At 36.4% G+C, this 144,179-nt stretch overlaps 2 protein-coding genes across 4 annotated transcripts; both read right to left on the reverse strand.

The window, feature by feature from the left end:
- Positions 1–4,784: 4,784 nt before the first annotated feature.
- Positions 4,785–62,559, reverse strand: Mrgn1 (Mahogunin ring finger 1). 2 transcript variants are annotated; one of them, XM_089232796.1, is made up of 14 exons: positions 62,315–62,559; positions 62,059–62,177; positions 61,267–61,358; positions 61,011–61,163; positions 60,620–60,740; positions 59,613–59,679; positions 56,613–56,770; positions 42,202–42,444; positions 40,297–40,390; positions 28,241–28,313; positions 26,422–26,725; positions 19,320–19,509; positions 17,918–17,953; positions 15,286–16,298 (listed from the first exon to the last, which is right to left on the reverse strand). In XM_089232796.1, exons 1-14 carry the CDS (start codon positions 62,400–62,402, stop codon positions 15,802–15,804), a joined length of 2,235 nt encoding a protein of 744 aa, XP_089088922.1. In that variant the 5' UTR covers positions 62,403–62,559; the 3' UTR covers positions 15,286–15,801. The 2 variants fall into 2 exon arrangements, with proteins under 2 accessions (XP_089088923.1, XP_089088922.1); XM_089232797.1 differs by lacking the exon at positions 17,918–17,953 and having other exon boundaries at positions 4,785–16,298.
- Positions 62,560–71,595: 9,036 nt separating this feature from the next.
- On the reverse strand, positions 71,596–92,376 carry LOC149085035 (annexin-B12-like). 2 transcript variants are annotated; one of them, XM_089233877.1, is made up of 10 exons: positions 92,294–92,376; positions 88,857–88,932; positions 83,448–83,542; positions 77,616–77,729; positions 77,113–77,169; positions 76,955–76,988; positions 76,348–76,496; positions 74,231–74,411; positions 72,137–72,249; positions 71,596–71,909 (listed from the first exon to the last, which is right to left on the reverse strand). In XM_089233877.1, the coding sequence occupies exons 1-10, from the start codon at positions 92,312–92,314 to the stop codon at positions 71,787–71,789; spliced, it is 963 nt and encodes a 320-aa protein (XP_089090003.1). In that variant the 5' UTR covers positions 92,315–92,376; the 3' UTR covers positions 71,596–71,786. The 2 variants fall into 2 exon arrangements, with proteins under 2 accessions (XP_089090003.1, XP_089090002.1); XM_089233876.1 differs by having other exon boundaries at positions 76,339–76,496.
- Positions 92,377–144,179: the final 51,803 nt, after the last annotated feature.

The following is a 144,179-nucleotide window of genomic DNA, read 5'->3' on the forward strand; positions in this document are numbered from 1 at the left end:
ATGCAGTGGTTTTGATAAGCCATAACCATAGTAAAAGCAGTTGCTTTCTGAAATTGTAACAAAATTTTCCGGAAGAGCAGGCTTTTCAACAGCAGAAATCAGTGTAAGGGTTGAATTTTCAAATGTCATGCAAGACTTAGAAAATTGTATGCAAGCTGAAGCTGTGTGCATTCCGTGATCGCAAGGCTTAGTAGGGCCAGAATTAGGCAATTGGTGGCAAAATTTAGGGGGGGGGGGTGACAAATTTTAGGTGGGAACAAAAAGACCGTTATAAAATTTTCGAATATCACAGTGGTAGGGGCAGCAAGATTGGTGTCGTGCCCTGAGCGACCAAATCCTTCTCCATTCTTTACTTGGACAAATACTTTCTTTTGCGATATCTTGGTGAACAGAGTAATCTTTCGATTAGATTTCCTTTCTTCTTTTGTATAGAAACTTCCCTCATATCACCATTATAGATGAAACTACAGGAATACAGTAGATACCGTTTATACGACCTTCTTTATCTGTGATCTTTATCGATGGGATTTTCACATTTATACGACGCATAGTGAGGTATTTTACCCGAAAACCTGGCTAAAATTATTTTGACATTTTCAGTGCACTATTTTGAGCTGATATGTCGACTAATTTATCGTTAAAATACTGAAAGAAATAAGTTTGCGGGATAAATTATAAAATATGAACATATGGCAATATATTTTGACATAAATTATATAATTCTCCCAATTATGAGGGAAATTCCTCCTTAAAGAAAAAATCCAATCGATGTAAATAATTGATGTAAAATTGTTATGAAATTATAATAATAAATTGGGGGAAGAGATAGTCATATCTAATTTATTTTTTATTTTAATAAAAAATAAATATTCCTCTCTACACAAAATTATCCCTTAAAATTTTGGAGACGAGTGAAATTACTTTAGAAATTTATTTTTTCTGACAACACTGATCACAATTCCTCTCTGTAGATTTTAATGTTAAAATTCTTCATTTAACGTCTTAATTGTAATGACGTAAATGTCGTTATTTTAAAACACGGTGTAGGTCGGAACTTTATAGAGATGCTGATCACAATTTATTATTCTTATCGGCGCCCCAACACTCCTCACTTCGAGAAATGCAAATCCAGACAGAAATCGCCAAGTGCGGTTTATATGGCGAAATTAAAATTTGAAAAATTTATTTGATCGCAATTTATCATTCTTATCGGCGCCCCAACTCCTCTCGCTTCGAGAAATGCAGATCCCTACAGAAACGGCGAAGTGCGGCTTATACGGAGAAATTAAATTTTTCAATTTGATCATGTCGGGATTGTGAACTGAACCGATACTGTACACACAATGAGGAAGGAGATCGTACAGGAAGCGATAATATAGACCCGTCGACCAGTTCCCACCACTTAAAAAGTGAAGGGGGTTCAGCGATTCTGTTGAACAGTTTTTTTTTTTGTCCTTTCTTTTTTTAAACTCATAATAGGTATATGCCACAGCCATAGTTCAAGAGGATTCATTTATGGCATTTTCTTCTCCTGTAGCCAGTCGATCTACAGAGACAGTAAACAATCCTCAGCAAAGAAAAAAAAAAAAAAAATTCGATATTTTTTTGTGATGGCCCTTTTCCGATGCTCTAAGAATATGTGCTTTGTTTTCCTCAAATGGCTAATCCTGCCTGTTGAGACCCAACGGCTTTGATCACTCCGCACGATAGCCTTTATCGTTTTATCCAAGCGCTTTGTCTTTTTCTATCTACCCGGGAAAGCTGGTTGTCTGGAATAACTACTATGTTCATTCAGTCCCGTAACTAGGCTGGGGCAACCGAGGCACGCAACGACACTGTGTTCATAGAAGAAAAATGTCACGCTAAACATGGAAAGAAAACCTATCAATACATAATTTTTTTGAGAATCAATTTTCAATTTAAAATCTTATATAAGGATGACAGCGAGAGAGGCTTCACAAAGTACAATAAAGACCTCGTTGTAACATCAAAACTATTAACGTCATTAAGCATACATTACACCCTTGCATTACACTATAAACATCAAGGGCGGAGCGGGGGGGGGGGGGACTTGGGGGTTTGGTCCCTCCCCGAAATGTGAGAAAATGACTGAAAAAAGGGAAAAAGATGGACAATGACCTTTTGCTCTATCACTTTGGTCCCCCCCCCCCGAACAAAATTTGTGGCTACGCCTATGATAAACATGCCCCTCACTACCTGAGGGACCGGGACGATTCCTCTTTTTTTTGTTTTTTCACACAAAAATTCACTATAGAGTGGCCCGTGAGCTATGGCCACCAAAGAACCCAACCTGAGACCTTGCTGCAGGATGGGGATTCCTATATAGTCCCTTTTTTTAGTGCCTGCCAGCATTCTTTCTTTATGGGCATTGTATAATATTTTGTCATGTGTATATATTTGTTTATAATTTTTGTAATTGCATTTTTAATTGGGTTGCTGTATTTTTGAAATATATGACATCCATATTTTTATGGGCATCTTTTTCTCAGCCACCTCGTTGGGCATTTTGCCTGTTGTGGCGTTGTATTTGTATAATTAGTAAATTGGGACTACTCGTTATCAAGTTATCCCCGCTTAGGTCATTTTTATTTGGTCCCCGAGTGATGTTATACCGAGGACTGACTACTTATGTTGAATTCTAAATTGACAGATACATTTTGCGTCACTTATATACCCATATTGTGCATGCATTTCACTGTTTATGAAGGGATGGCCAACCTGCTTCCTTAGGTAATTGAAGGTCCTTACATAGGTTTCATTTCTCATCTTCGAACACCCAACCAGACAAGAAAACTGGAAGGCGGAGGGAAGGGGGGCGTAACGAAGGATCTTTGCAGCCTCCACAACTTTAAAATTCGATAATTTTATAAAGGTATTCTTTGTTCCCACCTAAACTTGCCGCTCCCTAAATTTTGCTGCCCCCTCCCTAGTTCCGGCCTTGTTTATTTGCTTCTGTGTTCTACCCCCCCCCCCCCCCACAGTCAAATATTGTTGCAACGAGGTTCGAAAAATGTTGCGGCATCGGCCGTTCGGTTCTTTGTTGTGAATGGACATTTAGAATGTACTGTTTTTCCCCAAATATTTTTCAAGAAAACATTGTGGGGAGGGGTTGGGGGCTGAAAGTTGTTGGTTTTCCCGTATATACGGGACTCGAGCGCGTACGGAGAGGGAGGGTGCATTGCATTGCTTTTTCAGAAATTATGGGGGACTGTCCCCTTACAAAATTTATTGTGGGGGCTTAAATGGCCTCAGCCCCTAGGTTCTGGCACCTATATCCTGTACAGAGTGTAATTTTTCTTATCTTGGTTTCAATATTATTGACCTTCCGATTTTCACCACCACCACACGTAGACACAGGAACCTAGGGGCTGAGGACATTTGAACCCCCCAATAAATTTTGTAAGGGGGCTGAGTCCCCAATTAATTCCCAAAAAAACAATCCAATGCACCTTCTCTCTCCTGCGTACTTGAGTCTCGTATATACGGGACGACCATGCATTTTTCATTCCTCCCCCCCCCCAATGTTTTCTTTGTGTCGCGCCTCCTCCACCACACATCTTTGGGCTTCCTTTCCTGTTGGTGTCATGTGGCCCCCTCCCTTGGTCACAGTGAACAAAAGAAGACACTCTTGAATTTGGCCAGGCAAACAAGAAAAAAAAGACCCCTCCCCACTCAAAGAAATTTGTCAGTCGTGCCTTCTGGCAGTAAGGATTGGCAGCGAGGAGGGTGGAACTGAGCGACAGAGAAGAAATGACAGAGAATTATTGGCATGTGGAACAAGAAAGCCTAAGACCATCGAGAGTATTTAAAAGAACTAAAATTTTGAGCAGATTGTTTCCATTATATAATTAAGAAAATTTTTAGTAAAAAAAAATTTTTTTTTCATCCTACAAAATGAGGAAACCATTTACATGAATTTCTGAGGGGGAGGGGCCAAGCCAGGTCTTCAAAAATATTGGGGGGGGGGGGCTCTGGGCCCATGGGCCAGATACAAGTTTACACCTATGGATTCGGGCAAGATTTTTTCCTAGCTATCAGGCCACATCAACCAAATGTTTGTGTTATGTTTTTGTTTCGAATGTCGACTGAGTATTATCATTACTTAGTTTCAATTTGAACTGTAGGGCCTTCGACGGAATCTCTTAAATCCATTTGTGTTACATGTCATCTTTATACTACCGCCTTTGAGCATACTGAGCTCGACAACGCTCAGCACCAGATGAATATGTCACTCTACCTTCTCTATCCCCATGAAAATTTCCGTTACAGAGTATAAAATTATTTCGTAAGAGCAACTATTAATTAACATTCTACCTCGCTTATTAATTTTTTTCATCTAGGCACCTCCTGATACCTGGTTGTCTCGCGGCAGTAGACAAAGATATCTGAGATCTGCATCTTGCATTTAGCTCCAGACCAATATTACTGTATGTGATCGCAGCATTGAAAAGTGAATGGTTGCTTACTTTGCTTCTAACAAAGCAACGTTTCACTTATGAGTAGAATCGCAATATTATTTCAAATGGGTCTAGGTTTACTCTCTTCGTTGAGACAGAGTGGAAGGCCATGTTCTGGTTAGGGAGAGCAGACCTAGGTTTACCAATTTGGAAATCCTTATCAGCAAACAGCTCAGATTTTCTCAACATCGTTTTTGGTGGCCATAAAAGCAAATTGAATGATCGGTTTCATACTCAAAATGAAATCTCCTAAAGCAGTGGTTCTTAATATTATATTAAAAAAACACATACTCATTTATGTAAGGTGCAAGCATTTTATTCTACATGGGATAACATTTTGCTTCACTTTTTACGTTTGTATTGTATCAAAATATAATATTGTATTTTCATCATGCAAACTTCAGCATAAAATTTTGAATGGCAAGCAATGGATGTTATGACCTATCTCAAGAATCTATAGGATCTCATTTACCTACTTTTTTAACAAACCCAGAATTTAAATAATGCAAGTCTTATAATTTATAATAAATTGTAAGACTATAATAAATATAATTTACAGCTTTGAAAAATCATACATAAATTGTCTGAAATTTCTGGTATATGTATTTGTTTTAAAAAAAGAACATTCAATAAATTTGCAAGCACAGTTCATAAAACGTTCTCATTAGAAAATACAATTTTACAGCATGTCTATAATTTTCACTTCTATTTTCTCCAAAGTTCTTCTCAAGCATCTCGTTGGTGGAAAGTGAATGCAATGCCCCAATCAGTCAAAATATTTCTGCCCCTTTCCTTCATAAAGTTAACACCCTGAAAACTTTATTATAAAATAGATTATCACAAATGAAAACACATTATTAGGTAAAGATTTTGTGTACTGGTGCTTGGAAAGAATAGAAAAGCAATCTGTGATGTGCAATGTTTAAGGAGTATTAACCCTTTCTGGCATGCTGCCCTTTAAAGTTTGAATTTCAACAAAAAAAAACCCTGTAAGCAGTCTATTCAGGCCTACAGGAGTACGGAGGTACAATTTTGTAAAGATTCCACTTACCATTTTAATTTTGTGGGTGTGCCTAAAGAGGGCACACCTTGAATTCGGGACTCAATTTTAGACACGCTTTCAATGTAAAAAATTAAAACTTATACAGAATAAAGAGATTAGTGTACGGCCATAAAATAACACAATCTTTTTTCCAGAAATCCTTTTTATATCTAAAAATAAATAAAAATTCTTTAAAATTTGAATCCATTTCTTTGCAAAATAAGCACATTTATATTTTCATATCGGGGACGTTACGTAAGAGACATTCTGCCTCAAACTTTTGTGAGCGCCAAAAGTATGGATCTGCTTGTGTGGTGCTGTTATCTAGTGTTGATAAAGAAGGTTCAAAGTAATTCCTAAACTAATTTTCATTTTATTTATCATTTATTTTCAGTGTTTAAACAGGGAATTTTTGGGTGTGCCCAGACTGGACACACTGAGTTGGAAAGGGTTAACAGATATTGTAAAAGAGTGCCCTCAAAGTCTTCTACTCTGTAGAATGGGTGACTTCCCTGTACACGTAGCTTTATGTTTGCAGAATTGTCCTGCTCGTGGACATTTCATTATTATTCATTCTTATGCCAAATTAGTTGCTGTTTATCTGTAAAACCTTAAGATAAGTTTATATTCTAATGTTCAATTTAGAAAAAAAATTTAAATACAGTAAACCCTTAAATTTAATGAACTAATAGGGGCAAATCAGTGTTCGTTAAACTAAAAACCTGTTGAATAAAAAAAAACATGTTTAAACATAAAAATACAGTGAAACCTGTATGAAATGGAATGTCAAGAGACTGAAATAATATTCTATTACAGATTTCCATTTTATAAAGGTGCAAATCAAAGCCCTAATTATTTAGCACACTATATTTTCTGGATATTATGCCTACATATAAGATGAACTCCGAAAAAAAAGTCGCATGAAAGTCACACGCTATATTTTGATTCTGTCGAAGACAGATTTCCGTCTCATATAGTGTCAGTCTTAGACAGGTTTCACTGTATTTAGGATTTAAAGTGAAAAAATATGAGAGGAGCTAGTTTTCCATTCTTTTTCTCTCTCCCAGCCATCCTTCCCCAAAATGTATGTAATGCAATATATTTTTTCTACTCGTTAAATCATACCAGAGAGAAGAGAAAATACTGCTGAGATAAAGGGAAAAAATAATAATTCTCGCTTATAGCATTACTAATGAAGACTCTCGAAAGAGTAAAGAGAGAGCCTGAATGTATTTCTTCCATTTACTCTAGGGTGAGATATCTCATCCTTGCATAGGAAGAGGTTAAATATCCCACTGCATCCTTGCTTGATCTTGAAGCACTTTAGTGGTATCTAAAAGTGCTGACTGGTTGGGAGTCAAAGCCCTCTTACAATACTTTTTCAAAAAACAAAATTTTATTCCCAAAACATCTCATGGCACAGGGTACTGCAGCACACTCTTTAAATGTCATTGGTTTATAATCATTGTTCAATGCCAATTTCACTATCCCCTCTCAGTGCTGTCTTACCGCGTGGACCCAACCGGGCATGGCCCAGGGCCTCATAAAAATGAGATTTGATTAAAATTTACTAGAATTTACCAGGTAGGGTCTCAGAAAAATCACTTGGCCCAGGGGCCCATGATGCTCTTAAGACAGCCCTATCCCCTCTACTTTTTCCATGATGATGTGGAAATTGTGTACAAAAACCCACAAAATCATTTTCAGGATCTCTTCATACAGCACTTGTCTATTGTAATTCCCCCCCCCCCCATCATTTCAGATCGTAGTGAATCAGGGCAATGCTGTAGAAAAACAGAAGATAGAAGTGAAAATTGCAAATATATTATAAAACTAAACTTTTTTTTCAAGGTATATTATGAAATGAGTTTGCAATTTGATGGGATATTATAATTTTTTGAAAGAAACATGCACTTTTATTCATTTCCTGCTTCACATATTCTGTTCCCATTTTCAGTCATGTAGCTTTTCGAATATATCTTGCAAATGATTCATATATAAGAACATATTATAAGACTTCTAGAAATATGATGGTATTTTAGATAAAAAAACTTTAAAAAAATACTACTCTGTGATAAATTACACAGCAAGAACAGAAAGACCATTTCAACCAAGATCATCAAATAAGTAGCATTGTAAATTTAAAAAAAAATTCACCACTATTTAACTTCTTCCAGGTTTAATTTATTGTAGGTTTGAAGACTAAAAAGTGTCTTTTTTTATGCTTCTTTTTATGAACAGAAAATTTTTGAACATGATAGCACAATTAACATGCACAGCTAATATGCAGCACTACCATCTGTCAAACTTATCTATGCTCGAGCTTAGCTAGGTTCAGTCAGGAATAGATTAAACAACATATGATAACAATGAAAGATTGATAATTTTTCTGAAAAAATAGAATAACAGAGTGTACAGTGAGTAACAGACTCAATAACGAGTAATACTCGCCACAGTGAGTAACAGATTCAATAACGAGTAATACTTGCCACAGTGTGAGTAACAGACCTTACAAAATTAAATATAAGCATAAGAATATTTATTCATTGTTAGTTTCCTATTTCAAAGATACATGGTAGCACCTGAAATGCATACCATGCACAAAATTTACATACATGTAGGATTACCAGATTCCGAAATTTAGAAATGAGGACCCATAGATGTGCACTCTTAGCAACATCACAACATATGACACTACTATACCAACAAAGATGAACAACTATTTTCCAACGAGAATAGAATTGCTTTCAATATGTACATGCATACAGCATGTTTTTATGGGTGCTTTTTTAATGGAGGGTATTTATTAAGAAACCTGGCATTCAGTGTTGCTTATCTATTTTGTATGTTTTTAAATTGAAGAAGAAAGGGGTAGCCACAGGTCATCTTAACACAAGGCGTACCAGGACAAGGTCTGGGAGAAGGCCTGTTGCATAGAAAGACTTCATGATAATGAGATTTAGTGCCATGATTTTGAAAAGTATGTAAATTGGTAGGTTGGTATTTTCAAGGGACCCAGCTATATTAATTTGTCAGGGGCCCATGATGCTTTTGAAATGGTCTTGGGTAACCCCCCCCCCCCCCAGTGCAAAGCATTAGATATTGCTAAGTGAACAATGGTATTTTCTTGATATAGATGTCGTGGTTTTCTTCTTCTGCAGCTGTTTTCAGACTGTCTTCTTTGCAATAACTTCACACTAATATAATGAAGCCCACAAGAGTGGCTATGATAGCATCTGCACAACTGGGATGTAACTTGATTTCTGTAAATTTCAGCAGCAATTTTTCAAAGCATGTAAATATGTGTGAAAAAAACCAACACACACTGATGAACAGGCTTTTGTTTTATAGTGTAATTTTTTTTTCAGAGAAAGGAAAAAATTCCAGAGAACCCGGGAAAATGAGGATGCTTAAAATGACAAAAAAGTCACTTAAAATGAGGATGCCTGGTAACCCTACATATATGCACTGTTAGGTTCCAAGAAACCACATCTCAAACGTGACCAATTCTTTTTCAGAGGGGGAACATTAGGAAATTGTCTCTGTGGCAATAGACCAGGACTTTGTAAATAAGTAGAATACACAGAAAAGTTTTATACATAGGCACAACATGCAAAGTTTTTGAGCTACTTTACAGATTCTTATAGTTTGTAATTAAGATAATGCTAAAATCACAACACAATATTTTAAAATTATATTTTTGACAGAAAAAGTAATCCAATAGTTTTTGTTGAAAAAAGATCATTTACCTGTTGCAAAGTTTTTAGTTTCTCAAATTAAGCAAAAAAAAGAGAAAAAGCCCTTTTCTATACACCTATTGCTATTTGCAATAACTTATCAAAACTGATGGAATCTATTCAGAAACACAGCAGCCAGAGAAATGATATTTCATTCATTTGGGGTTGTGTATGCTATATATATACCCTCATCCATTTCTTATAAGCACAAAATTTACTAAAATAATATACAAATATACTTTATGCTTCTTACATTCCTTTTAGCAAATAAATCACAATTATATATTCATGGTAATACATGAACTGGCAACATATATTTGAAACACGTCTTGTGTTGCTTTTAGAAAATAAAACATGTAAAATCACTAGAGATGAACTCTAATGTACATGAAATTGTGGTAACATCAACTTTAAAATTTATATTTGTCTATGGCAACGGTTCTGAAACTTTTGCCTCCCATGGTTCCCTTGCTATAGTAAAAATGTGTTAGCAGCTCCCCAGAATAGTCTAACAAAGTACCTCTTCAAAAACTAAATAGTCACACATCAATATTGCCACCTTGCAGCTATAACCCTGACAAAGGTTGGTGATGCCCACTTTGAGACCCACTGGTCTATGGCAATGGTTTCTATGCATTTATTTTCCCCGCTATTTTAAAAAGCATTCAAATCACTTATTTAAACAAAGCAGAATGCCAGACAGTTGACACATAGCATATTTTACAGCAGGTTCTATAGCACACCATGACTGAATTCTAATGCCTGTTTTTTAAACTTTTTGTTTACCAATGAAGCAACAAAACTATTATTTACAAACATTAGTTTATGGGTGTCCTTATAAACATTCAATTTATCCTTATTGTTTTCTAAAAATAGTTTTGAAACTATCAAACTTTCTAAATTTTTCTATTCAGTAATGAATATTCAGTATTTTTTTAATATTTTTGCTATATTTCATCTAATATTAATACTTTGTACGTGGATGAATTCAAGTCAAAATGACGAGAGTGTATTTTAACCAATTTCTTGATGGATTTCTGCATAGTCAAGTGGGACATTTCCTGGCACCCCTACAATTTGGATACTCTTGATTCAAACAAAACATGGTGATACCTCGGCTAACCAAAATAATTTGTTCCAAAATTATGTTCATTAGCCAAAACATAATTTCACATAGGTTTCTATGAAGAATCGCTTAATTTGTTACAGGCACTGCCCAAAATTTGAAAATACGTTTCAGAAAACATTGAAGCACTGTAAAAAAAAAACCAAAACAAACTGACTTATGATTGAAACTGGCTAAAGTCAGGATTATGAGAATTTACAAGAAGATAAAAAACTGAAGATCTTTTCATATTACACTACGCACACAACCCAGTCAGGTTCACAGGTGTCTTCACTCATTTGTGATTTTATCATCTCATTTCTGTGCAGATGGAAAAGATAAGTTCCAAACCGTTCAGTTTGATGCTAAGTCTTGCACTGAAAGAATGTACATCCAAACCTATCAGTTTGATATCACAAATTTTACCAAGTGTACTGAAAACACATTCAAGTCTAGACATCCTTTTCCTTAATACATTTTTCTTATCTTAATCTATTACTTCACATGAAATGATTCAAAAACGTTATAAAAGGGAGGTAGAGATGCATGTGGAAAGTATAAAAGTGGACGAGGTAACCTGTCATTGTTTATTGAAAAAAGAAGGGTGTTGAAGAAAGTGAGCAATGTAAGCATGTGTATTGCTTTGAATGACATTTTCACATCAATTTTTAATAAAGAAAATGATATTCAATGTACGTATGTTGCATGGAGTAATAAAATCCTCAAATATTCAAATGGGAGATGTGGAGGTCCTAAATCTTCTAGAAAATGTATGTGGAAGCAAAGCACCAAAATCAGATAATATCTATCCTAGGGTCCTCTGGGAATGTGCTAATGAATTGTTGGGGCCAGTCGCACAGATCTACAGGAGTAATGCTGCTGAGGGTATCGTCCCAAGAGATCGGAGATTTGCTAATGTTGTTCCGATATTTAAAAAGGGTAGTAGAGAAGCTGTGTCCAATTATCACACAGTGAGTGATGAGCTCCCTCTCAAAAAATTTTGGAAATCATTATCAAAAGGCAGTTGGTGAAGTGGATAGATGAGAATAATGTATTGGCGGATAATCAGCATGGGTTCAGGAAGGGGAAGTCTTGTGTGACTAACCCCCTTTGCTTCTATGATCACATGATGAAGGCTTTGGGTAAGGGCAAAAATGTAGATGTTGTTTACCTTAATTTCCAGAAAACATTCGATCGGGTCAAACATGGTAAACTCTTGAAGCATTTACACGAGATTGGGGACAACTTGCTGAATTGGATAGGATTGTGGTTAAGAGATAGATCCCAACGAGTTATGGTGAATGGGGGAATTCTCTGGGATTCCTGGGAATGGGTTGGACAGGCATCAAAAGTGGAGTTCCTCAAGGAAGTGCTCTTAGCCCTATACTTTTTTCACTTTTTATCGATAAACTCTATCAGGGTATAAATGGGATTGCTAGCAAATTCGCAGATGACATGAAGCTAATGGGGATAATCGGGAATCAAAGCGATAGAGAGTTGCTCCAGACCAACTTATATAGGATTGGAGCATGGCAAATAAATGGAGCATGACATTTAGCGTTGTGAAATGCATAGTCGCTCATTTTGGTTCGAATAACCCATGGTTCTCTTGCGAGTTGAATGGTGTCACTATCCCAGATGCAACTAGGGTCACCGATTTAGGAATTCTCATTGATGAGCGGCTTAGGTTTTCTGAACATTGTTCAGCGGTGGTCAAACAAGCGAATAGAATGCTCAGTTTCATTTTCAAACAGGTCTTTGTGTTCTCTTAAAGTCATTCTTCCGCTTTTCCAAGGCTTAGTTCGTGCTGGACTGAAGTATGCTGTAAGGTTTTGAGACCATACCTACAGAGGGACATAGACTTGGTTGAAGGGATGCAGAGAAGAGCTGCATCCATGTCCTTATTGGCACACTGGGCTTCGAGTTATGAAGCAAGACTTCATTTTTTGAATATGTTTATATTGGATAGATGCAGGTGTCGGGGGGATATGATCAAAGTGTTTGAAATTTTCAATGGGATGGATAGGATGGACTATGAATTATTAGTACACCATCAATCGACTGCTTTTACAAGGGGACACCAGTGTCAATTGGTAAGGGACAATTCTAGATTATGGTGCCACACGGAATTTTTCTCTAATAGGGTTGTTAATAAATGGAATAACCTACCCCGGGGATAGTAAATTCTAACACAATTGACACGTTGAAAAAGAAATACGATAAACATGTTGGGGTAAATCGAAAAGCTATCCACACTTAGAATAAGACAACCATAAGTATTCTTTATGGGCATTGTATAATATTTTATCATGTATATATATTGTTTGTAATTGCATTTTTAATTGGTTTGTTGTGTTTTTGAAGTGTATGACATCCATATTTGTTGTAGGCATCTTTTTCTCAGCCACCTCATTGGGCATTTTGCCTGTTGTGGCATTGTTTTTGTATTTATATTAAAAAAACTATGACATTTTGAAGAGGGTTTAGTGATTTCAGCTGTGCTACTTGAAGGGTTTATGGATTTTCATCCAAAAATTTCTATATATATATTTTTCTCAATAGGACGTGCATTTAATTATGTTTTACTTCTGTCATTATGTCATTTAACATTTAACACACACAACACAAAATTTCATAATTATTTTCTATATAAATTCCATTATAAATCCCATAAAAAGAACCCTTATAAAATTATATTATATGTATTGCATAGCATTGTAATATATATTGCATAGAATTGTAATATATATTGCATAGAATTTTTATTGTACTTCTAGCTTCTCAAGCTGAAAGAACTATGAAGGGAAAAGAACATCGCCATGATCAATCATTGGTAAAATCCCATAACTTTCTGGCCTTATCAGTTCTGAGAAAGACAATCACAACTGTAATGATTACCACTAAGGCTTGATTGATAACTTTTAAAGGAATTTAGATATATATATATTTTTTAACTTCACAAAAGACTGTCATTCCTCTAAAGAGTTGAGCTTAAAAGAATTAAATTTTTTTTTTGTAAATGCCTTGCATTTCAGTGACTAATGAATTTTACAACCTGAGAATGCAGGAAAAATTTTTTTGAGATAACTATATAAAATATTCATGTTATTTTAAAAAAACACACGCACAATGTCAATGAATTTTGAGAAGCAAAGTCCATTAATATGAAATGTTTCATTGCTTATTCAACAATAATGTGAATTTTTTTCTAAGCTCATTCACTTGAAGTTTTTCTTATATATTTAGACAATAATGTGCATTTTTATGAAAATACTGTCTTTTTTTGTTATCAAACCCAAAAAATCTAGGTTGCTAGTGCGAAAATTACACAGCTCCATATTTAAATAAATTGTTATATGAGCACTTTTATTCATTTAATCAGGATAAATATATGTACAGTATATTATTTTAAGCTAATTTACTTGCTAAGTAAAAAATGTTTTGAAATAAATCATTGTCTAATACTATTGAAATTTTTTGTCTTCTGAAAATTTTTTTAAAAATGGAGCTGTGTGGTTTCTGGCACCAGGCTCTTCAATTGCAGTCTCATGCTTGAGATAACCAAATAATTCAAACAAAACAAATTACTAAACAAAATTTCTGTAACAAATTTCAAAGTACAAAGTGATATTAAAAGTCAACAAATTATTCAACATAATATTTGAAGTCAACAAATTATTCAACATAATATTTGAAGTCAAAATAGTATTCAAAGTAATATTTAAAGTCAACATAGTATTCAAAGTAATATTTAAAGTCAACAAAGCATTCAAAATCAACAAAATATTTGAAATCTAAAAAGATACCTCTAATTAGAAGATATCTGATTCTAACAGGGTATTTGAAAAAAACAGAATGTAAAATGTAAAATATATTTAAAGTATATAATTGTACAAAGTATGAATTGAACATTGAAGAATTAAATAAATAAAAAGCATTCAAAATCTTATCAAAAGATGAAATTGTTGGAAAGATACATATTTTGCGAATCACTGAATAAATAACTTAACTTTTTAGGATTTCTTACACAACTTAATAAAAAAAATCAGTAAATATTTGAGGCACAATATGTAAAATGAACTTAAAATCTTACTAACAGGCAAAATATACAAGATGCATCTTTTGACATATTGATTACTGAAACCAGTAAGATTTATTTCATGTGTAAAATATATATTCAAGTATAAAGTACATGTTTGAAGAGAGAGAAAAAATATTATTAGAAATCAACAAAGCATTTGAAATTTTACCATTATATAGAACATGTAAAAAAAGATGCCGACTGAATGTATGTGAATTAGCTTTTTAATATTGTAGATATAAATAAGGATGAAATCAACCTGTGCTTGTTAAAATGAAAAATACTTTTACAATAAAAAATATTTCAAGTGTATAACATATATATTTGAAATATAAAGCATGCATATTAAAAATGTGAAATATATCCTTGAACAACAAAGTATTTTTAATAAAAATAAAAAAAGCATTGAAATTATCAATAATAAATAATAAATTACCTACAGATATAAAAATGGGCAAGGCACATCTAATGAGTCATTGACAGAATAATTTGTTTTTGTTTTGATACAGATAGATGAAAAAAGTCTGTGTTGCATGCTTTTATGGTAAAACACCATCTATACCATGGTTTGAAGTTTCCATTCTTATCTGAGTAGAAAAAAAGTGAGAAAGAGGGGACAGAGAAAGAGAGAAAATTTGTGTTTAATGAAAATTTTTGTTATTCAAGTCCACTTAGATGTATACTTATAGAAGTATTTTCTTGAAAGTTAGAAAAAAAAGATTTGCAAGCTACTTTTTGTTAGTTTGAGTAAATTTCTAACAACTCTAAAGCATTTATTTTCAGTTGTAAAAGCAAGTTTATGTAAATGAATAATAAATTAGTAAGAATATTATAATCAAAATCAATAAATATGAAGAGTTTACATTGACAATTTTTAACTCTCAAACTTTCTAGAGTTTAAATTATTTTGACATTTTCTTCCTAATTTCACATATTTGTACATTCGGTAATGTACAATCTTTAACTAAATATATGTGTTATATTCCAAAAGCATGCTCACCACATTAAAAAAATATGAATAAAATATTAATAAGTAATAAAATATTCAATTCAGAATGAATATACTAAGTGCTGTAAAAACATTCCACACACAAAAAACTTACATAAATATATCTCCTACTGATTGTACACAAAATATAAATGCATTTTGAATAAAATATTAAAAAAAAGGTAAAATATTTCAAGCTATGCCTCTGTGAGTTTTGTAAAAGTTTCAAATATTTGTATTTCATTCTTAGAGCCATGAGGGTAAACCATGCACAAATAACAACTTCATCAAAGACTCTATTTTTGCAGGAAGGAGAAGAAAGTCACCATTGCTATAAGAGATTCTTCATGCATAGAGTTTTAGATATTATTTACTCTTGCAATGTTTCATAACTCTGATGTTGGAGTAGTAAACGTGTACTGGATGTACTACTAAAACTATCCCCTCCACTACTGTTATTACTAGCATTGCTTGCTGGTGTACCAGGTAATGAGCTAGGATTTTCAGAATGCACAGTAAGAGACTGTCGATTTGATGATGAATATGGACTTTCACTGATGTCTCTCTCATCAGCATTTTTTAGAGGCTTTGAATGCTCAGAACTATGCTCACTTGAATCTTGAACATTTATTGCATTTGTGCCAGTAAATGTTGGGACATCACATGCAGTTACTTGTCGTTCTTTATTATACCTATGCTTTGCATTCAAATTATCTGTTCTAGATTTTATACTACATTCACTGCTACTGTTAGGTTCTGTACTTTGTGGAGTATCCAAGCTTGTATCTGTGCCTTGGTCTACAAGAATAGTTGTACTAGGATCTTCTGGTGTATAATAATCAGAATCTTCATCACCAGGTGATGCATCTGAAAAAGAAAAAGAAAGATTTTGTTCTTGATGTTATACAGTTGTAATTAACATGAAAGACGGGTGATATCAACTTTCAATTAAAAATACAATGACATCTGTGATATTCTGATAACTCTCTCCACAATGATGTTTTACATCCGGTTCGGATCTCATGCTGATAAAATAAAAGAATGTGATGAGCATGCTTTACCTCATTCTGAAGAAGGGTAATCCGTTTCCGAGTTACTCAAGACATATTTATTTTTAAAAAAACTAAGAGTTTTAAAATGCAGTTGCAACAGAATATCAGCTCTACATCAAGTGATTTAGAGTTTTGTAAGATTTTTAATCTTGATATTAACTAATGCACTTATACCGACTTTTAACAATCAATCACATGTTTATGAACTGTTTAATACCACTTGTTAAGAACTCTTTTAAATTTTGAATTTAATTAGGATAGTATTATTGCATACATGCCAACCTTGCGACCAAGCCTCTTTGTATATAGTGGCAATGTTCATCAAACATTGGGCATTTCAGGGGGTGTCATGACTACTTTAAAAATTCAAATTATTTTTCCTTACTTTCTTCAACTTGACTATATTGGGCATTTACCCAGTTCTGATGAACATTTGAAATAGTCTCTTGTTTAAATTTGGGAAAGTTGGCTGTGAATACCATATTCCTCAAGAAATCAGTGAAAGTTCTTTGGTTTTTTGGAACAGGACACTATCACTGCTTTGTTGTCATCAACATCCCTTTTCTGCATCATTTGTAGAAATTTATCCATGAAAAATGTTATGAAGAAACACATGATAAATTATTAAACTTCTGCTCAGTCATTTTTTTCCAATTCAGTAATTTAAATGGTTTCAGTATAAGGACACACACCTGGGATTCAGCTTGCGGATAGCCAAACATAGCAAACTTTTACAATGACTATCAACAACAAGGTTGCTTCACTTCATTTCAAATTCAGCTGGATATTCAATTTTTGGAGATGCAGTCTTTGCATAACATGATTTTGTACTCGATAGAATTCAGACTTCTGTAGTTTTCGTGATTATCTATAAATCCGTATTTTGTGGTAGAAATCCATAGACATTAAGGACATAGTAGTTGGCAAGTATGTTAGAGTAATAAGTATGTTAGTGTAGGGAAAATCTGAAATTAGTCAAATTTGTGACTGGTGCAATCTACTGCTTAATTCAAGAGACATACTGAATAATATTTCTCAGAGGATACACAAAAGTGATAGTCTAAAATCTGCAAATGAACAATTGCTAAAGAAAAGGAAAATATTGTAGCAAAACTTATGGTAAATGCTGTATACAGTAGTTAAACATGTCCAATCTACAGAAGATGACCTGAGGTATTTTTATTAAGCTGAAATGGTAGTTTGCACATTCACAAAAAACATGTCACCCCCATATGTATGGCAGGTCATATCATAAAGTCCTGAATCTCCAATACATCAGTCATGGCATCTAATGAACACCACGAAATATTGTTATGCCATCAATTCAACTGCTTTGACTCAGGGACACCAGTTTTGGTTAGTTAGGGGCAATTCTAGATTGTTGTGTCACAGAGTTTTTTTCTAATAGGGTTATAAATGCATGGAATTTCTTACCTTGTGTGTTGTCATGAATTCCTTCACAAGAGACACCTTCAAGAGGAAATATGATAAGCTGAGGGTGGGAGTAATCAAGAAGCTACCATACTTAAATGAATAACAAGCATATTTTTATGGGCAGTGTATTTTATCTTTTTAGTTTCTTTCCCATCTGATTTATTGCTATTGGGTTGCTGTAGTTAGGTTATGACAATCATATTTTTATTGGCTTTTTTCCATTATTATTTATTTTTAATATTGGTTTTTCTCTTTTTTTATTCTTTTACATTTTTCATTATTTTTTTCCCAGCCACCTTGTTGGGAAATTTCTGTTGTGACTTACGATTTTGTATGTGTATCTGTTCTGTGTTTTTAAGCATTGTTGTTCATGCATACAAAACTGAGACCCACTGCTCTACAGAACATACAAACATGACCAAGAATAATCCCCGCTGAAAATATTTTTGCTATGAAAGATTCAATGCTGTAAGACAGGCAATAATGCAAAAATATATATCTATGTTCTGGCGTTACACATAATCCATGGTTACACCATAAGTCCAGACATAAATAAAAAATGTTTTGAATATATATTGTTGTTACAATGTTATCAGTTCTTGCTATAATATTTGATGACCAGAATGAAATTCATCTAAGAAAATAAACATTGATCACACCTAGTTGTCTTACTAATGTTGTTCATTACATCACTGTAATCTGTCTTGATGATGGCAGAATGATTGTGGAAAACACATGATTCAATGAAGCTTCTACATAGAGCTATTCTTGAGATCACACTCTATGACATGCACTGCTATTACAACTTCAGTAACCATTTATCTTGCCTCAAAGCATCCTGCTGCTCATCAATGATTGTCCTTACTCAAATTATATTGTGGAAGTAACTCACGGCTATACACACTAATCTTTAAGAAAATTTGAAAAATTATATTTTTTAAACAAAAATGAAGCTTTTGGTGTAATAACGGCATGCAGCTTATTTCAAAACAGCAGCAGCAATCAATATAGATGTTTTTAAACAAAATTGACAATAAATAATGAGAACATTGAATTTTAATTTTACAGCCCTCCATGGGTTAGTTCCATTTTGAATATGGTTTCATTTATGCCATTTTCTCATTTATAAATTCTCGCATAGTGGCTTCTTCATAATGGTGCTCCAAGGTACAGTTGATGCTCGTTATAACAACCTCCACATTCCATAAAAAAATGGATTTTATATTGGGTGACCATTATACGAGAAGGAATACAATAAGATAATCATTATATGAAAACATTTGGGGCTTATCATACCAGTCCTTGTAACGGACTGGTCACTATAACATGGAGTTGTTATAACGAGCATTAACTGTATTAAGAATTAATATTTAGTGTGTAAGTAAACCAATGAATGTTTCACCTGATCCTAGTGCAGCTTTGTTTGACTTCTCACACAGATGTAGTGAATGGGGAGTGGAAAGAGACACAGGACTACTCCTGCTGCATGGCCGACTTATTCTAGGAGAAACATTTACAGTAGTAGCAACTTCATCTAGACTCAGATTATTCTCTAGTAGAGATCTTGTTTCGGCAACTTCAGCATCTTTATCCTGAACAAAATCAAAACTATGAATATGCAAAAGAGAATTTAAAACTTTGTTGTTCTCCTTGTAAAGATACACAAGAAGTAGATAAAATGATCTGAACATACTTATTTTTTATAATTGGACTGTTCCTGATGCAGGTGCTATAAGCAGTGTAATCTCTATAATTTCACAGTAATTATAACACAACAGATGAAAAAAAGTTGATGAGTCAAAATATAAAACATAACAGGCTTTCAAAGAAAATTATTATATTGATACTAATTAACACCTAAATAAGGTGTCCTTGAGCTAAGTAGCTGAAATGGAGATGATTTTTATTCCATGACATCAAACAAGATTCTCAGTGGTGTGAAGATCACCAAAACATAATTTTTTGACTGAAAGTGATTCATAATGAGTCACATTTCTTGATGTTTCCCATCTCTGATGATATATAGAGGATGCATAGGTAACAGGGCATATGACATTTTACTGGAAAACTGTTGATCCTACAGGCATACTTGCAATTAGAAAAAGTATTCAAATAACATGCAGCATGCAGTACTCAGATATGTCATTCATGTTGCCAGAAGTTGTATAGTTATTAAAATAAAAAAAATAACTTTTTATACAGTCCCAGTGTGCCCCAAAACTCAGAAAGTTGTTGCTCTGTCTCTCCTGATACCAACTAAAAAATTCCACATTCCTAATTGCAATATTCACTGAGATATTAGAATTCAAAAAATGGAGGATAGTTACGGAAAAACAGTATTAAAAGTGGGTAAAATGGTTTCCCGCATTTAATGGGTTTTTTTTTCTTCTCAAACTTTTCTAATTGAAAGTGTGCCTCTAGTATCAATGGTTCACCAATAAAATGCCATATGCCCTGTTACCTATGCACTCTTTATACATATAACTTTCTTTCTTTCAAACTGAACACAACTCAGGTCTATCACCATAGGTAATTTACTACCCAGTGAGTTGTGCCGGAAGTGTAAGTGGGTATACCTAACAGTTTAAGTACGTATCTAGTGTTGTGTCTGATTTTTCAGTGCTGTCATCTGTATTTCACAAGTGAAGTGTAATGATTGAATATTTGTATTGTTTGTAAGCCTGTTGCTCTCTGTGGTAACACTTTTTAATGCCGAGATCGACTCGCATTCGCACCTCGAAGTTGGGAATCACAGAAAACTAACTTCAGCCAACCACCACTGTGGTGCCAGTGGGGTTCACACCCGGGACCTTGTGATGAGATTCCACCACTATGACCACTCTCCCACCACCGCAGCTATATACACAGCTAAATCCTGTTATAGAACATTCAAGAGGCCATGTCAAAATGTTCCATAAATCCAAAAGTCGTATAACTGAAACTCATTTGAAAATGGCCCTCCTCCTTCCATCCACCAAATTGAATTTTTGAAAATCATGTTATGAATTACATAATCTCTTCACATTTAAGCCAAAACTGACTGTTAAAAAAACTTTTTTGATTGAGATTTGTGCTTATTTTATGTAAAAATGCCCTTTAAAAAAGAAAAAATTAATTAGTTGAAAAAATTAAAATTAATTAACTCATTCAGAGAGATATCTTTACTAGGACCATTTGAGCTATGCAGCTGCACTTCCAGGTTTTAACTTGAGAAAGGAATCATTTAAAATCATTAAAAATGAGATAGACGCGTGTATCTCTGAAGCAAAGGGGTCAAAATAAACTTTAATTGACATAACATTACTGCTGTTTAAATCTAAAATATTCTAATGCATTAGGATATATAATGTGCATTTTCTTTTCAAGAATCAAAAATCTAATTCTAAAATTTTTTACAATGGTCTTATCATCCTTTGTTTTGCTGATCGGTTACTATATTGCAAATTACTATATAGCAAAGCAGATAATGCATTGAGTCCAATTCTTTAACCATTTCACTACCACTTTATGAAATAAAGAAATAATTATCATGCAAACTTTTTGGTAGGTCATTTTAGTTCTAATTAAAGTGTGAAAACAAAAAATATTTATGTTTTAAAAAATGATTAATAACACAACAAATTAGTTTACCTGGTACTTGAAAGTTTTGTCAGCACTATACGCTTACAATAAAATAAAAAATACCAATTCAAATCCACTCGACTGCCAGGCAGTAGTCGAGTGGTTAGGGAGCTAACCTCTGACTGTGCAGGTTTGGGTTCAAATCCCCGTCCAGGTATGGATGTCTACTAACACTAACAAATTTACTGGATAGACCATACAGAGCTCTTGAGAATATGTGAGGATCACAATTTAAAATTAATTTTTTTAACTATGTTGAATGACATATAATAATGAATATTACATGTTATTTTGCAAATGACTATCAAGCGTAGACACTTCAAGTTTCTTTATCAGACACCCATTTTAATACAATGCCACCCCATGTATGTAAAGTAGGGGTCTTCAACGTTTTACGCTCGAGGGCCACATAAAAAATTTGTGATGTTCCGCGGGCCAATCATTAACGCCAGGTGGGGGGGGGGGCACCCCCAAAAACAATCTCAAACTAAATATATTTCAAAAAATTTAAACATTCAATTCAATTAATTTAAACAAACATTAATTTTGAGTGATTTAAAAAAAAACCATTTCAAATTAGTGTCAAAAAATGACTTTTTTGCTGTATTAATACATTTCTGTTACTTGAAAATGCTTTTGAAAGTTGGTAAATAAAAATTTTTCTCAAGAGATTCCTTGTCCCCCTGCCAAAGGTTGATCCTACGTACGCTCAGATATGACAATGTGACAATGTAATGCATACATATATTTTATGATTCCATTATGTATCATTTTCGTTTTAAAAAAGTAAGCTGAATTGGGGTAAGACCAATTATTTTAAGTATTTTTTATATTGTATGAAACAATGAAAATGGATAATTTTTGTTTATACATGTTGTTGTTTTGTTTATATATGTTGAATTAATTACATACCAAATCAAAATAAAAAGTCTTTGGTTACTTACATTACGAATGCGAGTGGCTGTAATTTCTAAATTAATGCAAAGCTTGACATTGTTTTTGCTTGACTAGAGCTTCAATGTTAGGTAAAATTTGTGTTGTTGCTATACTTCTCTTCAGACACATACTTAGAATAAAAATCAATTAATGTGAAAGAATTTCAAAAAACTTGCATTTAACTGCAGAGCCATATTGCAAATCTGCAAATTCTAATTGTAGCTCTGGTGGAACACTTTCGCTATCAACTGAGAATGGTGAAGAAAACATTTTCCTAGAAATTTCATTCTCTTGGAAGTCGGAAAATCTGCTTCTGAATTCCATTCTCAGATTTGAAATGCACTGTGCATAATTGTCCAGTTTCCAAGTTGTAGATCTATTTACCAACTCCAATAATTTAGGAAAATGTATGCAGTTTTCATTTTGCAATTGACGTTCCCAAAGGACTAATTTAGTTTCGAACGCTTTCACATTGTCATAAAGATTATGGACAAGTAGGTCTTTTCCCAGTAAGCAGATCATTCATGATTATGGATGCGATGAACAAACCCAATTTTTACGAACAATATGACGTCGTGCAAAACAGGGGAGAATTCTTCCCACTGACTTACCACACCCATAGATAACAACGGGTCTTTGAAAACTAACCCTAACCTTTCCTTCAAAAGTTCCAAGTTGATTCTTCGAGAACAGGGAACCATTCTTTTGTTCTTAAGTTTATCCACGAAGAAGCTACAAAAAAAAAAAAAAAACAACTAACAATTCAATGATCAAGGAAGTGGGGATTATATCTTGCTAAGTCATAATCCCTACTTCCTTGCAATTACAGAATCATAGTTAGACAATACGATCTTTAATTCTGAAATTTTACCTCCTGGTTTCAATGCTTTTCGAAAAGACAGAAACTCTAGAGGAAGGGGTGTTGCACTAATTTTCAATAATTCTATCTCCCTTACTGAAATTCCTTTAGATTCTGACCTAGAAATTGTTGGGACCGAATGGCGCCAACCAAACTGTTTCCCACTGGCCTTATTTTCTATATATTTACCGCCAGCTTCCGATTTTCACTTGTTTGTCCAACTCGAATCTATCCTTGAAAGTTTCCTTAATATACACATTCTCTTCTTATCTCTGGTGAATGGAACCTCCCGGGAATCGACTGAAAAAATTTGGCAACCACCGAATCAACAATAAAGTCTTCTATAAATTTAATCTTGTCCAAAACATTTTAGTACCAACAAGAACTACTGTTCACTCTAGCTCCACCCTCGATTTTATCGCCACCTCTAACTGAATTCAAATTCTGCATACTTGCACCTTCGAAGGTTGTTCAGATCACAATATCCCATTTATTGATTTCTCTCTTCATAACTCTATCTCTTCTTACAAACTTACTCCCAAACATAATTTTAACAAAGCCAATTATTCTTTAATGCAGTCCATTCTTCGCTCCAATTTCAATGATTTTCTATCGATATCCCCCTCCAATGATATTCATATCCTTTGGTCAACTTTCAAACTTATTATACACAAATGCGTAGCTACAGTCACGACAAAAACAGTTTCTGCTAAGTTTCTCCACAGTCCTTGGATCAACAGAGACATCATCCACCATAAGAGGAAAATCCGGCGTGCCGCCTTCAAATATAAATCCAACAAATCTAATGCCCTCAAATCCTCAATTTCTACCTCCACTCGGAGTCTCAAGAACCTCATCTCTACACAAAAGTCCAAGTGCCTATCCCACTCTTTACCAAATTACTTATAAACGAATCCTACCAAATTTTAGAACTTCCTCAGCCTAAATCTGTTGGACCCACTTCTCTTAAAATCTCAAATAGAAACATCTCGCTTCCTTCAGATATTGCTACCAAATTCAATTTGGCTTTCTGCTCAGTTTTTTCTCTCTCAGTTTTTTTTGTTTTTTAAAATATAAATATATATATATATATCCCACTCCACCACAATACTCACCAGCGTCAAAGGTGGAGTTGACTGATCTAATGCATATATGTAAATACGAATTGACATCATCATCATCATCTTGCCCCCCCCAGACTTCCAAGTCTATCTCCGCCTATGGTCTCACTAAATACCGCCATACTCCCCACCGATTGGAAAATAAATAAAATTATTCCCATTCACAAAACCGGTCCCCTCTCTAACCCCCTTAAATTTAGACCAATATCTATTACTTCATCCTGTTGTAAGATTTTCGAACATATTATAGCAAAGGAAATCCATGCTCATTTAGACTCCATTAACTTTTTCTTTCCCAACCAACACAGCTTCAGACGATCCCTTTCTACTACATCCCAACTGTCCCTTTTTATCCATGACCTTACCAAAGCCATTGACGGGAAGGTACAAACGTCTTGGATTTCTCTAAAGCCTATGATAAAGTTCCGCACAATAGACTCCTCCTTAAACTTTCAAATGTTGGTCTTGATGTACAAATGCTCAAATGGTTAGAGAAGCTTTCCTAAAAAATCGTAAACAATTTGTTCATTTTAAAGATTATGATTCACCTTTTCCACTGTAAATTCAGGTCAATCTTCGGTTCTCTCGCCTTTACTGTTTTTAATTTATATAAACGACCTCCCTGAAACCCTCAACTGCACCACTAGATTTTTTGCCGATGATTGTGTAATCTACCGCACAATTAATGACAGATCTGATCAAGAAATTCTCCAACGTAATCTTGTTTCCATCTCAGATTGGTGCTCACACACACACACATGTTGGCACATGCCTATTAACCTATCTAAAACTGTTTTCATGAGAGCTACACGTAAAACTCTTCCTCTCAAATTTTCATACTCGATCAATAACATAACCATATTCCAAGTTTCTCAATTTAAATATCCTGGGGTCATAATCTCGGCTGATCACCGTTGGAATAATCATATCAATTATGTCTACTAGAAATGCCACAACAAACTTTTTCCTTTGCCGCAATCTCAAACATTTTACTCGTGATGTCTGACTTCTCTGCTACTAAACTTATATTTCTCCCGTTCTTTCTTATGCAGCTGAGGTCTGGGACCCCACACCTCTAGTAACATTGACAAACTAGAATCTATCCAAAATAAATCAGCCCGCTTTATTCACGACTGCTGGTCATCTTTTAGTTGTTTCCTATCTCAAACTCGAACTTAATCTCCACCCACTCGCTACTCCCTGACTTATCTCCCGCTTAGCCATGTTTTAGAAATTATTCATGGTAATTTAAATTTCGATACGTCCGGTATTTTGTCTAGCCCTTTCTATCTTTCCAATAGACTTGACCACCCCAAAAAATTAAAACCTATTTTTGCCTCTACAGATTGTTTTAAATTCAGTTTCTTTCCCAATACCATAGTTGAATGGAACAAACTCCCCGTCTACTATTGTTAACTCCCTCACGATCTATGATTTCTTGTCTAATGTTTCAAAGCACATGTGCAATCTACCACGTCCTCCTGTATAGGCCTTGGAGTCAACAAGATTGTATAAATAAATAAGCAAGATCCTTGGAACTGGTGAGAATCATATCTGTCTGAAGTACTAACAGAAGTACCCTTATTAGCTTCTGATACCTGCTGATACAAAAAATTATTGAGTGACTTCTAAATAACCATATCTTTTGCCCTTTTTTAAATTCATATCGTGATAAGAGTTTTCAGCTTTAAAGGGATCTTTAGATTATTTACACAAAAAAAAAAAAAAAAATGGCAGAGACCATATGAGTGAATATAAAAAATATTTGCAATCTAAACTGATTTATTATTTTTTATGAGCACATAAAAATAAAGAAATTCACTGAATAATATTAGAAATTCACTGAATAATATTAGAAATTCATATCAAGTGATAACAGTTTTCAGTTTTATGTGTTTTGTTTTTTATTTCTGTGTTATGTTTCTCATTCAGATCTGCATTTAAGCATAAATTTGATGAATACATACTATTTTCCTTTTGGCGCCACCAACTTCATTTACAATTTGAACCGAGTTAGCTAGTAGTCTGATTTTCTCAGGGGCGGATGAAGTTCTAAAACCTTTCCTATGACGTTTTGCTTCACCACGAGTTAGAGACAGAGACTCTGCTTTTATTGAACTTTTATCAGGTGATATGAGGGCAGCAACTACTACTTCTGGAGTTGGAGCATTTTCAACACATTTCCCTTGCACTCTGTCTACAGATATGCCTTCTTTTTCTGATGACAAACTGTTGTCAGTAGGTCGTAGAGAAGTCACACTACTAGAGTGCCTACAAATGCATTTAAAAAATGAGATTTTTTTTTATTGTACAAACAATGCATTCAAAATACAGTGGTACTCTTTTAGTTTATAATACAAATACAACAAATAAAAGACCACAACAGGCAAAATGCCCAACGAGGTGGCTGAAAAAAAAGATGCCAATAACAAATATGGATGTCATATATTTCTAAAATACAGCAACCCAATTAAAAATGAAATTATAAAAACTACAGACTATACATACATGATAAAATATATAATACAATGTCCATAAAAAATATTTATAGTTGTCTTATCTAAGAATGGATAGCTTTTTGATTTACCCCAACATGTTTATCGTATTTCTTTTTCAACGTGTCAATTGTGTTAGAATTTACTATCCCAGGGGGTAAGTTATTCCATTTATTAACAACCCTATTACAGAAAAATTCCCTGTGACACCACAGCCTAGAATTGACCCTTACCAATCAATACTGGTGTTCCCATGTCAAAGCAGTGGATTAACGGCATATTAATAATTCATGGTCCATCCTATCCATCCCGATGAAAATTTTGAGCACTTCAATCATATACTCTGACAACTGCATTCTTCCAATGTAAACATCCTCAAAAAATGAAGTCTCTCTTCATAACTCGAGCTCAGTGTACCAAGAAGGGCATGCGTAACTCTTCTCTGTACCCCTTCACCAAGTCTATGTCCTTTTGTAGGCATGGTCTCCAAAACTTTATAGCATACACCAATCCAGGACTAACCTCGGAAAAGCAGAAAAATGACTTTAGGAGAATGCGAAGAAACCTTTTTAAGGATGAAACCCCCGAGCATTCTAGTACCTTTTTTGACCACAGGTGAACAAAGTTCAGAAAACATAAGTTAGTTACACATAACTTTTCCTTCCTGAACCCATGCTGATTATCTGACAATACATTATTCGACCTCTGGTTCCAACCTTGCCCTATCCAAAGACCTTTTACACTTTAAACTATCAGCTACTATCCCCTAGATCAGAGAAACCTCCTGTGAGATCGAAAATAAATCCTCTATTAAAGTTACAAATGCTAGATGTCTGTTGCAAGCCCTACACTTACTGAGGTTTAAGCATACTAACATTATTGCTAAAAATGAGATAATAACACTCAAAAAATAGAGATATGAGAAACGTTAACAGAGGAAATTAAAATAACCTAAAATACATTACAATACAAAATATACGCAAGTACAGTAGACTCTTGCTAATCCAGCATATATTAGACCTGCATATGCTGGATTATCAATTTCACCAGATTACTGGAAGTTAGTTGAAAAAGGCTATTTAAATAATATAAACTGCTGCACATAGACATGCAGTGACATGTTTTCATTCTTTATGCTAGGAAAAAAAATCCAGATTACTGGACAGGCTGGACCACAGCTGAATTATCAAGTCTACTGCACAATAAGAGGAGGTTTAGATTTACCTATAATGGGTAGAACATCAAAGAAAATAAACAATAGAAATGTATATATATGACTGTTTCACTTTACCTTTCAAGTTTCCTCTCTCTTTGCTTATGTCTCATGTCGGGACTATTTGAGAATGGTGGAGCATTTGGTGGAACTGAAACCATATACAATAAATAACATAACAAAATGGATAACTCTAAATCATAAATCATACTTGTCTAATAAGTAAAAAGACTGAGTTCTATCATGGATAGCTATTCATGATAGTAAGTTGGTTCACTCAAATCTATCAAAATATTCCTAATTAATGTGATTCAAGCTTGGTAGCATCAATGCAGTCAGTTAAACTCACTAATAATAACTACATAACCATTCCCAATAATAGTAATATCATAATATAGTTTCTGCCTATCACTATGAGAGAGATGTCAGGGTTGACGGGTTGAAAATTGAAGAAAAATGAAAGAAAAATTCTTTGCGTTTCTTGTTCTTGTGTGAATTCACTTGATTTTTAAGCGGGTTTAAACCACTCTTGAGGATTTTTTCATGAAAAATATCCTGATTTTTTCAAAAATAAAGCAACTTTTTCAATTTATTTTTTCATTTTTTAAATGAAAAATGGTGGTTGTGCAGCACAGCAACATGGTTACCTGCTGCCACTGATCTAACCTCAGAAATAGGGCTGCCCACTGAGTTCCCATGTTGGGACATAGTGACTGCTAAAATATCAAAAAACTTAGAAGGGAGTTTCTTGGGTGATGTAGCTGTATTAGTCACAATCAGCATCCATATTTGTTATGGACATCTTCTATTCAGCTACCTTGTTGGACACTTTGCCTGTTGAGGCATTGTATTTGTATAAAAACACAAAGGAGTGTTTTGATATGGCTCTACATACTTTAGGTATTGCCTCAAAAACATCAAGATTCTCTTCTCTCAAAGACAACAAAACATGGGAAAAAAACTTGGATGAAATATATTAGTTACTTTGTGACAACAGCATATGTGGTTCCTAAACAACCACTGAGGATGGCCATGAACACAACAGGATTATACATGCAGTAATTCTGAACACATAGCATAATACAGTGACCATTGGCATACAGAGAGAGAGAAGAGAAAGAGTCAGACCAGTACCCTTCATCAACAAGAGCGGATACAGTCACAGACTGGTTAACCCAATTGTATCCTTCCTAAAAATTTACTACCTGTCCTGCATCACCATGCATTGATAAAGAAATGGGTGTTTACATACTTTACAAGTGGATTATTCCATCATTAGTGATGGAGAGAATTTCTCCTATCCATGACTATCACACAACATCAAAAAATGCTTAACGGGTGTGAACAGAATATCTCCACCCAAGACTAATATTTTAATATGAAGGTAAGACAACTTAAAAGTATAACCAATCATTCAGATAGTCATGTTTTAGACAAAATCTTATCAGTTCAGAGCAGTAGGCATCTAGCTAAGGACTCAAAAACAGATTTTTTGCTCTTGAAGTCAATGAATCTGAGTAAATAAAGATGTTCCACTTAATTGCAAGTGTCAAGCAAATATGGGTCTCATGAACCAACATTTCATAGATAATAGCTAATAAAATACCCACTTGCCAGGCAAGCCTACTAAAGAGTTTCACTAAATTCCTGAAATCCACTTTTGGATTAGACAGAACAAAAAACTCAGTTTGAAGAAATTGGATAGTGATCAGTCAAGGTAGTAGTGAAAATAGCTGAGAAAATTCCACTAATTTTTATTGAGTAGCAAATAAATATGTGATCAATGCAAAAGTTTGAATGTAGCCTTGTAACATTGGAAATTAAACTCGGAAATATTCTTTGGTTCTTCACATGGGAGGAATGAATTTAGCCGATTCGTTATATTATTCAGAATATTCATAACATTTCATGATTGAGGGGGCCAGACACCTTTGTTTTGCTATACAAGATTATTTTTCAATTACAGTAAAATTTCTATTATATAGCAAGTGACAGGTGCAACCACATTTGTTGCCTACTTCCATAGGTGGTTCTGCCAAAACTCGAACAAATATTCACAACATGGCATCGTTAAATTTGTCTCAACAACACATACCCTCTTCCCCCTTCCTAATAACTTCATGCAAGTAATTGCAATAATATTTCTATTGTATTGCAAGTTTGCAATTTGAGAGTGAATAAAATGTACAGGGCCAACACCTCCTATAGATCAGATTTTATCTACAGTGGGTATCTACAAGGCCCAGTTTTTATCTCCACCAAGCAATTTTACCCACTGCCATGCACTTTATCACTAAAATGCTATCTTAGTTAGACATTTGCTCAGTTGCATGATCTGGATACCATATACTCTAATCAACTTCATTCGAAATAAAACAGTGACTGTACAGCCATTTGGTGGTATAAATAGTTTTATTAACTCATTTCTTGGTATTTCCGGATTTTAGATAGCTGCCTTATTCAAGATGGAGCTTTTTGAGAGCTTTCTAGAAATTTCACTTCTGCTTCATTTTTACAGTGAAGCATGAGAAATCCCTAAACATTAGTAGTATGCTTTACTTTTGACTACCAAGTGTCCATATCGAATTTTAATTATTTGAGTTGTTCTCATAAATGTCCTATGAGATTGGGTTCAGGAAACTGCAATGGCCACTAGAGAAGGCAAATTTTTTTTGCTCTTCAACCACTTTTAGATTAATGAGGGATGTGCTTTGGGTTTTTATCATCCATTGGGTATTTTGAACTAGACAAAAGAAAGTGCATGTTTATTCAAGATGTTTTTGAGAGAGAAAACTGTTTTGTTCATTTTTTTTCAATCTTGAGAAGTGGGATTCTACTAAAACACATTGTCTGTGTACTAAAACATTCTGACATCATTAGATATGTGCCACCATGTTTAATAGTAGGTACTAGGGAAATATACCTTTTCTGGATATTATGCAGAGGTGAAATCAGAAAGAAAAGTTATCTGGTCTTAACCTGGAATCGATCCCCGGTCCTCTTGCAAACCAGGCAAGTGCACTACCACTTGAGACATGACCCTTCCTTCCTTATTTCATACACTGTGGCATGAGGCATTAATAGCCTCCCTTAACTTCAGAAAATGGCCTCCATATGGGCAGGTAGAAAGAATGAGGCAGCTTTTTCTCAGCCCACTACATCAAGGAAATTGACTTTTTATGAATATTAAGACACTGGGAGCTCAGAAAGAAAGGTCATTTGGTCTCCACCGGGAATCGAACCCAGTACCCAGAAATCATACCAAGGATTAGTTCTTTGGTAGTCTGGCCTTTAAATGCATTTTATAATGCAAGATCCAGACAAAATAAAATTGGACTCATGATTTCAGTGTGTCCTGGACCAATCCTTGATAATCCAATGCTTATGATGTCATGCAAGCTTCAGTCTGGCTATCTGATTTTTAAGAGAAAAAAATTTCCTTTGTAGGGTATTGGTCAAATGATTATCCATCATTAAGATGTTGTCTAGTTGTTCAAACACTTACATTCAACTCTTACCACTAACCTTCAATTCTCTATGCAGTTCAACTGCTGCTTTCGAGGAGCTGTAGTAGACAAATACTCTTTAATATATCAATTAACCCTTTCAGTACAGCACCACATTATGAAAAAATGAAATAATTATCATGTAAATTTTTTGGTAGATCATTTCAGTTCTAATTAGGGCCTAAAAGAAATATAATTTTTAAAAAAATATTTTGTACACGATTTAATTAATTCTGTACTTGAAAGTTCCGTCAGCACTATACGCTTACAATAAAAAAAACCCAATTCAAATATGTTGAATAATACAGTTGCATGTATATTTATTTATTTTATCACAAAGAAAGCCATAATTTGTTTCATGCATTTGTTAAGGAACATTTCGTAGAAACAGTGATTTAGTGCATTACACAAAAGTGTTATGAAGTTAACACTTTTGCAGGGGTGAAACATACAACTGAATTTAATACACATAGGGGTTATTCAAGTATTACATCAGCATCAATGGGAGGGAAGGGGTTTCCAATTTGCTGTTTTTTGATGACAAGGGGCAATGGGGGGTTTGGATAATGCTTATGTCATCAACCACTCTTTATGAAAATATGAAATATTCTTAATGGCATCCTACTCTGAGTGCCAAAAATGAGAAAAACCTTTTGATAGTTTGTGGGCACTTGAAGTAACATTCCTTGTATTGATAAGTGCCCTACAGAGCCACTTTAGTTATCTCTAAATGTTTCGCGGATCCAAGTGATCTAGAAATGTGCCACGCATCACTTAAGTGATCTGTAATTATGCTGTGAATCACTTAAATAATCTGATAATGTGCCCCGGGTAACTTGAGTGATGTAGAACCACAATGGGGGCAACTTAATTGCTCTAAAACTATGTCACATGTCACTCAATGGATCTCTAAATGTGTCACGAATCGCTTAAGTGTTCTGGAACTGTCCCCCAGGTCATTTAAGTGATCTGAAAATGTGCCACGGGCTGCTTAAATGCTCTGGAATTGTACCACAGGTCACTTAAGCGATCTGTAAATATGCCACTTCATTCATTTTCACAAAATTAGGTTTGAGTAGGGCAGGCTTTGTCCACGGGCCTTATGCGATTTACCATATATGGCTTAGAGGGTGGGTTGCAATGAATTTATTAAAGATAAATTTTGAGTTCATAGCCTTCAAATAGCATTGAAATGAACAGAAATTGATTATAACAACATATAAAGGTATTTTCTTCTGAAATTTCAATTGAAAAAAAAAATTTTGCATTAAAAAAATAAATTTTTGATCATCGGGGGAGGGGGGCATGAGCCCTCTATGTGTACAACTCTGATCCCAACAATATGCATTAGGATTCACAGGGGCAGAGCTGATGATGAAATTTAGCTGACAAGGGGGGGGGGGTCAAAAATAGTTAAAAATTTGCTGATGTAATACTTGAACGGCCCCAATATTTAAAAAAATTTTAGTATTGGTATATACATATATTGGTATTGTAAAGTATTTATACAGTAGACACTTGATTTTACGAACACTCTTTTTTACGAACTGGTCTTCTGCACCAATAATTTTATTCTTTCAGATGCCTCCGAGTTTGTTGTAACCAAAAGTAAACTTCACATCATATGTTCTACATGTCTTAAGACAAAACAGAGAAAGAGGTGGGAGAGGTAAAGAGTTTGCCAATATGAAAATCCACATTTGATAGTTCATGGGATTGACCATGAGGTGAAAATGTGTTCACAGTGTAATTCACCCTTTGTGCATTATGATTGGATAAACTGGTGGTTTGAGAAATGGTATGCTATATGCTGTTCATCTACTTTCCTCTTTGCAATTTCAACAAAACAGAAAAGACTGTGCTTGATAGAAAAAAAAAAAAAAAAAAAATTAAAGTGCAAACTCTTACTAAGACAAAAATGGGCAAACAGGATTTCAAAAAGTACATTGAGTACTCTAATCAAAGATCAGAAGTTATTTTCTGTGGCAAGTGGATCTAGAGGCATTCCACCATCCCAAAAATATTTCCAAAAAGCTAGATTTGTGTAGCTCAAAAAGGCACTTGTTGCTTGGCCGAGAAAAATGAGAGGCCAAAATTCCAATTGATGGAAAACTTTTGAAACAATAAGCAAAATTATTTGCCTCAAATTTAAATTTGGAGGATTTCAAAAGATCAGATGGATAACAGCAGAAATTCAAGAAAAGACATGGCCTGAGTTTTTGGATACTATACTGAGAAAGTGTGGCTGTGGATACAACTGTCACCAGTGAATAGAAAGAAGGGAAGCTAAAATCATTGATTACTGAAACTGCCACCAAACGTTACGATGAAGCAAACAAAAATAAGTAATTTTTTGGAAATCATCAAATAATCAAGAAAGGCTACCTCATTTTCTGTTTCCCGCATTTTTTCATTCTCTCTCCCATTTACAAACTTTCAATTTTACAAACTAATTATCAAGTCTGTACAGGTTCGTAAAAATGAGCATAGACTGTACTTTAAAATACCAACACCCAACAACATATGTAAGGGATATTACTGGGATTAAAAAGTTAGTGGAAAATTGGTACCGTCAGTACTAAAAGGGTTAAATTACTCACATTACAGTAATTTTTTGTTTGGCTGGTTTTTCTGCTTTGGCCTCATTTAGGTTGAAGCTGCTTTACCTAACACAATCATTAGATGAAAGTACCTTATCTGATCACCATTTAACCATTCTTTGTTACAGGACCAGTTAGTGCTGTAACAGTAAGAATCCAATGTTGACTAATTTGGTTGCCAAAAAAGAGTATCTCAAAGCTATGATAAGCAATGAGATGCTAGTCAGTGCTGTTTTAATGCATGGCCCGGGCCTTAAGGGTAGAGAGGGGCAGCACGATGATGAGATCTGTTTAAGATTTTTGAGATAAAGCATGTAAATTTGTAAGCAGGCATTTCTGGAAAAGTGGGGGGGGGGGCACCTCAGAAAAATCTCTCTGTCTGGGTGCCCATGATGCACTTAAGATGGTCCTGATGTCAGTCTGGTAAATTTTTCGCTGTATTTCATTTGGCGTTGTCTGTAGACAAGTAGCAGATATGGGCGGAGATGGGGGAGGTGCCTCCCCCAGCATCAAAGGCCCCAAAGCAGAATGTTTAGCACTGTTCTGCGACGAACCCTCAGCTGACTGGAAATGTTCTGTGAAAAAATCCCCATACATGTAATAGTGTTTTTTTTCTGCACTTTTTCTTAAATTTCTTCCAAACTGTTCTGCAGTAGAGCTAATTGTTCTGCGACGTACGTCACAGATTTTGGCACATTCTGCTTTGGGGATCAAAGGTATAGATCACTGATCTGATGTATATGCATACATATGAACTATAATCATCATCATCATAATCATCCTCCTGCCCCCCCCCCCAGACTTTCAAGTCGATCTCTGCATATGGTGCAGAATGTAACTCTCCAATCCTTTTATCAAAATTGCTAGACATTCATCAGAGTTAGTTCTAGAGCACTTTTCCTCATGGGTCAAAAAAGCTCAGTCAAATGTGAGAAAAAACTTCAGAAGGCTCTTAAATAGCTCAAAGAAAAGTGGTGAGTGATTGAGAAATACAAGACAGTGCTAAGTGCTTAAAATAATGATATCAGGGATTCCAACAGAGCTTCTTGCAGAAAATATTTTGATGATACAGATCAGTTGTTCCCAACCTGGGGCCGTATAGCCCCTCACAGCCCTGGGATATTGTAAAAGCACCACATTTGAAAATTAAACAGAAGGGCACAGGTGATTAAGGGGATCATGGACAGCCATGAAAATAAACACAGATTTGAAGGGGCAGAGATGAAGTAAAAATATGATATGGGAAGTGCATCTGCTTTTAGCACCTGGTAGAACTCTCACAAGAAGGAGGCTGATGGGACGAGCCCTGCGATCCACCTTGCTTTTTTTAATATTTTTTACACTTATAAATTTACTTGAAAATCAATTTAATAAGTAGAAAGGGTCTTGTTTTTGGATACGAGGGCCTCTAGTTCAGCCATAGGGCCATAAGAAGAAAATATGTTTGAAAGGAAGACAATGGGTGAAAAAAGGGTTAAGAGACACTGATATAGATGATGGCAAGGTTAGTCAAGATTGGTCAAAGTCCCCATGTCTAAGGAAACAAACTGTAGCTTAACCTTTAAACTACTGCCATTGCAAATAGATGAGCTTAGTAGTCTGCTGAATTTCTTAGGCTATGGACACACGAGAGAGTTTTCCCGCTGGACGTAAACCTGTTTTTGAGCAGCTTTTTTCGAGAGCATATTTCGGACGTGAACGCAAGTTCAAGTTTTGCAACGTCACAGTGCCAGCTCCTAATTGGTTGTCTGTCATAAGCGCCTTATGCCTATTATGATATTGTTACGACAGGCAGATGCTGCCCCATTACGAAGGGGCCAGCCCAGTTGACCGCTGCACCCGAATGGTGCGGTGGTAAGATGCTCGTCTACCACCGTGAAGGTTGCTGTCACGGTCCCGGGTTCGAATCCGAGGGAGGAATATAGATAAGATATTTTCCCTAATGCAGGAACTTGAGGCGATCACTGACAGACAGTGCCTTCATTTCCAACCCATCTCATTAATGGCAGTAAATTGCGATATAGCAATATGGCCAGAGTTGGTGCTTGGTAAAGTAGCCCAGTTGACCTGGCCAATGTCAAAAATTCAGGGGCTTTCAACAGCCCTATATATCAATCCTTATATATCCCTATATCGATTCCTATGATTCGGGGTCATCAACACGGTGGCATATTTTTTCAGATAATTATGGCCATTTATAATTAGTTTGTTTAAATTAATTTATTTAATTTGTTTAAATTAATAAGCAGTCAGTTAATTTTAATGAAAAAAATCTGATTGAAAAAAAAGTCATGATTTTTTCATACCCTGGCCCGGATTATATGCAAATGCATGAAATCAAAGAATTTTCAGAATAAGTGCATATTTTTAAAGGTTTATTTAAGCTCAATCACTTTTTTTAATAATGTTTCAAATGAATATTGCTCATAATATTTTCATAACATCTTTTTTTCCGGAGTACTTGTAATACAGTAACATAAATGTTCAATTTTTTTTAGAAATAGCATTGAAATTTTATTATTGGTATTTTGTTACTGAGCAGCATTTTTATGGGTATTTTCTCATTTTTGGTATACATATTTTAGAATTTTTCATTTTTCAGGATATTTTAGTGCATATTTTAGGTTTTAACTGCATATTTGCATATTTCTAGAGCATATTCTGCCACTTTCATGAGTCTGAATTTGAAGGTTTTGATTGAACTGCAAATAAGGCTTTTGTTTCGTAAATAAATTTCATTAATTAGTGTATCAATGTGGATTGATTATTGAAACACAAGATAAGTTTTTATTATTTTTTTAAATCCTGTGGATAATACGCTGCCAAAGATTGTATATATATATACATGGTTTTTTTCTTTCTTCAAATTTAATGCGGATTATGCACCACCGCGGATTATATGCAGGAAAATATAGTAGTATAAAACGGGTGACATTTTGAAAATACTGTATTGCAAACATCTCTATAAATTCATTAAATCCTACCTCCAGAAAAAAAATTCTGAAAATTCTCTTATTTTATGCATTTATATATATTAATGCTAAAAAAAGGCCCAAATATACATATGAGCATAAGCATTTGCATATATTCTGGCAAATCAAATTTCTGGCAAAAAGAAGAAAAATGGAGGAGTTAAAAAAAAAAAAAAAAAAAGAGAACTGCAGCGTGATGAAATTCTTGTGTTCACTCTGACTGACGGAAAACATGCAAAAAATGAAACCAGTTGTGTTTTTGTGCGTACGACTTTGAGAATGCGCCTTCCGTGTTGGGAACGCATGTTGTGTGTGACCGGTCCTATACATTTCCCTATTGTCAATTTTTCTGCAGTTTTTCCCTCTCCCGCTTCACGCCCGTGTGTCCGTAGCCTTATTCATGATTTGCATTGTGGGGGGGGGGGATTTTTCTCTTGCGCATACAGAGAGAGGCATATCTCAGAAGATTTGTGAGTTTAAATGATAAATTCAACTGAACTACCTAATGGAGAGTTTGAGTTTGAATAATTCTGGAAAGAAAGAGTAGCTGAAATATTTAAGGTGTATTTTCCTGGCTTTATTTTTTTATTGAATCATTGTGTCCTCATACTCACTCAAATTTGACTTGTAGTAAATGAGTTTGTTGAATATACTCAAGCTCTGGGATTGAGCTACATATGACCTATAATGTGGGGTTACAAATTTCTTCAAACCAGATAACTCTTAGTATGGATGGAATTGTTCAGGCTCTTCTTAAAGAGACTAAAAAAAAAAAATCATTGTTCCACCTCTTTGCAGAATCTACATATCTATTGCCTCCAAAGCAGAATGTACCAAAAACTATGATGTACCTTCCAGAATAGCCAATACTTGCTTCAGAAGAAACTTATGAAAAGGAAAAATAATTTTTCTGTGGATAACACTATTATAGGAATTTTTAACGCAGAGCATTTTCAGTCAGCTGAGGGCTAACTGCAATGATGGCTCATTGTATTCTGAGTGCAAAACATTCTGCTTTGGGGACTATTGCCTTTGGGTATGTACCAACTGTCTGGAATCATACTAAGTTATTTTTATTCTTATTTCTTAGCCTGATTAAAGTTATGTTTGTAAAAGTGGCTAGTGATAAATCTATAATCAGCTGTTATTTACGTTCCATTTGAGAGAAGTCATTTAAATTTTTATTTCAAGCTATTCTCTTTATTCCATTTATTTAAGCATTTTTTTAAACTTAAGTTTACTGTGGTTTCTATTTCTTTAATCCTCAGAAATGCACGGTCCTGGCAGGCTCAGAATGAAGTTTTATGTGTGTGTTATTGAACCTATGACCTTATACTGTGATCAAGCTACAACCTCTGACAATAAAGTTTGGTGAATGAAGTCAGAACGGCCGATCTGGCAACACTGGCAAAGCAAAACGCTGCACATGCGTAGCGGCAGGTGTTGACCATCTGCCGCCACCGTTGTTCAGTTGAGCGTCGTTTGTGTTCCGTGAAAGACTTGTTTTACAAAGTGCTTGTTTAGTGTGTTGGTTCTTAACTGAGAACAGGAAAATGAACAAACAAAAGATCACTGAGGATGAGTCCTGGTGTCTCAGGTACGACCCTGAAATGAAATGGCAAAGCATGGAATGGCGTTCTCCTGCATCACCTCGTCGGAAAAAGGTCAGAGCAGAAAAATCACGCATCAAAATGATGCTAATCACCTTTTTTGATAGTTAAAGTATTATCCGCAAGGAATTTCTACCTGAGGGAATGACGATGAATGCTGCAAGGTACATTGAAATTTTGACCCATTTCATGAAACGTCTATGCAGGGTACAACCTCAGTATGCACAACAAGGTTCATGGTTTCTTGTTCACGACAATGATCGCCCTCACACAGCTAATATCGTCAAACAGTTCCTCGCAAAACAGGGGGTGGTGCAAATTGAACATCCACCATACTCGCCAGATCTCAATCCTCCAGACTTCTTCCTATTCCCACGACTCAAACTCGCTTTGAAAGGAAAGAGATTTGACGATATTCCTGACATCCAATGAAACGTGACGAGGCTTTTGAACTCCATCCCAAAAGAAGACTTCTTGCAAAGTTTCCAGGACATGTATAGGAGATCTCAGCGATGCATAGTAATGGGAGGTGACTATTTCGAAGGACAGTAAGGTAACTTTAGTTAACATTTCATCTACGTTAATGTTACAGGGCTATTCACCGAACTTTATTGTCAGAGGTTGTATATTCCATAACCATGTGCATGCGGTCAGTATGTTTTGAGCAGCTAGTCATGAATATGCATCTGCAGTTATTTTGTTCTGTCCTCACTTATAGTCCTCGCTGAGTGAAGAATGCTGTTATTTACTACATTATTATCATATTGAATTTTTATGTGAGACTTTTTGTCCATTTGAATATAAAAATTTCTAAAACAAATGGATACCGAGTTTTTTTTTAATTATATAACTTATACAAAAATTGCCAAGGCAAAGTTTCTCATTTTTGTGATAAATTATATAAAATGGGTGCAGGACCTCTTAGGAGTCATGCATACTGATGTTATATTTTGGTTGTAAGTTCAGGGAAACTATTGATGTATGAAAAGATGTTCTCTCATTCATCTTTTTTTTTTTTTTTTTACCCCAATTGTGAATAATTGAATTCAAAATAAAAAGTTTTTGAGTAAGATGTGTAATTTTTAAAAGTAAAAGATAAGAGTGGGCTAGTCAGAGGTTGTATGTTTATGATAAAGCTCCTGGAAACCCAGGCTGACTTATCCATCATCTTTGTTACAGTATGATGTTAGTATTATTGCTACAATCAATTGCTGTTCCCTATGTCGTTTTTTTTAAACGATTAGATGTTACTCTGAATGAAAAACTGGTTTTGCTGCGCTAAGATGGAGGACAGTGAGTCAGCCTTGTATTCCAGTAGCCCCAGTTTCTGAGGATAAAAGCATTGAGTTAGTTCTGCAAGCATGATTGACATTACTAGCCCTAACATGAAATTTTGAATTACAATTAATGTTTTTAGATTTATACTTTGTTTGTACTCATTCTTACATGATGGTAGCAGTGGAGCAGCTGGCTGCAGAGGTCCATTTAATGCTTCAATGAGTGAAACAGGCTCGTAGCCAGGAGGTGTATCTTGGGAAGACTTCATAAAAAAAAAAATAGAAAAAAAAATCAATCAAATGGAAGCATGCATGATATTTGTTTGGAATTGATATAAACACTTTCTAATTAAAATTCTTACTATGTAAATAAATAAAGTTATAAATTTTTAGAAGCAATTTTATAATAAGGTGAAATTTCCTCTTTGCAAGTTAACCATTCATTTCCCTATCCAGAAGTTTTACGGAAAAATTCATTCAGAAAATATATCATGGTTAAAAGATGCGTCTTGAAAAAAAGAAATTAAAATAGTACAGATTTTTCTTGGCCAGTGTTTCTGAAACTGCATTCTGTGGAACATTTGTATTCTATGATGAATGTGCAGGTGTTCTGTGGCAATCTCAAAAAATTTCTGAAATTTTCTTTATTGATAATGAAGTTGAATTACTTCAAAAAAGGTATTTTAGATGCAGAAATTGAACATTTTCATTAAAAAATATCTAATGGTCATAGGCGGATACACACAGGAGTGGCAATGGGGGTGATCACTCCCTCCTGTTCAGTGGGAAAATATATTATCAACATAGGTGGGAGGGTAAAAGTGGACATTCGCTCTCTTCACTATACACGCACTTAGTGATTTCCCCCCCCCCCCGGTTCGAGGAGTCTGTATCCGCTTATGATGATGGTCAGACGTAATAATTCCAACTGTGACTACAGATGCTTTGCATTAGATATTTCCTAATGAAATGTGTTCCACTGTTGAAAAATTTTGAGAAACTGCTCCACTTCGTAATATGTGTACCTCGTAAATATTCCTCTGAGGAATTTCCAACAAATTGGTGCATGCTAGAAAGCATTGAGTTCCTCAAATACACACACATTATGGCTGGATCCTGTTATTTTTGGGTGCTGTAATTTATCTTTGAATCAGAAGTGAGAAATGATAAATATTCTTATGTATAATATTGTATACATGTATTTCTAATATGTACAATATTTTGTGTTGTGGGTACGCTGTTCTCTGTGGAGAGGTTTTTTTGGAGGTTAGGCTTGCTCATCTTCATGCTCCTAAGTTGGGAAATTAACTTCAGCCAACCACTATTGTGCAAATAATTTAACACTGATTGTAATATCTTATTAACACTAGCATAATATAAAGTCTGAAACCATGAGGTCTAAATATGACTGAATTGCATATATATAAATGAATGAATGAACGTTCACAAAATCTATGTTCAAGCTTATTGAACCTGTATTTAATCTCAATCTAACTTGGGTTAATATTTTATTCAATTTGCTCATCCAAAAAAAAAAAAAAAAAAAAAAAAAAAAAAAAATCTGATAAATTCAAGTATCACTCAAGATATCCAGAATGCAAGGGAATAATTTTAAATAAATCTATTTCAACCGTTATCGTATTCACAACAATCAGATTTTAACCTTTTGTGAGTACTTTGAACCCCAGCTACTAAAAATTCATTAGACTTTGCCACTTTTGATTCTCTTAAAAGTCATTATACATCAACAATTTTAGTGAAAAATAGTTTATTTACAAGATTCTACATCACAACTACTTAAATCCAATGCTTTATAAAAAATTGTTAAAATTTATACACATGCACTTGGATAACAAGTGAGTAGAATCAATTTTTTTAATAAAATATAGAATCCACTTATAAAAATAGCTTGCATGCTCCCCGAAAGCTAATGTCTTCATAGAAATTAGATCAAACATTCATCAACAAACTGACTACTATGTATGGAAATATTTTTTTTGATGGTTTTAAATAAATGTTATGATATTGTGTGATGGATCATTTCGAGGAAGGAAAAAAACCATTTTCTCCATACCTGGGTTTCTGCATTAACTTGAGGCAGAACAGCAGTAGGTGAGCACTTACGTACAGCTCGAATTTGCAAAAGGGCACGGAATGGTGCTCTACATATAGGACAATTATTGGCCTGATATCTAAGAGAGTCCGAACAGCTGAGGCATAAACACAGGTGTCGGCAGGGCAAAATCAGCGTGTCTCGGGGATCACTCATACAAATTACACATTCAGCTCCATTGTCTTCTACGTCATCATCATTATCCTAGAAAAAAAAAAAATTAAATAGAAAAATGCATTATAATCAAAATTTCCCTATACTTTTTTTAACTGTTCTCTGCTTATAGATTTTAGTGATTAAGTGATTCACTGCCATCTTCACATCAACATGGTAAAATAACCTGGCAAAGTAAATACTTACAGCCTCCTAAAAGTAAGAAAGTTGATAACTACTATGCAAGTAAATCAGAGCCCTTCCTGTACCAAGAGGTTCCTGGATGAGCCCATGCATTAAGATGGACCTGCTATTATCACTAGATTGAACTTTAAATGCTTCAAGACATTACTATTAGATATTATCAAAACTTTACTGCAGGTTAAAGATTTCTTGTACTATTTTCAAACTAAGTAGATGTGGAAGGTACAGTCAGCCCAGTAAAAAAAATTGCACCACTAGACTAAAAATGGAATGATGACACGCATGCAGATTGATTTCCTTTTAAATGTCCTGTTTTTTTAATTTCTAGTCCAATGGTTCAAAGATTTAAACTTTCAGAATTGAAAGTATAATGTGTAGGAATTTATTGAATAGCTGCAGAGAGAGAAAAGGAAGAGGTATGCAGTGACTGTATGCGCGAGTAACAAGCGACTGTTTGGCAGCACAAATTTGAACAGTACCAGAGCATTATTATGAGGATCAGGTATTGAGAGGTTGAGCAAAAAAGAAGAGAATGAGTTGCGGTAGTAATACAGAAGTGATTTAAAGAAGTTGGAAGTGAAGTACTGAGTTCGCAATAAATTTTGTTTTCATTGTAAAAAGACTCGGAGTTCATTGCTTCAGCCTTGGACACTCCTGCGAGAGAGAGGTAACAGATGTTAACCAAATGAGAGTTAAATCACTATAAATTGTTCAAGAAAATATGCTCATAAGCTGCAAAATAACTACTTCATTTTTCATTCAAATCCTTTCATAGACATTGTTTTTTTTATGGAGACACAAAATGTATTTTTAAGAAAACTCATCCAGTTTTTTCTTCTACAAGTCATGACAGCTTCACATGATCTGCATTTGTGAATGAGTCAAACATTCTTTATTAAAAATTAAATATCAGGGAAAAATTAACGAATATAGCTATACGGGGGGGGGGGCGGCAAAGCCCTCATGCACCCTTCGGCAGCCAACCCTCTTATCTCTTTACATTATATCTTACGTCATCCTACTTTGTCAGACTGCTATGAAAAGTGACATGTGAAAGTACCACCAGCTTAGACAAATTTTACAATCTTAAAGCACCAAAAAAAAAACCAATGGGATTCATTAAGCACCCCCCTGTAAATGAGTTAACTTCCCCATGGGGTCTCAGCCTGAAGCCCTGTTGTATCCCCCCCCCCCCGAGGGCCACGAAAAATTTTAATTCATATTCATTTTAACAACAAATAAAATCTAAGGTCCCAACCAAGCAGCCGGAAGCCAATATGCAGATTTTTAGTGGGGCCCCCATACGTAGATTTCCCCGAAATGAAACCTGTCAACTTCCCTATTGGGAACCTGACCTGGAGGCCTGTCAGACATCCCCTATAAGGGGCAGGAAAAATTTTCATTTGTATTTATTTTTCCAAGAAATAAAATACAGGGCCCCCAACCGAGGACATGGGACCTAATTCACAGATTTTTAGTGGGGGCCCCCAACTGGATTTATCTGGGCTTCTGTCAACTTCCCCATGGGGGACCCTGACCTGAAGCCATATCGAACTCTCTCCCTTGTGAGGGCCATGGAAATGTTTCCCTTGTACTCATTTGACCAACAAATAAATTCCAGGGCCACTCGACTGGATTCATCTCTGGCTTCTGCTGATGCAAATTTTATGATGTTGAACAACAAAAAAATGAGATTCATCTACTTTCTCCCCAGAAATGAAACCTGTCAACTTTTCCATGGAGAACTCCGACCTGGAGCCATATGTGACCTTCCCCTACCCCCACACCCTGTGGGACCACAAATAGGAGTTGGAGGACAGTGTCAGCGCAGTGTGCAGTGTCGCTCAATAAGAACCCAATTTGATTGAAAACTTAATTTTATTCCATATCAGGCTTAGGCATGAAAATAACATAGTGACGAGAGATAACGAACATATCTGGAACTATAACTGAAAAATGAACACTGATCGACAACAAACATCATCTTTTATAGACAGGGAAATTCTTTCCCTTCATGGAAGTCGACCGGTTGCAGACAAGCGTAATTCGTCATTTGCATAAGGCATGAAGAATTTTTCCCCCAACAATCAGCCCCCTCATGCCGTATGCTTTCATACAAAAGTTCATATTACTGAGAACAATAGGTTTTGTAAAATAATCTGCAAGATTACATTTGCTATTGATATATTCAATTTAAAAAGTTCTTTTTCCACAAGGTTTCTTAGGAAATGATACTTTACATCAATATGTTTTAAGCGGTTGTTCTCAACGGGTGAGAATGAAAAATCAATGGAGGCCTGGTTCTCACAATATACAATAAAATTATCAAAATCAATTTCTAATTGTTTGCATTCAAATAAAATATTTTGCAACCATAAGTTCTTTAACACATTCAGTTAATGATATATATTCGGCCTCCATAGTTGATAAACTAACACATTTATGTTTAAATGTCTGCCATGATATGGGAGCATTATCCAATAACATGATCATTCCTCCCATGGAAATCCTATCATCCCTATCAAAGTCAGAATCAGAATAACAATGCCATTTCAAATTTTTGACATTTGATAAATCCAACATGAAATGTTTAGAATTTTTTGGTTGGACCTAAATCTTTCAAGTAAAATTTACTGTTCAAAAGAGATTTAGCATGATTTAAATCATTTTCTGATTTTCCAAAAATAATAATATCATTGGCATAAAATAATAATAACACACTTGTTCCAAATATATATACACAATTACACCATTTCAACTTCTTAAATTGTAAAGATTTACGAACAGAATCAAATTCTAAAAACCATTCACGTCCACTCTGACGTAGACCATAAATTGCTTTGTTCAAGCTACAGACATAATTAGGTTTGATAGAGTCAATGAAACCAAATGGTTGTTTCATGTACACCTCATGATTCAATTTCACATAAAGATATGCACATTTGACATCTAATTGACAATGAAGCCATCCAAGACAACTTACTAATAAAGTGAAAAATAATCTCACAAGTGTAAAGTTGACCACAGGGCTAAATACTTCATATTCCAAGATTTTCGTATTCTCGGGTTGAGGAACCAAAGTCCACACTTCACGTTCATTCATAACATCCAGTTCCGCATCCATACCCTTCTTCCATTCAGATGGAATCAGGAGATTTCATAGCTTCGTTAAAGTTTCGCGGAATTTTTACGTGAATATGATTAGCTTCGAGTTTAGTGAATTTCACTTTCCCTGAAAATTCGTTTTTACCACTGAAATCAAAAACATTCTTATTATATCTAATCTTATTTTTTTCACAATATTTTTTGATATCTTGATGTGAACGTAATCTTATATTCATTCCGGATATTCCGTAATAAATATCAACACGTGATCTGTCGGGTCAAGGAACAGCGCTTTACGTATCCAATTAACATCAGTTTTGAAATTCAAATTTGTGATTCGTCATCAGATTTTGAAATTCGAATTTGCCATTCGTCATCTGATCTTGAAATTCGAGTTCGCGGTTCATTCGTTGATTTTGAACTTTCGGATCTCTCTTCGGTTGATGATTGAACTTCGAAATTTTCGTCCGCGGAACTAGGATAACATTGATCATCAAAAGTATTCATTTTGAAGTGATAATAACTTTCTCTTTTACGATCGGGATCCAGTATTGCTTCCACATTAGTAACATTTTCATCAAAACAAACATCTGATGTTTCAACCAATTGATTGGATTTAGGCATCCAAATCCTATATCCCCGCGTTCGCTGGGCATATCCAATCACAATACCAATTTTTGCTCTTGGATCGAATTTCTTATGTTTTTGTTTTGGGATACCTACAAAAGCTTAACATCCGAATACTTTGAAATGTTTGACTGAAGGTTTATTTCTGCTGTACAGTTCAAATGGCATTTTATTTTGATCTTTCAGACAAACCCTGTTTCTCACATAGGTGAAATAAAATAACGCTTCTGTCCAAAACTAATTTTTCAATCCACTTTGTTTCAATAGAGAATTGATTGCATCAATGGCAGTTTGATTATACCGTTCAGCAACCCCATTCTGTTAAGGCGTATAATCGTTTGTACGTTCGGCTCTAATACCTTGATTCTCAAGAAATTCGTTAAATTCTTTCTTGAAAAATTTCATTCCATTGTCGGTTCTTATGTTTTGTATTTTTAAGTTTAGAAATCTTTCCGCTCTTTTCTGGAAACGACGGAAACATTCAAATACGTCCGATTTTTTCTTGATAGGAAAAACTGTAGCCTTTCTTGAGTAATCGTTTATTATTGTTAAAAAATATCTGCAACCGGAAATTGATTGCTCGGGAACTGGACCACAAACGTTCAGGTGTAAAAGTTCTAAGGGCTTCTTAGATCAAATTTTTTCGAGAGATCTATGAGAAATTTTCTTGGATTTACATAATTTGCAGATGTCACAGGATGGCATGGAATTGTTTAATTCGGGCAAATCTCTCACAACAGAACAATTGGCTGTGTGCCTTATATAATCAACGTCTATGTGTCCATAATGCTTATGCCATAGATTTATGCCATCTTTTGTTGTCACTGTTAGATTGTAAGATTTGATACACTGTTAGGATTTAGGTATCGTTGCAGGACTGATATTACAGACATTTTTAGATTTCTTAGCTTTAGATTTCTTTCAACAACAACCATTTTCAATCCACTACTGGATGAAGGTCTCCTCTAAATTTTTCCATTCTGCTCTGTCTGATGCTTTAGCCATCCAGTTGACTCCTGCCACTTTCCTGATCTCGTCAATCCATCTTGCGTGGGGACACTTTCTCGGACGTTTAACACCACGGGGGTACCACTCTAGAATACTTGTGGTCCATCTGTTGTCCTGTCTTCTTGCAATATGTCCAGCCCATTTCCATTTCAAACGTTTGATTCTTTCCATGATATCATATACCTTTGTGTGGTTCCTTATCCAAGTGATTCGTTTTCTGTCTCTTTTTGTAATGCCTAGCATACATCTTTCCATGCTCCTTTGCGTTTCTCTGTAGCCTTTGTATCGTCTTGCTTGTGAGTGTCCATGTTTCAGCTCCATAAGTCAGTGCTGGTAGCACACACTGGTTAAAAACTTTTCTTTTCAGACATAATGGCATGTGACTCTTCAGAATTACGCAGTTTTTGCCAAAAGTGCTCCATTCAATCCTGATCCTTCTGTTTATTTCATTAATGATTCCGTTGTCCATGGTGATTTCTTGTCCCAGGTATACATAGCTTTTTACTTCTTCTATCTCTGTGTTGCTGAGCAAGATTGTCCTCTTCAACCAAACGGGTTGAACATAACTTTAGTCTTTTGCAGATTAATTTTCAAGCCCACCTGAATACTTGCCTTCGCCAATTCTTGTATCATTTCTTCTAGTTCGTCTGGGGGTGAAATATCTCTGCGGTCCTTAGCCGAAAAAAAGTAGTTAAGCCCCGATTTGTCCTTAGATGGCCAGTAGTTCGACTTTTCGATACTATCTCTAAGCTAAGGACTTTTTTTTAGTAGTTACTTAGGACCGCTGCTAAGGACTGCCTAGCACCAGTCCTAAAGCAGCAAGAAAAGTAGTTCACGGCGGCCATCTTGGAAAAGAGGAAATTTTGCCTCTGGCCGCGAGCTCTCGCTGTGATATTTAGCGATGAAATATGCTGTTTTTTTTCGAATTAAAAATTTTTTTACGATAATAATGACAGATAAAACTTGGATTATATCTTCGGTGTCATCAAAGTTGAAGTGATTCATCGTTATATCCTCAAAAACCTGCTGTAGTATACATACGTGTATGTTGACATCGGCGATCGAAGCCACGACGAAGTGCTAGCATGTTCATTACTGAGGTAAGAATTATTTTATTGCTATCGAACTATATAAGAAGAGTGTTAGAGATATTATTAATATTTTTTTGCTCGGTAAATGCGTTATTTAAAAATATAAATGGACATAATGTCACGCAATCAATAGGGCAGTGGATCCCACTTGGTAATGCTGGAAAATATCAAATAGCCCATGTATATTTTGGGTTGTATTGAAAATATTTACATGGCGAATGAAAGATGAATCTTCTATTACGATAATATCAGATTGAAATTTTACATTCTATGTTTTTTGCTACATTAATTTTTTTAATGAAAAATTATGTCTAAATGAATTGAGCACATGCGTAAATAAATAATAACAAATACAATTCATTGATAATAAATTATAGCACCTAAATGGCAAAAATTTTAATTAATTTTTTTGTGATGAGTAATGGTGAAATTGAAATAAAGCATGGTAAAAATTGGCAGTAATGTTAAATATTAAATTTTGTAAAACTCGTGCACTAAATTTAGTGTAAAGGATTAAAATATAGATTTGATATTTTGAACTGTTCAAATGAACAATATTGTAATACTTAGTGAAAGTTAAATTTTCAGAAAAAAATCATATGCTGCTACTTTAAAAATTGCACTCTGTAACTCGCTCTGAGATGAATATTTAATAAGGAATCATTATATTGTTTTGTTGATATAAAAAATGAAGTTCGTACAATGGGACTAAAAAACAAAGTTTTAATTTCACGCACAGTTTTTAGTGTTGAGGTATATATATATTATAATGAAAGGAAGCAGATTAATGTTTGAAACATATTACTACTTCAGTATTTGTGTTATGGCCTTGCTGTGTGTGTTCAAATTGAATTTTTTGCCAAAAATTGTTTTTGATTTTGTGTGTATGGGTAACGACAGAAAAAAAATTTCCATGTCGAATACTTAAGAACTTTAAAATATAACATTTTGAGATGTTGTGGAACTGAAACTTTTAACAAGCATTTATTTTTTAACGATGTTGTTAGTAAACAGCTGATATATATATATTGTATATACATTTGTGAGACTTTTCTAACTCTTGAAAAATTTTGTTTCCCAGGAACTTGGCTGTAGGTAGCTACGAAGTAATGTGAAGGTTTTTAAGGTTACCAAAAAACTCTTCCCAGAGCAAACAAAGGTAATTTTAATTCTTTGTATTTGACTTAAAGCAACAGTTTCCATTATTATTTTCATGTAAAATAAAATATTTCCATGCATGATTTAATGACATAAATTTTAACATTGTGTCGCATCATTTTCACTGATTTCATTTGTATCAACAACCCTAGTGGAACAAATACAGTCGAACCCCCGATTTAATGCCACCATCCCATCCAAAGAATTTTGGTGTTATATCAGATCGCAGACATAACAGTGTTTCGGAGAGGTTGTATTACATAAATTCACATATTTATTAAGAAATGTTGTATTTCAGTGTCTTATTTATGTTGCACCATGATTAAAATAACCTATTTCATACACATTCAATTTTAAGTTGAGAAAATTCATAAAAATTGTAAACTGTACAATCACTTGAATATTTCTCAATATAAAACTTAACAGAAATATACTTCCCTCTGAAATTATTGTAATTTCAGCAACTCATTTTATGTGTGCAAAAACAAAATAAGCAGGGGGGGGGGAAAGGTGGCATTGTTTTTAGTCCATACCATATTGGTTTTTCTCGAGAAATATCTTGTTATGAGTAATTTTCTTTATAATCATAATTTTTTCAGATACTATTGAAAGAACAACTCTTTTTGACATAATTGAATTGAGCAAATTAAGATAGATTTCTTAATGGCTACCTGTACCACTCAAAATTTGACCAGTGCAAGTAAAAACATGTATACTGTAGAAAAACCTGTCTTGGCTATATAAATGAGAGGGAGGGCATTAAAAAAAACCTTTAGAAGCTTTGCTAACTGAAAAGCAATATTAATTCTTTGAAAAACGTGTTATATTTACTGATGAGCAAATTTTGTGAATGGAAATATTAAAACAATATGTTTGACGACAAATAATATTATACTTTTTAACTAGTAAGACCATACAACACTGCAAAATTTCTATGTTAATTTAAATAGGGTTCCCTGATCCACAAGAGGTTGCTAAGGATGTGTTTTAGAGCGAAGCTGAAAGTAAAGTGAAAATTTGAAGTTAGCTGCGTGCCAATAGGTTTTTTCACTTCATCTGTCTGACCAAAATTTTAGGGTAGAACCATGGCTCGAAAAATTGAAAAACATTTTAGGTGCCGGCCAAATTTCTTGGCAGCCAAGCATATTTTTAGGAGAAATAATCCAAAGTAAAAACAAATTATATTCAACTTTTTTAGCACTTGGTGATGATCTTCACATATCGGAAGATGCAGACATAAACTCAAAATATTTTGTGATCTGCATAGAAAATTTTAGGTGTCAGTATGGTTTTCTTTTTTGCAATGTTGGCTCCTAAGATTTGTGAAGCCCTAGGTAAAAAGATCTAGACATGAACAAGTGCATCTGTGTGCAATGCCAGGCCTCCCTTGTAAAACACAGTTGATGCATTTTGGATCCTACTGTGATAAAATGGTGGCGAGTCAACAAAGTGCTATTGTGCACGAATTATCTCTACTTATGCAAATAAAGACTGTTATAATTTGAAATCAAATATACAGTACATTTAAAGATTGATAAGCATAATAAAGGTGTTTTTTTCTTCCTCTTTCTAATTTCAGGTAAATCAACATTTGAAGATGCAAATGAAAATTAATGAATCTCAAAAAATTATATTCTTGAAGGATGCGATTTCTAAGAAAAGTACAACAAATAAATTGTGATTATGATAACTTTCTATGAATATATGTTTGAAATAAAATGTTTTTGTATGACAAATCATGTGTGCAAGTTGTTATTCAATTCATGTTTCTATTAATCAACTTCAATCAATCATTCATCTTCTAATCAACTGAAATGAAATATACGATCAAATGAAAGTTATCAGGTGAAGTTATTTGTTGGAAGCTAAATATGAAACAGATAAATTGATGAAAGATCTTTAATATAGAAGTATTCACTTGCATTAACAGGTAAGTGCTCATTCATAGAGAATCATGTTCTGATAATATTTTTTAATACTGAGGAGAAACCCATAGTTTAAAATACAGAACTACAATACGCAGCAAGGCAGTTAATTCTTTTAATTATAAATTATCAATAATTTATTATTTTAATTGCTCCAGAAAGAATTTGCAATTCGTTGTTTCAATGAATTTAAAAGGAATAAAAATGGATAATTAAAAAATCATTTAACAAATTGGTTTTTAAAAAAAAGTAGCACTCAATATTAAAAACAGTATTCAGCTGGGGCCTCAAGTACGGCTCCCGAGGTGAATAGGGGGCCCAAAAATCTATAATTATTTTGCATAATAACCCTTTCAAGAAGGGGCCCCCCCCCAAAAAAAAAAAGGGAAAGTCTGCCCCGAAAAGGCACATTACGGCCATAGGCTCAACTAGTGCCGGTAACCTTAATTTAAAATCTTACATTTGGTTGTAAGAATTTTTTTTTCAAATTTTGATTTCATCAGTATGCGACCCGCTTATATGCAGCTGGGGTCCCATATACTCGCTTCTTCAAGCATCCAAAAGTGGGGTCCATGAGCTGGGACAAGAAAAATACTTTGACTAGCCAGCGATATTAGAGAAAAAAAAATTGCAAAACACGGGTGACAAAAAAATGTATGGCGAGTCCTTCGGAAAAAAAAAGTTTGTTTACAACATGTTTGTTTGTAAACATGAAATCGCTGCCACAACCCACTGCGGAAAAACGATTGTTAAATAATTAGTAGTAGTTGTAGGCTTCAAACGGCATCCCGATTGGTTAGAGATCTGTTACTCTCGAAACCAAAAATTTTCTCCCCCTCTAACTACTGTTTCACGTCACGTGACCTTAAGGACTGGTAGTACATAGTACCTCTTAACTACTAGTAGTTGAAGCGGTCCTTAGCTTCAGTCCTCCGACCGGTAGTTCATTAGGACTAGTAGTTACTAAGGACTGCAGAGATAGTTCACCCCCTGGATTACTGCTGATAACAACAATGTCATCTGCAAAAAACGCAAATGGTTGAGAAACTCTCCATTTGTTTTAATTCCTTTTTTATCCCAATCCAGTTTTTTGAATACTTCTTCTAAAACAGCGGTAAAGAGTTTTAGTGAGATAGTATCACCCTGTCTGACTCTTTTTCCAAGTTTAATTTTTGCTTTTCCTTTATCCAAACGAATCGTTGCAGTTGCTTTGTCATATATTTTCTTAATGATATTGTGTGATGAAAGTCTTCTCTACCCCAATTACATCTAGAGCTTTAGCAACAGCAGATGCGAAGACAGAGTCAAACGCTTTCTCAAAATCAATGAAGGTCATACACAATGGTACTTTGTATTCCTTATGTCTCTCTATAAGTTCCCCGATTGTGTGGATGTGATCCATTGTACTAAATCCACTTCGAAATCCTGCCTGTTCTTTTGGTTGAGCTTCGTCCAATTTGGATGCAAGCCTATATGTTAGCACTTTGGTGAAGATTTTATAAATTACTGATAGGAGACCGATTGGTCATTAGTTCTTGATATCCTCTTTTTCACCCTTTTTGTAAAGAAGAATCCTCATTGCATTATTCCAATCTTCAGGCACATCGAATTTTGTGAGACAATTTGCGAACAAGGCAGCTAGCATACTGGAAAATTTTTCTCCTGCTTCTTTAATAATGTCTATTGAAATCCCATCTTCACCTGGGCATTTGCATTTTTTCACACATCTTATAGCCTTGTAGGCAATAAGTTGTGTTTCAGCACAGGTGCTACTTGTACAAATTCGGCTTCATTTTCTTTTCTTTCTGCTCCCTTTCCTCTGTCCCAATCCTGTTCTTCATGTTTGTATAGAGCATTATAAAATTCTTCAACAATACTAATGATTTCATTTCCATCTTTTCTTTTTCGTGCAAAAATTTCCTAAAAAGAATACTTAGGTTTAACAAAGTATAACATGTCCTGCCTTCGTGCGTAAAATATCTTTTTCCACTTGGGAGAATAAACTTGTATTTTACCACTAGAACAAACAAAATGACAACCATTTTTATCAATTTTTAAACTGGAAATTAGATTATGGTGAATTTTCAGTAAATAAAGAACATTATTAAAATATAACTTGTTCTTAACACTGTTCGTGAAAACATGAAATTTAACCATTCCGATGCCTTTTATCAGACTTTCTGCATCATTTACAGCTAGAGACATCGTTGCATTTGCGATAGGTTTATATTCAATAAATAGATTGAGATTATTACAAAAATGAGCTGTTGTGGCTGTATCTATTGCCCAATTAAATTTTTCTACAGGATCATTATTTTGAATTGTGAACACTTCACTTAAATATGCATTATGCTCTTCAAAAGTTACATTTGATAAATTAGTATCGTCATCAAAATGGTAAGTTAGAGCATTTACATCGTGTTTTACATCATTTTTACGCATATTATTTTGAGAAAGATTTAATTTACCTTTCATGAATTTCTTCTTAACTTTCTTGAAATTGTTATTTTCAGCATCGTTCTTTGACAAAATGAGCGACTTCGGATTGGCACGAGAGTTCACATTCTAGGCTCCAATTTCAGAATGTTCACCCAAATCTTTTTTGGCTTGTTGTAATCTGTTCTCCTCCAATATGAGTTCTTGTTCGATGTTATTGAACACGAAATCTTTGTCATCCTACCGATAGATCAGCTGCACAATGCCTTGAAAACGTTGAGGCAGGAATCTTATGAGTTGAAAATCCTGATATAAGTTCTCGAGTGGATGGCCTGCTTTGTTTAGCGCTTGCACGGCTTTCCTCAGTCAAGCACTGAAAACACAGATGCTTGTATCAACGTCTTCATCGTAATGAAGCGAGAAGAACTCATCTAGTAGTTGTATGACTCTTGCTCTGGTCTTAGGTTTGAAGTGGTTACGGAGAATTGTCCATGCTTTGGAACCATCCATTGTAGCACTGACGAGATTACGATATTGCGGTTCTACGGCATAATATATCGTAGAGTATGCACGCCCCTTTCTCAAGTAATAGTCTATTATTTCTTGACCGGACATTCCTTCTGCGATAGGCGGTTCAGAGTTCTCGATGAAGGACCAACAACCTCTGTCCATTAGGTAGACTTTGATATCATACTTCCATGAAGAACAATTTCCCAGGCTGAGCAGAGAAAACTTGAAGTCGGAATCCATCTCCGGGAACTATAGGCAAAAGTTCGTTAATATTTTTCAGCAGCAGCCCCATTCTAGCAAATATGGGAAGTTCATTTTGAAAATACGTTCCGCTGGGTTATATCAACACCACACTGCATATCATTATAATGCGTGGCCCATAACCTTGTCAGCGCAGTGTGCAGTGTCACTCAATAAGAACCCAATTTGATTGAAAACTTTATTTTATTCCATATCAGGCTTAAGCATGAAAATAACATAGTGATGAGACATAACGAACATTTTTTAAGGTTCTCACGACTTTAGGGAAGGACATCTCATTTTATTGCTTGTGAGTATGTGTGATAGCTCTTCTGTAAAATAAATCTGTGTTGTGCGATAAATTGCTTCATACTTTGCCATCTCGAGTGCTTGTGAGAGACATTATCTGGAACAATATAGTTGTGAATTCAACAAGAAAAAATACACATTTTTAGCTTCCTTGCCAACATGCAATTATGGCAACCACAAAAGCCATCTTTACATAAACAGTATGTTTTCATTGTGCTGTTATAATACACTGAAGAGATAAAAAAACTGGTACACCTGCCTAATATCGTGTAGGACCCCCGCGAGCCCGCAGAAGTGCCGCAACACAATGTGGCATGGACTCGACTAATGTCTGAAGTAGTACTGGAGGTAATTGACACCATGAATCCTGCAGGGCTGTCAATAAATCCGTAGGAGTAAGAGGGGGGTGGAGATCTCTTCTGAACAGCACGTTGCAAGGCATCCAGATATGTTCAATAATGTTCATGTCTGGGGATTTAGGTGGCCAGCGGAAGTGTCTAAAGTCAGAAGAGTGTTCCTGGAGCCACTTTGTAGCAATTCTGGACGTGTGGGGTGTCGCATTGTCCTGCTGAAATTGTCCAAGTCTGTCGGAATGCACAATGGACATGAATGGGTGCAGGTGATCAGACAGGATGCTTACGTACCTGTCACCTGTCAGAGTCGTATCTAGACGTATCAGGGGTCCCATATCACGCCAACTGCACACGCCCCATACCATCACAGAGCCTCCACCAGCTTGAACAGTCCCCTGTTGATATGTAGGGTCCATGGATTCATGACGTTGTCTCCATACCCGTACACGTCCATCAGCTCGAAGCAATTGGAACAGAGACTCGTCAGACCAGGCAATGTGTTTCCAGTCCTCAACAGTCCAATGTCAGTGTTGTCGGGCCCAGGCGAGGTGTAAAGCTTTGTGTCGTGCAGTCATCAAGGGTACACGAGTGGGCCTTTGGCTCCAAAAGTCCACATCGATGATGTTTCGTTGAATGGTTCGCACGCTGACACTTGTTGATGGCCCAGCATTGAAATCTACAGCAATTTGCAGAAGGGTTGCACGTCTGTCACGTTTAATGATTCTCGTCAGTCGTCGTTGGTCCCACTCTTGCATGATCTTTTTCCGGCAGCAGCGATCTCGTAGATTTAATTTTTTACCGGATTCCCGATATTCACGGTACACTCGTGAAATGGTCGTACGTGAAAATCCAAATTTCATCGCTACCTCAGAGATGCTATGTCCTATCTCTTGTGCGCCAACTATAACACCATGTTCAAACTCACTTAAATCTCGATAACCTGCCATTGTAGCAGCAGTAACAGATCTAACAACTATGCCAGACACTTGTTGTGTTATATAGGCGTTGCCGACCACAGCGCCGTACTCTGATTGGTTCCATATCTCTTTATTTGCATACGCATGCCTGTACCAGTTTTTTTGGCTCTTCAGTTTAAAACTTCATACACACACAATGTTTATTGTGGACAAGTTGTAATAAAGCACAACATATATGATCTGAAGCTAATTTAGAATAAAGCATTTCAACAAGGTAGATGTATAAGATAGGATATATACTGAAAAAAATCACTTCAAAGGTCTAATCAACCTCACCTTAGCAAAAAATTGATTTTTGTTCTCTATTCCATATATCTCTTGCAGCAAGTAACACAGCCCATCACAGAACAGCTTTTGCTTCAATGTTTTTAGGATATATGTACCATCAACATTTTTTTCAACAATAGCAATCACCATATGAGACTGACGAGGCTCTAAATATGTGAAGAAAATATATTAACTTTTTTTTTTTGAACAATGATATCTAGTATAATAACAGTAGTGGCCATTTTGACTGCTATAGAGATATAAACATTGATGAGATTATAAAACTCAGCTTGTCATGTCAAAAGTCAGTGCAGGATGTGGAGATATGTTTTGCAATTCTCAGAAATTTTCTCAGTAATTGGAAGAGTGCATAATTATTTGAAACTAAGCACAAAGTACAACAAAAAGTGGCATTTTACTCTGCTCATTTTTTTGCTAGCAATGCTTTCTGGTTAGATGGGACCTTATTTTTTAAAGTGTGCGTCAGGTTATATGGAATACTATATATAGGTTACATCAGAGTTCGACTTTGTACCATCCACTGTACCAGATAAAGACAATGCAGAATATCTCTTCAAGACAGGAGGTTTTCGTAAAATAGGAGAGGAGTCAGGGAATAATGCATGTCCAGTTTTCTGAAGGACTTACCGTGACTGTTGACAGCAGGGTTGGCAGGTTTTTGACGTCAACAACCTTTGTCAAAAACCTCAAATATTGCTTTTCAATATAAAAATTCCCATTGGAAATACACACGTTAATTGCATGTAATGTTTAAAGTGACTATGTTGTACAAAGAATAAATATATTTAATATGATTGTAAAATAATTTTCTACTCTATACAGAATTATTTTGGACAATATATGTTTTTTTCTTATAAAATGTACAATTTGAATAAGCACAACATAAACACTGAAGGAAAACTATGGAATGATTTAACATTCTCTGATTCAACATGATTCTTGACCTTCTACAATTTCTTCAACTGCTTATATATGTGTGCATTGATATAAACCATCTGCTGTACTCTTTTTACAACAGATAAGCGTTTAAAAAGTTTATTACATCATATATGTGTGATGTTGTGATTTCTATTATTATTAAATTATCTAGATCAGCGGTTCTCAACCTTTTTTGACTCACGGAGCCCTTTTAAGTAAAAAAATTCTATGGCGGAGCCCCATAGGCCAATTTTTTAATTATTCATCAAAGTTACTGATTTAATTTTACTCTATTTAAAAATATTTATAATAATTATTTTTTAATTTTACTGTTTTTTTTTTATTTTCCTCGAACGGCCGCGGAGCCTCTGGAGAGTGTACAAGGAGCACCGGTTGAGAACCGCTGATCTAGATAATTACTGATACTTAAAATAATACTCTTATTGTGCATAACATTGAAATATATCTAGTTATCACAACACTAAATTATAGGACTAAAATGTCATTCAATTTGGCAAGGCTAGCTTGTATATGATGTTAAACTCCTGTAACTTATTCTTAGTCAAACTTAGTTATTTTGACTATTGTACTACGATATGGTATATTTACTAGCATTTATAATGCAATGGTTTTCCAATTTAAGCTGTATTTAAATGTGCAAAACAAATGCTTTGGGTATCAAGTCTTGTCAGCTCTGCTTTGGCTGAAAATACTCTTTAAAACTGTGAATTTATACACCCTGAGCTAAGAAATTTTTAGGTGAAAATAAATGAGTTCAATTAGTGTATTAACAGATGCTGTGTGAGAATTTTTATATGGAATAAAATTTTGAAAATTTAAAATATAAAAATAGGTATTTTTTTCTCAGTAATTATAATTCTAAATATAAAACCCTTTAACCTACAAAAAAGTAAGTGTTTCTTTATTTAACATATCTATCAGGTTAAAAAAACTATTTGACAACATTGACAGTAAGTTTTTGACTGTTTTAATACTGATTTAGTTTTTGAAGTCAAAAACCTAACTCTGATGTCCTATCATACATATTTTGAATAAGTAGCTCTATACCGCTTAGCAAATTGAACACAGGTAATGAGTAGCTTAGATTAATAAACCATAAAATTATACAATTGAATAATTGATGTTAGATTTATCCAAAATTCCAAAACAATCACGGCTATACGCGTTTTGGAACTATATGAAGTTCTTTCAGCAATAGCAGAAACAAAGAAGAAAGAAAATATTCTTTAATATATATTTTCTTTCTTCTTTGTTTCTGCTACTGCTGAAGGAACTTCATATAGTTCCGAAACGCGTATAGCCGTGTTCGTTTTGGAATTTTGGGTAAATCTAACGTCGATTATTCAATTGTATTATCAAACCCAAAAGGTAATTCACACATTTCCATAAAATTATGCTTATATATAACCTATATACAAACATAATTTTATGTTTACATAATAACATATAACCTATATATTTTATATGTTCTAGACTTTTATGTTGAAAAATTCAAAATTGCAGATTATAATTAATATTTTGTTTTAATCATTGTAATAAATGATTGTTAAAAAAAAAAAACATTGTAATATGCAAAAAAGTAAGTTTTTCATCATAATATGTACCTATTGTGTTCAGAAACATTATTAAAAAGCATTCATTTAGGTTTTTGACGGTCTTTAACAGTTTAAACCAGTTTTTGATGATTGTCATGTCAAAAGTCAGTTTTTGACATCGCAAACCCAACCCTGGTTGACAGTATTATGTACCTGGCAACACCAGAGAAACAGTTATTATGTTCCACAAAGATGGCAACAGTAGGGATTAACATGCCAGGAATGAAGCTCCTGTAAATATTGTCTTCAGTAAAAAATTATGCGTCCACTTATTATTTATACATAAAACCCTTTTTGCAAAAAAAATCGGGGAGGTGTTCTTTATACTGTACATGGATAGTATTATAGATATATCTTTTAAACTTTTATCCAAATTTTAAGCCCTAAAAAGTCTGAGCCCTAATCATGATATACAGTACAATGAATCAAACACCATTTAACAATATAAACTTACCTTCACCCTCTTCTGCTACACACTGTATTAGCACAGGAATTATATCATCTTCTACTCTGTAAGATAACTTTAAAAAAACCCACAATTAATCATTAAGCGGGCATAATGACAGGTGCATCACAAATAAGTTTTAAAATATTAAAGCTTCAACTTAGAAGTGGAGACTAAGTGCTATATATATAGCATATTCTCAAGCTTTATCAAAGGCTATTGTGATGCAACTTCTTAAGGAACAATTTTTGGCACAAGATGACGCAGAGTTAAAGTTTCTGTATTTTTGTAGCAAAATCCAGCAAACAGCCGAAAATTGTAAGAGAATATAACAGACATTGGCAATTGTAGCAGCTTGTAGCAGATTTTCCACCCTGGGTGCTGATTCTGAATCTGGCATTGGTTTTGTCAGATTGGCTCTAGTTTTTGAGATAACGTGAAAATTAAATTTCAATACATGTAATAACGTAACTACATTGAAATAGTAAAGAATATGTATTATTTCTCAAAAACAAGAGCTAATTCAGCAAAAGTAACACCTTTTGAAATCAGCAGCCGAAAATTCCCAAAAAACAGTTGAAACTTTTTGAGAATATAATTTTTTTTGTTGTTGAGCAGTGTTATCATCAAAAATTCATTCATTTTTCAACTAAATAGTAAGCTTTCATACATGTAACCTAGTAGATGCACTGCACTAGATTTTGTAACTTTTATGCCGCCCAATGAAGGGTTAATATACATATATTCAATGAAGTAAAATGTATTAAAAAAGTAAACTTTCTGAATTTGGTGAGATCAATAGAATAAAAAAAAAAATATTGGAGACTACCCATTTCTTTTGAACAGTAATTTTACTGAAAAATATTCTGCTAAGAATAATTATATTACAATTTGATGATTATATTAAGCTTCAAATAAACAGATTTTCACACTTGAAAAAAATTCACGGGTTAAGATCAATGACCTATTTTATATAAATGGTAACAATTAATTTATGAAACATGTAATGGAATTACCGTTTCTTCAGAGTATTTACTAGGATCAAAAACATGGGAAACTTGACTGAACAGCTGATTCACTCCTTTTTTGTAATGGAAAGTTTCTGAGCTCTTCATTGAAGAATCTCGAGGAGTATAGCTATGATTGTCAAAAAATAAAGTAGAAAATTTGCTATTTGATTACATGTTCCAAATTCATAAGTAACAAAAGCATAACATAAGTACACAAAAAGACGTGACATTTTGTATTTTCTGGTAGGAAAAAGGAGAATATTATTCTACTATATTCAATGTATTGAAATAGATATTCTTAAAGTGAGAAAAAAATCTCTGAAATTGTCCAGTTTTACGAAACAAAGAATTTGTGTTTCACCATTGAAACATTATGCTAATCAAAAAGTATACTTACAAAACACCATTTGCAGTCACCTCTTCAGTGCAAAAGTAGTGAATCGTTATTGCACACCGGACATCAGAATCAAACGTGAAGTCTATGTTGTAGCTAGTGTTTGTGGGGCAAGTATTACCTGAAAGTCCATTGCCATCTGCATTTTCAGGAGCTCTAAAAATGTATAAAAATATTTAATTATTAAAAAATCTGAATTATTAAAAATATAACACTTCAGAATTTTTTTAAACAAATGCACATGAATATACGTTCATACTTTACAAATCTCAAAGATTCCTTGCGAATATTGATAAGACTGCGAAGTGTTCTTGTTGGCTCGTTTGGCTGTTGAGGGGCTGGATATGGAAACTACAAAAGATGATCAGCAATAATAAACTTCAATAACAAACAATTTTTTCTAAAATTCTCAATCAATGAAATCACAGTCACATTCTGTAAATTTGGATCCTCTCATATAGTCAGTTTCACATCAGATCAGAAAAAAAAATATCTGATTGAAATTTTCGAGAGTAAGCATGCAAATTTACCTGGTAGGGCTTCAGAAAAATCACTTGGCTCGGGGGCCCATGATGATTTTAAAGACGGCACTGGGGTCCTAAGCAATCTCCTCAAAATTAAGTCAGTTCCATTCAATGTAGAAAGGCATTATCATAAGGTTTGATTATGAATACTACTAGAAAAGTTAAATGGTATGTATGAAGATTATATCTCTCAGTGCCTCAACCAGATCATAGCCCACTGTTCTACCTGAATAAAGAGATTTTAGCAGGTGGTCGAAGAGAACCTGGGCCATGCTGGAAAATGTGTGTGTATAGCGCATGTCCCACGATTCTTGGTCGGCAATGCAGGGTAAGGTAATTAAAGTAAAAGATAATAAAAAGTCTTTGTTGGTCATAAAACTGCAAAAACCACAGCTGGGGTGTGTTTGTTCCGAACAAGTACAGGATTCCCATCACAGCAGCTATCTCACCATACCAAAAATACATAGACTAATATTTAAATACTGTCGGATCCATGAGTAAAATGAGAGTTCAATAAATACACTTGCCGGCGTAGGTCTTGATCCTAGGAAATTCAGGTCCATGTTCTCTCCAAACAGAAAAGCTTCTGGCTGTGTTGTTTCAAAGCGTTCAGCTCCCATGATGAAATGGGTAGCAAAATATGTACCTGAAAGTGAATATCTTTGTTAAAAGACTAATATATTCAATAATTATAAAAAAAAAAACTGACCTATAAACAAGAGAGAAATAGAATAAAAATTTTGATCTTTCCTAAAGATCTAAGATCTAACAAAAATGACCGACCTGCTTTCGGAGGGTAACGGTATGCATTGTTAGGAATAAGATCAAGTTCTTCAACGCGAGCATTTTGACGATTGAATATGTTACCCATCTCCCAAATTCAAATGACACGAATGCCCATGTTAAGAACAACGAAACTAAGGCAGATGTCGAGGTGTTGTCGTTATACACATGATCGGCTTTGACCGCAGCTGAATACTAGCGGTAAAATGATTAGCCAATCATATTTGCAAGTTTGCGTATGAGAAGTTCATGTCATGGCCCCATTGAGCTTATATTACTGGAGGGAGCATGACGTCAGCGGTCTCCCCTAACATCTCCGTCGGAAGATCACGTGACTCGGTGCAAACAAACACGATCCCCCATAGAGATCAATGTTAAAATTGCCGATTTTAGCATAATAATGGGGTTCTCCACCACATCAATAATTTTAAAAATTGAATTGAATTTTGATTTTCGAAATATTGAGTTCGCTTAGAAATACGAAGCCCAGAAAATTAAGTATAAAATAATGAGTCAGACCCATTGAGGTGGATATCCATTCAATAACGTTAATTTCAGCTTTTTATTTATATCGTCTCAAGCACGAAAATGAGAATTAATGTCTCCGTATTGCCTTATATTATCCAATTGCATCAATCCATAAAGTTCAGGATGTTTTGAAATTAATTATGGGCCCATATAAATTACACTGTACATTGAACAAATTCCGAAGCATTTTTTGAAGCAAAAACAGGCAAATCAATAACTTGAACTTAAAAAGAAAAATTCGAAATATCTAGCTCCCATAAAAAAAAAATTATAGAATTAATGGAAGAGATAATTCCAGAATTAATAAGATATAATTTAAATAATCCAGAATCAATGAAAGAAATAATTTCAGAATCAATGAAAGAAATAATTTCAGAATCAATGAAAGAAATAATTCCAAAATTAATGAAAGAAAATATTCTAGAATTAATGTAAGAGATAATTTCAGCATTGATAAAAAAGTGATAATTCCAAAATTAATGAAAGAGATAATTTCAGCATTAATGAAAGATAATTCCAGAATGAAGGAAAGTGATAATTCCAAAATTAATGAAAGCGGTAATTCCAGAATTAAAGTAAGAGATAATTCCAGAATGAAGGAAAGTGATAATTCCAAAATTAATGAAAGCGGTAATTCCAGAATTAAAGTAAGAGATAATTCCAAAATTAATGAAAGAAAAAATTATAGAATTTATGGAAGAAATAGTTCTAAAATCAATGCAAGGTAATTTCAGCATTAATGAAGTGATAATTTCAGCATTAATGAAGTGATAATTCTGAAATCAATGAAAGAGATAATTTCAGCATTAATGAAGTGATATTTCTAAAATCAATGAAAGAGATAATTTCAGCATTAATGAAGTGATAATTCCAAAATAATTGAAAGCGACATTAGATCAGTCGGCTTTACCTTTGACGCTGGGGGGGGGGGGCCTCCGTATCTCCACCCATGGCTGCTAGTTGGAAGTTTGTATACTTACGACCAGGACCGCAACTAGGGGCGGGAGCAGGTGGGTCTCGTGCCCCGGGTGCTAGATCCGAGGGGGCGCAAATTTCATTCTGAAACTTTTCCTTCAACATTACAAGGGGGCGTCAAAATGCGCGCTTGCTCGGGGTGACTAAGCATCAGGGCCGTCTTAAGAGTATCATGGGCCCCCGGGCCAATTGATGTTTCTGAGGCCCTACCAAACAAATTTCGAAAATTTCAACCATATTTCATTTTTGTGAGGCCCCTCTTCGCTTGAGGCCCCCGGGCCGTGCCCGGGTGGGCCCATGCCTTAAGACGGCACTGCTAAGCATCTAGTCGCCCTGCCTACGACCACTTTGCCACGGAGTACAAAAAACTTGCACAGGGCCCCCATAGGCTGGGATCTTTTGTGGGCCCCTTGTCAGATTTTTCACGTTCCTCTCCTTGGTGAATTTACAGCCTGAAAAAACAAAAATGACGAGAATCATCCCGGACTGGATCTAGAGCCCTCTCAGCTTCATAGTTTTGGGGGCATGGTTTATGTAGGGGTTTCACAAGGTGTGCGTCGCGGCTCCTAGGGACATCGCTAACCTTTATCAGAAACGTAGCAAGAAGGAGATATAGGGCACATTAGTGTGACGTCACGACCGGCAGCGCTGATTCCAAACAAACATGAGCTGAGCGAGATTATAAAGGAAAACGCCATAGGGGAAGTTGATGAGATTCTGTTTGAAAATTATTTTTCTAAAAAAATACACTCGTGTGCAAAATTAAGAGAATTAGCATATTATGTCGAATTTCTGAAAAACTAATGGACAGATTTTAATGAAATTTGGTACGAATACACATTTATAACAGAGAAAGAGATGTACCATACAAAAGTCATAGTACGCAAGCATGATTGTCAGTAAAGCTTATCATTGCAGGAATGTCCAAAATCCACTTTGCGAGATCGAACCGAAAATGAGTCTAATACGGGGTATGGTCCTCTCTCACAGTCAGACAGGTCGCACAGCGCGACGGCATACTGGACACGAGGCAGTTGAGGAGTCCCTGTGGCAATCGGTTCAACTCCTGCAGCACCGCAGTTTTCAGCTCCGGGATGGCGAGATGCAATTGCCCTCCCAAGAGCGTCCCAGACATGTTCTATAGGGTTTAGGTCAGGAGATCTGGCTGGCCAATCCATACGTCGAATATCCCTACTTTCCAGATAATCGTTGGCCAGGTGAGCCCGATATGGACGAGCGTCGTCGTTCATGAACAGGAGCCGAGGGCCAACTGCGCCCTTGAAAAGTCGAACATAGGTGGCTCTAAGCTCTCCTCTCTATACCTCCTAGCAGTCACGGACCCTCTGCCAAACACATGGAGGGGTGTGCTGCCGTCCAACATGATGCCTGCCTACACCATGACACCTCTACCACCATAGTGGTCCATTTCCCTGATGTGGGAGGGATGGTATCGGGTACTAGGCTCTCTCCATATGAGTGTACGTCGAGTATCAGTGTCCAGGCTGAATGTCGACTCACATGTGAAGAGCACGGTGCTCCGCTGAAGTCTGGTCCAAGGCTGATGTTGTCTGCACCATGCCAAACGCGGTCTCTTGTGTGCTGCAGTTAGCGGGACGCAAACAGCGGGTCTTCTGGCATAAAACACTCTCTCATGACGCCTTCGGGCAACAGTAAACCATGAAACTCGAGTTCTAGTGGCAGAATGCAGCTCACGTGAGAGCTGTGATGCTGTAGCATTCCTGTGGCGCCACGCTGAAAGTGCCAAATAACGATTCTAATTGGTCGTCGTGGCTCTTCGACGACTTTGTCCAGGTCTTCTCGATATGGATCCAGTGTTCTGGAACTGTTTCCACAAATTGCAGACGACACTGGGCGTAACATTGAGCTCTGTAGCTACCTGCACTTGTGATTGCCCTGTCTCCAATCTATCGACAATTCTCCATCTCATTCCGTCATCCATACGTTTGTGGCTACATTTTACCTGATAGCTTATAAAATTTACCAAACTCTTGCGAGAAACACAGCGAATGTCGCCAAGGAGTACGAGCACACGAATCGTGGAAAACACGCCTCGTGCCCTTATCATCCCCTCCGTGGTCACAGCTCCGCCCACACGCACGTGTACCCTTACATATTCGACACTGAATATTTGTATACTTCTTTGGTGGCATAAGTACCTTTGGTTCAGTACTTTTTGTGAAAATAGACACAGCAATGTGCAAATTCTCTTAATTTTGCACACGAGTGTATAATTACGACTTTTTAGAGCTCTTGAAATCAAAACTTCAAACTCTTGTGAACATGCAATGTTAAAAATGCAATGTTAGTTCGTCTCTAATTAGCTATGAAAGCTTTATATTTCTTGCATGTTATCTGTTCACGTGCGTTTGGCCTAGAAGCCATACTTTTGAATCCATTGCAGGAATCAATCATGGAACCAATGATTGAATCGAAGAAATAATTTTAGAATTATTGAAAAAATAGTTTTAGGATAAATGGAAATTTATAATTAATGAAAAAATAGCCACTGAATTACTGAAAGCAATAATTGCAGAACTACTGATAGAAATCAGAATTATTGAGAATTACTTAGGAATTGTCAAGAGTAATTTCAGAATTGTTGAAAGTAATAATTTATTAAAAAATTAAGAGTTTTTTTGAAAGAAATAAGTTCATAATTTATGAAAATTTAAAGTTGATTAAAAAATTAATTTCAGAATTATCGGAACAAATTTCAGATTTAATGAAAGAAATAACTGATCAAAAAGAGTTAATTAATTAATCAAAGAAAATTATTTGAAAATAAATAAAAATTTAAATTTAAATGAAAGAGATATAGTAGAACCTCCCCTAACGGACACTTTTCTGATTCCCGGTGCCGTAGAATAGCTCCTTAATATATATAGAAATGTCCTCTCCACTTGTTAATACAAGATTCATCGAAAGACTGGTTATGTGTGGAATAATTACAAGGAAGAAAAAATTCATCTCTGACACCACGGAATTTAGAACCAAAATTCTGAATTTTGATTAATTTTTATCAATCCAGAATTTTCATTAATTTTTTGAGAAAACTCCACTTTATTTCTTTAATCAGCCTATGAAATATTTTTTATTAAATTTATGAATTTGGCTTTAATTCCGAATATTCATTTATTATGATATTTCATCGATCGATGGAGGAATTATTTTTCATCATATCTGAAATTTAATTACTAATTTCACTAAAGTCTGGTGTTTCATTAATCTAGTTATTTGTCATTAAATATGAGTTTTCAGTTTTGGAATTATTTATTAATTTAAAATTTTTATCAAACCTTTCAGTTGTTTTGACTTTTCACATGTTCCAATTTTTTTTTTCATTCATTATGGGATTATTTTCCATTTATTTCAGAATTTTCCTTCATTCCAATTTCTATTAATTATATAATGATGTATAATAATATTTATTTAATTTTATTAATTGTGTGATTCATTCTAAATTTTTAACTTTTGTAAATTGTGAACTTTCATTAATTTTCATAATTCCTGAATTTTCATTAATTTTTATCCATCGAAAAATTTGCGTTACTTTTTATCCATCGTAAATTTGCGTTACTTTTTATCCATCTTCAATTTCCATTAATTTATGTAAATCCACCTTCAGTTTTTTTAAATTACAGAATAGTTTTCCTTTACTTCTGAATTTTCATTAATAATGATATTTCATCAATCAAGGAATAATTTTTCAAAAAAATCTGAATTTTCAAAATTTTTTAATTATTTACTAATTTCGAATTGTCGTTCAATCCTAATTTTTTATTATTTTTTTGTGTTCACGTTTTTACATACGGTATTTTAATAGATATTTTTCAGCATTCCCGTACTATACAGGGTGCGCAAAAAGTCCGTAGAAACTTTACAAATTCATAAAAACATGAAAATAACCGAAATAAAAAACGGTTTGCAAGGTTAGCATCGCTAGGTCACGGTAATTTTTTTAAGAAAGGAAAAAATTAACTCATAAAACAGCCAATAGGCTGCGCTGACGTGCACAAGTCAGAGAAAAGATACTCAAATAACGAACAGAATGCCTCCTAATCGTTTATTACAGCAGTATGTGTCACACATGACCACCACCACAGGGGATAACACATTGCAGGCGAGTCACAAATAAAGCAACGGCAGAGTGCAGCAGGTTTATAACGGTGAACTTGTTGTGGATTAGGAGTGCAAGTTCCTATAACCGTCTCATTTGCATATTTCCACCGAAGTCGCTCGTACCAGCGCCACATATCGGCTGTTTTTTTAGTTATTTTTCCTTCCTGTGTTAGAAAATTCCCGTGACCTAGCGATGCAAACCCTGCAAACTGTTTTTTATTTCTGTTATTTTTGCAGTTTATATTCATTTTTAAACATTCTACGGACTTTTTTGTCCATCCTGTATTTTAATTAATGTCTTCATTCTAATGCCAAATTTAACGACGAATGTATAATATCCAGGGTTCGGGAGTATCCCAAATGCCAAGGTTCCGGGCCCCACGAAATCGTTTCTTTCCGAAAACGCTCGTCCACTCGCATCCAGAGTCCTCGAAGTGTTCCGATATGCACAAGCACATCCTCTCGTTACGTGTGGGACGCGTTGACGTCATCGCGCTCCGGTCCAGCCCACTCGCGAGCGCTGCACACGACTCAATTTGTGCTTAGCCTATGAAACATAACAAAAATATATATATATTTTATCTCTTAGTTCCAACTGTTTAGTATTTGCCATCTCTTATTTGATTTTGCAAAGAACCTTCATAACCAGAGAAGTGTTTTCAAAGTGACATTAGAAATAAATAATTTATAATTGCTGTATTGGTCATATTTTATTTAATTTTGAATTCCTTTGACTTACATATTGACTAAGGCCGGTATTACACTATTGTTTACACTAAAGTTTGATAAAAATTATTTTATAAAACTTTAAAAATGTAACCAATAAGCACATCTGTTACATTCGAGCGGACTTGACTGATCCGCCTATTGATTGCATTTTGCAAGTTTTATAAACGAACTTTTATCAAACGTTTATAGTGGGATGCCGGCCTTAGGATGTTAAGAGTCACTTGGATTGTGCATTAAAAATACACACACCCGCGCGCGAGGGTGATTCAGAAAAGATGGGGAAAACTTTAAGAATAAGTATAACACCAATACAAAGAATTGTCCTCAAAGAATACATGGTCTAACATGAAACGCAAACGCGCTAGCGCGTTTCGAAACGGCCGCCCCGCAAACGTTAAAACGGCATTCCTGTTGAAATATATGTGGAGAAACAGAACATCATGCAGAGTGCCGTCTTGACGCATAGGCTCACCCGGGCACGGCCCGGGGGCTTCAAGAGAAGGGGGACCAAAAAAAAACGAGACGTAATTGAATTTTTAATTAATATTCTATGTAGGGCCTCAGAAAAACCACTTGGCCCTGGGGCCCAAGATGCTCTTAAGGCGGTCCAGACACCCTGCATGCAAACGTAACCTGGGGAAGAAGAAGAAACTGTATGCAAATCTGCGTCACAGTGAATAAAAGGCAATAAGTACTAATTACCACGCACGCATGCACGCACGCGCACCGCCGAGTGATTTTAAATTTTTTTATTAACCTGTTTTCTTTTAGATAAAAACAGTATTTATATTTTTTGTCGTGTCGTGAAGTTTTGATAAGTGTCCATTTTTTGTCTATGGTGACGATATTTCCTCGAGATTAATACGGGATATATTACTACATAAATACCATTATCACCATTAAAAAAAAAAAAAAAAACTGCGGATAAGAAAAGTGAAGGTTCTCAATTTTTACTGAAGTCACTATAAATCGTGAATATCGGGAAATGAAGCGCTACTGCAAATAGCAGTGCGTAGATTAAAATGAAATTTAAGGAAGAAAAAAAAAACGTAGAGCATTAAAGTCTAAAATCTAGCGAATCTGCTTGTCTGAGAGTGTATTCCATAAGAAAGTTTATAACTGGAAATATAAATAAAATATTTATATTTCTAGTTATAAAATTATGCAAATTATTTGAAATAAAAATAAAATAGGGGTGGGTTACTCTTCCCGTAAAATATGGGTCATATTCGTTAGGCTACCTTGTATATATCATGTTTCTTTATCTTGTTTACCGTGCATCGATACCATTTATATCAATAACATGGCCTTCATGGCCTGAGATCTTTGGTGGGCCCCATGGCCCCCAAGGGTGTGGTGACAGGGCTTCAGTTCTAGGGTCCGGCACAATAACCATCATTTTTTTTTGTTTTTTTCCATATTATAAATTGACTACTAAACAACACATGCACCTCGTTCATATTCCTCTGCGGATACGAATTGGTACATGCTGAAATGTGCGTGTACGTGTTATGAACCTGGCATGAAGTTTGTTTCTATGTAATGTTTGTTGTGTGTGGTGCCGCCACCTGCCATCACTTTTTCTAACTATGAGTGAAGTGTAATGATTGTAACTGTATCGTTGTAGGCCTGGTGCTCTCTGCAGGTCCGTTTACATGTGCAATATTGGGGTAGCATTGGGAGTTCTAGCACACGCTTGACGACTTTTTTCCTTCTTGAGTAACGAAATGGAGAGCAGTCATTGGCGAAAATTCTTGAAGCACCCGCTTTTTTTATTTCCCATGTAAACGAGGCTTGTGATGAGACTTTTCAACGGGGAGGTTGGCCAGCATTTGCGCCTCGAAGTTGGGAACCACAGAAAACCAACTTCAGCCGACCACCACTGCGGTGAGGTTTGAATCCGGGTCCTCACGATGCGAGTCCATCACTATGACTACTCAGCCATCACAGAGGCACTATAAATTGACTATGGAAGGGCCCGTGGTTTGGAAGCCTGCCAAAGATTCCAGCCTAAGGGCGCTGTTTCAGGATGTGGGGGCTATGGCGGGCCCTCGGAATGTTTAATTTTGGTTCAATGAAATCACCTGGTTTGGGGAAATCAAATTACATTTTATTCAAATTGTATCATCAAATTGTATTTTCGTATTTTTTATGAAATGCAAACTTCACACAAATATCGTTACAATTTATACTTTCATTTTTTATTGATAGATTACTGATATGCATTATATATTTTCGAAGGCCTCACATAATGTCTTCTACGAGTCAGCCCCTCTTGATGATATAATCCTGACGTCACTCGTTCGATGTGACGCGTCAGAATTTTTGAACTCTACTTCTGAAGTTTATAGATGGCGAGAAACTTTGCGAAAAAGTGCCTTATGCCCTTTCTTGCATAAACCGGTTGTTATTTTAAATTGCGACTTGACGATAAGCTCGTTTTCCTCAATTGGATATGATTCCGCTGCAACTCAAATTGTAACAGCTGTTTAATTCGAATTAATTGTCTGGCCGCCCGAATTCATCAAGTCAAATAAGATAGCATTCATTAATTAGCTCGTTTGTCTGACGCTGGTTATTTTATGCTCATGAAGTGATCAAAGAAAGAACTACGATAGTTTGTCTTATAGAAGTCTCATTCGAAGTCTTAGAACCAGAGGCTAGTTAGTGCTCAAGTCTAAAGTCGGGATTATCCTTATAAACTTGCGAAAATTTGCATTCAAGTGTAGCTTAATCAACAGATATATTGGTTTAGAGCTGTTTTGTAGAGCCTTGAGAACTTTAATTAGTTCAAAAATTGAATTTAAAAAAAAGACTAAAAAAACAACTACACAATACAATTTTTTCCCCAAGAACAAATATAATTCAAAATACCACATACGGTATTTTACAAACTACACTGATAAAAATTTATTTTCACGAGATAAACTTTTTTTCGATTTGAATTCAAAAAGTTTTCTTCAATTTTAAGCCCTAGACATTGTTTTAAATAATTTCTTAAATTTCTTCATATATATATATATATATACATTTATTTACACACAAACAAGTGTACGTAGTTATATTCATTTTCAATGAAATTCCTTTTCTGTACTTCCAACTACGGATCGATTAGTTTTAATAATATTTTTCGGTAATCACCACTCGTATCGACGTAGATGGCATCAGCTAAATCGCTATCGTATTTGATGTGGTACCATTCTATAATGTCCGATAAGTCAATCTGAAAAAAAAATTATATGACATATGCATAATACTGTACATATTTTAGTTTCCGAGATATCGTAAAATTCACGAAAAACGGAAATAATTAAATCATAATCAAAATCCACATTTTCACACTGGGGTCTATATGAAAATATTGTTTTCACTTCTCGGGTATATACCGTATAACTGAAACAGAAAAAGTTATATGAATGTTTCGATTAGCTAGTCAAAATATATTTTTACTTCGGATCGCCATACAAGTATCCTAATTAGACTTCGGTCATCAGTTCCTGGTCCGCTGAGAGCATCGGAAAGCCTTTGAGCATAGAATGCTGGACGATTCTCCATAGACTGTACTGTGAAGATTGATATGTTAAATCAAATTATAATCTCTCCATTGAAAATGGAAATGGTTATCATCCAGGAAATACAGGGTGTTTTAGAAAGGACTTTCTTAACTTTGAAATGATATAACTTGGAAACAGTGATAGACAGAAAAATGAAACAAGTAGTTAGTTTAATGGGCAGGCCTGGAATTTCAAATAAGCCGGTTTGTGAAATTAGTTACAACTTTGGCTAATGAATGGCAACACAGTCCTTTGAACAGAGGTGACAAATCACATTGCGATGGATGAGCAATGGTTCTTGCTACGCAAGGTGTACCGTAATTTCACACAACTATGGTCCAAAATAACACCATTTTCTAGATGGTGTTATCATAATAACTTCATCATCATAACTTCTGTATTCAAGCTATTCAAAAATAATATTTTTGAATGTTAACTTATTAAATGTTAAAAATGGAATTTTAAAACATTAAATTTTGGACCATAGTTGCGTTACGAAGTACCAACTATAGTCCATCAAATATTTTGTGTTATAAATCGCTTAGGAATCATAGTTGTGAAAGAATCTACTTAAGCTATATCTTATATCCATCTTTATCTTCTTTGCTAGAAGATGAAGAAGGGGTTTTTCTGCATTTGACCCATAAAGGGGTCAAAGGGGGGGGGGGTTCATAGAGAAATTGCGTCAAGCCAAAACTGCTGAAGCTATCATCATGAAATTTGGTCAGAAGTTTTGTTTCATGACGTAAAGACGAACTATGAAGGGGTTTTTCGAAATTCAACCACTAAGGGGGTCATAGGGGGTTCAATAGTGGGGAGGGGGGGGGGCGTCGTATGGAGAAATCAGCTGAGCCGAAACCGCTGCGCTGAAGCCATAAATATGATCAGTATTTTTGTATTATAATGTAGAGATTCGCTGAGAAGGGATTTTTCAAAATTCAACCTCTGAGGGAAAAGGGGTTCTAAGGTTATATGGAGCAATCATCACACTGAGCTGAAATCGCTGAAGCCATAAATATGAAACTTAGTCAATAATATATTTTATAAAGTAGATATCCACTAAGAGACGAGATTTCTGAAAATTCATCCCCCAAGGGGGTCATGAGGGGTTCAAATGTTACATGGGGGAATCATCGACGAGTTATTTTCAGATTACCAAATCCACGCGAGCGATGCTCCGTGTAATAGCTTGTGGTCTATAAAAATGGTTGGACCATAGTTGAGAGCAAAGTACAATTTTCTATTATTTTTCCTATAAATATTTTATACGCACGCAACAGTAAAAATGTTTATTCAACATATGTAAATACTAAATTACCTGTAATACAAAACATCAATAGCGCAGAACTGCTTGTTGTAGTAACTTGTGGCCGGGAAAGTTTGCAAGAAAAACATTACACCCCATTAACAGCTGATTCGCGGGAAAGCATCGGAGAGAGAGGGCGTTCTAACCACATCTCCATATTACAATATCTATGCTCTTTTGCTTTAGTAATTAAATAATCCATTAGATGTTGGTAGCACTTCGATTATCGTTTTAGTGAGCACGGGCGTTTGGACCATAGTTGTGTGAAATTAAGGTACACCTCACAGATGAACTGTTTAGCTGATACACTACAGCGTTCGAGGAGAGAGACTCGTACTGTAAACAATAATCTTCAAATGTAGCCACAAAAAGCAAGTGGGAAATAAAATTACAGTGGCGCCATCTATTATTTAAAATTGTAATTAGTTTTATAGACCGGTGTTTTTTGAAATTCCAGGCTCGCCTATCAAACGTACCCCATTTGTTTCATCAACACTGTTTCTAAGTGACAGTATGCCATTTGAAAGTAAGCGTCCTTTCTTAAATACTCCGGATATCAGTGTAAGTTTACTGCAAATTGTTCAATCTGATAAATACACCTGTACGTATTAATAATACTTTCTACAACGAATAATGAAAAAAATTGCGATTAGTACAAAATTTAATGTTGTTGCATAAGCATACTTATGTATATAAGCGCATTTTTTATGTTTCCTCCAAATTCAGATTTGATGGCGTCTTCTACAGAATGTCCAGCTATCCTCTCATACGCATCTATTGTTGCTTTTAATTGCATTTTGCTTCTATTTGATAAAATAGTGATAAATATTTCTTCATCTGTACCCCAGCTTTTTGCTAGTCCTGCCTAAAAAGGAATGAATGGAATATGAGTGATTTTTTTTTGAATATACAAAAAAGTGAATTTTTGATACTGTATTAAAGTTGAAAGAAAAAAAAAACAACGCATACGCCACTGATTGGCGTATGCGTTGGTCATCATCCTATGGTCATCATCATTAATAAAGACTTTTCATAATTTCGAGAGATGTTTTAGTGAAAATAGTTGACATTAACGTTGTCTTCGGGTAATTTTAGGGTAGGTTTGAAACTGAGAACGGAAAAATTCAGTGAATACAGGAAGAATACTATCACAATAATTACATACGCGATTCCTTGTGAAAACTAATATAGAAAAGTGCTTTCCGTTTCAGAATCAGACGAATATTTCGGGAGTTATAACGATTTGAATGTTTGCGATGTGTAAGTTTTGTAACGGTCAAGTGTTAAGTTCCAAACACCCAACGAAAGTAAATTTCTCCCCGGCAGAGGGTTGTAGCTCTTTGGAAATGAACTGAAATATTAGAACCCGTGTCGTCTCCGATTGGTAAAAAACCCGAATTTTTTTTTTTTTTAGATTGAAATTCGGGTTTTTAACCAATCGGAGACGACGCGGGTTATCGGAATCTGAAATACGGACATAGGCGTACCCAGCGAGGGACAGAGGAGGGCAGCTGCTCCCCCCCAGAAGAGAAATTAAAGTGTAATAATTGGCACACAAGCACAGACATATCAATTTAGTATCGTGAGTTGCCCCCTCTAGTTCAGATCCTGGGTACGCCCTTGAATACGGACGCACTATGTTTACACCTTATTTAGACTCCAAGTTCGGCCTTTTTCTCTGAAGATTGACGCTTTTTCTCTACATATAGTGTGATGTTAGTTATAACCTTGTTATTACGTGTTAGAAGTATATTAAATGTTTAAAAAAGATTTTTAGAAACTTGGTAATTTTTTCAGATGAAGTTTCATTCAAGGGCGTATTTATAACGGGGTGTAATTGCCCCGGACCTTACTTAGCAGAGACGAACTTCAAGCTCTCAAGAAGGTGAAGGAAGAAAGTGGGAGAAAAAAAACAAATGAAAGAAAACCAGTATAATAGACAAGTACAAATAAGAGAGAGGATAGAGATAAGAGAATAGGCATATACGAAGTATATATACAGTATATATATATTTTTCCTCTTTTCATCCTCACCCTACCTGTTCTCTTTCGCTCTTATATGTATATAGTAGAAGGATACATCATGCGTGGAAAAAATATCAAATCACTAATACGAGTATAGAAATAAACGGAAGGTAAAATGAACATCATAGTAGGTTGCAACACAGCCTCGCGATGATGAGGAGAGAGAGAGAAGAAAACAAAAAACTTGTTTGAGTTTATTCCACTGGCGTTTGGACGCAATATTCATTGATCGTAAAGTGGTTAGTGGAAGAATGCAGGCTTCTACGGCCGGCATAAAGGTGAGAAAATGCTGGTCTCAACCAATACTCCATATAGATAAGATCTTATCTATAGGGGGTGTTGGCTGAACAGCCGTAACGCAGAAAAATAAGAATTTTTAAAATGTTTAGTTTACATCTGGGGAAGACAAGCCAGGAGATTTGATCTCCTGTTCAGAGTCGAGCGTTTAGCTGAACAGCAGAAAGATCAAATCGACTTTAATCCTGTCCAGAGTGAAGATTGACGCCACAGTCGAAAGGTTTGGAAATCGAAATTCCCTAGCAAACAATTTTTAGCGTAGCCTGGAACATTCTTTACCGAATTTTAGATAATTTTGTTGATAGTAACAGCCATCTGTCGGGGAAAGTATTTTGATTGAGCAAAATTTACATTTTCATATTATATAGATGTACTATACGTACTAATCATATCATATCGTTATATTCAGTCGTGTTGGTCATTACGTGTTTTTGTTTCAAATATATCTTTATGGAAGAAATTCTACTAACTAAGCATACATCGAAGAGTTTCTGGGCATCCATTTGTGCTTGATCTTCATCTACTTCTGCGTATTCTTTTCTATCTGCTTTAAGCAAAGAAATTGCCAATTTCTTGAGATCTCCTTTCAAATTATTACTCAGGAAAGACTCTAAATCTTGATTATATTCTGTAAGAAAAGGAAACACATAACATATATAAATTTATTCGATTATGTTGAATAAGCTTTTCTCGAAAATAAGAGCATACATTGAGACAGGCGCCGGAACCTAGGGACTGAGGCACTTTGAGTCCCCCCAATAAATTTTGTAAAGGGACTGAGTCCCCCAAATAATTTCTAAAAGACACAATGCAATGCACCTTCTCTCTCCTGCGTACGCGCTTGAGTCCCATATATACGGGACGACCAGATACTTTCAGCCCCCCCCCCCAATGTTTTCTTCACGTTGCATCTCTGCATCGAGAACATAATTTTTTGTTTGTATACTAATTATTTTCATATGGGAATCAAACAGCCACAACCTAGACGTGAACGAATAATATCAGCAATACACTAGTGATGTTAGAAAAACATTAGCCTAACATTACGCATTCTAAATTTATACATAAATATTTTAGACAACTTACTGTCTTTAAACGCTGACTTTATGTACCGCAGTTCCTGTAAGATAATTGGAAAAAACTGCCGTATCAAAAGTTTTATTAAATAATATCGGGAAAAAAAGTTTTACTGATGTGTGATGTGTGTTCTAGAAAAGTTACATAAAATATGTCAATTGTCTTACCATGTCTTCTAAAGAACATAAAATTTCTATGATGCATTTTTCGTCTGTTTTGAAACTCTAATAAAAATGGAAAAAGCAAACGTAATTATCAATCTAAAAAATACTTCAAACTATACTCGAATAATTTCCATTTTTTTCCCAAATGAACTACGTAACCGTATTGAAATTTTATAATTAATTGATTATTGCAAGCACGAAATATAAATACGGTTTCCATATCAAAACTCAATAATTGTTATATATGTGCATACACATTTTTCAAAAAATTTTATCAAGTGCTGAAGTTCTAAAACTTGAAGATTTAAACGATTTTCAATTTTTAAATATGTCTTCATCAGATTTTTTTGGAAATATTGAGCAATAAAGTGCTTTTTTTAGTAATTTTTACTTGAAGGATTGATCGTTTCGAAAACTTTTTGAATATATTTTTTAATCTGTTACTTCATTGAATTATATTAAAATAATTATTTTTCACTTGTCTGAATTAATTCGAAATTCCATGCCTTGCATGCACTGTACAGACAGTCGATAACGTATTCAGACATTGGACTCAATAGGGCTAAACAAACATCTTCGAAGTGACCACCAAGCTCAGCTTTTAAATCTTCCTCTAAAATCTGAAAGGTAAAAAAAAAAGAAGGATTAAAAAAACTAAAATCAATACAAGAAACTGATCCGTATACCTATATTTTCAGTTTTGAAAGCAAAATAATCTCGTCTATAAATCTACAGTGGAGTCTCGATAATCCGAATTGAATGGGACCGATACCACCTCGGATTAACCGGAAAGTAATAGAAAACGGATTTCTTAGTGGGGAGGGGGTGAGATCCCTACTTTTCCCCCTTCAACGGCTTAATTCATTGCACAACTGCCAAGACCAGAGGCGGCTTAAGTGAGGGTGCAAGGGGCGCGCTGCACCCGGGTGGAAGGTTGTAAGGAGCAGCAGCTTAGGCTTTAGTTGTTTTATTTATTTATTATTTTTTTTATTCAAGACAACTAATTTTATATAATAACTATTATTTAGACAACTGAATTTTTAAAAATTTCCAATGGTGAAAACTCACATGGCATAACACTTTTGAGCAGTACTTTTACGATGAAGATGTTAAGAAAACATGAGGAAACAGACAGTCTGGGATCGTAATACCAGAAACACGAATGTACTCCGTTACATGGAAGCAAGTATGCATTTTGTGCCCCATGGCCACCCACAAGGGGGGGGGGGGGTACTGACAAGCAGGGCCGCACTTAGGGGACTAGAGGGAGAACAAATTTCACTTTTTAACCTCTCTTTCAAGACTACAAGGGGGCACCAAATTGCTTGCCTGTCCCAGATGACCAAGCATCTGGTTGCGGCGCAGCCCTGTCAGTAGGGTCCATGACGATTCTAATTTTTTCATTTTTTCACCCTATGAATTCACTACAGAGGGGGCTCGACGAAGGTTCCAGCCCAGGAGCCCTGCTGCAAGGGGCATGGTAATGATGACTCATTAATAAAAGCTGTAATGTGGATCGAGGAGTTGGACGGTGAAATTATGAACGGTAAAACCACTCTGGAATAAAATGCGGCGCAGTTTCCTTAAAAGCAGGATGTATGGTCAAAGACATTTTGTTCCGTAGAAAGAGGCGTGTGGCTTTGTACTTGAAAAATATGCTTTGTCCCAGGGTCACCTAGGTTAAAACCCTGTCAGCTTTCCGAAAGGGTCATCTTTAAGGGCGGCATATGAGACACCCAGGCGCAGGTAAGCTTGAACCGTCCGTAGCCAAGACCCTTAGGCCGGTCGTCAACCGGAAGCGACATCATGCGGCAAGCTACGCGAGCGGAAACAGTCGACATTGCGTCCGACGACAAAGGGCGTCTGACGTCGTCCACTGAAAGCGGCCTTTACCAGCACCTCCTAGAGATAGAAGGCCTCCACAGTCTGCTTGTGACGTCAGCAAGTAGTCCATTTTTCTTCAGACTATTCAGGAAAAAAAATTCCCTGATCGTGCCAGTATCATCGTTGTGAGGAAAAGAAATGATCGCGCTCAGAAATTGGCGATTTCTATGCCCCACATCCAATCACTATGCGGTATTTGTGAGAGAATCAGGAAGATTCTACGCCAAAATAAGAAGGAACGAAATAGGCTATTGTGTTTCAAAATGTGGCAAAATTGCTAGGTAGTCTGAATGACGTTTATGGCAAACAGTGCAGAGGCCTTCTATCTATAGGAGGTGCTGGCTCGGACAAGTGCTATAAATTAATGTAAGTTCTCGAGCGTCCTCCGCACTGTATATTTATGGTCTTGCTGCCTGTAGGCTATATACAAATTTCGCCACCCTTCTTCCGTTCCGGTCTCATATTTTTGAACACGTATTACTGAAATATATGCCGCCCACCCGAACTTCCGCTATGAGTTATAGTATTGAGGAAAAGGAAATATTATAAAAATAAATTTTTCAACGATCCGCGATAACCCATCTCTCCCGGTTGCTTTTATCTTTTTCAAAATCACTCTCTTGAGCTGTTTTTTTCCCTCCCTACATTTTATACCTATTGCTTTGTTTTAAAGGGGGTAGGTGAACGCAAATTTGAGAAAAAAACACATGTTTTCGAATTGTTCAATTTTTAAGTGTGAAATTATCTGCGTTCGAGTTTTTTTTCCACCTCCACTGAAAGCATTTTTACAATATTTTAAAGTAAACGGCTGAAAGACATTATACATGCTAATTTGATCATTTTTGTCGCACCACGGTCATTTTCTGCACACGAGGGCTAATTAGACCGGGACCTACAATTTATTACCGATTCCGAACGGCAGGACTGTTTTGTACTCACCGAGGGGTTGGTGCGTTAACCCCTCGATGTGGGACTCCCTGCAGTAGCAATTTTTTCCGCGCTTATGTAGCCGCTTCTGTTGTACCCCTGTGTCAGGAAAGTTTGTGACAAGGACGAACCGGGTATCGAACTCGCGGCACCTCTACACAATCTTTGGTATTTTAGACGAGTATCTTATCGACCTGGGCTACTGCCCCCTTTTATATGCTAATGCTTTCCATTAAAATGCTCTTTTAATGAAAAAAAAAGTTTTGAGCAAAGTACTTTTTCCATTAAAATGCACTTTTCGCTAAACTTTTTATTGTCAGATGAACATTTTTTTTCAAACACCAATTGTTCAAATGTCTTGAAACATTGAAACATTGTGTGTCTCAGCACTGAGGTGTTATATGCTTAAATAGATGGATTTTTTTGTATTAAAATTAAGAAAAGAAATTTTGTGGCACAAGATACGGGTAAATTATGGTGATTTTTGAAAAAGTTGTACGTTGTTGAAGAGGTAATATTCTAAAAACAAATAACAACTAAAATTGTAAAAGCCTTCGTTAAATTGTATAAATATATCACAGAATTTGAGAAAAAAATTGAGTTCCTAAAGTCAACAGAAAATTTTTAAATTTTCCATAAAAGCTGGGGATTTTTCTCATAGAAAAGCATGGGAAGCCAAGAGCATACACCTACTCACTTTTAATGATTTGATAATTGGCCTTTCACACCACATTCCATGAAACTGGCAGTTTCAGCTCCAACTGCTAAATGCAACGTTAAAATAGGAAAAAGAATTAGGGGAAAAAATTTGAAGCATTTCTAATTTTTTTTCTTTACCGAAATCAACAAATATCATTAATGCCCCCTTACTATCTACGGTTTGTTTCGGCTTTCTTGGTCCCTTTAAAAAGAGCGATTACTGGCTTCATCTGGTAACCCGGATTTCCCATTACTTTCACAACGAACGCGCTGGTCACGCCATCTATAGCAGAAGGCCTCCGCGCGAGCTCGTGACGTCGCTGAAGAATTCCCATATGTTCTCATCTCACCTATAGTCATTGCATATACTACAAAAGAGAGTAAAGATGGCGCATGCGTCGGCCTCTCATATCCAATGGCTATAGGTGAGATGACCTTCTTCAGTGACGCCACGAGCTTCGCGCGGAGGCCTTCTGCTATAGATGGTGTTGTCTGATGTCGCTCGCTCAAAATTAGCATGATGTGTCGGGAGGGGTGAATTGCGTAAGTTCGTTGGATCGTCCCGTATATTATGGGACAGACAAATTTTCCCATACTATTCGACTCTCGGGAGGAATAATATTAAGAACAGCTAAATAATTCTGGACCAAAAATACAGGACTGTTTCTTTAAAAGTGGGACGTATGGTCAAGCACATTTTTGGTTAAACATCGGTGTGCGGCTTCCGACGTTTACAAGATCAGGTTTAAGTCGAGTTCTCCTAGGAGGCTTTTTGCACCGCGCGAACCGAACTGGATAATTTCACGTCGGCAGAAACGTGTTAAGTAATCACGCAACGTGTTTGTGTTTTCCTACATCATCAGGGCGCATCAGGTCAGGGCAGCTGCCGCTGTGGTGGTCGAGTGGTCAGAGTGACGGACTCGCATAGCGATGTTCCGGTTTCGAACCCCACCGTCGTCACAGTGGTGGTCGGCTGAAGTTGGTTTTCTGTGGTTTCCAACTGCGAGACGCGAATGCGTGCCGATCTCCCCATTGAAAAGTCCCGCCACAGAGAGCAACAGGTCTAAAAATTTTCAGTCATTACACTTTACTCACTTCACTTCTGAAATATAGATGGCAGCACTGAGGAAAAGCCTCAAAACACAACGCTAAAATACTCGCTCAGACTGTTAGGAGCACACACTTCCGGCAAAACTCGCTAGGTAATAAATTGCCCTTAGCGATAGACCTGAGTTGTGCTCGGTTTAAAAGAAAGCTCAGGGCAGCTGTATAGTATATGACCCCTGGCATCAGTTACTCTGTCGTCTGCATACTCCGGTTTGAAGGGACGGGAAAGAAAACACAACAAAAAAATGAAGAGAAGATCGGTGAAACGCACGACGCATTTGACTCCTCCAGAAGCAGTCCGCCAATCACTCCCGACGTAAAGTGCTGTCGTGAGCCGTATTGCGTTCTGTAGGAAAACCGTCATACTACTTTTCTTATTGGTGAGTGGAAGGCGTGTCACGCTAGGCGATTCGCGTTGCGCGCGGCACAGAAAACCTGCTCCTAGGGAAACCCGGCTTTATCTCAGAGTCCCCTCTGCTGAAGCCCTTTCAGCCTTCCACCACGGATGTCTTCAGGGGCGGCACACGAAGTTTTGCACCCGAGTGGTAGGTGAGGTAGAGCCACCCCTGCGAGCGAGATATCTTCAGCTGCGAATGAAGCTGAAGCAGACATATTCAACTGCGAATGGGACGGATCCAGGGCGATGTGTCGGAGAAGCGACTTTGTGTAGGTGCATTAGATCATACCGTATTTTACGGGACAGGCAAGTTTCTCCCATATTATTTGGCTCTTGGGAGGGGCGATGAGGGCGATCGCCCCTCTATGGAGTCGCTTGCTAGGAATCAAGATCTCTTTCCAACTAAAATTACTCACATTCGGGAGAAAAATGGAATAAAATGAAACACAAAATTCGTGCTTAGTGAAAAAAACAGGTTTTGAAAAGGAAGCAAATCGGATTATATCCGGAACCTCGAAGTTTCGAGACTACTGTATAACAAGTGCATTTAATTCCGAGAATATTTTGAAGCCCTTATACAGGGTGGGCAAAAAGTCCGTAGAAACTTTAAAAATGAATAAAAACCAGAAAAATAACCGCAATAAAAAATTGTTTGCAGGGTTAGCATCGCTAGGTCACCGGAATTTTTCAAGACAGGAAAGAAACCTAAAAAAACAGCCACTAGGTGCTGTTTGAACGAGCGACTTCGGTGGAAATATGCAAATGAGACGGTTACAAGAACTTGCGCTCCTAATCCACAAGAAGTTCACCGTTGTAAACCGTGTATGTGGACCTGCTGCACTCTGCCATTGCTTTATTTGTGACTCGCCTGCAATGTGTTATTCCCTGTGGTGGTGGTCATGTGGAACACATACTGCTGTAATAAACGATTTGGAGGCATTCTGTTCGTTATTTGAGTATCTTTTCTCTAACTTGTGTACGTCAGCGCCACCTATCGGCTGTTTTTGAATTATTTTCTTTTCCTGTCTGAAAAAAATTCCCGTGACCTAGCGATGCTAACCCTGCAAACCGTTTTTTATTTCGTTTATTTTTCCAGTTTTTATGAATTTGTAAAGTTTTTATGGATTTTTTGCCCACCCTGTACAACTTCTCATGCCGTAATATTTCACATTTCAAAAAATTCTAATAGGATTGATTAATTTTATTTTTAGGTGCGTAATAACTGTTTTTGTGAGGAAATAACTGCATTGATCATAACTTATTGTGAACGTTGAATATTAGAGAATAGTCGTCATTAATTATTGAAAGAACTAAGAATACTTACACGACCGTACATGGTTTTATACTTCTTTTTGATCACCTGCCGCTGAGCGTTGTTGTGACTCGTTAAGACATCTATTATAACTTTCTCGTCTGTGCCTAAAGAAATCAGATTATTTCGGTAACGTATTCAAATGAAAATACAAATTTTGTTTTTATAATTTGCGAGAACGGTTGAGAAAAAAATTAAAAGAAAAATGAAAAGCTAATAAAAGACCTCTAAAAGGCTAGGATTACACTACAAAAGTTGGATAAAAGATCTTTTGCAAAACTTGAAAAATGCAGCCAATAAGCTTATCGGTTACATTTGAGCAAATGCAACCGATGAGCTTATTGGTTGCATTTTGTCAAGTTTTATTTAAAAAAAACGTTTTGAAAACTTTTAACCTTTTAAGGGTTTTAAAATTTTTTGAACCGTGTTATAACTGCCACATTTGAAATGAAAGCGTGTTAAGAACCCGAGACATTTCGGGATGACCGAAATAAAGCAGATCAAGTTTGACGAGATATCTCAGGATTGCCGCTGGGTAAGGGTTAATCCCGACGGAGTGTAATCCCGGTAGTGATCAACTTTGATAAAACACAAAGAGAAACTAAATTTGAATAAAAGTTTTACAGATCTTTCTCCAAAAACTATAAGTTTGATAAAAGTCTATAAAAGTTTGTTAAAATATCTTTTAAAAACTCCTATTGAAAAGCCTATTGATTGCATTCGCTCGAATGTAATCGATGCATATATTGGTTGCATTTTTCAAGTTCTATAAAGGAATTTTTATAAAACTTTTACAGTGTTATCCCGGCCTAATATCGACAGCGTCGGGCTCAAGTACTTCACGGCCCGTTGCGAAAACAGATTTGTTGCCCTTTGCGTTCTCTTATTAAAATGATTTTTCCTGATACTCTATTGTCCTCGGGCATCCTGTCGCTATTAGCCCCCATGAACAGCTATCAAATTATGTTCATACTACGTACTATATATATTATCTTAATAAAAATGTCATTTGGCAATAGCACCCACCGCCCAGAGAGAACCCCTTTCAGCTGGGGCAAGTATTCATTTTGCTTCAACCCCACCACCGTATTTTTAAATAGCTCGAATTTAGGGCTCTTTGGGGTCCAGCGCCCAGGGCACCAAACCCGTGTGCACACTGGGCTTGGGGAGGGGGGAATCATAGGACTGTGGATTCCTGTCTTAGACAGAATTTTAAGCTATTGCTTAAGTTAAGAAGTCAAAATGTAATTCAATGTAATCAAAGTACAGTCGACAGTCGTTATAGCGACAATCCCATTATAACGACCGGTGCGACAGGTACCAAATATTTACCCATTTCCGCCATGTTATTTTTTATCTATATAATGACCAGAAATATCATACGATCCGATACAACGACCGAACACTCGACTCGGTTCACCGTTCGTCGTTGAATGAGTTTGACCTTGACTTTTGATGCTTGGAGATGAAAGGGTATGAAACAAAGATGGTTAAAAGATAGGGTGTTGTCACTTCCACGGAAAACCCGGTGGTTAACTAGCGCCACCACTGGAAACTTTGTTTACCATTCTGTTTTACTTCCTCATATGGTGGCTCACTCCCACTTCCCACGTGGTGGATTTTTTCATTTTATTTTATTGCATAATTTTACTCAATTTCTCAATAGAAGAATATAGAGGCAAGTGAACTTATTTTGATGCATGTATTAAAAGAAATGTAGGTTTTGGCCATAACGTATAATACAGTATTTTCGTAAGCGGAATTTACATACTGTGTCATGCATTTAAACTGTAATTTTTTTATACATTTAATTATACAATATTATAATAAAATGGAAGAATTTTTTTAATTCCATCAATACAATACAGTTTTCCGGAGAAATGAAACTTCATGATTTTTTAAAACGTTAGATATAACGACCTCTCAATATAACGTCCGTTTTTCGTGGAACGAAAGAGGGTCGGTATAACGAGCGTCGCCTAAACTTTAGAGGACCCCCCCCGGTGCGGTTGCACCCTTCACCCACCTACCTAACAGTACCTGCAGGGTAACTACCGAAACAGTACCTGCTCAAGTCCTTTCCTTACCAGCCTTACTGAAACATTCTAAAAATAATTTTTGTATTTTACCAGAACTTTTTAGTCTAAGCTCTTTTACACACAATGGTATCAGTTCTTTAAATAACCTTTTTATATGAAACTATTTTATACCAATCACCTAATCACAAAAAGTTTCCCAACTTACTTTTAAACGGCTCGTTAATTTCTCTTTAGAAATTTACCTACGAAACTAACATGAAGTATTCAATGACCTAGAACATACTCTTCTACATCATATTACTCAGTCATTATTTTATATAATTTCGAGAGCTCCACCCATTAGCTTCTATTAAGTGAGCTAAATGAATAAAAGCTATCAATTTCTTTTGTTAGCTGACCCCATAAACCACATCGGTTATTAAAAGTAAATTTAATATAAGAGAGCCAGAGCTAACCTTCGCTTGATTTAGTATACCGTAAGGAACTTTTTGAAAGAAAAACGGAAAAGTCTGCCATAAAATTGATGTAAGCTTTTAAGATTAATAGAGTATACTTCTTTTTAGGTAAAGCTGTATATATATTTTTTTGTTCTCGAAAATATTCGATGGGATCTCCATGGTGACTTTTGGCAGGTGCCCCTGGAGAGGAATCAAGAGCTTTGATAAACGTAGTAGTTAAGATTCCCACACGAAAATGATACAACACTCCGCTTGACCGCTAATGCGTTTGTTATACTTAATTCCTCATGCATACCTTTCTACATCGATCTAACTTTGACTTTGAGACCCAAAAACAAAACTATAGTGATGTGTCAACATAGAAATGCAATAATAATATAGTAATAAAATAAAATTAAGAGTACTTTTATATACCTGTTTGACCTGAAGTGAATGTTTTAGTCACGGAAATGTATGATTAATGGGTGTTGAAACGCTGCGTTCACTCGTACATGCATGTGTAAAAAATAGCTTTAATGCATTTTAAGCATTACTCAAGGAGTTAACAGAAGTCAATATGGATATTATGAAGTGAAAAATGTAATAACATTTTTTTTAATAAGCGGTGATATATAAATATATACCGGAATATCGATGCAGGTATGTAGCAAATAAGCCGAAAGAATAGCATTATGGGAGAAAAAGTACCTTCTTGTTCTCGAATAAAAAGACTCAGGTTAATGACATTACAGTTTTGTGGAAAAAAGTATTTTATGTGTGAAATTTTTGAATTTAAAGTTGTTTAAGGATTTTTGAGGCAACGAGTTTGGATACTAATACAGGCTGGTTCAAATTATTCGTTCACGGAAGTATTGCAACCACTGTGTTCAGAAGTATACTTTCAATCACAAATTTTTTTATAATTGAATGTGGTCTTTTAAAATATCAAACTTTTTCTGAGGGTACACATAAAGAAATTAGTTTTTCCCAAAAATCTCGCGTGCTACAATTTCCAGATAGTGAAATGTAGATCCTGCTTTGGGAATTAATTTACAAAACATTCCATATTTTTATATATAATACTCACATGTGAAGCTATTTAATTCCGAAGTTTTGTGCTTCTATCGCGAATGATGAGGGCGTGGTTCTAAAATTGGGAGAATATAAATTTAATTCAAAGTCTAAAACGTATTAATAAATAATGTTTTATCTTTTAATATAATAACCTTTCAAATTACCTTGGCTGTGTTAATAACTTGCTGCCAAGCTCTGTTAATAAGAACTTGCAATAAAAAAATATTACAATAATGTTTCCAGAAGTCACACACACACTATATTGTCAAACGAAACATCTATGAAAAAGTTCTTTGGTTTAGAGCTTAATAAAGTTTTATATATTATATATGACTATGGCCGATATTACACTATAAAAGTTTGATAAAATCCCTTTTATAAAACTTGAAAAATCTAACCAATAAGGTTATTGGTTACATTCTAGAAAATGCAACCGGTGATCTTAGTGGCTGCATTTTTCAAGTTCTATAAAAGGACTTTTACTAAACTTTCATAGTGTAATACCGGCCTATGGGATGGATAAGAGGAACCGTAGTTGGGGGCGGGAACCTTACTCTGGTGAAATCGAATTTTTCTCAACCAACTCTATCTCTCTCATCTGTCAGAAAAATAAATAATAATGAACAAAATAGTCTACGTGACTTCAAAAATATGATGCTTACTTTGGGATTTTGTCCGGCTTGCGTGTTCATTAACTGAAATTAGTTCGTAACTGTGATTTTCCTTAACTGTGATTCGTAAACCGAATCATTTTTTGTTGTTCGTAAGGCACTTAAGCCGGGTTTTCCTAGGAGTGAAAATTTGCGTTAAAAACCAGAAATTCAGGTTTTTTTGACCAATCAGCATTTTTACGCTGCGCGTACTGAAGAAACCTGCTCCTAGGAAAACCCGGCTTTATACATTGGAGTGAAGCAACTTGCAAACAGGTTTTTACAGTAATTCGTACGGTGTTGTGAACGATTCTTGAGCTGTTTGAACTGGACCACCGGGAATCGGTTTTTTGTCAACAAATACAAGGGAAAGAAATATAACACAAAAGGAAGTTAGTGTACCCACGAACGGATTAGAACCACTACAGAGGGTCGTACATTGTAAGATTGGCTCTACAATGTATATACGTTCCTTAAACCTAATCATTTTTTGTTGTTCGTAAATTGATGGTTGACTGTGATTCATTTTGAGTACTTAAACAACTTTTCATGTTACGTTAATCAAGGAAAATTATATATATATTAATATTATTATATTGATTAAAAAATATGAATCTTTACATGGCCCTTCATAGAGCTTGGCAGGAATGATTCGTTTTCTGATAATAAATTAGCCTGAAATTCATAAAATTCAATACTTCATTATTCGACCAGTTTTAGTAGGTTTTCCTACTAAAACTGGTCGAATGGATTTTTTTTCTCTTGTTATACACATCAGTACCTGAAGGTGCTTTCACTGGACATAACAAAAGGGACCACATATTTGCTACATTTTTACTGACCACCTGTATTTTTCATTAATTTCATGAGTAGAATATTATTTTAAAATGCATTTTTTTTGTATGACCATGAGGCCATTTTTTCACATTAATATCATTTTATGCATATGAAGGCTCATCAGTTTATGGTTAATACTAACTACATTCGTATATCTCGTACTGACGTACAGAAAAAACACCATTAGTGTACGAACATAGAGCACGCTGGTTTCTAATTCTACGAGTAGACGTCGTTAGGGATTGGTTACAGAACCTGAAATTCAAATTTTCAACCGATCAGCAACGGCGCCGACTTTGAGAATCGGAAACCAGCGTACACTATGTGTGTGTTCGAACTCTTAGATCAGAATTATTTCTGAGATAATCGTAGGAAAGCTCTTACCAATGCCTCTCATGGCTTTTCTTAGACGACTGGCAACCTTTTCTGCATTGAAACTCTCTGCTGAACCGATAGTACCCTGTGTTAAAAAAATAAATAAACTATATCAAAAAGTTTTTTTTCCTAGTTTTGACCAATTATGGCAATGGATTATAAAGGTTATGAAAACAATATCATGCGCAAAAAAAGTACTAGATAACGATTAAGCCATTAATTACACGTTTTTTTTAAATTACAGTTATATCCCGGTATTTTTTGTTTTTGTTTTTCCAAAGAATGAAAGAAACGTGCGTGTGTTTATTATAAAAGAATATGTATTACAAGCAACAGGTTCGAAAATTCATCAGCGATTGCTGCTTGCATGCTTCTTTGTGTTTTAGCAGCTCGCATACAAATAAGCACAGACAAGCGTGCTTCCAGATATTGCGTGTTGTTTCCGATTATAAAAAAGGAAATACACGCTATATATGTATCTTAAATATTTCTCTAGCAACAAAAACTACATTCTTTTCCGTTGAACTTCCATGGAAAATTATTTATTATTTCGAAGAGAGAAATTTAAACTTGTTCGTAGAAATGTTGTAAAGTGTAGCTGATTTATTCAAAATAAATGTTCTTTAGTTCAAGAAATCTCCGATATACTTTCGAATATTGTTCTATTTTTTAATATATTATTATAAAAATAATTAAGATATTACTATAATAATTAAGATATCGAATGCGTGTGTGAATTGTTTCAATTTTTGCCAAAGTTTCTCTTAACAAATAGGCTGAGGCACCTCAACTTATGGACCTAATGATTCGAGAGTAAGCGTGTAAATGGGTAGGCAGGTATTTCCAGCTAAGGAAGGTGTCCCAGAAATCATATTGGCCTTGGTACACCATACTATTAAAACAGCACTGCCAATAGGACTAAATAATTGCTCTAATGAAGCCGCACAGATGGGTTATTAATAATTAAGCCCTCATTGGCGTACGCAAAGAGGGGAAGGGGTTGGGGGTTCTAACCCCCCTCAAGCCGAGATTATAGTGTTATTTTGCAGGAAAAAACGTAAATCCCCCCTTGAGAAAATTCTGCGTACGCCTATGAAGCCTGTTAAAAGGTCTTTTTTCGGTCAATTTGTAAGGCATAAGATTGTTAAGTAAAAATTAAAAAAAAATGTAAATATTGCAATTTTTATGATCAATACAAGTTGAAACACAATTTTTCTTTCAAAAATTAAAGTTTTATTACGAGCTGAGGTTTAAGAAATACCCTAGCTCTTCATTTAAGGGGGTCTCATACGTTTTAACATGGTGACAAACTATACTCTAGTAGAAATATCATTAAAAATACTGCTTATATATATATATATAACCATTGATTTATTGAAAATTTTTTACACACATTTTTTATTGTACACGCTATCCTATGTCAGTTTTACGTATCTATAATACTTAATTTTTTACAAATTTTCAAAAATCATATTAGAAACAGCAAAAATAGCTTGCGCGCATGATAAAACAGCATGACATCAATGTGATTGAATAAAAATTGATTGAAAATATAAGAAAAACTGTTCAGTCCATGAAATGAAGCAAAAGATTGAGATTTCATTGACTCAATCTTATTTAAAATTAAATTTAAAATTAAAATTTTTTTTGAATTTCAAAATTTTAAATTTTATATATAAATTTCATTTTAAACAAGATTAAGTCAATGAGATCTCAATCTTTTGCTTCATTTCCCGAACTGCACAGTGCCCTTTATATACATTTTGAATCGATTTTGATTCAATTACATTGATTTCATTCTTTTTTATCATGTGTGCAAGCCATTTTAAATGCATTTTTTTGAAAATTTGCGAAACATTAAGTAGTAGAGATATATAAAACTTTATACTGACATGAGATGTTATATATATAAAAGAAAATATATGTAAAAAAATTTAAATAATCAATGGTTAATTCAGTATTTTTAATGATATTTCTGCTAGAGTACAGTTTTTCACTATGTTAAAAGGTATGAGAGTCCCTAATGCTTTAAGATAGGAAAAAGTGAAGTGGGCCAAGTTACTCACATAGAGAAAGGTAACATTGGCCTAAAATGTTTTTTTTTAATTTGTTTAAGTTAAAAAAGATCAATTGATACATATTATTTACATATGCATAATATAAGATAGCCTATCGATATAAAAAAAGGTTACAAGTACTTAAAAGTAGTAATAATATTGGGTTTATTAGAAAGTGATTTTTTCTGAAATTTTTAAAAAAAGTTCCAAAGTAGACCGCGTTTATAGTATTCGGCGAAGAAAAAATGTATCTTTGAATTGAAAAATTTTAAATATCTATTATAGGAACTCATTAGTAAAACATTTATTGTATTGTCAGTCATAAATAAACATCTTAATAATTCATTATCAGATTATACGTAATACATTTTAACACTAATACTAATTGTTACAGCCCGGATTATATGCAATAAATGCCTCATGCATTTGTATATTTTGGCCTTTTTTAGCATTAATGCATATAAATGCATAAAATCAAAGAATTTTTTAAATATAATTTTTCAAATAAATATTGCTCATAATATTTTCGTAACATCCTTTTCTCTTCCGTAGGTGAAATTTAGTGAATTAATGGAGATGTTTGTTTTTTCCAAATATCACAAACCGTTTTATTGTAAGGCTATTTCTGGAGATTTATCAAAAGCGTTCAATTTTTTCAGAAATAGTGTCGTAATTCTTTTGTTAGTGGTATTGCGCTACTGAACAGCTACAACAAACTACAAATTTAAAATGCCTAAATAAAAAATATGCAGAAGTTTTTTGCATATGTAGTATTTACATATGTGGGGATATTTTTTATAAATGAATATGCACTAAGAAATGGAAAATATGCGTTTTAAAAACAGATATTTTCTCATTTTTGGTACATATTTCATAATTTTTAACTTTTTGAAGAATATTTAGTGCATATTTTGGGTTTTTAATGCATATTTCTGCATTTTTAAGTACATATCTTTGCATTTTTAGGGCATATTTCGACATTTTTACAAGCCATATTTTGACATTTTTACACGGCATATTCTGACATTTTTAAGTGCATATCTGCATATTTTTAGATAATATCTGCATATTTTTAGATAATATCTCGCCACTTTTTTAGTGCATATAATCCGGGCTCTACTAATTGTAATTGATCATGTTGTTTTGACTGTTCAAACGAACAACACAGTAGTTCTACAGCAAATATAGCTTTGTTTCGTAATTAATAAGAACGATAAATAAAGGATATTGTTATCGCGAATTGATACGTTTAAAAGTTCTCCTAAAGAGTCACTGAACTTCGGATAATCGAATAGTTTCACCGCCAACACGCGACCGATATGTATATACGTCTGTCATAAAGGAAGTCAACAAACAACAAGTAGAGAGAGATAGAGAAAATTCACTCACTTTCCCATTACTTGTAGCCATACCTAACTGTCTTGTCTGTTGCGTGGACAATAACTCTGGAATGACCAGCTGAATGGACTGGACATTCTGCGTTTGGTTGTTCCGGTGGTGGCAGTTACCACGCGGTCGTTTCTCTATCACGTGAGCGCGTGTTCATAGCAACCGAGAAGTGACACTCACATCATTGCTTGCTTCGCTCAGACATTACCAAAAGCTCGTCGCATGTTTTCTGGTAATTAGGGGGGAAGACACTATCTCTTGCATATCGTGAACAGTTTTGTGACCTGCGGGGAAAATACAGTAAAGACTTATTCTTTTTTGTATTTCCAATTTTTGCGTTGGCTCCATAATTCTTGGTCAGTTTGACCACACAACACAGGGGGTGCACAATCTCCGGACCGCAGAATACATGTGGACCACCAAGGTGTTCTGTCCGGCCCATGAAAACTGTTCCGGTAGAAAATTATCAATATACACATAACAAGATAAATATAAATACCTAGGCTGACAATTTTTGTTTTCGTAAAAATACGGGATATTGTCAAAAGAATTGTCAAAGGCAAGTAAAGGTGACAATTGCAGCCGAAAAAAGTGTAAAAGGCCTGTAAAGTTGGCAATTAAAGCCAAAGAAATTATCGAAGGCAAGTAAAGTTATCAATTATTGCAATGAATGAATGAACGGCAGAACTCTTCCACTGGACTTATCCCGTTACCGAGATCTCTTTCAGCTCAGCTTCGTGGCAGAGTCCAGAACACTATTTTGAGTGAAAAAAATAAATGAATAACAAACACACATACAAAATTTGTACAATACATTTTTCCCGGACATACTGTCGCGATTAACAAATTTGGTAGTGATAACAGACGAGATGGGGTTGGGAGTTATTGGAGGAAGAAGTTCCGGGGTTTCGTTAAGAAAAACGAATGTGTATTTAATGAAGGTATATTTTAGAAGAAATTGGAGGGGGGCGGCATGCCATCTCATCTGTTATCTTACACTCACCATATTTGTAAATTATAGCAGAAGAAATTATCAGAGCCAAGTAAAGTTGCCGATTACGGTAAAGAAAAATTGTCAAGGGCAAGTGAAGTTGCCATTTACAGCCGAAAAATTGTCAAAGGCAAAACGGCAAGTGAAGTTGCCATTTACTGCCGCAAAATTGTCAAAGGGAAGCAAATTTGTCAATTCCAGACGAAGAAATTGTCAAATATTGCAGAAAAAATTATCAAAGTCAAGTAAAGTCGCCGATTACAGACAAAAAAAATTGTCAAAGGTAAGTAGAGTAGCCATTTACAGCCGAAAAAATTGTTAAAATCAAGTAAAATTGCCAGTTACCGACAAAAAATTTTCAAAGGCACAAAGGCAAGTAGCTACAGCTCTGTCATTTTACAGCCGTAAAATTGCCAAATGCAACTAAAACTGTCATTTGCAGCCGCCAAATTGCCAAAGGCAAGTAAAGTCAATTGCAGTTGAAAAATTTGTAAAGGCAAGTAAATTTACCATAAATTTACTCATTAAAATTGTTGCAAAATCACCAATCGTGGATAATGATCGGTACTGCAAGTCAAAATGTAAATTCATCAAAGAAAAAGTTCATGTTTGACGAAGCATGTGAGATGAAATAATATTTATATGACTATAACTACGATAATCACATTTATAATAATCATGATGAAAATCTTAATTCTTGATTGGAAATATCACGCAAAATACAAGTCATATGGTCATTCTCTATATACAAGTTTCTGGCCGCGAGTGGCAGAAATAGCGCGGATCTGGCCCGCAGACTGAAATGGTTTTACACCCGTCGCATGGCCCCCACATCCTTGGGCAGGGCTCCTATGCTATGATGTTTATCGGGGCCCCCAAGAAAGGTTTTCACGGGCCCTTCTATAGTGAATTTATAGCATGAAAAACAAAAAATGATGGTATTTGTCCCGGGCCCCAGGTCTGGAGCCCTGTCAGCCCCACCATGGGGGGGTGGGGCAATGACTCCTGGCGTAACAGGCCTTGTTTTTAATCATGTTGATGCTAAAATGTTCATGTGAAAAAGCTCGATGTAGACTTTATTTGGCTCGTCAGTAAAGCGACCCTTTTCTCTCTCATTCATTATGACTCTCGCAATGTTGGATAGGTTTTAGAGTGAATGCCTATTGAAAAATCCTAGAGCAGAGCAGTCATCTCCAAATGGTGTGTGGAACCCTAGTGTGTTTTAGATCAGTTAGGGGCTTACGCAGGATCGACTTTTGGAGGGGGAGGGGCACAAATGATTTGGGCCATAGGTGAGGGACCCATACAGTAACGCAGGATTTTTTCAAGGCGGGGGTTAAAGTTTTTTTTCCTGCAAATATACACCATAATCTTGGCTCTGGGGGGTAGGGGGGGGGGGTTCAACCTTGATTCTCCCTTCTTTGCGTACGCCAATGGACCGTGATGAAAATGATGCCGATGGTAAAGGAACCAGTGAATGATTTCTAAGGCTATATATATATAATGGAGCAATGGGGAACTAAAGGAGAAACCAAAGCCGTTTTAATCCTTTGTGGTCCAGAGGTTTTTCGAATCTCCTCTGTAGCTTAGTGGTGCGAGCACTCGTCCGGCTAACGAGAGACCCGGGTTCGACTCCCGGTAGAGACAGAGAGGATGAGATCTATCGCGGGAAGTTCGTAGCGGAAGGACCACTGGAACTACACTCTATCTACTGCGAGATGTGTATAGCTGAAGGGCCACGGGAACCACATTCTATCAATCACTGGATGTACATAGCAGAAGGGCCAGGAGAACCACTCTCGCGAGATGTATATATCAGAAGGACCACGGGAATCACACTCTATCTATCACGAGATGTATATAGCAGAAGAAACGCGGGAAATACTCTATCACGAGATGTATATATATAACAAGGACCACGGGAACCACACTCTATCACGAATGTACGTAGCAGAAGGACCACGAAAACCGCACTCTATCTATCGCGGGACGTACATAACAGAAGGACCACGGAAACCTCTATCTATCAAGAGATGTACATAGAAAAAGGACCACGGGAACCATACTTAATCTATCGCGGGATGTACATAGCAGAACCACAGGAACAACACTCTATCGCAAAGTATACTTATCAGAAGGACCACGGGAACCATACTCTATATTTATCACGAGATGAATATAGCAGGACCACCGAGAATGTAGCCCAGGGCGATGCGATACTCGTCTAAAGTACCAAACGATGTTTAGAAGTGTCGCGAGTTCGATTCCTGATTGCCGATTCGTCCTCGTCATAAACTTTCCTTTCGTAGAAGTACAACAGATGCGGGATAATATGACCGCAGAAAAAGATTGCTACCGCAGGGAGTCCCACACCAAAGCGTTAGCACTCCAACCCATCGGTGAGTATTAAAAAAAAGGCAAAATGTCTAACCCTGCCGAATCAGCAATCATCGAAATCAGAAATACATTGTGCCCCTGTCCAATTAGCCCGCGTGTGCAGAAGGTGACCGAGACGCTACAAAAATAATCGAAAATCAAATGATCGACCAAGAGAACCATATTCTATCTCTCACGAGATGTGCCGCTGTGGTGGTCGAGTTGCCAAACAACATTGCCAGAAGCTTTTCTGTTTGGAGAGGATCTGGATTTCCTAGGATCAAAGCCTACCCCGGCAAGTGTATTTATTATGTATTTTTGGTATGGGGAGACGGCCGCTGTGATGGGTTGAGCGGTCATAGTTACGTACTCGCATCACTTGGACCCGGGTTCAAACACCACCGTCGTCACAGTGGTGGTCGGCTGAAGTTGGTTTTCTGTGGTTCCCAACTTCGAGGAGTGAATGCGTGCCGATCTTCTCGTTGAAAAGTTTCGCTACAGAGTAACAAGCCTACAACGGTACAAATCTTCAATTAACTTCACTCTAGTTCGAAAAATAGATGGCAGATTTCAGCACTATAACAAACATTACGTAGAAACAAATTCCATGTTATGTTCACAACATGGACACACACATTTCAACATGTACTAATTCATTATAAGTTCCGCAGAGGAATATGGACGAGATACATGTGTGGTTAAGTAGTATAACGAGATGTACATAGCAGAAGGATCTCGAAAACCACACTCTATCGCTAAATGTGTATAGGAGAAGGACCACGAGAACCACACTCTATGTAATAGCGGAAATGTATATAGCGGGGCCACGAATAAACCACACTAGAGACTATGCGAGATGCATATAGCAGAAGGATCATGGCACCCAGATTCTATCTATCGCGAAAGGTACATATCAGAAAGGCCACACAAATTGTACTCTATAGCGAGATTTTTACGCGATTAACTGTTATGCAAGATGACCAGTAATGGAAAACCTCGTGAAATGAGATCGTGTAAATCGAAGGATACCCACAACACAAAAACGGGACATCGGAACAAAATTTCATTTTAAGTGAAGGACCGGAATGCATATCAAAATGAAGATAGATCTGAAGTGCTTCACGGCAACTAAAAAGAAGGGTGGTGGGGGAGAGACAGAGAATCCGAATAGATGATGATACGAACTTCGAAAGTAGTTATGGGGCGGCGTGTCAATGGAGCGGAGTGTAAGAGCGAATGAAATGGCACTGAAGTTGATGTTAGAATTGCGCTATCGTAGTGCGTACTGGACTGCAAGCCCATCATTGCTAAGGGTCGGATCGCGTCTGACGCCTCCGTAAACAAGAACGAAAGTAGTTATTGCCCAGGCCCGCTTATGAACGTTAGCGACAGAGTAGATAAGCGAACTGCAAAGCATGTGGCTGTCCAAGCCCTTCAAACTAGGACGAAAGTGCGAACGGAAGTGGCTGTCCAAGCAGTGCCGTCTTAACGCATGGGCCCGGGGCGTCAAGAGAAGAGGGTCCCAAAAAAATGGCAACTAATTGAAGTTTTCGAGAATTTTCTAGGTCGAGCCTCAGAAAAATCAATTGGCCCATGACGCTCTTAAGACGGCCTTTTGTCCAAGCCCTTCCGAACGAAAGTGCCATGGCCCCCACATCCTGAAGCAGGGCCCCTAGGCTGGGATTTTTACGGGCCCCCTGACCAGACTTTCACGGGGCCCTTTATGATGAATTTATAGCGTGAAAAAAACAAAATTATTAAAATCCTCCCGGGCCACAGGGCTAGAGCCTTGTCAGCCTACCCCTTGTGGGGGCCATGGAAAGTGCACACCCGAACGGAAGCGGCTGTCCAAGCCCTAGAAAGCAATAGTGAAACCGCGATAGTTTTTCTTTTGCTGTAGCTCATTGGTTACCGTGGGGCTCTGTTACTTAGTATTTGAATGAAATTTCCCTTTTTCTGTTTCGAGAAACCCCCACGAAAATCAGAACAACGTTTTGAACTTTAATGGCAAAAAAATGCATTGGAAAATTAAGAGCTAACATGAATGTTTTCAGTGTTCTTCCAATGCATGTAAATATAAAAACTTAACATTTGTTATGCTGTCTCTGAGAGCTGCTAAAACATTTCAGAGTGGATTTCGCACATGTAAGGGCTATTTTACTTTCACGTTCATTTGAGAGTTGAAGTAAATATAGCAAATCGCCAGCTGAAATTCAATTGTGATATTTTCCATCCTTAATGATATTTGAGAGAAATACGAAAATTAAATAATTTTTACACATATAAATTAGTAAAAAATTGCCCTTTTTTTTCAATTGAAATTTTTGTCAAAATGCCAGTGATTGGAACTTCAGTTTTTTGCCGCTTTTCATTTGTATATAATGATAAGTACTGAGTAGTAAGTCTTGAGTTTTCACATAGCTGGGGTCATTTTAGCACGTGAAAAGTGGTAAAAATCGAAAAAGTTTAGTCTTCGATAACTGAATGAAATTTTCCGTTATAAATTTTTCTCAATATTGCAAATTTAACTTTAGCACTGTTTGATTGGGAACCGTGTAAAAACTGTTTTATATTTCCCCCAATCATTATTGGACTCTTAAACGGATCACAGAATTTTTTCACTTTCCGACGCTTTTTTTGAGGAACACCTTATACGGTATATGTTGCGGTAAACGGGATAAATCGATGATTATTCGTAATCGCCGGTTTTATATTTTATGTATATCGGTTATTATGCATATAGGCCGACCAAAACGGTCGCTGATTATGCCCGGGGCCCGAGACAAATCTCATTTCTTTTTGCTATTTTCACACTATAAATTCACTATGGAGGGCCCGTCAAACATCTCAGCCTAGGGGGCCCGGATCAAATATGTGGGGGGCGGGGCGGCATGTATACCGTATAACCTACTATAACGGATACTCCCCTCAAGCGGACACTTCTTGTTAATGGGCACTTTTTTGAATTACATCAACAGGATTCAATGTATTTTACTATCCATTAACGGACAATGCCCGTTACGGAACAAAATTTTTGGTCCCAAGGGTGTCCGTTATCGATAGGTTCCCAGTATTTCCTCAGCTACTTTTTCACATAATTTCCACTGTTTCTGAAAGATCTGACAAAGCACGAGACAGTTTTAAAAGACCCATGACTGTGCCAAAGTAGTGTTTTGTAACCTGATGTAAGTAGGATGACCATTCTTTGACATTCGTTTGGAGACACTTGTCGGAGAGAAACTTTTTCAAAAGCAAAAAGGCAGAATAATCTAACATGCTCTCGGTTCTGCGTCTGGGTTATATTAGGGAAAATGTTTGATCAAATTCTTGGTGGACAAGACATTTTATTAGAGCCGCGGTATCGGGCATGATCCCTCACAAGGATGGGTCCGACAGGGTTTGCATCGTCCCCACTAAGGCGGGCTGATAGGGATCTAGCTCTGGGTCCCGAGATAATTACCATCTTTTTTTGGTTTTTCATGCTATAAATTCACTATAGAAGGGCCCGTAGAAAGTTTGGCTTAGGGCCTGCCAAAGATCCAAGCCTAAGGGCCCTGCTCCAGGATATGGAGGCCATGAGGCATTGCACAGCAGGGCAATGCTTAATGTTTGTTCACACTATAAATTCGCTATACAGGGGCCCAAAAAAAATAGCCTAGGGGTCCTGCTGCAGGATGTAGGAACCATGGTATGGCGGCTTCGCATTTGATCTGAAACAGTAGAATTTTGCCAGATGGTAAGCTAAAGGCGTTTATTTTGAACTGAGAGACTGCTTAAGGAATGCGATGTGTAGTGCATTTATATTGTTTTGAAAGATTTCGACTAATTAATGGGAAGAGGGATGTAGAGAGGAGACACAAAAGGTAACAAAGGCATCGGCCGTAACTCATTCCAGGAATAATTTCATTAACTCACCAGGGCCGTCTTAAGAGCATCATGGAACCCCCACCCCCTCGGATCAAGTGAAATTAGTCCGTGATAAAGTTTTCTTCTGAAAAGTGCTCCGGGGGCTAAATAAGTCCACAAATTGATGGATCAAATGAATAAAAATTCAGAAGTTTTGAAAGAAGTTATTATTATCGTAAGTGCGGGGGGTCACACCAAAAACGCTGGGCCCAGTGTGATCGCACCTGTCAAATACCCCTAAGGGTCATGGCCTTTACAAGGATGGGGGATGGCAGGGGTCCAGTCTTGGCGCCCGGACCATCATTTTTTTTTGTTTTCATGCTATAAATTCACTTTAGAAGGGCCCGAGAAAATTCTGGCTTGGGGAGGCCCCCCCACCAAAAATCCCAGCCTAGGGTCAGTGCCTTCTTAACGCATGGGTCCCCCGGACACGTCCAGGAGGCCTAAAGAGAAGAGGGGGGGGGGGTCTCACAAAAATGAGATGTAGTTGAACTTTTCGAGGAGTGGGAACAGAAGGGGATTTTCGTTGGTTGAGGCCAAGAGAGCAGAAAAAACATTGGGCCCCAGAAAAAATTGGAAAGTTGGTTATTTGCTGGCAGGGCCGCAACTAGATGCTTGGTCACCCGGGCAAGCGTACATTTTGACGCCCCCTTGTAATGTTGAAGGAGAGGTTTCAGAATGAAATTTGCGCCCCCTCGGGCATGGCCCGGGGGCCTCAAGAGAAGAGGGGCCTCACAAAAACGAAATTTAGTTGACATTTTCTAGAATTTACCTGGTAGGGGCCTCAGAAAAAATCATTTGTCCCGGGGGCCCATGATCCTCTTAAGACGGCCCTGCCCTCGGGTCTAGCACCCGGGGCACGAGATCCGCCTGCTCCTCCCTAGTTGCGGCCTTGTTTTTGCTGGGCCCTTCTGTAGTCGGGGCAGTGAGCCCGCCGTTATATCCGCCTCTGAATATGAATGTAAATTTGCCTGGTAGGACCTCAGAAAACCACTTGCCCGGGGGGGGGGCATGGTACTCTTAAGACGTCCCTGCTACAGGATGTGGGAAACCATGCTTTTTGTGGCCCACGGCCTACAAAGCTTCAGATCAACCCAGCATGTCTAAAAATGTTGATCTCTGACTTATACTGTATGTGGTGTCATCTACTTCTCTCTGTAAGTAACAAAAAGTATATATGTATATATTGCAAAATTATGATAATAGATGGCGCTACAAAAATAGAAAAGAAAACCGAAATTTCCATGATCTCGAATTTTATATTACTACTTCTCCCCTTTATAAGCGTCTTAGATTAACCTAATTGGTAACCGTGGGCATGGGCGGAGATACGGGGGTGGGGGGGGGTCTGACATCATCATCATCGTGCCCCCCCCCAGAAATAATGACCGTGCCCCCCCCCCCCAGACTTCCAAGTCTCTCCGCCTATGACCGTGGGACTCTGTTACTTTGAATAAAGAAAAGGAACTTTCATTCAATTGCCGTTTCGAGAAACCCCCACGAAAATTAGAACAATGTTTTGAACTTTAATGGTAATTTTTAATGGCAAAAATGCATTGGAAAAATTGAGAGCTAACATGAATGTTTTCAGTGTTCTTCCATGCATGTAAATATAAAAACTTAACATTTGTTATGCTGTCTCTGAGAGCTGCTAAAACATTTCAGAGTGGCTTTCGCACATGTACGGGCTGTTTTACTGTCACGTTCATTTGAGAGTTGAAGTTAAATATAGCAAATCGCCAGGTGGAATTCAATTTTTTCATGCAAGCATCCGGAGCATGGATCCCACGTCGTGGAGCTGGGACGGACCTCTCGCGGGCCCTTAAGCCAGACTTTTTCTGAGCCCTTCTGGAGTGAATTTCTACGATGAGAAACAAAAAATGATAATCGTCTCCCAAGCCCTGTCAGCCCCACCCTTGTGGGGGGCCCATGATCCGGAGTTAAGAGAGGAGAATTATTTGCTAAAATGCACATCAACGAACGAATATTCGACTTACGACCATAAAACGTACGAGTAAAAGTTAAACTCCTACACACGAAAGCTTCAAAAAAATCGAAGTTGACCGCGTTGTTAGACTGACTCACTGACAGCGCCATCTTAACACATGGACCCGTCCGAGCATTGCCCGGGGCCTCATAAAAATGAGATCTGGTTGTAATTTTCTAGAATTTACCAGGCAGGGCCTCAGAAAAACCACTTGACCGGGGTCCCATAATGCTCTTAACTGTGCAGTAATGCCCTGCTCACTGTGCAGAGTTTTGTTTGCAAATTACATTAGTGTATTCTGCAGAAAATGTGATGCACTGTACCATATTATTTAATTAATGTGTTTTGACGAAGAGTGAAACGAATTAACGGGACATGAAGGAACATGCGTCATAATCCAGACATAAGTTTGAAACAAACCGCAAAATCTTCCAAAAATCCAGGTTTACAATAGGCACAGGGCCTGATTAACTCCCAGCTGCTTAGGGTCCTAAGCAGCAAAGTGATTTCGGTGCCTTCCCCCGTCCCTTTTAGTTTTAACCTGAATGCATGGCCCCTCATGCATAGGCGGAGATGGACTTGGAAGTCTGGAAGTCACGATGATGATGATGATGTCAATTCATATATACACATATACATTAGATCAGTAGACTCAACCTTTGACGCTGTGGGGGGATGCCCCATCATGGCCCCCGTATCTCCGCCCATGTGCTCTCATGACAATTAGATCTTTTTACAATTTTCCACTGCAAGTAGGCTATGAAAATCGGCAAGCAGGTAGTATTTTTTGGTGGGTAGGGGTTTAGAAGAAGTAGAAATATTGTCGCCCGCGAAGCCTACGATGCCATTGCTCGGGAGCCTCAAGTGCCGGGAAGGCCTCATAACAATTTGATCTGGTTAAAATTTTGGAGAGAGTGAAAAGTGAAGTATTTATAGTAGGGGGGGGGGGGAGGGCTCAGAAATTTTTTTTGAACCGGGGGGCCTATATATGATGATATTGACACGGCTCTGGGCTTACTTTAAGGAAATAGAGCGAAATCTCAATCTAAAAACTAGGCATTAACGCGAATTCCTGTTCGCAATTAACTCAGTTTCTCTGCTTTTGTGTCACCCTCAGGGCCGTAACTAGAAACGAAAATTTACTTTGTCGCTTAGAGTTAGGGAAGGGAGTCTGTATCCATTTTCGCAACCCACCCCCCACCGTAATTTTTAATGGAAAAAGAGTAAACTCGACACCCTTCTTGGACCAGTTAACGGGGAACAGACAGGGCCGTCTTCAAGAGCATCATGGGGCCCCGGGCAATGGTTTTTCTGAGGCCCTACCTGGAAAATTCTCGAAAAATTCAACTACTTCTCGTTTTTCCGAGGGCCCCCGAGCCGTGTCCGTGTGGGCCCATGCGTTAAGACGGCACTGGGAACAGACCCCTCCCCCGCCCACTTCGATTAAAAACCTTCAGTTGTGCAATCAACTGCTCCTAAAATTTCAGGATTTTGTACTGAATGGTTGATGCTGGGCGAAAAAATTATATATTTAAAAACAATGTAGGATTGTGTACATTTAAAGGAAGATGTAGGATTATACATTTAAAAACAATGATTGGATCATTTTTGTGGTGCCCCTATTCTTCTGATGCCCTAAGCACGTGCTGATTTTGTTTAATGGTTAATTCGGCCCTTAATAGGCAGATTATTATTATCAGAATATAACGCATTTTAATGGGTAAATATTAGTGAGATTTAATCGTATATTTTACAAATAAAATATATTTGACATAAATTTCTATCTTTTAATAAAATTAGTGAGGAATCTTCGAGATTCAAAATATCGTAGCCTATACAATGACAATAATAGAGTGGACGAGAAGTCATTTGATCATTTTTGTCGCACCACGGTCACTTTCTGCACACGAGGACTAATTTTTTTTAGACCGGGACCAACAAGTTAATGCCGATTCCAAACGGTTTGCTTCTTATACTCATCGAGAGGCTGATGCGCTAACCCTTCGATGGGGGACTCCCTGCGGTAGAAATTTTTTCTGCGGTCAAGTCGCCGTTTCTGTTGTACCCCTGTGTCAGGAAAGTTTTCTGACAAGGAACGAACCGGGTATCGAACTCGCGACAGCTCTAAACATCATTTGGTACATCAGGCGAGTATCTTATCGACCTGGGCTACCGCGCGCCCTTAAGTCCTGGACTCATTTAAAAAATTAATAACAAATTAACCGATTGACATTAAAAAAATGTATGCACTAAAATACGTGTGACCTAGAAAATGTTTGATAAATATTTTTTAAAAGATTCTGAAACCGCTAAAACTCGATATATAAATTTTTTAATTTTGCTCAAAATCTCGTCTTGAATTCAATTTTAACTTCGTCATTTGTTTTCATTTTTCCAAGGGCGTCTAAGGCCGGTATTACACTATAAAAGTTTTCTAAAACTTCTTTTATAACACTTGAAAAATTCAACCAATAAGGTTATCGGTTGCATTTGCTGGAATGTAACCTATGAGCTTTATTGGTTGGATTTTTCAAGTTTTATAAAAGGGATTTTATCAAACTTTTATAGTGTAATACCGGCCTAAGGTCGGGATTATTATAAAAGTTTGTTAAAAGATCTTTTACGAAACTTGAAAAAAAAACACCAAATAAGCCTATTGGTTACATTCGCTCGAGCGATAAAGGTTGGTGACGCCCTTAGAAGCCATGACGCACACTTTGAGAAAAACACTGCTCTACAGGGATATTTTTTTTTTCTTGTTTGGTCCGTAGAGTATGGTTATATCGAGATTTCACTGTATATACCATTTGGTATTTTTTCACAGCATTGCGACTTCATCCGTTAATGACCAAAATACTTGAATGAAATAACTCAAAATACCTATAGATCCAAATACGAACTGCTGTTAGAAGGGGAAGAATGTGTGGGAAATGTGTACGTCACGTATTCGGCCACTGACCCAAGATGGCGAAACGAACGTCAACTTTCAACCACGCGTGACGTTAGCCAGAAATCGCGTGACAGGATGAGCCACGACGAACAATGATCTGTTGACCAACGCGATCTCCACGTCTAGCCTTGAGAACATGGCTTGCCTAATATACATATATTAGTACTTGACTCGCGTACTAGTTGTCGAAAGGCCATTTCGGAAGCAGGTGCAATAGAAATTGTTCTACCCATCAGTATCGGGGCATGAAGAGTTCGGCCATTTAATACAAGAGACTTCAATTAAGACCGAATCTCGGTGATATCGATTCATTTGTACATCCACAGCACAAAAAAACTTGCCGGAAAGCCGCAATGAGAGCCACAGCAACCAATACAATTAAAATGCATGAAAAATATTTCATTTTCAATTCAACTGCTTTTTAATAACCATTAGCCCAACAATTCTATCAATTTATACAGGGTGATTCAGAAAAACATCGTCAAACTGAGAGGGCAATTTACAGGCATACGATGACAATCCGAAATCACATAGGTGCGCAATCGCCATCACAGGGAGCCGCTGGAAGTTGTTGCGGCACACACTTCCAAACATCAGCAAGCATGAAGTCACAATTCCGACAACATAAATACGTTAGGACCACACATAAACTCAGAACACACTTTCCGACATGTACCGATTAGTTAGAAATTCCGCAGAGGAATGTTTATGAGATGCATGTACGGTTGAGTAGTAGTAGCAGCAAGCATGCAGTCCATGCGGAATTTCTAACGAATCGGTACATGTCGGAATGTGTGTTCTGAGTGTATGTGTGGCCGCTAACGTATTTATGTTGTCAGAATTCCGACTTCATGCTTGCTGAGTTCGGGATTGCTTTACGAGTGTGTGACGCAGCAAGGGACCTCCTAGGAATGGTTTCTTTGACGGACCCGAGTCCTCCAAGAATTTTAGCGGGCTCTCTAAATTGAATTTCAGTGGATGTATAAAGCAAAAATGAGTTAATCTCTCGACCTAACCCTCTTCTCGTAATATTAGATAGGCCCACAAAACCGTTCCCTCACCGGGCCGATAAATGACCAGGTTTGGCCCCGTAGGTTGCCTAGATAAGCGCAGGAAGCTTTCGTACCACCAGAAATGTACAGCAGGCATTCGTACCCGTAGATATGCTAGGCATATCTGCGTACTACTTTGTATATTTTGATAGACATGTTTTAAATGTTTTTACTTTTCTTTATAGTTATTCTCGGTTTTCCACCATTACTAATTATTTTTCGCGTACCCCCGGAAGAACCATGTGATCCACTGACCATACCATGGTCAGTATGTCACATGTTAGGAACCTCTGCATTCAGGGCCGGAACTAAAGGGAGCATGGGGGGGGGCAACTGCCCCGGGTGGCAAAATTTAGGGGCGGCAGTTTTAGGTGAGAACAAAAAATACCGTTATAAAATTATCGAATTTCAAATTTGTGGGGGCGGCAAAATCATGTTTGACCCGAACGGAAAAAATCCAAGTTACGGCCCTGTTTGCATTAAACAAGAGTTTGTAAACCCTGTTTGCAAACTGTTTGCAAATATTACAGAGCCTGACGTCCGTAAAGACGGCATAGGTGGTCCTCGGGCAAACTTTAAATTTAATTATAATTAAAATGAAATCAAATTATAATTATTCAATTGTATGCCACAAATATTAAAGATATTCACATAAGTTTAAACAAAATAGTTAATGGTCCAGAGGTGCCAACATAAAAAAAACATTGAGGGGACAAAGTTGCCAGCAATCCCTTATATACGGGGCTGAAAACATTACGCAAGAAGGGGAGTGGTGTGTTGCATTGTATAGTAATTAATAATTGGGGGGTGGCTCAGCCCCCTCGTAAAATCGTAAAAGTTATTGGAAGGAGCTGAAATAGCCTTAGCCCCCAGGTTCCGGCACCTCTGCATCGAACTGTTTTGGACATTGTACAAGTCCGCGGGTTTGGGAAAGTTGAGAAATGCTAATAGTAGAGGGCCGTAATACACCTAAACGGCTCTGCCAAAAATATTGCGTGTGGCAACGGTTGCTCTGCCGCTGTTGATGGAACGTATCCGTTGAACAAGAAAACAATGTAGAAGTACCAAATTTCACGCATATCTCCTTCAGAACTTCCAAGAACAACAATCAAGATGTATAAAATTGTAGAAAAAAAGTGAGTACATAGTAAATCTCCACCTTTACTAAAGTTCGTTATACAGCGAACAAAGGGAAACAAATTATTCTCGGTGGTAAATGTCCGGACCACAATGGAACATTGCTAACAAAAAGCTTTCTAATGTATGTAGTTTGTGGAAGATAACGCCCAAACGTAGGGGAAAGTTGGATTTATTATGTATGAAATACTCGTAAATTGCCTCTGCACTGAAACACCATAAAGGAAAACACAACACTAATTCGTAGTCTATATTCAACTATATTGTCACAAAAGTGACTTTAATTCGTAGAAAAATTTGTTTCTTTTCTATTATAGGTACTTAGACATGCTGGGCAAATGTTTTCACACGTTGCATTCAACCATGTCATGCTTAACAGAAACCAAATAAAATCAGAAAAATAATTAGTTACAAAAAGTTACAAATACAGAATGAACCAAACACTCTATACGATATTATTTGGTTAGCGTATTTTCTATGAAATATTTCTCTTTTCCTATTTGATTCGGGTCAACATGACAAATCATGACTAACATTAGTTAATGTTCGATCAGTTGTACAGTCTGTTTCTTTGTGAAAGTCTGACAGTATGATATATGGTTCACTTTAAATCTTTTAACATAGTCAAAAAAGTCTGAAAAGCTATGCTCCAGTAGAAATATCATCAAAAGTAATATTTAACCATTTATTTCAAATTTGATACACGTATTTTTGATTGTATACGATAAAACAATGTTTTACACACACATCGCCAACTTGTATTTTTTTTGCAAATACTCATACAATTAAGAAAAATAAAGGCATTATTTACACCTTGCGTGCATTATAAAATAGCAAGACACCAATGAAATTGAAGAAAAAGTTATTCAAAATAAAAGAAACTCTTCAGTTCACATAAAATGAGGCAGAACATTTGAGAGATCCACAGTGATATATAATATATGTATATATGTGAAATACTTATAATTCATCAATACTTGTATTTGGTTTATGAAAAATATTTTAAAGTTTTGAAATTTTTAAAAAATTGAATTTTTTAAATAAGATTGAACCAGCGGAATCTTAATCTTTTGCCTCATTTTATGAACTGAACAGTTTTCTTTATTTTGAATCTATTTTTACTCAATTACATAGATGTCATACTATTTCATCATACGTGCAGGTTAATAACATTTTTTTTCTTGATGTTTGAAAATTTGCAGAAAAACAAATATCAGAGGTATTAAGGTCCCGTAAAACATTGTAATAGCATAGTATAGCATATATAATCAAAAATATGTTTATCAAATTTAAAATAAATAAATGATTAAATAATATTTCAATGATATTTTTACCAGAGCTTAGTTTTTGAGGTCTTTTTACCATGTTTGAAGATATTAAGCTCCCTTAAAGGTATAACACTCCCATACAGTGTATATAAGTTACTTTCTCATCTTTACCAGTTACAGCACTTTTCTAAACTGTTAAAAATGTTTTATTGTGTCAATACATTTTTAATTACAATATTACATTTAAATAATTAAGATTATTGTCATAATGTCCCATTTACGTCCAAATTGAATTATTTTGTGATCCTTCATTAGCAAATACAAATACAAAAGCCACAACAGGTGAAATGCACAACGAGGCGGTTGAAAAAAGATGCCCATAAAAAAAATACGGATGCCAAACATATCAAAACTGTATCAAAAATACAGCAACCAAAGAAAGAGCAATAAAACACCAATAATTATGATAAAATAAAATACACTGTGCATAAAAAAGATTATGTTTGTCTTATCTACGTATGGATAGCTTCTCGATTTACCACACCAGCATGTTTATCGTATTTATTTTTTAACGTGTCAAATATGTTAGAATTCACGGCCCCTGGGGGTAAGCTATTCCATTTATTAACAACCTTTTGGTGTCGACTCCCTGCGACACCATTACCAGGAGTTGTCCCTTACTAAACGATACTGTTGTCCCCTTGTCGAAGTAGTTGACTGACGGTGTATTAATATTTCATGGTTCATAATATCCTATTCCATCCCGTTGAAAATTTTTTTAATGCTCCAATCATGTCTCCCCAACACCAGCGCTTTTCCAATGTGAACATATTCTGAAAATCTCTCTCTCCATAGCTATATATTGTCAAGGTTACGAACCAAAATCTAACGTTTATCAAGTGTATTTGTCTAATTACAGTACACGACATGTAAAATGAAATTTCAAAAAATTCACACGTACATCAACAGATTTGAGTGTAACTTATGAGAGTACCATACAATCCTTTAAATTTTGGTTCATAACCTGCATCATCACTAGCTGAATATACTGTGACAGTAACAAAACATTTCACTCATATAAGTATTTGCAATTGTGTTTCGAATTTTTCATGAATTTTGCTCAAACCTTTATTTGGCAATGTTTCTCTTAAGCAAAAACATTTGGTTTCTTTTATATTTTTCAAGTAAACGCATTTTATATCTTGAACTCGTTTAGGCATTAATGCTTCTAAGCAACTTTTAAACATTCGATTTTTACCAGCGGGATGTTCATGAAGTTTCTATAATTACTAGCAAAATGACCCAAAGGTAGGGACCTACACGTCTCCTATTTCTCGACAAGCCAAGCAAAAACGATTTTTAACCCTTTCATTTTTGAGGGAAATAAATGTGTGGAGACGTATTGCTGTGCATTCTTCAACAATGATAGAAAAGTAAGCTGGCAAACAATAAATGACATAATTTAAACAATTCAAATCTATGTAAATCATATAAATACAGTGTGTTCCCTGAAGTGCACTATCCCATATTTTTTTAAATATTGACAATTTTTTTTCATGTAATAGCATTCAGGTACCCCTCATTCACTTAATATAACCCTTCAAAATTTTTCTGTTCTAAATATGACGATGTTTGTGTCAATTAATGGGCTAAAATTTGACATAAAAACGGGTTTTTTTCATAGGAAATGTCATTAGGTAGTTCAAAATTTCACTCCAGTACCATTTTATAGAAAAGAAAGGTAGTTGAATACCTTAACTAAAACCTAAGCTGCTGAACTTTACAATCTGCCGCCTAGGTGCGCCGCACCTCTTACACCAGTGTTCCTCAAAGTGGGCGTCGCCAACTTGTGTCAGGGGTGTCGCAGCGAGTTGGAGACATTGATTTGCGTTCTCTACTCATGCTTTCAAGTCGCTCGTTTTATAAGGTTTAAAATATCTACTAAATCATTCTGGGAAACCGCATGAATTGGGCGAGGAAGCTGCGGGCGAAAAAGTTTGAGAACCACTGTCGTAGACACTCGATTAAGCCGCCCCTTACTGAAGCCAAACATCGTATAAATGGTGAAGTCGTATAATTGAGCGACGCACGAACTGGATTCCACTGTATTTTGGATAGCAAGTGTATTTTCGTACACGAAACCAAAAAAGGTTGCAAACAAAGGTTATAAGTCGCTTGTTCCTTGGTCCGAAACGGCCCAACACGAGACCACCATTCATTTTAGAAGCCTTTCGCTGTCATTCATGCAAGAATAGAAATGAATGGAAGAGACACAGCCATCCACTCCACAGGACGTATCACGAAATGGTACGTACGCTAGTTGCCACATCGCAAAAGTCACCGGACCGAGTCGTGGAATTTCCACTTGTTCTCTTCTAACAAGTGCTGTGCCAAACAAAACTAACAAAAGATACCCAGCAATTTTTTTTTTTTATATATACATAGCATATATGAATATCTTTTTCCTTTATTAAAACCTGTTCGTCTAGTTAAATCCACTCAAGTACATCGGACTATTCTTTTTATACCGACGTCTTGGTGGTCATTATCAAAGACTGGCCTTTTATGATACCTCCGTGAGTATCAAAATCATTTAAAGCATATTATAGTCGGCTTCCTGTCGTTGGAGCCTCAACAATCAGAGGTAGGAGAGACTGCTATACCTTACGGGCAAAATTCACATTTTAATTTTTCTCAGCCGCTGGAATACATATTTCCACTTAGTAAAATGCTCAAGTTATGCTCTAAAGCAGTGTTTTTCAACCTATGGTACAAGTGGTCTTGCAGACTTGATTATTTTAATTGTAACTAAGTGAAAAATGTTTTTATATATGGATATTAGTAATATTCTTATGTGGGGTTGAAATAAAAATTAGACCTTCATACTTAGGGTAACCATATCTAATCGAAGAAAATACTGGAAATCGCAGTATTAAAAGGTATCCGACTACATTTCTTGTCACTTTTCTTTAAAATGGTACTGGAGTGAACTTTATTAACATTTTTTTAATAGAAAGTGTCTCGAAATGGTGAAAACAGTGTCAAATTTTGGTCTACCTATGACATTTTCTATGAAAAGTCGTTTTTATGTCAAATTTTAGGCAAAATTCACGTGATATTCGAAACACGATTGCAAAAAATTTTGTTAATGAAATGCTTTGTGATTTTCACAGTACATGTAGCTAGTAATGTTGCACGTTTACGAACCACATATCTTCACAACATCTAGTCTTCCGTATATCTTGTACAAAATTTAAAGGATTGCATGATATGTTCATAAGTTACACCCAAATACGTTTATGTACGTGTGAATTTTTTGAAATTTCATCCTACATTTCGTCTATAAAACACTGCAATTCAAAAAATATATGTGATAGACCTTAGATTTTGGTTCATAATCTAAACAACGTATAGCAAAATATCATATTAAAATTTCGTAATGATGTAATGAATAGATTTTTACAAATCATATCACAAACTCAAGTGAAATGATAAAAAAATAGCATTCTTCGTAAAACACGTTTAAAGTCTTTATTCGCGTATTACTATCCGCGTATTTTTATCCCAACATGTTTATCGTATTTCTTTTTAAACGTGTCAATTGTGTTAGAATTCACGACTCTCGGGAGTAAGCTATTCTATTTATTAAAAGCCCTATTAGAGAAAAATTCCATGCGACACCACAGTCTGGAGTTGTTCGTTGCAAATCAATACTGGTGTCAAAGCAATTGATTGACGGTGCATCAATAACTCATGGTGCATCCTATTCATCAAGTTGAAAATTTTAAACACTTCGATCATATCCCCCCCGCTCTGACACCTGCGTTCTTCTAGTGTGAGCATATTCAAAAAATCAAGTCTCTCTCCATAGCTTAAGCTCCGTGTGCCATCAAGAGCAAGCATATGAGTGAACTAGAGTGGACGAGGTGCCATGCCAGTGAGTGACTAAAAGAGTCAAAGAGAGTCACCTAGAGAGTGGACGAGGTGCCATGCCAGTGAGTGACTAAGGGCCGTATTCACCGACATGGTTTAAACTATAGTCACAATTTTTTCATAAGAGATCCACACGGATTGGTTAAATTCAGGTTTTTAACCAATCTATGTTGATCTCTTATCCAAAAATTGTGACTACAGTTTAAACCATGTCGGTTTAAACGAAAATTAATCAATACGGTTGATTTCATTTTGTGAGTGGAAAGCCCAGTCATAAAAACGGCTAATGGGAAATGAATGTGGGGGGGGGGGGAAGGAGGAGGAGGGTGACGCAGTGAATCCCTCAAGGCCCGGTTTAATTGGTGTCAGAGCCCTGTACCCGGCCCGGCGGTTCAAGGGGTTGAGTAGATACATTGCTTCAGAGGGCTCCTAAGCCAGGATTTCCGGTTTTCCACCAGGCCAAGACTTTCAGCGGGCCCTTAATTTTCTAGTAGATTGAGAAAAACAAAAAAATTTAGGATTGAGATTCTGACTTCTTGATTAAGTCCCTGCCAACATATGAGGGTCATGTATATATCATAGAGAACCATAAATGTTTTTTTCTTTCACTGGGCCATAAAATCTCGAAGCCAATTAATAAATAAGCAATCTCAACTCCGGTTTTTTTTTTTACGAATGAGGTAATTTTGGGAAATCTCAAGAAAATATGAAACCTGAATAAAAAAAAAGTCGACTTTTTACTACAGTTTCATATATTTTCCGATATAAAATTATTTATTTTCCAAATAAAATAAGGATTTCGAGACCACTGGGGACGTATATAATCACGTGACCCTGAACTAGTTAATGAACTCTTAGTTTTTTTATGCTATTATTATTTTTATTTTTTTAAAAAGTCGGCAAATTTCCAAGAAAACAGGAAAAAGAAATACCTAAAGTAAGTTACACACACCATTATTGAGACAAACATAGAAACACCCTTTGATGTTGAGTTAGGCCTATCAAGGGTTCAACCATTCTTCCAAGAAAATTCCAAGAAACAAGTAAACATTTCTTCTCGATTTCGAGAATTTAATCGTATATTGATGGAAATTCTCTTTTACCTGAAATAAAATAAAAAAGTAAGAATTTTTTTGCATATTTCACGCCTGAATAAAGCTTACTTTGAAGGCGTATCCAAGAAATAGAACCAGACAATACAGGTTATGTGACTGAACACCGAAAAGAACGTTTTCATTTATTTATTTATTTTTTTACAGTTTAACCGAGACCCCAACAAAACATTTGACTGGACAACCGGTTTTTTCGTAGAATTTCGATCCAAAACAGACGAAAAACAATTTTTTTTAAAAAATCTATGATTACACAGAAAAAATAAAATTTGTCTAGACGATTTTTGTGGTAAATATATATATATATATATACTTGGAAACTAATTTTCAAAGTCGATAACAACATGTATTATGGCAATAAAATTGAAAAGATGTTTTTCCCCCTCCATGTCGATTTCAATTTTTTTTTCTGAAGTTTTGTACTGTATCTCTATGCATTTCGATGGAATATAATCTTATAGTTTACCAGACCGAAATTTTTAAAAAGCGTCATATTATCACGATTACCAGTCAGTTTGCGTGGGACAGTAGTTCTCAACCGGGACGGCCATCTAGTGGCTTTAGGACATTTAAGTCAGGGGTTCCTAACCTATAGGTTACGACATGGGTCTCGGGGATTCCGAAATGGTTCGTTTAAATCCAATAACAGAAAAGGATTCTTGAGCTATGGGTCACGACCCAAACCTGTGATTCGCAGAAGCTTTCGAGATTGGTCGTAAAAACCCACTTACATGCAGGGATTTTTGAGCTATGGATTCTTTAGAGATGGGTCGTGAAAATCTACTAACAATCAGGGACTATTGATCTATGGGTCACGACCGAAACTCGATTCGCGAGGGGTTCCGAGATAGATCGTACAAACCCACTTACAGGCAGGGACTCTTAAGCTATGGGTCACGTCCCAAACCTCTGATTCGCTAGAGCTTCCCAGATGGGTCGTAGAAAACCCACTTACAAGCAGGGACTCTTGAGCTATGGGTCCCGACCCAAACCTCTGATTCGCAGAGGCTGCAAATCCACTCACGAACAGGTGCTCTTGAGCAATGCGTTACGACCTAAACTTGATTCCCAGCAGCTTCCTAGATGAGTCGTACAAATACATTCACAGTCCTGTTAGAAATGCACTTATTGCGTCACTGGTTTCACTAATTTTGAAGAACAACTAGTCCCCATGGGTCGCGAGGCTGATCTTGTTGTTGATTTTGGGTCGCGGCTGAAAAAGGTTAAGAACACCTGTTCTAAGAGGACAGCAGGTGAAAATCGAGTAAAAGGGGAGCCGTAGCATGTAAATAGTGAGAGGAAGGGTACAAGTGAAAATCAAGTAAAAGGGGAGCTGTAGCATGTGAGCAATGGGAGGAAGGGTACAAGTGAAAATCAAGTAAAAGGGGAGCTGTAGCATGTGAGCAATGGGAGGAAGGGCACATGTGAAAATTAAGTAAAAGGGGGGAGACGTAGTAGGTGATTAATGGGAGGAAGGGTACAAGTGAAAATCAAGTAAAAGGGGAGCTGTAGCATGTGAGCAATGGGAGGAAGGGCACATGTGAAAATTAAGTAAAGGGGGGAGACGTAGTAGGTGATTAATGGGAGGAAGGGTACAAGTGAAAATCAAGTAAAAGGGGATCTGTAACATGTGAGCAATGGGAGGAAGGGCACATGGGAAAATTGAGTAAAAGGGGGAGACGTAGTAGGTGATTAATGGGAGGAAGGGCACATGGGAAAATTGAGTAAAAGGGGGAGACGTAGTAGGTGATTAATGGGAGGAAGCGTACAAGTGAAAATCACAAAGTAGAAGGAGAGCCGTAGCATGTGATTAGTAGGAGGAAGGGCACATGTAAAAATAGAGTAAAAGGGGTGATTAATGGGAGGAAGGGCAAATGTGAAATTGACATGTGAAAATACATGTGAAATCAATTAAAAGAAAAACCATAATCAGGTGATGAAGAATATAGGGCCACAGAGGAAAATCTAATAAAAGAAAGGCTATGAATGGGGAATAGGGCATCAGAAAATCCACTAAAAAGGGGAGCCAAACACGGAATTAAGTGGGGGCGGGTATTTGAGAATCAAGTAAAAGGGGGAGACCTGTAGCAGGGGAATATTTTCATTCAATGATAAATGATTAGTTTGCCGAATTAAATTATCAAGTCTGATCCGCGGACCATAGGTTGAGGAACGCTGGTCTATTCTATCAATAGAGACTGTGTGTGTATTATAATACGTACGTATATACACTATACAAGTTTTTTAATAATTGAGAGAGAGAAAAAAAAGGTTTATTGTTGAAAAAACTGGTTTTTTTTTAAGAACAACTCTTTGGTGGTTGTGTGTGTGTGGCTTTTTAGGAAACAATAAAATAAAATATCGCTACGCTCGAGTACTATTATAGTAATAGAAAAAGTGAATGAAAGAAACGCTCAGGACATTCGTTACATGTATAAAAATACCGCCATGTGCGAAACTAGCGTATATAGGAACGAGTTTTTTAAAGAAAGGATAAGTCGAGATGAGGTCAAACGAACAATAAAAGGCCTACAACAATCATTCCGGAGATCTGCTTGTTAGGCATCCATTGACACTGCCCAACTATGACGATATGGTTTTTTTGCTTCGATGTATAAAAAAAATAAATAAATCATTACTTGGATCTTTTCAACAACATCATGTGCTCCCCAGATATAGTGATGTTCTGAGACCTTCCCGCCTAGCTGGAATTTTTGCTTTTCGAAACCCCGGGCTGACTCATCTACCATCTTTGGGCGAAGTGTGACGTCAGTATAATCGTTATAGCAGAAGGCCTACGCGCGAAGCTCGTGACGTCACTGAAGTTGGCCACATTTCACCTATAGTCATTGGATATACTGCAAAAGAAGGTAAAGATATCGCATGCGTCGGCCTGCTATATCCAATAGCTACAGGTGAAATAACTTCTTAAGTGACTTCACGAGCTTTGCGCGGAGGCCTTCTGCTATAGATGGTGTTGCGCGCGCGCGTGCACACACACACACAGAGAAAAACCAGTTCTTTGTTCAAAGCTGAACAACGATGCGTCTGCTTTGTTACCCTTTTTAGACGCCTTACTATATTCCCTATCCTGCTCTTTTTTCAACGATTAGACGCCGCAAGGAGCTGCAAACCAGCTTTTTGTTCGAAGATGGACGACGATGTGTCTGCTTCCTTTTTTCTAAGGCCGAAACGCACTACACTGACGTGATTAAATCACGTCACGGCAGTGTTTTTCAACGATTAGATGTCACTTGGAACTTCAGAACCAGGTTTTTCAGCGTTATCAGCAAGAAGAGACCTAAAACTTATATCCTCACCAACAAAAATCATAGCACCAGATGTCATTATGATAGAGGCTCCCGGGCCGTGTTCGAGCGGGGGCCCCCATGTGCTAAAACAGCCCTGGTCATGTTGGAGTACCAACGTTCGGCTTTGTAGGTTTATGCAGGGTGTTCTTAAGTCCTAATTCGGCTTTCATCTCATCAACCGTTCGTTGTAGAGGTATAGTTTCAGTTTAAAAAATGCTCAAATCTGTTCAGCAATCAGATGAACAATAATGAAGGTTACTTGAAAAATACAAATTTAGTATTACAAATTATTCAACCATAATAATATTACAAAGTATTATTATTATGGTGTATATGTCTGTCCATTTTTGTTTATTTTTTATGTATTTTTGTTTATTTTTTATGTATTTTTGTCTCGTCATCTGTCTTTCTTTTGTATTTTGTAACGTGTGTGTTCTGTAATAAAAAAAAAAAAATCACCCTGTGTCCGTTTGAAGAGTGAAAATACAATGTGTCCCAAAATAAAAAATCTAAATTTTATATGGTCCCCTTGTTCTCTAACTCTCTAACTTACTATTGAAAAGTTGTTGCCCTGTCTCTTCTGAGGTAAACAAAAAAATTTACGTTTCTAAGTGCAATATTCATTGGAATATTTGAATTAAAAAATCGGAGGAAAGTTAGGGAAGAACATGATAAATGAGGGAAAAGAAAGTTTTCTGTTAGTTTTTATGCTGTTGTTCCCCAACTTTTCTCCGATTTTTGAATTCAGATACCTCAGAAAACATTGTACTTGTAAATGTGGAATTTTTTTGTTGCCTCAGGAGACACAGGACAACAGCTTTTTAATTGGGAGTTCGAGGGCAAGGGGGACCGTTTAAAAATTTAGATTTTTAGTTTTTGGACACGCTGTATTTTCAATCTCAAAACTAGTACCAGGTGATTGCTGAACACATTTTGAGCATTTTTTAAATTGAAACCATATCTCTACGATGAATGGTTGATGAGATAAAAGCCGAATCAGGACTTACAGAACACCCTTTGTATGAATCAAAGCTTTTACAGCCCAATATTCACACATGTTCGATTTAATTTCATCGCTTCATTATTTTTGTCACAACACGAGAATTTTCTGTACGTGAGTGCTTAAGCTCGGACGAGACTGACCGCGCAGCGCCATGCCGAACCAAAACAACTTGTATGGTAAGTCGGGTCCCCACCCGCAGCAAAACACTGCTCCAATGCGCGGAAAAACCGGTTTTTGATGTGGAGTGGCGCACAGCTTGGTCGATTTCAACGGCGTGCAGCGCAATATTGTGTATCTTCGAGATCGTCGGAAAGCAATCCACCAGGAGTTGGTTTACATCAACGAAACTAGCACGTGCTCCACATGGAACAAGCTGCTCGATCATTCAAACCTCGCTCCGTTAAAGACGTTCTGCGCTCTCCTGCTCTGTTTAGAGCCCACTATCAGGTTTTTGCGTGGTGTCGAGTAACGCAGCGGGTGTGGACATAGCCATAGACTGGTTCAGCACAGCGTGTACAAAAGAGCCAATTTCTTTGATCTTGTGGATCTTGTTCATCTCAACACGATGCATTATGATGCCGAGTTTGCCGTTAGAATAAGCCACACCGAGCCGCGCATCTCTTCCAAACTAGTTTGTGTGAGGCTAGTTTCATATGCACAGCACCACGTTGCTTCAAGCCACGCAGGTTTTTTTGATGCCAAAATAACCTCAGACACACCCGAAAAACTGGCTTTTGAGCGACTCGGAGTGGCGTAGTGCTGCGAGTGTGGAGCCAAAGTTAAGTTCTTCGTTTATTCACATTTTCCCCATTAAATTTCATCCTCTTCATTTTTTTCACAGCATTCTGTGCCCCCCCCCCCTCAACCATCCGTCATAGTTCCCTTCTCACTTTATTTTCACACGTGGAACTTTACCATATCCCAGGGACGCGAGGGGGCGCCAAATGATCCAATAATCACTGTATTAGACGGTTTCCGACTCAAAAATATACAACTGTAAATCATGAAATTATTTTTCCGAAAATTAAAAAAAAAAAAAAGTTATAAAGTACTGAAAAATTGATTTTCCCATAAAAAAAAAATGAACCAACACTTATTTGCGTTTAAATATGCAAATTATCATCTTATTAACAATAAATAAATAAATTACATAAATTTCAGTGTTATTCCTGGAATTTTCAACAAAAAAAAAATTTAATCATAAAATTCCAATAAGAAAATAATAATATCCTATTTTAGATGTTATTAAAATCTAGAGCGTGATATATCATTTCAATTGATAACAAAATATTCAAATATTTAAAATTTAATTCACTTACATCTTATTTATTAAAAACCAGCAAAATTTTTGTATTTTTGTCATAAAGTCACTAAAAAAAATTATTTTATAATAAAAGCGGATCGATAATTTCGGTGTCCTTCTCGTGATAAATAATCTAATTAAATTCTATTTTAATTAGATTTTATTTCATTGTGTTTTTTTTTTTTTTTTGAAAAATTTTTTCGATGTTTTCCTTGGAATTTATTTTTACTTTTTTTGTTTCGTTGGCGTGTTGCCAGAAGAGGAAATGGCCGATGAAATAGAAACACCCATTGACCACCGGAACATTTCCCCTCCTGTCCGTTTTTTTTCATCAATGCCCAAGCTGGCTCCCCATCTTTATCTTTAATCCACGGCCACATAGTTTATGGGGCCCTTCTGTTTTCTTTCCTCTGTTTTCTGGAAAAGAGCTATCTTCTTACGGCATTTTGGATCGATCTATTTTTATTCCCTTGGATACAAGTCTTATTTCTGGTATACAGTAGAACTCGGTTAAGGCCGGGATTACACTATAAAATTTTGATAAAAGAACTTTTATCAAAATGTTACAGTGTAATACCGGCCTGATTCGAATTTTGGATAATTCGAACTTTTACGACCTCTCCTTGAGTTTTCTATCTATGGCCGGGATTACACTGTAAAAGTGCTTGTATTTTTCAAGTTTTATACAAGCACTTTTACAAAACTTTTATAGTGTAATCTGGCTTAATTTAATGTTAAAATTTCTTTTTTAATTCGAAATTTTTTCGAATGCTCCGGATAATTTGGTTTTGGAGAGAAAAAATTTGATTTTGCATGAATAGAATAGAAAAGAATATTTATTTCTTGGTTCGATACCATTCGCAAAGCAATTATGTGGCAAAACTTCAAAACCATTTAAAAGGCACATTCATAAATTTCATATATTAAAAAATCCATTATACAGGATTCCCCTTTACCTCTTTAACTCTTTAACTTTTTTCCAGTGACTTTGACTTCGAATTAACCAAGTTCAACAGTAATATCCTCCTTGGCACTGCCGGCAGTGGCGTATTTATAGGGGGAGGCCACAGGGCTATAGACCAGGCTGACAAATTTGAAGAGTGAGTGGTCAAGAAAATTAGCAGAAAGGGAGAAAGTCAGCAAAATTTGTATAGGCTACAGGCATGGCCCCTACATCCTGGAGAAAAGACCTTAAGCTGGGTCCTTTGGTGGCTCCCCAAAATAGACTTTTCCCGGGTTCTTCTACAGTGAATTTATAGCGTGAAAAAACCAAAAATGATGAGAATCGTCCCGGGCCCCAAAGCTGGTGCCCTGTCAGTCCCACTCCTTGGGGAGGGGGACATGCCCGCAGGTGGTAAAACCATAAATCCGCCTCTGCTAGATAACGAGCGGCTAGGACAGTGAATGGCAAAACAAGCGACCTAGAGAGTTTGGAAGCATGTGAAGGAACTTGTAAGATCGTGGGAGTTACCTAGAGATTGTGTGTGAGCATGGGAGTTACCTAGAGATTGTGTGTGAGCATGGGAGTTACCTAGAGATTGTGTGTGAGCATGGGAGTTACCTAGAGATTGTGTGTGAGCATGGGAGTTACCTAGAGATTGTGTGTGAGCATGGGAGTTACCTAGAGATTGTGTGTGAGCATGGGAGTTACCTATAAACAGTATGTGAACATGTGAGTGCCCAAATATGGGGAGTGTTCCTTCATATCGTTCTAGTGTTTTGAAAAATTCTCCATTGTACCGATTTACCGATTTCTAAGATGCAGTAATAATGGTGATATATATTTTTAAATTCTCATCTTATATATTTTTATTGTATACAAATGTTTTTATTTTTATCTTGTGTTCATATATGCAAACTGTAAATGACCTTTTGCCTGTAGTTTGTATTTTTAGATAAATAAGTACATAAATAAGTATACAAGCGTGTTAATCATCAAAGGGGTGATCTAAAGAGTAAATTAACAGGTCAGTGAATGATTAAAAGATTGACAAAAGAGTGTGTGAGCATGGGAGTGACCTAGAGAGTGTGTGAGCATAATGAATGACCAAAAGATTGACCTAGGGAGCTAATTAAAATGTCAGTGAATGCACCAAAAGAGTTACTTGGAAAGTGAATTAACAGGTCAGCGAATTACCAAAAAAAGAATGATCTGGACAATGAGGGATCACGTCAGTCAGCGACCAAAAGAGTGACCTAGAGCTTGTGCAAGTATCTGAGTGTTAAAACAGCGAGCAAGCATGTGAGTGACTTAGACACATAGGTGTGTTTATAGGGGTGGGGGCCAAGCGGGTTTTAATATAGGGACACGAACTCGAGAAATGAGTGGTTAAGAAAATCAGACTAAACGTGAGAAGAGTGGCATAATTCGTATATAACAAAAGACGTCACTCTACCTTGTTAATACGATAGATACGGAAAACTGGCTGAATGAGGAGATATCAATGTTTCAGGAAAAAAAGGAAAATTCATCCCTTCCCTCAGGGGGCACTCGAACATTCTGCTGATAGCTCGCAGATGACATCAGGGCAATCAGATGGCGACGTATATGAGACCGGGGTTCGAGTCCCTGTGAGGACAGAGATGAATTTTCCTTTCCTGAAACATATCTCCTCGTTCAGCCAATTATTCGTATAGTCCACAAAACCATAAATCCGTCTCTGATTGCCAGACTTATTTTGTGGTCCCGGTGCGAAAACGGTATTGCGGCCCTCTTATAAGTATATGAAAGCCTCTCCAAACAAGTGGTGTGACAGTGCTCTTTAGCCCAGCTTGAGTCATATTTTCCCCTTGCGGTCCTGGGATATTCTAAGAGAAGGGGGCGTGCGGGTGAAAATCATATGATAATTAAAAATCTTTCTAATGGTGTTTTTATGGGTGATTTCCAATGGTTTTGACACAGATGGCAAAGTTGCCCCGTTTCCAGGGTAACTTTGGCAACGCTGTTTTTAATTTTTTTTTAAACGTATGAATGTTCACTTCAGTTGTCATGTTTCTACAGATTGTGAAACTAGAGAATCAAGATATCTTTTATGATGATTTTGAATAGAGCCTGTCCGATTAATCGATTAATCGGGTCGTTTAATCGATCAACTGTTGATCGCAGTTACAAATTTTAGTTGAGTTAATCGATCAATATTAACTCGATCTATCCGATCAAAATTTGATTAAAAATTTTCATTCAAAGTGAAATTATAAACTTGATTTATTTGATTAAACTGATTGTCTTAAATTATGTTCTTATCTATAACATTTCAGATAAGTGACCGTATTTAAAAATATTTGAATCAATATCTTAATCAAATTTTCCTACAGGAGGAAACACAAGTCGAAAATTTTCATTCAACGAAACTAGTGAAAATTATTGATTAAAAAAATGACAAGATCCAAGTTAATAAATTCCATTATATGACTAGCATGTTCAGCATATCGCCCCTTTTATACCAGAGATACGAATGTACAACTTTTCATTTTTGGGTTTATCAGCAGGTTGAATCACTTATTTTGCTATCTAAGTTTTACAACACATTCTACAAAACATTTTAGGAGAGCAATTTCCATACAGTAACATTTTTTCCAAGTGCTAGAAACTTGCGCACTTATGTTTCTGGCAAAGGGGGGCGATATTAAATAGCTTCAAGCGGGTGCAGCCTTTATTTATTAATCTATTTCTGTATTTGTTTTCATCCATTCAGTGGATAGATGCGTGAAATGAATAGAATATGAATATCGTTTGAGAAAATATTCGATTAATCGATTAAAGTTTTTTTGATTAGCCAACTGAAAATTTTAATCGCTTCCCAGCCCTAATTTCGAAGCATTTTCTTACGTTCTTAGTTAATAAAGCAGTTGAAAGAAGAACAAAAAGTGGCAAAGTTGTCCCGGTTGACGGTACTTTGAATGTACTGATATGTAGACAATAAAATAATAAACTCTCGTTCTCGTAGATAGAGGGTACAGCGTGTATAATCACAGCTGCTCCCAGTGGATGCGCTGCTCCCACCCTATAAAATAAACGTACTGGTATCTTTTTTGTAAATCCGTTCGGTAGTTACTGACTCCATCAAATCGACGGTGACACCAATATTAGGCTTGATGTGTGCTCGGGATTCCCCATCAACACACCCGCAGCGGGCCCCCAAAACAGCACAGCTGCGTCTCCTTTTACGAACGGCTCAACCTCGAGTTCTCTTCTGGTACGAGCCGCTAATGATATTGAATGGGTCCGAAAAGAACGCATCTCTAATGAGAAATAAAAGCTCGATTCATGTACGTACATACTTTTACAAAAATAAAGCCGATAATGATTTTTGAGGTTTCGTTCAAGATTTGAATTTGTAATTTTTGTTATATCCTTTGCATATTTTCCCGAAATCCTCGTGTCCATTTTTTAAGAGATTAGTCTCAAACTTGCTTCTACAAACCTAAAACATACCTGCTCAACCCATGGCCCTCAATCTCAAACCTAATTTTATAAAAATGAACTAAATGGAAAATTTAGAGATCACTTAAATCAGCGTTTCTCAACGTCTCTGAGCCCAAGGACCCGTAAAATATCTGAAATGATTCGACGAAGCTCTAACTTGAGTGACCTCATGACTTGCGCGACCATGTGTCCCGTTTTTACTGGACATTTCTATATTTTTATCCGTTCCGACTTTATATACAATTGTCCCGTTTTTTTTTTCAACGAAGCTCATTCAAATTCGTAATCTTAACTCAAAATGGCGAACCGTGGCGTATTTACAGGGGGACTTGGTGGGCTATAGCCCTGGGTGACAAGTTCAGAGGGGCGGCAGATTTGAGGAATAATTGGTCAAGAAAATTAGTAGAATAGGAGAGGGCGGCAAAAATTTGTAACCCTCAATAAATCGACCTCTGCCCAGACAGGCCAGAGGCTAGGTCAGTGACTGACTAAGAAAGTGATCTTGAGCGTTTTCAAGCACGTGAGTGAGCAAAAGAGTGACTTGGAACGTGAGCAAGCATGTGAATGACCAAAAGGAATGACCTACAGAGCCAGGTACCGAGTCAGTAAGCGACTTAGAGCGTGTGCAAGCTTGCAAATGACCAAAACAGACCCAAAGTGCGTGCAAGAATATGAATGACCAAAAGAATGACCTAGAGCATGTGTAAAGGTGTAAATGGTCAAAAGAGTGGCCCAGCAAGGAATCATGTCAGTGAGCAATCAAAATAGTGATCTAGAGCGTGTGCAAGCATGTGAGTAACCAAAATAATGTGCAGGCATGGGAATGACTAAAAGTATGACTTAAAGAGAGTGTGAGCATGAGAGTGACCAAAAGAGTGACTCAGAAACACAAATGCACTTGCAGGCGTGGAGGGAAGCCAAGCGGGAATTGTAGCACAGGGTGGCGAATTCGAGGAAAGAGTAGTCAAGAAAACTAGACAAGAATGGGAGAAGGGCGGCAAAACCATAAACGCACCTCTGATGGTGAATGAAGATAGCTTTCACAACTTACAAATTATACTCTGATAATTATATGACTATATATAAATACTTACCTCACATATTTACCATGATCAATGTTTTTCCGTGAACTACATTTCAATTCACTGCGACTTCCAAGTCCTTCATTTTCTACTAATTCATAATTTTCAGCCATTTCAGCAACAATTGGTGATTTTTCCAACTTGTGGCAATGTTTAAGGAAGCAATGGGCAAAAAATATCCCGTATTTTCCCATACTTCAGATCACAGTTACCGTATTTTAACTGAAAAGGAAAATTGTCTCCAGTCACACATGATGCATTTCATGCTATACATTCAATCACTCTATTTCATGCAATACATTTCGGTTTACTGCGATTTTTTGCAGTCCTTTATTTCCCCCACTCTTCAGTAATTTTTGCAGTAATCAGCAAGCTTGTCGTAATTTTTGGCTAAGCATTTTTTGGCTACAATTTACTTCATATTTCGTAATGCGATTTACAATATTTTCCTCGATTAGATTACCCTGGTTACCCTAAGTATGTGAGTCTCATTTTTATTTGAACCCATAAAAAAATACTACTCTAACATCAATGTAAAACATTTTTCATTTATTTAGAATTAAAATTACCAAGTCTGTCTGCGGGCCACCAGTACCATCGTCATGGACCACCTCTGATCCGTGGACCATAGGTTGAGAAACGCTGGCTGAAATGATCCGTGGTGCAATTCCATATCACCGGAGGGATTTACGGCGCAGTTCCAGAGAAATTCAGTGGCCCGCAGATCATTTCCGGATCACTCAAGTGACCCACTGCCGATCATTTACAGATCACCTCGAAGGCCCACGTAGTACTTTCAGATCACTCAAACGACCGCAGCAGATTTATGACATCACTTAAATGTATCGCGGCACATTTACAAATCCCTTAAGTAACCTGCGGAGCAGTTTCGCATTATTTAAGTGTCCCGTAGAACATTCCTACATCACTTAAGTAACCCGTTGCACATTTACAGATCACTTAGATCACATTCACAGATCATTGGGGAGCTGCTCCAGATTACTGAAGTTGGCCGCGGCACATTCTTAATTCAATTAAGTATATATAGCCCGCGCTAATTTTCCAGATCATTTATGAGACCCGCGACACGTTTCCAAACCAATGAAGCTGCCCGCACTATCCCAAAGGTTGAACCTTGACCTAAAATATTCCCAAGTGCTCTTTAAATCGTCCAGGTCCACACCCAGCCAGCTATGCGTCTCTGAGCTGTGTAAAACCGGTTTTACGGGGATGGCTATGCAAAATCGACCACTAAAATAGCTCGCGCTGCGGTATCCACATCTCAAAACCAGTTTCTGTGCCGGTTGAAGCTGCGTAGCCTTGCGGGCGTGGATCTGGCTTAAGACGGCCCTGCTGCGCATTAATATATATATTTCGTGCCTTTCTCCGCCCTGCGGACATAATCTCAAAAACATTTTAAAATAGAGCTACCACCTGAACGCATTTGAAGCTTTTTTTTTTTCAGCTAAAAATATTGGTCATGATTGTATGTGTGTGTGTGTGTGTGTATATATATATATATATATATACACACACGCGGCCGTATTTTCAGTTTTTCCTTCAAAAAACTGTTGGATTGTGGAAATTGTTTTTATTTTATGTCTTGAGTGCAAGTATTTTCAGGGGTCTTCTCTGGCATCGTGAGTCAGTTCACGAATGTAGTGTTTTTGTAGAGATGACTCTACCCCACTTTGATCCGATAATGAAAACGTTAGTGTTGATATGCGCTTTCTGGGGGGGGGGGGGGGGGGAAGCACGTGCCAATGTAAGAACGACAGTCGTTGAATGGGTGCGTAAGGGTATTTATTTACCTTCAGGACGAGTGTCAGATGAGAATGAAAAAGACGTGAATCATCGTGGTTTTTTTTTTTTCGAAGTCATCTAACCTACGATATTGTAACATGGACGGCATTTCGAGAAATCGCACGCGTGGAAGACCGAAAAGTCCGTGTTTTTAGCATCGAGGCTCTAGATAGAGATGCACGTGCATAGAACCACTCGAACATCCCTACGCTTTTTTGACGAAAAATAGGGTTCGGTCTCCCTAGGGCACGTGTCTACCTCGCTATGTCCCCGGTGACGCATTCATCTTGCTCCTTCCTGTGCATTATTAAACTTCTGTCAGTAACCCCCGATAAGATTTCATTAGGTGCAGGTGGCTGCAATATCCAGAAAAACGCAAAACAACCCTCTAACAACAAGGCTAATATTTGGGAAGATCAATCGGCAAGAAATCGCAATTTTAATCATTTGTCCAAGTGGTACTGTATAGCACTGTGTGTGTGATTTCACTTAAATTAATTTATTTCAAACATTATCGAAGTTAGAAGTATATATATCCAGAGTTTAGTCCACCTGAACTCATGATTGTTCCGATATTGTCCCACGAAACCAAAACAAATACGAATGTTTCTCAAAAACAATTTACACACCAGCAGAACTCTGTAGAATTCCGCAGCGCAAAAACCGGTTTTGTGGTGTAGCTACGCAAAACCCACCATTTAAATCGCTCGCGCTGTGTCAGCCACACCTCAAGACAGGTTTTTGAACTGCTGAGCTCTACTTGGTGTGGATCCGACTCTATATATAGATATTTTTATTGCAATACCAATGAAAAAATTCACTTTTGATATCGTAGGAACCGAAGAAAGATCTTGCAGAATCAGCGGAGCACCAGTTGGAAAACTATGATGCAAGTCAATTATGATGATGTCAAATCGCAAATAAAATGAATTACACTTCCGGTTAATTCATCAATAGTTTCATTAATGAATTTAACTGAATGATTTTCACCCCAGCTTTTATTTCAAACAGTTTGAGTTCACACAAACCCACGAAAAAAAACACTAAAATCTCATGTTGCGTAAGAAAAACAACCAACAAATGACCACTGCAATGCTTTGATGCATCGCAGATAAAATTTTGCAGCAAATGCATCTTGCATTTCAAATTCATCACAGAGCCATGGGTTTACATAAGAAATTATAGTTTTCACATTTTATGTCATTAATTTTACATTATAGGACTTTTAATTTTTGTAATGTGCCTGTTGCCATTTTAGTTCTATGGTATTTGTATTTTAGGACGTGTTAGAGCACAGCATGATCTTCGTAGGTCCTTGCACCAAAAAAAAAAAAAACCAAAATCTATATAATCCAATGATTTCTGAAAAAAAAAAAGAGGATTCCACACTCCGCAGCTTTTCTTTCTGCAGCTGAAGTTTTCAATTCCAGTCAGACGAGGTTGGACTGAGATCTTATTGTCCCGCTTGGTGAAGAAGGCAATGTGATGAATAGCAGAATTTATATTGCGTACATCCAGGGGCAACTCGAGAAGAAAAAATTACTACCTGCGCGGGACCTATTTTTGGTGCTCCCGAACACGTTTTTTTTTTCTTTTTTGCTTGACAAAGCCTTTTTTTCGCCTTTTTATCTTGTATTTGGTGCCCCTCCTAGAGAGGTGCCTCGTGCAGACGCACCGGTCGCACGGCCATAGAGCCCCATCTGCGTAAATCTCATTGGATATCGATACATTTTCCGCGAAGTGGAGATTTTTCACGAGGAAAGTATTGGTTTACTAGCAGTGAAAAAAAAGGAATAGTTAGTCTATGTTATAAATTTAAAAAAATGACATATTATTTTCTGTAAAATAGTAAATCAAATTTTTACTCCTAATGATACGATTCATCCTAATGATAAGATTAATTGCTGCACACATGACAGGGTGGAAACAAATATGCCGTTCAGATGATAGATAGAAATAAGGAATTTTTAGAACACAAATTATAAGTGCAATCTTACCTACTGGGTTGTGTGATAAATAAATGACGAATTTCTATTGAGAAAAAATGTATTCCGTGATTTTTTATAATGTTTCAAGAATATTTCACTTTTAGTAAATTGCATCGAAATCTACACCAGGCGTGTGCAAACTCCGGACCAAATAAGACCCACCAAGGGGTCTATCAAGGGGTTCTATCCGGCCCGCAAAAGGTGTTCTGGTAGAAAAGTATTAATACAAAAATACGATAAATGCCTGCTGACCATATTTTCTTCATTAAAAATGCAGGAAATCTCGATTCATACGGATTATCACAAAAAACATCGTCAAATACTAGTAAAATTGCAAATTACCAAGAAATTTTCAAAAGCAAGTATAGCTCCTAATTATAGCCAAAAAAAATTGTCAAAAGCAATAATTAATTAATTAATTTAAAAATTACTTCCACCTATAAAAATAAATGAAAATAATCTTAATTTCTTAACCTCGAAAATTCACGTAAGCCTCGTCGAAAATAAGGAGAAAACAGGACATTTTACGAAAAAGTTGGGATGACTTAAATTACAGGAATGTCCCTTAAAATTCAGGTCGTGTAATCACCCTTTACAAGTTTCATCCATATGTAAGGCTTTGGTCCACAAGCTGCAGAATTAACTCATATCTGGCCAGCGGTCTGAAAAGGTTGTGCGCACCTCTGATCTACACCATCGAAATATATATATTACGGTGCTTCATTTTTTAAGGATGAAAGGCACATGTACAGTACTTCGTTAAAATTAAAGGTGGGCATCTTGCTGGACTCTCATCGTTAGGATTCAGGTTCGAATCTCATTGGCGGCGTAGTGGTGATCGGCTGAAATTGAATTTCTGCATTTTCCAACTTCGAGGCGCGAATGCTTACCAGTCTCCCATTTGAAAAAGTCTCTCCGCAGAGAGCAGGCAGACTTTCAACTTGATACTTACACACAACATGAAAATTCAAGCATTTACCATCCATACTTCAAAATATGGGAGATAGATGGCAGCAAGAGCAGGAACACGAAACAAGCACAATTCTGGCAACATAAATATGTTAGATCCCTACATATACATACACTCACAGAACACATCCTGACTTGTATCGATTCGTTAGACATTCCGCAAAGGAAGGTGTACGAGGTGCATGTGTGGTTAGGTAGTAGTAATACTTCGTTTACTGCAGAACAAAAATGAGCGTCTTTCCCGAGGCCGTAGTAACGGTACAGGCGTCCCTCGCTTTACGCAACTAATTGGTTCCGAAAAATAATAGCGTAAAGTTGGATTTAACATATGTAAGATGCATCTTTCTACTATATAAGAACGAAAGAGAACACGGGATGAAAAGACACTCTAAAAAAACTCTTTTACTACATACTGAGAAATTTAATTTTCTGGATGTTTTGCCGAAACTGATATTTGGAAAGAAAAGTGATTTGTCTCCTCCGGGAATCGAACCCGGGTCCCCTTGTATACCGGGCAAGTGTGCTAACGAATACACCAGAGACACACTTTTCAATTCCGCTTTTACTACCTTACCTATTATCCTTTTTCCTTTTATATATATATATTTTTTTCCCCCCTTTCCTTTTCCTTTTTCTAACGCGCGGCTAGGTCAGGACAAGGTTACCAGGTTTAACACCGATTTGTATAATAGAGATAATCCAAATTTGATGCCAAAAGCTTGTAGGTAAAGTGGTTGAAGGTACAAACATAACGCACGCTGGTTTCCAATTATGCGAGTTGGCGTCGTTACAGATTGGTTGAAAACCTGAATTTCAAGTTTTTTAACCAATCCGTTACGGCGTCGACTCGCAGAATCGGAAACCAGCGAGCACTATATATATATTCGTACCCTTTCCTCAAACTCCAGGCCAAACTTTGCAGGTTTTACGATTTCTAAAACCAACTTTTCAAAATCATGTAACGCGAAACCGCGTAAACCGAGGGAAAAACCTGTATTTCACTTTATTAAAATGAATTCGCCGATAAAGACTTCAAAGCGATCATATACTTTTATCTGTACAGGAAGATAAATACACACAGAACACAAAAATGCGATGTAAAAGAAGAAAAAGAAAAAAACCACGGGGGAAAGTGAATTTTCATTTTTGATGTTTTCGTTGCTGAATCTGATACCATGATGTAAACTTGATAAAGGAGATTCGCGGGAAATATGGGAAAAATTCCGTTGCCCTGATCGACGCACAAACCAACCAATACCCAAAGCCGTGGGCGTGACTCAAGAAACGCCCTCGCATTTCCGTTGCTAGGGTATATATACTTATTCGAACACACATTTTTCCTTAGATACTGTGTGAGAGTATATATATAAAAACCTTTTTCGAACACAGTATAACCTATCAAAAGAATGAGAAATCTCCAAAACACTGATTCAATTTCATAACCAGATTTACCAAGTTTTGTAATCTTATCACTGACTATGAAATCTGAGATAAATCTCATGTAAAATGCGACTTTTTTCATCGATGCATTTTATTGATAGAAGAAAGTGTCCGAAATCCGTCCGTCTCTGTAATTTGCATTTACGGAGCTGCTATCTTGTGAAAATGCCGGGAAACTCTTCAGAAACATTCAAATGACTACTTGCAGAGACGCAGTTGCTTGGCTCTCTTCATTTATGCTTTAATTTTTCAAAAATAGTTTTTGTTATATAGATTGTTACAATTTCGAAATAAACTTTGAACAGTTATATTTACGCCTCACGGAAAGTTTTTTATTAGTTAACGATTGATAATTACATATCACTACTTGAATGTTGTGTTGCGTAGTCGTGTTGTCATCAAGTGTCAGGAGCAGTCACAATTTCTGCTACAGCTAAATTCCTAAATCAGTCCCCTCTGAGTATCAGAGGGAAACTCATCACGTATGTTCTTGTGATATACATATATATATTTTTTCCTGACTACTTAGATATTCCTTTTGATTGATGTATGATCAGTTGTCGATCGACCTTTTTATACTGTGTTTAACACTTCTATGTCTTATTCATGAAAAAAAGCTAATTATATAAATATAATAAAGTAATAAATATAAGCAATGCAAATATAAATACATATATATACATAAGATAACTAATAAATATAAGCAACTAAAATAATAAATGTATAGATAATGACTGGAAGGGGCGATGGAATTAGGACACTTTTGATGGAAATCTAAAATTTGCGTTGTTTTGATTATTATTTTTTTGGTTAGGAAAAAATTATTTAGTACAATCACACTTGCAGCACTATTAGGTATGGAGTTACTTAAATCCTTTTTGAAATTATTTTTTAGGCACTTTCCCTTATAATTGATTTATAAGCAATGATTTGAAAGAAAATTTGAAAATTGTCATGAAAGGGATTATGGATCAAACATTTTTGTTGAAAGAATGATGTACAATAAGGTCAAAATAAGTCTTCGCGCGTTACAACAATAAAAATATTTTAAATGAATATAGATTTTTTTTATGTGAATATATTTGTTATTGTTGGTTTGATTCCGAGATGTCTGAAAAGAACCGAATAATTATCTGTCTTGAAGTCATAACGATCAAATGTTTCCGGACACGTATATTCAGAAACATGAAAATCTTGTCGTTGACTTCTAACCAGCTAAAACTGGTATAAAAATGGTAAATATACAAATAAAATATTTTTAGGTTTGCTTTGAGGTTCTTGTAAATTTCTGTAAGATCATGGAAAATTACTGAACTTGAACACAATATGCAATTTCTTATTTGGGGTGCGTAAAACGAGCTGAATGACATTCAATGATGAATCTTGATGTTGATTTCCAATATACCATAGTGTTATGCACTATGGATCTTAATTAACACTTTTTTGACCCTCTCGTTTGACTGATGAGGATCTTATAGTACTGAAGATTGTTAAAAATATCCACCATGAATTCCAAGATGTATCGTTGGTACGATATAAATTCCTGGTGAGATCGAAACCTTTTCGGGGGTAAAACCCGCGGGTTTTACAGCCGAACAGCAGCACAAAATTCTAAATCCGGGTCCACACTGGCCACGATTCTGAGCTGCGTAAAACTGGTTCTAGTTTTGGGGAGGTGACTACGGAAAATCGACCATTGAAATACCCGCTCTATGTTAGCCACAAATCAAAACCGGTTTTCCGCGGGTTGAAGTTGGTAGCGCTACGGTTGTTGATCTGGCTAGCAGTGCTCTGCTAAAGTTAAGCATGGTATACAGTAGAGTAACACTTGACGAGGCATGCGCAATGGCAATGCATGTAATGGAGCGTTGATTTGCACTGTCGGGCAGTCCGACTGGTGAGCGTGAGTTAAGTTTTAAATTAAGCTTAGTAGAAAAGTTGTGAAGATTTCTCGTGGTTTGAGCTCGTCCCATTGGCTTTTGTGAAAGTGATCATGGACACGGAAGATTTTATCTGTACATTTGCTCACTCTTGAAGCAATAATTTGATAAAAGAATAACATTCAATTTGGTAATAGATCACAATCACGCTTCTGTTCTAACAGGACGGCCCGTTCATACCTGGTTTGATGGGAATTTTGCCTTGTCAGTTCAGAACTTGAATCGCAATCCCATAGAGCAGTGTTTCTCAAGGTGTCGCGTCTCCTAGTTGCAACTTTTGTCAAGGGTATCGCGGCGGGCTGTCGATATTGACGATTGCCGTTCAGTGCTTTGAAGACAGTGAATCGTTTTTAGACTATTCTGGGGAACCACAGTTGAACGTTGTCATATCACTCGAGAAAGATAAAACTCTAAATCAGTTGCAGAAATGATCACAGCTCTTCTACTGGAACGATGAACAATTCTAGCAAGAGTAGCTAAAATTATTGGATAGTTTTCCTGATAGTGTTGTCATTGCAATAACCTTTTGCGGTCCAGAGGTTTTTTCGGCATTTCGTTGGTGCACTTCGTACTTTATAGCATCTTCCCCGCAATAAGGAAGCTTCCCCCCCCCCCGGATGTTCGTCCCTTTGCGTTGTTTTTTGTATAGCTTAAAGCCAAACTCACGTGGGCCATCCTTAATCGTAAGGAGTTGTTATAACAATGAAGTACCGTTGTTTCCTAATGTGGGGGACCGCAAAGGGTTAAACGCGAGAACTAACAATTTTCGCTCATGTACCGCAAAACTTGAAGGTTTCCAGAAACTTTTATCTTAGACTAAACATGCACAATGCAGAAAAAACTCTTATTTAAAATTGCCTAGAATATACATTCTGATTATCACAAAGCATTTTACTTATAAAATTTAATTTTTGTCATCAGACTCAATTTCATTTCAAAATAAAAAAAATTAATTTTGAATTTTATTCTGTATAAAAAAGGAGATGAAGAAACTACATATTGTGAGTAAACCCCACGAGTATAAATCTCATTTAAGAAGAAGCAAACAAAAAAAGAAATCCGTGTGGGTGGATTCTGTAATATAATGTTTCTCACTCATGAAGAGATTGTACGTACAGCGAGAGAGATATAGTGTACTCAATGTTTTTTTTTCTATGCCATATGAATGTACCTCAGGAGCGTTGGGCATCAACGAATATTACACAGCAATTGAGCCTAGCTTAATAAAACAGCTGGGGTACTGGCAGTTCCCAACGGATGGACTCGCATCGCAGATGGCCGCCCTGGCAGTCCCTTCCCTGGGATTCAAACTCAAGGGAAATCAGAACGGGAGAGAGACGAGATCGTTTTCACCACACACTCTAAAGATGATGGCAAAAACTTTTCAAACATCTCTCGCTTTTTGCGGTTCTACTACAATATGCGTGTACGTTTTCCTTCTTTTAAAATGAATCTGTAGACTTGGATTTTTCTCATTATTAAAAAACGGCATCAATATTATTTCTTGAAATACTCCTATCATAGAGAGATGTCATGTTTTATTTCTTTTCAACGAAATTTTTAGTTTCTTAAAAAAAAGCGATGTAATTACAGTGGAACCTCGATACAACGATACTCGATATAACGATAAATATCTCTACAACGATATTTTTCCGAATGTTGTTTAAAATTGCCTATAGTCTAAATGTTAAACTCCTCTCGATACAACGATATCTTTTACTACGGTAAATCCCTCTATAATGATAATTTCTGAGGATTTTTCGAAACCGCTACACAAGGATATTTTTATATATTTCACTCAGAATCACCTTCAATGTATTTTAAACTGCTCACCAGTGTTTTTTTTTCCTCCGAGGGTGTTTAAAACATGGGTATTTTGTATGATCTACCCTTTGAAAGTGTTAACGAAGTTGTCGTGAAGCAAACTTTTTCTGTGTAGTACACAAAAATGTTGCGTCGGGGGAAACAACTTTACAGGGTGAAACGACCAACTGAATTTCATTCATTAATTAATCAATATAGGATTTTTCGCTGAGACTAAATACTTATAAATCCATTTTATCGTGGTACTGACAACGCCAATTCAGAAGAGATGCCAACAGCAGCATAAATTTGGTGGCAACTGATGATCATGCTTACCTCTCGATATAACGATAATCCTTCTACAACGATAATGTTTCTTGATCCACAGAGTAACGTTATATCGAGGTTTCACTGTATTTATTAACTGATTATTCTTAATCACATTTGATATGTTAGGTTGATTATTTCTAGATTCTGAAAGTTTTCAGTGGCTTTTGTAAATTTCGCATACCAGATAGGTCATAATGACCCACCAGAGGCGTACGGAGGAGAATGGGCACAGGGGTACTCGTACCTCCCCCCCTCCTCAAGATGATCAAAAATTAAAAACATTTTTAAATATTTTTGCAAAAAAAAATAAAAAATCAATTTAACCGTCCCATTCAAATTGCATTCAAGAATTCTCATAATTCTGATCTTTGTTTAATCTACAGAGTTGACATATGAGCATTCTTCTGATGTCTGGACTCGAAAAACTTCGAGACACCCTTGATATAGATCAGGCATCTTCAACCCGTTTCTCACGAGCACCACAGTGCTCCCTGAAGCATCCAGAGTGCTCGATGCTCGTGTCCGATTTCGTGCTCGCGAGCACTTGGTCAACGTTACAATTGAACACTTTGTACAAATTGCATTCAAGGGTTGAAATAATACTGATTATATGCATTCATATATATATATGAAAAACTTTCCATAAGGGTACTCTTCTTTTGATGATAGATACAGGCAAATGCTCTCGGCTTGAAAATGGTTGAAGACCTCTGATATAGACAGTAAATTACTCGAAAATGCTCTCGAAATCAGACTGTACTGTTATATCATGAACCCAAGAACTGGAACTAAGACAAAATTAAATATAGATTTAAATTGAAATTAAAAACTGCTTTCCAGAAATATTCAACGATGTGTAAACGTTAATATTTATATCATTTATATACATATTAAATTTAAAATACATTAATATTTTTAAGCCACGTACGTATAAATTAAATTTAAAGTGTCAGGATATGATCTTGATGCATATTTGCGTATAGTTAATGACAAATCTTGTTTATATATTTAAAGTTTTTATATAGATCCGCATTTTTAAATTTTTTTGTAGTGGGGAATGATAAGTAATTTATCGTATAGACTTTGGGGGGGGGGTTAGAAACACGTGCAGACACATCTGAACATAATAGAACCTCGACCTCTACGTGCTTAAAAACCCGGGACTCTGAAGGGAGAAAAGTCCCTAAATTTAATAAAGGTTCCCTCGTGTGAGTTGCAGCCGCGAGCTGCTTATTCATTATTGTTGGAAAGAGGGACCCGACCCCCCCATCAGAAAAGGGGATGTTTGGGCCTCCTTTGTCTTTAGTAATCTGATTTTCTCAGACTTGTGTGTCGGAACATCGATTCTGTATACGTCCCTAATAACACAGATTCACTAGAGTGCATTGTACTGAATAGAGAGAACTTGCGCATTTTTTTCAGCAGAGCAAATGAATTGAACATTGAGCGGGAAATAAAATGTGATTTTTTTTTTAATTAATTAATTTAATAGTCAGTAATGGCCAGGGTGACCATACGATCCGTATATCACATGGGACAATTTAAAAAAAAGAAATATTCTACTATTCTTCTGTTCTTCAGATCACTTTGTCCAATTTTTGGGGAAAGTTTAATATATTTAAATTGTGAATTTTCGTTATTTCAAAAAATAGCTACTGGGAACCCAAGGCTGACTTATCCGCTATCTTTGTGCAAATTTTGACGTCAATATGATTGCTACAGCCAATAACTGTTCCCTATGTCGTTTTTTAACGGTTAGACGTCACTTCGAACAGAAAACTGGGTTTTCCTACCTTAAAATGGAGGACAATGTCCACAAGGTATTTTTCAGTCGCCTTATTTGAGGAGGTTCTTATGGATCGCTACCAAAACTTGGGTCACAGGGGCTTCCGAGATGGATCGTACAAATCCATTCACAGCTAGAGATTCTCGACCTATGGATCATGACCCAAACTTGATTCACAGAAGCATCCAAGATGGGTCGTACAAATCCACTTACAGTCCTGTTATGAATGCACTTATTGAGTCACTGGTTTAACTGATTTCGAAAAAGGTTAAGAACCCCCCTGCCTTATTTCATAGCAAACTGCACATCGATAAAATGTCATATCCCGTCTTTTAGCAATATGGATTCGGTAAATGTGATTTAAAAAAAATCGGTGATTATCCATAATCACCGGTTATTATGCGTAATCATCAATCGTCTCAGTAAGTTTGATAAATTTTCCTACATACGTATATCGCTTTCACCAGTGATTATGCATAACTCCCGAATGAAATTGGCAAGTATGATAAATCCGAAAAAAATAATGCAGAAAAATATTACTTAAATTCAACTACTCATTAGTATCTAGTATGTGATGCATTACAAGTATTTTGCCATAAAAATTAATGAAAATAAGTGCTATAAGAATAAAAAAAACATAAATTATCTCATTAGTCTAGTAATATTAGCTTTCCTCACATTCATCAACATTTTTAAACATAATCACCATCACCGATCCAATCCATCATCCTACATAGAAGTTTAAGCGCAATGTCAGGAAAATTTAAGTAATTCATATTTACCAATACCCGAGCTGGGAAATATATATGATCAACGGTAAATGTGATAAATTCGCAAAATTTTCAAGGTTATCAAAATGGTCGGCAATTATGCAATTTTCCAGCATAGCCCAGGTCTTCTTCGACCACCTGCTTATATCTCTTCATTGAGACAGAGTGGCGGACCATGATCTAGTTAGGAGGAGAGGTGATTATGCAAAATCACCGGATTTATCACATTTACCGGGCACTCTTATTAATGAGCAAAAATTTTTTGCCTTGTGTGTTGAGTATCCATAACATGTCTCGAAACGAATTTTTTACTATATATTGTTATATTGGGAATTATGTGTACGTCTGCCCGTCTTAATTCTTCAAACGCATGAATTTTGTTTTTATGAACTAATTTTACGATGTTAAACCATGTTTTACTAATTTTCATCAAAGTGAAAACTTTTGATAATTTGGGGCTCCTATTTGATTCGGGGACCCGAGGTCAGGCCCTGTTGATCTACCTGTTAAGACGCCATGGGAATTTAACATTTTGTTAATCAGAAATATTTAATAAGAATTTTTAAATTAAAAATAAGCCGATGGGTCGTGAAGTTGATAGTGTTGCTGATTTTGGGTTGGGTTTGAAAATGGTTAAGAATCCCTGACCTAATAATACTACTGCTATGAAATATAGTTTCTGATAATTCTTCTTTAATAGGTGAAAAAGTGTTCACACACATTGGACGAATCTGGCTGTATGAAGCCGCTAATTACAAGAGAAAACGAGAGTAAAAGCAGTCATTCATTCAGTCAGTCAAAGGTTGGGTGGCGAAGATGAGCGGAGCAGAGTTGCGCATCTGCAGAATTAATTATTCACAGCAACTAATGGTAGGGTGGTAGAGAGTAAAAATGCGATTATAGGAGAGAGAGAGAGAGAGCGGAACGTGCTGTTGTCTGGGGGATACAGTACAGCTGAGCTGCGTAAAGCAAGCACGCACGCAACGCAAGGCAAGCAGACCAAGAGAAAACACCACTCGAACACGTATCCCATCCAACCATTTCCATTATGTCAAATGCACTCCACCCCCGTATCCATGTAAGTTACAGCACAAAATTACGCCCCAGACCCTCCAATGCATTGTTTTCACCTGCGCTGCTTCACGTATGACACCTGTTACCATACCATACCATGGCTTAAGTAGTGCAACTTGCTACTAGCCATCCGACGTGCGTTACGATGTCATTGCTTTCAGTATAATTACTAAATTACATGAGTTTTTTTTTTGCATTGTCATACAAAATTTCAACATGATTTGATATATTTTTTTCGCTGCCGTATTAGCGATGAATGCTGAGGTAACACCAGGTTGATACTGTATTCCAGAGTTTATTAGGCTACCTTTTTCTTTGCCCGTGGCCCCATGTCTCTCTCAGGGCCCCAGCACCGTTATCTAGGAGCGAAGCTCTTTATATTTATTGAATGATTTGATTTTTACGTGAATAGGTCTTTTAAATCACCTGACGATACTGGGTGCATTCGCAAAAAGGTGTGTAACGAAATAATTTCAACAGTCATATCTCAAGAAGTATTCAGTATATACCAGTGCTTTTGATGTCTGCGGGTAAACTTCGTTAAGAAAAATCAAATGATATCCCTGTGCTTTTAATACCTTTTCTGGTCTGGGCACCAGGCTCGCGGCCCGCTTTCGTAATGAAATGGTTTTACGCTATATCTCGTTAGGTTCGCAAGGTAAATAGACGGCATTGGCATCATCTGTTAGCTATTCTAAAGACAAATCTGATGATACCAGTTTAATTATGTCATTACCTATCATGCGATTGAAGGCACAAAGAACATGTTCATGTCAAAATTTGCGGCCGCGTCTATGACACATCCTACCCCAATTTTTTTTGAGTAAATTTGTAACGAACAAAAATATTATAAATAAGTTTGGTCTTCGGACTCCTAGGCTAGAGTTCATTGAGTTTCCCTCTTGTCGTGATTATATGCAGGGCCGTTTAAACATCATGGGAATCCTCGGCGAAGTGATATTCAGGGAATCCATACTTAGCTGGAAAAGTAACAGCTTACAGTCGTACTTCTCGATAACGGACACTATGCGACTGAAAATTTTGTGGGGAGTGTCCATTAATACATAGCAAAATGCATTGAGGCCCTATTTCACAGACTTCAAAAGTGTCTGTTAACGGGAGGTGTTCACTAACGGGGGATGTCGATTATGGAGATTTCACTGTATTTGGATACTTACTCTCGAAAATCATAGTACCAGATCTCATCATGTACGAGGGCCCTTATGAACAGGTCCCCTAGCAGTGCCCGGATGGGCTTGTGCATTAGGAAGGTTCTAGTTTTACTGAATTCTGGAAGTCATAATTTTTCCTAACGTGTTTCCCGTAAAAAATGCTTCATTTCTTCACATCTATATTTTCAGTAGTCGCTCACATTTTTTTTCCCCAACATATTTCACTTAAAACTATATTTCTTCATATCTGGTTTCTTTTTCACTGTTCTCTGTGGCCACCTCGACCTCCTGCCATGACTCCCCCTAAACTTGATTTCACCCGCGGTTCTTTTAAAATACCCCAGAACCACGGGGGAAGGGGGCATATGACCCCTGGTTAAGAATCACTACTGGAATTACATTACTCGGATACCTCTGAAATTTAGTGGACTACGTAGCTGTTTCCTCTGGTATGAATTCAGAAATTCCGACACATTCACCGCATTTATATTGTAACGTAATGGACAACTCTGCTCTGTCCAAACTGTGGCAAAAATAGAGTAAGGGCTTTTTTAACTTTCAACATGATAAAGAACTCATATTGATCGTGCCGTAAGCAGCTGGTATCTTCAAGTAGGTGTTTAGAAATTGGATTGGCCTGCTTAGAGCAGTGGTTTTCAACCTTTGGAAGCCCGTGGCAAGGTTGAGTATTTTTTTTCGAGTGGAAGCCCCAATCATAAACACGACTAATGGGAGATAAATGGAGAAAAATTAAACGATGAATCACTCACGGCCCGGTTTGACTGATGCCAGGGCCCATTACCGGGCCGCGGCCTGGCGATCGAGAAACATTGCCTTAGAGGATTGGTTCAACTGAGGATAACGTGGCTTCCTTGTGACCCTGGGATGTTCTAAGGAGGCCACGTCTGATCACATAAAAAATGGGGAATCATCACAAATATTTAACTCTTTCAGACCCAAACATTCATTTTTTGGAATTTTCAAAATGTTTTTCATTTTTGATTCTCAAAAAATGCATTAAAAACATAAATGTTAGCAAATCTTAATTTTTTCAAATTTTCAATTTCTTTTGAGAAGAAATAATTCATTTCATTCAAATTTTTTCAGCCAAGATGATGTTGTATTTGTCTTCACATACAAGTTTTTCCAGAATTTCATTGCTTCAATGAAAAAGAAAAAAAATCCAGAATTTCATTGCCTTTTTTTAGTTTTATGTAACAAATCACACTTTCCCAGGGGGCACTTTCTCCTGGAGGCCATCTCAAAAAAACCCCTGCTAATTCAACTTTGCAGGAAAGACGTCAAAGTTCATATTTACCATATTTTAACTCAAAACGTACACAATCCTTTAAGATAGGGCTTAACTCCTTGAGGTCAAAAGAAGAAAATTTACAGTTAGAAAAAGCAACCCACACATTTGCGGCACCAGGGTCTGAAAGGGTTATATAGACCAACGTGGTGAAAAGAAGAGACGTAAATCATGAAAGTGAATACCTGGTAAAAGTGTGATTAATTTTATAATTCAGTAGAAGTACCTATTGGAGCCCCCCCCCCCCGGGACTGAAGGGCATCTAGCCCGGGTACGGAAATAAATAAGGTGGATACCTTATTTATAAAATTTTTGGATACCATATATTTAATCAGAAATTATATTAATAAGTAGAAACTGTCTTGCTTCTGGATGTGGGACCTCTGGTAAAGTCAGTGGGTCACAAGAGAAAAATTTGATCCAAAGGGGTGAATCCATGGGTGAAAAAAGGTTGCGAAATACTAACTTAAAATCCTATCGAGTACTTTTGCAATGAACGGAAACGTCAGTTGCGAGAAAGGCCTAAACTGCTACAATGTTTGAAAACATACAGAATAAGTACCCGCTCTTTTGCAAGAATGACTATTCCGATCCAAACATTCCGAAAATTGGTGAATTCTTGAAACAATGGCAATTGTGACCGCAATAAAGCTGGAACCTTTGCCGCAATCAGATACTCCGTCAGCCGGGGCAAGCAAGTGACCTGGAGCTCCTGCGTAATGCAGAAGGAGCAGTCAAGGGATGAATTCGGTGCCCCCTTTAGTCTAGCGCCCGGGGGCACCAGACACCCCCCCCCCTCCCCCAGCTGCGAGTTGTGACTCTGAACTAGAACCAGACTTCATTGATTTCTTGATTTTCTAGGGCCAGTAACTTGGAATATCGAATTGTCTGGATAATCACGATCAGATGGTGTATATTTAGTTTAATTATAATAAAAGAAATGAGTATAGAGGTTGAGTACAGGTGCCCGAGTGGTGCAGTGGTAAGATGCTCGTCTTCCTCTGTAAAGGTTACCGTCAAGGTTCACGGGATCGAATCCGACCAAAGAACATCAGAATCAAGTTTGCCTACCGAGTCTGGGGTGACCAGGTGGCACCTTCGTTTCCCACCCAACTCCACATGTTGGAAATTGCCGTATGGCGCTATGTGACCGAAGTTGGTGTGCTGTAAAGTAGCGTTGAGAAAGTCCAAAGTGTCCACTGGAAAAAGTTCGAATTACCCAATTAATCTATCCTGGTTCTGTAAAATGTCTACGAATTGCAATTTAATCATTGACATAGCATAATAATCATCAATTATTGAAATTTTATTATCAGTTACGAAACTGTTTCCAAAATTTTCATAATTTATAATTGCAATAACTGATTTTAGTTACTGTTCTGAAATCAATGTAACTGAAGAATTTCTTGACCATGTTCAAAGCCTGATTTATAGAAACAGTCCATGATTATCCGTTACAAAACGGTTTCCCAAGTTTTGCTTATTATTCTCATGCTATCAAGGAAATATACTTTCACTCTAACGTATTACAATCTGAACTTTCCATACTTTTAATGACGACAAATATTCAAATTTCGAATGTTTCACCTTGATCTACAGGTTGAAAAGCGTAATCGGTATTAAGTGGCGCACAGTGTCGATGCACTCCAGCTGAACAATATTAAAATGGGCATTAAATCATCCATGAAAAAGTAGAGTTAAAACAGAATTTCCAAACTTTTATTAGTCTTTAAAAATTTGCGAAGTCTGTAGATTCTTGTAGAATTTTTCCGAACTAAAATTTGCTCATGCAAAAATCATGACCTCTTTCCTCCATCTTCGAATTAGCCAAAAAAATTAGAAAAAGGTTCGAATTGAACAAAAATTTTTAACATTCAATCAGATACAAAACTCAAAGGGAGTTCATAAAAGTTCGAATTATCCAAGTTTAAAATTAAAAATATTAATTAAATTATTAGTAATTAAAATTAAAATTCACCAAGTTGGAATTATCCAAGTTCTACTGTATATGAGTAAAAAGTTACATAATTTACATATTTTCATGTGACAAAAACAACCAACTTGAAATCATTGAAAGCTGGAAAAATTGGGTGTACTTGTATCAATCACTGTTTCAAAAAAAGTTGTTTGAAATATTAAAAGTTTTTGAAGGATATGCCATCTGTATAATTGGAACAATTCGTAATTCACCTCATATAGAAGAATTTAACTGTTAATCTGGAAGCATTTCTTCAGATTTTCTAACCATTTTCCAAGATAATCTTGATAGATGATACATGGACATATAAAGGATCGATATGATCTTGGATAAGAAAATAAAAATGGAAGAAGAGAGCGTGTGTGTGTTTGCCTTTCGGTCATGGCTACGTTGGGTAAACACCGAATAAACATCTCTTGGCAAGGGTTTATCGATTGAGAAGTTATGAGCCAAGACTTCTTTGTTCTCGGAGACCAAATGTCTTGGGGCCAAGTTCCAATTTGCGCCCGATTATCGGATGCTGGCTTCGATCGAAGCGGCTAACGCAAATGACCCGAAGCCACTAACATATACACTCGCTCTCTCTCTCTGTCTCTAAGAGAATCAAAGTTGGTGAAACAATACGCGACATTTGCTACTTTTCCGACTTATTCTTGAAAATTCTCTTTTTATCTAATATAATATCGTATTCTTAGATAATGCAATAACTCATGTGTACCTAAATGATTTTTATGATGTGCCACATCAATGGAATAATCCATCTCCGGATCTGGTTTTTGATTTAAAATCTAATAATCAAATGATATGCTCCTTTTCGACCTTTAGTTGTTATCATAATATCATACCCATCTTTGTAAAATAAGAAACAATCGTCGAGACTTACTCAATGGGTCAATAGTATTATTATGGGGTCTCATACTGGCTTAAAATGCTCAAAAAGCTTCAACAAATATGCTCTAGTAGAAATATTTTTAAAAATATCATTTAACAACTGATTTATTTCAAATTTATCAATGTAGTTGAATAAAAATTGATTCAAAATATAAAGAACACCGTTCACATAATGAATCGAGGCAAAAGAACGAAATTTCACATTGATTCAATCTCATTCAAAATTAAATTTAAAATACAAATTTTTAAAAATTAAAAAAATTAAGTGACTTTTTTTTTATAAATGAAGAATCTACAGGGTGATTCTAAATTCATGGGACAAACTTTAAGAGGTAATATAAGACACCTAAACAAGCATTTTTGATCTTAGAATGTGCGGTCGAATCTCAATACAAAGGCGGTAGAGGGTGTTTTTAGAGAATCCTCAACAGCACTTCACCAAAAACAATATAACTTTCTCCGACGAATTTGCTGCGATATGTGCTATCAGCCATTCGAGGGTGTATATGCTTCTTCGGATTGGATTGGAGTCGGTAGAATTTGTATTACCCAAGTTGCACCATGAGAAGTCCTACCACATTACAATACCCTGCACCCTCGAATGGTTGATTGCACTTATTGCATCCAATCCGTCAAAAAAGTATATTTGCTTTCGGTGAAGCTTTTTATTTGCTTTTGGTGCGCACTGAAACAGGGTTGGCCAACACGCAGCACGTCATGATATAAGTGTATAAGTAGAAGCACGCGAACGCTTTTCAAAAATTAAAGAAATTCTATTCCATTTTTCAGAAATTCT

This window comes from Pholcus phalangioides, unplaced genomic scaffold (genome assembly GCF_987345545.1).
Source record: "Pholcus phalangioides strain wild (caught in Gottingen) unplaced genomic scaffold, Ppha-v1.0 ptg000007l_1, whole genome shotgun sequence".
NCBI lineage: Eukaryota > Metazoa > Arthropoda > Arachnida > Araneae > Pholcidae > Pholcus > Pholcus phalangioides.

What these genes read in the sequence shown, in the direction of transcription:
- LOC149085035 (XM_089233876.1), bottom strand. Translation starts at nt 92,314, where the DNA reads ATGGCTACAAGTAATGGGAAA. An exon ending in AAAAGCCATGAGAGGCATTG is followed by an intron (nt 83,543 to 88,856) that starts GTAAGAGCTTTC and finishes TGATTTCTTTAG; the next exon opens with GCACAGACGAGAAAGTTATA. An exon ending in AAAGTCAGCGTTTAAAGACA is followed by an intron (nt 76,497 to 76,954) that starts GTAAGTTGTCTA and finishes CTTTTCTTACAG; the next exon opens with AATATAATCAAGATTTAGAG.
- Mrgn1 (XM_089232796.1), bottom strand. Translation starts at nt 62,402, where the DNA reads ATGGGTAACATATTCAATCGTCAAAATGCTCGCGTTGAAGAACTTGAT. An exon ending in TAGGATCAAGACCTACGCCG is followed by an intron (nt 61,359 to 62,058) that starts GCAAGTGTATTT and finishes CATCTTTTGTAG; the next exon opens with TTTCCATATCCAGCCCCTCA. An exon ending in GAATCTTTGAGATTTGTAAA is followed by an intron (nt 61,164 to 61,266) that starts GTATGAACGTAT and finishes ATACATTTTTAG; the next exon opens with AGCTCCTGAAAATGCAGATG.